At 45.2% G+C, this 144179-nt stretch overlaps 1 protein-coding gene and 1 pseudogene across 1 annotated transcript; one reads left to right on the forward strand and one right to left on the reverse strand.

Annotated features, from left to right (window-relative positions):
* Window positions 1-1696: 1696 nt before the first annotated feature.
* LOC104674070 lies at window positions 1697-2978 on the reverse strand (annotated as a pseudogene).
* Window positions 2979-27641: 24663 nt separating this feature from the next.
* On the forward strand, window positions 27642-116639 carry SPSB4 (splA/ryanodine receptor domain and SOCS box containing 4). The gene is made up of 3 exons (XM_010378260.2): window positions 27642-28290; window positions 42218-43064; window positions 115164-116639. Exons 2-3 carry the CDS (start codon window positions 42371-42373, stop codon window positions 115289-115291), a joined length of 822 nt encoding a protein of 273 aa, XP_010376562.1. The 5' UTR covers window positions 27642-28290; window positions 42218-42370; the 3' UTR covers window positions 115292-116639.
* The last annotated feature ends 27540 nt before the right edge of the window (window positions 116640-144179 follow it).

Raw genomic sequence — 144179 nt, forward strand, 5'->3', positions numbered from 1 at the left:
TCTTCTTTAACTAAAAATATCTTAGTTATCCGAAGAATACTTTCACTAGATGTAGAATTCTGAGATGACAGTGTTTTTCTTTTGGCTCTTAAAAAAATGTTTCACTGTTCTCTGGCTTCCACAGTTTCTGATGAAGCACTCATTGATATTCAAATCATTGCTCCTCTATAAGTAATGTATCATTTTTATCTAACTGCTTTCAAGATTTTCTCTTTATCTTTGGTTTCATCAATTTAACTGTAATATGCCTAGATGTGATTTTCTTCTTGTCTATTCTATTTTTGGTTCTCTAAGTTTCTTGAACCTTCAAGTGTATATTTTTCACCAAATTTGAGCCATTTCCAGCAATTATTTATTTGAATATATTTTCTGCTGTATTTTCTCTCTCCTCTGGGATTCCAACTACACCTATGGTGGATCTTTTGATACAGTCTTACAGGATCTGGAATCTTTGTTCACTTCTTATAATCTTTTCTTCCCCTTTCTGTTTTTCAGATTGAAGACTTTCTCCTGATCTATCTTCAAGTTCATTGGTTCTTCTTTTATTTCCATTCTTCTGTTAAGCCCATCAGTACCTTTTTAAAAAACTTCAGAGATTATACTTTTCATTTGTAGATTTTCCATTTGGGGTGTGTGTGTGTGTGTGTGTGTGTGTGTGTGTGTGTACCTGTATGTGTGCTGTGTTTTCATATATTTTCCTCTACTTGCTTGAGCACAATTATAATAGCTGCTTTAAAATTTTTATATGCTCATTTTAACATCTGTGTTATCTAGGGTTGGTCTTTGCTGTTTTCTTTTTTTCTTGATAATTGGTTAGATTTTTCTGATCTTCATGTGTCAAATATTTTTGGGCTGTACCCCAACATTGTGAACATTATATTCACAATGTGAATGTGAAAAACACTGTCATCTCAGAATTCTACTTCCAGTGAAAGTATTCTTTCAGGAATAAAGAAGAAAACTATTAATAAGATATTTTTAGATAAAGGAGACTGAGAGAACTTGTTGCTGACAGAACTATATGACAAAATAAAAAGCAAAGAAAATTATTCAGAGTGAAGGGAAATTAAACCACATGAAAACTCAGTTCATTTATTTTTTCCCTAACTCAGATGCTCACAATCTGCCCAGGTATGCATGGATCAAGGGCTATGCAGAAATTAGGGTAGAGATTTTGCACAGAATTTGGGACCTCTCCTCTCTAGCTGTGTCCTTTACAGAATCCCTCCTCACTTCTCAGTGGCTTCAGTTGCCCTGAACTCTGTCCTCTAGTTTTTGGTTTTTTTTTTTTTTTCCATTTCATTCAAGAGAATTAAATCATTTATTGATTACACATGATAATGGATGACACACAAGCTTCATTCCCATCTATAATTTTATCTGGTACCATTATTCAATTTAGATATATTGCATAGGATGTGCCAACAATCACTTTTATAACCAATAATTCCATGATTTTGCTTGGGTAATCCCTTTCAATGGTGAACTTCAGGTCATAGCAGTAACTATCAGTTCAACTACACCAAGGTTTCCAAAGACAATGGCTTCTCCACCCAAGCAGATTGTATACAAATTCCAAATAGAACCTGGCATCATCCTGAAGGAATTCTAACTTCACACTATTGGGGAAATTTGCCAAGATGGCTTCAGAGTAGACTAATTTTACACAGCACATTAAAAAAAAGACATTTATTCAGCGTCACAATCAGACTATTACATTTAGCAATCAACAGCATGGGTGCAAAAAAAAAAAAAAATCTACGTTAAAACCCTTTGTTGGAATGCTTTACACTTTCCACAGAACAGAAACTAAAATAACCTGTTATACAATTAGTCACGAATACAGTCCTTGAGTTTTTTTGCCCATACACATGAGTATTTGTCTAAAACATGTCTTCTTTGTAGCAGCTAGGCCCTGCCACCACTGTGCTTGACTGAGTTCACAAATCTGTTGTAACCGGTAGCTTCCCTGTCACTTCTCTGGCTCTCCTCTCCTGCTAAGCTTTGTTTCCTAATTAAAATCTTCTGCCACTGCCATAGCTACTGCTGCTGCTGGAACCACCATAGCCACCTTGGTTTCATGGTTTTGCAAAGTATTGGCCTCCACTGCCATAGGGGCCAGAGCTTCTGCCTCCAAAATCTCCTCCCTTCACGGGTCCAAAATTTGAAGACTGATTGTTATAATTGCCAAAATCATTGTAGCTTCCACCACCTCCAAAATTGCTTCCATCATTACCAAATCCATTGTAGCCATCCCCACTGCCACCATATCCACCACCACCACGGCTGCCATCAAAGCCACCATGACCACTGAAATTTCCTCCATGACCGAAGTTGTCATTCCCGCTAAAACCACGTCCACGACCACTCCCAAAGTTTCCAGAACCACTTCGACCTCTTTGGCTGGATGAAGCACTAGCCATCTTTTGCTTTGACAGGGCTTTCCTAACTTCACAGTTGCGGCCATTCACAGTATGGTATTTCTGAATGACAATCTTATCCATGGAGTCATGGTCGTCAAAGGTTACAAAAGCAAAGCCCCTTTTCTTGCCACTGCCTCAGTCAGTCATGATTTCAATCACTTCAATTTTCCCATACTGTTCAAAATAATCTCTCACGTGATGTTCTTCAGTGTCTTCTTTAATGCCACCAACAAATATCTTTTTCACAGTTAAGTGGGCACCTGGTCTTTGAGAATCTTCTCTTGAGACAGCTCTCTTTGGTTCCACAACTCTTCCATCCACCTTGTGTGGCCTTGCATTCATAGCTGCATCCACCTCCTCCACAGTGGCTTATGTGACAAACCCAAAGCCCCTGGAACGCTTGGTGTTTGGATCTCTCATTACCACACAGTCCTGGAGCATTCCCCATTGCTCAAAATGGCTCCTCAGGCTCTCATTGGTTGTTTCAAAGCTCAACCCCCCGATGAAGAGCTTCCTCAGCTGTTCAGGCTCTGTAGGAGACTCTGACTTAGACATGAGGGCAGGGAGAAGAGAGACTTTAACAATGCTTCTTCCACGGCGTCCACAGGCAGAAAAGGGTCCTCTAGTTTTATCAGGCCAGAAAGACTATTGGTTTTCTAGCAGAGATTTAGCTACTTTGTGTAGTACTGATTTAGACCTGGAACAAAGGCTAAAAGCCACACGTGTAAGTAATTCAATCTGTGCCATTCATGTTTTCCAAGTGTAGATGCCTCTCCAGAATCTACCTGCTTACCATCATTCTTCAGGCCCAGGTCATTTTTTTTTTTATTTTGGTATGTTTATCCAAGTTTATATTGTTCTCTCTGAGAGGATCAGATCCATTGGTCATATTAGCAGTGAAAATCTCCTTTTGCCTTTGTTTTGTCTATATACTTACTTCTGTTATATTTATTTTAGGCCTGTTTGACATATGTATGACAAAATATGTCCAACATAAAATAAACTTTTATTTTGCCGAGTTCTAACAACGTTGAAATGAACAAAAATCTAGAAGTACTAAGATGAAGCCTATTGACACCTCCTCCAGTTTTCCACAAGAAAGGGTTCATTCTTGTGTGTTCTAACATTTCTGAAGGGCAGACCTTTGCAGGACACTTTCCCACAACAAAGGTAAAGCCATTAGCACAAATTAGGAGACCACTGAGTGGGAAGAACTTGAAAGGAGCCATGCTAGGTAAACAACGCCCCACTCCATATTGGGAGACTTGCCCCTTGCAACCCCCTTAGTTGATTCATTTACTCATTAATACTTATGGAGCACCTCATATGTGTCATATGTGGTGCTAAGTGATAGTGAAATGATTAGCAGCAATTCACTAGGGGAGCCAGATGTTAAACAACAGCCCACAGATACAGAATTTTAAACTGCGATTGGTGCCATGCATGAAAAGCATTGATGCTACAAGAATGCAAAACGGGGAACTTGGCCCAGCCTGAGAAGTCACAGAAGGCTTCCCTCAGGAGCAAGAAGTCATTTAAAGGGAAGTAAAAGTTAACTGTGTGTGCTAGTTGGGATAGTTCCAATTAGAAGGAACAGCATGTGTGAAGATCCAGAGGTCAGAGGGAGGATTGAAAATGCAAAGAATGGAGAGCAGACTAGTGAGCTAGAGCCTGAAGGACAGCGAAAGTGAGCAGCACAAGATAAATCCATAGAGGACAGAGTCATGGCCAGGCAAACTTTGTGGTCCAGTTTAGAAATATGTTTTCCTTTTTCTTCTCTTGCCTCATCTTCCTTCTCCTTTTACCCTTTGTTGAACAATGAAAATAACCTGTAGATTTATTCAAAGAAAACCTAGTGACCCTCTCTTGCTCCCTCCTTGTCCCACTCCATAGAGACAACCACCATCGAGGTTTCTAGAACTATTTCACAAACACAAAAACATATGTGAAAATGTATAGCTTCTTCTTAAAAAATCTGATATGTAGCAAGAGGGAGATGGGGTTCTATACACAATGTTTTGAAACTTCACTTGCTTCATTTGACAATACACAAAGAGACTTTTCCACATCAACACAGTTAGATGTACACCAATATTTTCAAGAGCTGCACGGTACTCCAGTGGACAGACGTGTCATGATTTATTTACTCAGTCCCTGACTGATGGATATTTTAAGTTTCTTCTATTCTTTGTTGTTACAAACAATGTAGCAATGAACACTCTTGTAAAGACATATTTGGACACAGGGAGGGGAACAACACACACTGGGGTCTGTCAGGTGGTTGCAGCAAGGGGAAGGAGAGTGTTAGGACAAATGCCTAATGCATGCAGGGCTTAAAACCTAGATGATGGGTTGATAGGTGCAGCAAACTACCATGGCACATGTATACTTGTATACACAAGCCTACACATTCAGCACATGTTTGTATACAACAAACCTACACATTCAGCACATGTATCCCGGAACTTAAAGTAAAATATATATATATATATATATATATATATATATATATATAATATATATTATATTTTAAAAATATATATTTTAAAGACATATTTGGGTATATTTGTGAGTATATGTGTAGGATAAATTAGTTTTGGTGGAATTTCTTGGTGAAAAAAGTATGCGGCCGGGCGCGGTGGCTCAAGCCTGTAATCCCAGCACTTTGGGAGGCCGAGACGGGCGGATCACGAGGTCAGGAGATCGAGACCATCCTGGTTAACATGGTGAAACCCCGTCTCTACTAAAAAAAATACAAAAAACTAGCCGGGCGAGGTGGCGGGCGCCTGTAGTCCCAGCTACTCGGGAGGCTGAGGCAGAATGGCGTAAACTCGGGAGGCGGAGCTTGCAGTGAGCTGAGATCCGGCCACTGCCCTCCAGCCTGGGCGACAGAGCGAGACTCCGTCTCAAAAAAAAAAAGTATGCACATTTACAATTTTTATAGACATTGCATAATTGTCCCGCAGAGATGTTTGTCTGGGGCCATTTCATCATTAAAATGTTCTGTAGGCATAGCTTATCATTAGGGGTCTAGGAACAGGTTTGGGCACTGACAAGCATATATTAGCTTCCTAACACAAATGGAAACTGCAAATTTGAGATCAATAAATATTTCATCAAATAGCTCTACAATGTATTACTTGTAATGTTATTATTCCTAAAAAGTTCATTATATTTGAAAAAAATTTGTAGGCTATATATTTTACTCATTTTGCAGGAATTCACAAGTATGTGAATTCTTGTTGATAAATGGCCTATCATAAATCAAATAGCCTATTATAAATTTAATAGCCCATTATAAAAATTACTTATAGCCAAGACATTTCAAAAGAAAAATTATTTTTAAAACCCTTTCAATATTTCAATATCAGCAAAAATTACACTTACTATGAATGTATGTGTAGTTTAATATATTTTATATACTGTAGGGTATGGCTTTCAAAAGTAGGACTGCCTGAGACCTGTGAAGGTTTTTAAATACCTTAATTGTACAACCATGTGGGAACTTGCCTGTATCTTTATATTCTCATCAACTTGCATATTTTCACATTTTATTTATGCCAATATGATAAACAAATCTTTTGCTTGTTTCTTAGTTTCATATTTGTTTAATTATGGCAGCTAAGAATCCTTTTGTGTATTCATATGCCATTTTTCTCTTTTATGTTGGCTAAAGGAGAGCCAAGTTTTTTTTTATTTGTTTGTTTGTTTGTTTTGGTGGGGGTTGGCTCTCAAGGAGGTGAAAATGTGGGTCTGATTTAGGTTATGCTGAGTTGCAATATCTCTGAGATACCCAGTGGAAAAGCAGAAGAACCGACGGGAATAGAGCAGAGAGGCAAGCTCTTTGGATAGGATGTTTCCATTTGGATGAATCTTAGTTCCACATTGAGGATCTAAGCTCAATGAGCCCCTTCATGGTTTCGATTCATAATGTTTCACTCAGAGAGCTCAACTTGGATCCAGAGATTGGCACACATTTAAGAAATTGCTGAATGATTTTCCTGCTGGGAGAAAGGACCATTGGTTTAAACAGAAATACATACTCATTTTAGCCATTCATTTCTGGCTCCAGCTTTTTTTCTTTTAATTTAAGAATAATATCAAACGTTCAGAAAAGTTGCAAAAACAATACAAAGAATACAAGTTTTATCAGTCACCTAGTGCTAGCTATCAATTTCTGTATAAAGATCTACTCCAAAACTTGATGGCTTAAAACAAGCACCGTTTTAAGTATCTATTATTCTTTTCTATGACAAGAATTTGGGCAGAGCTCAGTTTACTGATTTACCTTCAATGTGGTGTTCACAGAAGTCATAGGATAGTATTTGACAAGTGGATGGATGGGTCTGGAGAATCCAAAAAAGCTTCTGGCACCTTGCTGAGGATGGCTGGAAGGCTGAGTCCAATGGGAACTATCGACAGGGACATCTACACAAGACACCTTCAGTGCGGTGGTGTCAGGGAGTTGGATGTCTTATAGCAGTTCAAGGTTCCCGGACAACGTGTTCCAAGAGCCCCAGATTGAAGGCATAAAGTTTCTCATGACAGTCCTGCAAGTTGCAAAGCATCAGTTCCCCCACATTCTGTTACTCAAACAAGTCACTAAAGCCAGCTCCAACCAGGCACAGTGGCTCACACCTGTAATCCTAGCACTGTGGGAGGTCGAGGCGGGTGGATCACCTGAGGCCAGGAGTTCAAGACCAGCCTGCCCAACATAGTGAAACCCTGTCTCTACTAAAAATACAAAAATTAGCCAGGCATGGTGTCGGGCACCTGTAGTCCCAGCTACTTGGGAGGCAGAGGCAGGAGAATCGCTTGAACCTGGGTGGCGGAGGTTGCACTGAACCAAGATCGTGCCACTGCACTCCAGCCTGGGCAACAGAGTGAGACTCCATCTCAAAAAAAAAAAAAAAGAAGCCAGCTCAGATTTAAAGGTGGGAAATTGGACTCCATCTTTCAATCAGAGGAGTAGCAAAAAACTAGTGACCACCTTTATTATACAACAACTGACCAATTGTTAACATTTGCCACATTTGCTTTATCATTCTTCATCTGGGCTCACTGAGAGTAGGTTACATACATTATGCTCCTTTACTTCTAGATACTTCCTTATATACATTCTAAAAACAATTCTTTCTTTTTAATTTTATTTTTTAATTGACAAATAACAATTGTACTTATTCACGGGGCACATAGTGGTGTTTCCGTACATATAATGTATAGTGATCAGATTGAGGTAATTAGCATTTGTACCATCTGAAATATTTGTCATTTCTTAAAACAAAGAATTCTCTTACATATCCACAATATAGCAGGAATTTAACACTGATAACCACTGTTATCTAATCTATAGTCCATATTCCAATTTTACCAATCATCCAAATAATATCATTTATAGCGAATTTTTTTCTAGGCCAGGATCAAATCCAGCATCACATATTGCATTTGATCATCCGGTCTTTTTATTCTCCTTTAATCTGGAACAATTCCTCCTTCTTTTTCTTTTACGACCTTGATATTCTGAACCGTATAGTCAGGCCAATTGTTTTACAGAATGTCCCTCCATTTGGACTTGTCTGATATGTCCACATTGTTAGATTTAGATTATATACTTTTGGCCAGAATACCACAGAAGTGATGTATTCTTGTCAGTGCATCGTACTAGAAAGCATGTGATGCAGATTTGCTCCATAATGATGATGACTTTCATTCCTATGCTAAAGTGGTGCTCACCGAGTTTCTAGTTTTCCTTTTCAAATTAATAATTATGTTTGTGGAGAGCTTTGTTGGGACTGCAAATATCTTGATCCTCATCAAACTTTCACCCACATGTTTTAGCATTTCTTGATGATTATGGCCTCTGTCTATTACTAGAATGGCAGCAAAATGGTGATTTTCTAATAGTGTTATTTGTTCTGCATTTATTAGTTGGCATTCTACAGTAAGGAAGAGCTGTTCTTTATGTATGTATATATGTGTTTGTACAAACTTATGAATTGTATTCATTTGCTTATAATCTATTACTGCTTTATATTTGGATACTTAGTGCCTTCAGGTGTGTCTTGCATACTTTTGATATGTTGCCATTATTTCTTAATTTCTGTTATAGCATCATGTTCCAGATTTATCTTACACTTTTCCTGCCCTAGTCCTTGAATCAACCATTTCTTCAAGAATTTCTGGTTCTCTTGAGCAGAAGAAAATGTTTTTCAGAAACTAAGAATTGTGTGTTAGAGCATGCTTATTCCACTAGAATGTCAGCACTTTGGGTCTTTGCCTGGACAAAGCCAGAAATACTAATTATCTCTAATTCCAAGCCCCCTCTGTAAGGTTGTGCTTGCCTTGCTGGTTTTGTAGTTATGTCTCCTTAACTTCCACAGTAAGAACTCTGGTTACCAACAACATTAGCATATTTGCTTATTTGTTCAGATCTGGAAATCATAGAAAATAGTTTCAGAATTCTTACACTTCTACAGAAAACCAGATCTATTAAGTTGAATATAAGATTTATTTATTTATCTATGCACTTCTTTTTGTTGATAAACTAAAGGTTTATAGTCAAAATACTGTGCTGAAAAATTACTTAAATTTATTCTTTTTTCCCCTTCACTGTGGATATTCTTTTGAGATACAGTGGGTTCATTTATCTGTTTGTATTCCATTTTAGTCTTCCCCCAATTACTTTAGATTAGTTTGAATATGCAAAACGCTAGCACACTTCCAATATCCAAAACTATGCAAAAATTAAACTCAGTGAAATGTTATTCCTTCTCCCTGTCCTTTTCTCTTCCTTCCTGCCCACCTGTCTAAGCAACAGACTTCAGTGGTTTCTAGTTTTTATTCCTGTATTGCATTTTTAAACAATGAACAGATACGTGTGTATTTTCTTATTTACACTTTTTCTTACATGAAAGGTTGCATATTCTTTTGTACTTTGCTTTTTTTCCCTTGACAGTGTATCATGGAACTCCCCCATATGAGTTCATAAAGATCTTGTTTGTTTGTTTGTTTGTTTGGAGATGATCTCGCTCTGTCATGTCACCCAGGCTGGAGGGGAGTTGTGTGATCACAGCTCACTGTAGTCTTGAACTCCTGGGCTCAAGCAGTCTTCCTCTTCAGCCTCCTTAGTAGCTGGGACTACAGGAACATGCCACCATCCCTGGCTAATTAAAAAAATATTTTTTGTAGAGACAGGGCCTGCTTCACTATGTTGCCCAGGCTGGTCTCAAACTCCTGGCCTCAAGTGATCCTCCCACTTCAGCCTCCCAAAGTGCTGGGATTACAGACATAAGCTACCACACTCAACCATGAATTCAAGATCTTCTGCATTTTTTCCTTACAGCTGCATGGTGCTCTATTGTGTGAATGCATCACAGTTTATTCAACAATTTCTTTCTTTTTTTTTTTTTTTTTTGGAGACGAAGTCTCGCTTAGTCACCCAGGCTGGAGTGCAGTGGCGCGATCTTGGCTCACTGCAAACTCCGTCTCCCGGGTTCATGCCATTCTCCTGCCTCAGCCTCCCAAGCAGCTGGGACTACAGGCGCCCACCACCATACATGGCTAATTTTTTTGTATTTTTAGTAGAGATGGGGTTTCACCATGTTAGCCAGGATGGTCCTGATCTCCTGACCTCGTAATCCACCCTTCTCGACCTCCCAAAGTGCTGGTATTACAGGCATGAGCCACCATGCCCGGCCTTATTCAACCCATTTCTTAACATTTTGGTGGTGTCTCATAATTTATAATACAAAATAATGCTGCAATAAATAACCTCATGCAGATGTATTTTCATATTATTTGAGGTGTATCTTCAGGGTAAATTCTAAAAGAAGGATTATCTGGATCAAAGGGTAAATGCTTATGACATTTTATTAGATGTCAATTTCTCCTCATGTGGCAGTACTACTTTGCATTCCCACCAGCAGCAATGTATGAAAGTAATGGTCCTAACTTTTCAACTCTCATTTTTATTTAAAATAATTTTGAGGCCAGGCGCAGTGGCTCACGCCTGTAATCCCAGCACTTTGGGTGGCCGAGGCAGGTGGATCAACTGAAGTCAAGAGTTCAAGACCAGTCTGGCCAACATGGTGAAACCCCATCTCTACTAAAAATACAAAAAATTAGGCAGGCGTAGTGGCAGGTACCTGTAATCCCAGCTACTCGGGAGGCTAAGGCAGGAGAATCGCTTGAACCAAGGAGGCAGAGGTTGCAGAGAGCCTGAGATCACACCACTATACTCCAGCCTGGGCAACAAGAGTGAAACTCCATCTCCAAAACAAAACAAAAAATAAAATAATTTTGACAAGTTTTCTTTTTCTTTTTTATGTTTTGTAGAGACAGAGTCTTGCTCTGTCACCCAGGCCGGAGTACAGTGGTACAATTGTAGCTCAATGTAGCCTCAAACTCCTGGGCTCAAGTGAGCCTCCCACCTCAGCCTCCCACGGTACTGGGATTGCAGGTGTGAGCCACCGTGGCTAGCCAACAGTTTTCTTTTCTTTTTTTTTTTTTCTTTCGACACAGGGTTTCTCCAAGTTGCCCAGGCTGGAGTGCAGTAGTGTACGAGCACAACTTACTTCAGCCTCAACTTCCCGGGCTTAGGTGATTCTCCCACCTCAACCTCTGAGTAGTTGAGACTACATATGCACACCACCACACCTGATTTTTCTTTTATTGTTTTTTAAAATTTTAGTAGAGATGAGGTTTTGCCATATTACCCAGGCTGTCAAGTTTTCTTCATAGCCAAATCCTGTTTGTATATAGGCAGGAAAACCTATTCACTTGAGATTCAAGAGAACTGAGAAAAGGAACTAATTCAGGGGCTAGGAAATTCATTTATTCATGGAGGACCTTTATGTCAAGTCAAGAAGTCTGTATTTTATTCAATGAGAAGTCAGTCAAGGATTGTGCTGAAAAATTACTTAAGTTCATTCTTTTTTTCCCCTTCACTGTGGATATTCTTTTGTGATACAGTTGACTTCATTTATCTGTTTGTATTCTGTTTAAGTCTTCCCCCAATTACAAGGCAGTACTGTGACTAGATTATGTATTAGCAAGATTATGATAATGACTAGGAATCATTTTGACTGCAAACAATGGACTACTGTCAATGGCTCAAGTAGAGAAAAATGTGTAATTATCTATTTTATAACAAGAAGCTGCAATAACAAAAATACTACTTCAATGGCCTCCTAATTTTGCTCCTGTCCTTGTCCTCCTATTTTCAATATCCCAGTGGAGGGAATAGTCATACTGGTCTCTTTGCTGTTCTTGAACATAATATGCAATTCCCTATTTAGGGCCTTTGCACTAGGTACCTGGGAATTTCTTTCCCCAGTTACACGCACGGCTTACTCACTCACCTCTTTGGGACTTTGCTCCAATCTCACTGTTTCCATGATGCCCCAGTACTTGCAATCACCTTTCCTCTCTTCTGTTCTTTTTTTTCCTATATACTCATCACCCTCTAAAATATTCTATATTTTCTATATGTGCTGTTTATTGTCTGACTTCCACCTCTCCACCCCCGCCCCCATCTAAAAACCACAAGGTTAAAAATCATTGCTGTTCCTTGATATATCTTTAACGCCAGAAACAGTGCCTGGCACACAGTGGTGCTTAATAAGTGTTTGTTGAATATGTGAATATAGTCATGGGGTCATGGTTCCCAGTTGGTTTAGTGACTCAACAACATTGGAACGCTGGGCTGGCATCTCTATGATTCTCTTAGTCTTGTCTTCATGGTTGAGAGGTGTCTACAGCTTCAAGCATCATTTTCTTACATGGTAATGTCTGAAGCTAGAAGGAAGAAGCAACAATAAGTGGAATTTTCTCCTTTGCTCAAGATGGACCTTCTATCAAGGGAGAAAAACCTTCCCCAGAGAGTCCCAGTAGACTTCCACCAGAATTAGTTCACTTGCCTACTCCCAGATCAATCACTGGTAAAATAAAATGTGGTTGCCAGGAAGGACCGAGACCTATCAGGATTCATCTCCTGAGGCTGAATATATTGCCACTGGACCAAATTTCAAACTATTGTTCTGTTGATGTAAAAGGGATGGGGAAGGTTTTTCGGCATGCAATCAATAGTGATTGCCACATCACCATGGGTGTTATTTTGAGAACATGGTGGGGAAAGGAGTGAGGACAGGGAGAGGAGACTCGACTGCCAAAGCCCAGGGGAGAAATAATAAAATCCAGAAATCAGAAAAAAGTTGATTTCATGTTGCCTATGAAATCAACTTTTAACTTCATGATCGCCCATGAAATCATGGGCAATTTCATGTTGCCCATGAAATCAACTTTTCACAGGTCACTTTGGCTCTAGAAGAAAGGAAATGATTCTGTCTGTAATGCTGCTCAGAGAATTTTTCCAGATTTACTTCTAATGAACAATTTTGGCCAATGGCATGCTTTTCTTTAATTGGCAATTACATATTCCTTTTAACTCTACAGGAATCTCAGATTCTTTTAATAGATGGCATTGTAATTGCAGTTGTCTTCATAAATCACTTTATTTTTGGAGAGAATGAGCAACTATGTCAAGACATAAGATAATTCAATGAAAAAGATAAAATGCTTGACTACCACACAGGTAATAGCTTACAAGTCTCAAGTGGCAGTAGATTGGGCAGTGTGGAGTGGGTAACTTTCACTGTGTGGTGGAATATATTCCTGGTTATTAATTCCCCAAGTGCTTGAGACCAGCCGTCCTCACTGATGGCTTGAACTGGTTTCCTCTCAATAGGGCTCGTGCTATTCAGGCTAGTCGTGGGGTGTAACAGCAGCAACCAGGGCTTTAGAGTCAGTTAGACCTGTATTTAAATTCCAACTCTGTTATTTACTACTGTGTGATGCTGAGCTGTTAAATGAGGGTCAGAAATCCTCTCCCCAGAAGATATTATGTGCCTTGGCTGAAATAATGAATGATGAAAGCCTGGCTAACAGGCACCCGGTAAACGTGAGTTCCTTTCTGTCTCTCTGTGACTTCCATGGCTTTACTTTTGTGCCTTGACAAAGCCCTACTTATCTACCTTCTCAGCCCCGAAGTAGTCTCAGCCTAATACACCATCAACCAGCTATGAGGATTAGACCACCAGAGGAATGAGAGCCAAAAGGAATAAAAATTTTTCCAACTCTATACCCAGTATTTCTTTCAAGACCCTAGGAGCACTGAGCCACCTGCTTCTCTCTTTGTAAAGAAAAATAAATAAATGTTTTTGAACAGCCACCCAGTGTCCTGACTCTGTATTAGATTTTTTAGATGATTCAAAGAAGTATATGATATGGTCCCTGCTTCAAGGGGCTTAAAATGCCCCAAAGGAGCCCAAACAAGCACAATGCAAAGTAGGCAGACCTGGGTTTAAATCCAACCTCTGCCACTTACTAGCTCTGTGGCCTCCTACATCAGTAGGTCTTCAGGAGGTTTAAAATTGCACTACATGTAAGGGACCTGGTGCAGAGTAGGCATTTGAAAAAAATCTGAATTCCATCGTCCTCAAACCATATATTAGTTAAATAATAAAGCAGAAAATCTATTACAAGATAACTTATAATTCATTACCAAGTGAAATGCCCTGAAATAAAGGCTCTTGGAGTTCAGTGAAGGCCAGGGCCATTCAGACTGGGGTAAATTCCTGGAAAAAGGAGAAAAAGTGACTGGCATTTCACGATGGGCTGATTTTCTCTGATGAATCATGGGAACCTCGGCCCTAAGCCGTTGCTCTGCACTATTGGTAATTAATAAAGACTTGAGTATCCAACTGATACACCGAAGACTGAGAAAGTAATTCAGGTATTCTCTCAGTGCTTAGACCACTGATACTGTTTGCCCTCAAACTGTGCTTTTACCATCCACCTGCCTCAATGGCCTTCTAGCCTATTATGAATGAAGCATCCCACTTCCTGCAATGTGAGTAACCAGAGTTCACCGAGCAATCAAAAGCCAAGTGGAGGGCAGAGATATGCCTGGGATAAAGGAAATGTGAATGGACAGGGATGCGTTCACCTTGATATTCCTGAGAAAGTATTGCTTTTAACAAAAATGTATGTTGCTTTTAACAAAAATGTACAGGGAAATTTACCTGCAGAAGAGGCTTTTAATAACAATGATCAGACTGGGCACAGCTGCTCACGCCTGTAATCCCAGCAATTTAGGAGGCCAAGGCAGGTGGATCACCTCAGGTCAGGAGTTCAAGACCAGCCTGGGCAACATGGCAAAATCCCATCTCTACAAAAAATACAAAAATTAGCCAGGTGTGGTGGCTCACGCCTGTAATCCCAGCTCCTCGGGAAGCTCAGGCAGGAGAATTGCTTGAACCTGGGAGGCAGAGGTTTCAGTGAGCCAAGATTGTGACATTGTACTCCAGCCTAGGTGATAGAGCGAGACTCCATCTCAAAAAAAAAAAAAAAAAAAAAAAAAAAAAAAAAAAATCAGCTGTGGTAAATTATATTGTTGTTCTCAATTATCAAGTCCCTCTTCTGTAAGAAATATCAAGTGCCTAATGTAAGTTTATTTGGCATCATCCTCTTGTCTCTACCATGAGAACAGCACATCTCAGATGATTCTACTATCAGTCTGGGTCTCAGAATGAGAAAGCCTTGTACTCAAGGTGAGCCAAGCAGAGCTGAGCTATGACAGACAGAGTTAAGCAGACCAATAGACTGACAGACCCAGGAGCTAGAAATGTTATTGCAAGCCACTGAGACGTGGAGGTTGTTTGTTGCCACAGCAAAAGCTGACTAATTCATCAACAGTAATTAAACACTTACTCTGTGCTGGCATTGTCCTAAGCATTTAACATGTGTCCTCTCATTAATCCTCGCATTAATCATGTAATGTAGTGTTTCAGCCAGGGCTCTCCAGTGTAAACACCAGAAAACTACTCTGGCTGTGTTCAAAAAGACTTCTGTTTCCAGCCACTATAGAACAACAGAATCTGGATGTGCCTTCCCATCTGAAAGAACTAAAAAGGCAGAAAAAACATGTGAAACAATGGTTCTCAAGATATTAGACAACAGGCAATATAGGAGACTGAATTCTGAGAGATGACAAACAAATGTAACGAACACTGCAATTGACCCAGCTGACTACCTGGATAGAGTTTCCAGGCCATGGTGCAAAACAGAAGAGGCCAGGCAGAGCTTGGCAGTCTCCTTGATTTGGGAATATGGAGCTGAGAGAAGGGAGGCCAAGGGGACTAAGATTTGTGGGGCAGAATTCTAGAAAGGAAAAAGCTACACAGAAAGGAACATTGAGATTTACATAGAGTTCCCCCTTGAGGATTCAGCTGAGTACAGATCAGCACATGCATGAGAGGAAACTATTCAAGACCTGGGAAAAAACAACCAAAGAGAGGAAACAATTAGTAGAGCTCACATAGGACTCAGAATAGTGCCTAGTCTTACCAGGCAGAGTGGACTTTGGGTGGAATACTCAGAAGGAATTTTTTTTTTTTTTTTTTTTTTTGAGACAGAATCTCATTCTGTTGCCCAGGCTGGAGTGCAGTGGCGCGATTCTGGCTCCACCACTGCAGCCTCCGCCTCCCAGGCTCAGGTAATCCTCCCACCTCAGTCACCCAAATAACTGGAGCGACAGGCACATGCCACCATGCCTGGCTAAGTTTTTAATTTTTTGTAGAGATGAGGGTCTCACTGTGTTGCCAGAATTGGTCTGGAACTCCTGGGCTCAAGCGATCCTTCCACCTTGACTTCCCAAAGTGCTGAGATTAAAGGTGAGAGCCACTGAGTTCAGTCCCTTAGAGGGATCTTGCTCCATAGTTGGAAATAACTAGTAGGCATACAAAGAAGCAGGTATATACAATCCTAAATTTGGAGAAAAATCCATCACTTGAAACTGACCTAAAAATGACATGGATAATAGAATTAGTAGACAAAGACATTTTAAAAAGTATTATGACTCTATTTTATATGTTCAAGAAGCTAAAGGAAAAACTAAACATGTTAAGTTAAAGGTATAGATGACATAATAAAGTCCCAAGTTGAATTTTTAGAGATACAACTACAAGGTCTGAGATAAAAAAAAATATGCTGAAAGGGATTAATAGCAGATTCTACATTGCAGAAAGGAGTGGTGAACTTGAAGACGTAAAAATAGAAGCTACTGAAAATTAAGCACACAGAGAAGAAGGATGAAAGAATGTTCAGAATAACAGGACAACTTTAGGCAGCCTATATATGTGTAATGGAGTCTTTGAAGAAAATGAAGGGGGAAGAAAAGTATTTGAAAAAATAATGGCTAAAAAATTTCCCAATGTAATAAAAACTGTAAACCAACAGATCCAAAAGCTAAATGAAACCCAAGTACAAGAAACATAAGGAAGACTGCTACAGGACACATCATACTTCCCTTTATTAAAACCATTGATTAAGAAAAAACATTAAAAGTATCCTGGAGGAAGAGGGGACATATTACAGAAAAACAAAGATGAGAATGGCCTTAGATTGTTCCTCAGAAACAATGTAAGCTAAAGGACAAAGAAGCAACATCTTTAAAGTGCTGAAAGAAGAAAAAAAATTAATCAGTCCAAAATTCTTTACTAAGGGAAAATATCACTCAAAAATTAAGGCAAAATAAGACTTTTCCATACATGCAAAAGCTGAAAGAATTTATCACAATCAGACCTGCACAATAAGAAATGCTAAAAGGAAATCCTCTAGGCAGAAGGCAAATTATACCAGATGGCAATGTGAATCTATACACTGGAATGAAAAGTATTTGAAATGGCAACTATGTGGATAAACATAACAACTTTAAAATACCTAAATTTCTTTAAAAGATAACCATTTGGGTCAAAAATAACAATATATTAAGGGGTTTATAACATATCTAGGAGTAAAATGTATGACAACTATACATAAAAGTATACAAAAAAGGGTAAACATGGAAATAAAAGTTTTGTAAAGTTCTTATACTATACATGAAATGGTATAATATTACTTGAAGGTAGACTATGAGAAGTTAATATGTATCCTATTAATACAAATTCTAAAGCAACCACCAAAATAACACAGTAACTTATAGCCATGAACCAACAAAGGAAATAAAAAGGATTTATAGAAGATAATCAAAAAGAAGGCAGAAAAAAAGAGAGGAAAAAGCAGCAAAGAACAAATGGAGAAAATACAAAACAAATAGCAAGATATTAGATTTAAACCCAACTGTATCAATAATCACATTAAATATAATAGTCTAAATATCCCAATCAAAAGGCAGAGATTACCCAATCAGATAACAAAACCAAATCACAACTACATGCTGTCTATAAGAAAACCTTTTGAAATATAAGGACACGTGTGTGTTAAAAGCTAAAAGATAGGAAAAGATATATCATGTTAATGCTAATTTTTAAAAGAGTCTAGCATAGTTATATTAGTATCAAAATGTAGATTTCAAAGTGGTATTAGCAAGCTTAAACAAGGTAATTTCATAAAGGGACATAACAAACCAAAAATATATGCATGTAAAACAAAGCTTCAAAATACCTGAAACAAAAATTGATAGAACTACAAGAAGTAGCAGACAATCCATAAGTACATTCATAGATTTCAATATCCTTCTCTCAGTAATAGACAGAACAGGTAGACAGAAAGTCATTAAGGATATAGAAGACTTGAATAACACAACCAACTTGACTTAATTGCCATTTCCAAAGCACTCCACCCACCAATGGCAGAATACATTCCAAGTGCATCTGAAACATAAACTGTATTTTGAGCTGAAAATACATTTAAATAAATTTAAAGCTATTCAAATCATACAAAGAGTGCTGTCTGATCACAATAGAACCAAATTAGCAATCAATTCCAGAATGCTGTCTAAAAATCTCCAAATGTTTGCAAAAAATAACACAATTCTAAGTAACTTTAGAGTCAAAGAAGAAATTTTTAAAATTACACAGTATTCTGAATTTGAAGAAAATACAAACACAATATAGCAAAATATGTGAGAGGTATCTGAAACTACTTAGAAGGAAATGTATAGCCCTAAATGCCTATATTAGACAAGAAAAATGGTCTTAAATAAATGATCTCAGTTTTCACCTTAACAAGATAGAAAAAGAAGTGCAGATGGATCTCACCGTAGGCAGCATAAAGGAAATACTAAAGATCAGAGTGAAAAAAACTCAATAAAATAGAAACCAGAAAAACACAGAGAAAATAAATAATACCAAAAGCTGTTTCTTTGAGAAGATTGATAAATTGCTAATGAGACTGAACAGACAAAAAATGAAAAAAAAAAAAAAAAAGAAAAGAAAAGTGAGAACGAGAGCTGGGGGTTTGGGGAAGATCGAGAGAGAGACCCAAATTAACAATATCAGAAATGAGAGAGGTGACATCATTATAGATTCTGCAGGTATTTAAAAGATTAGAAAGAAATAGGATGCACAACTTAATGTCAATATATCCTATAATTAGATGAAATGGACAGATTTCTTGAAAGGTGTTAACTACTACAATTCACTAAAAAAGAGATAACCCGAAGAGCTCCGTACCTATTAAAGATATTGAATTTCCACTTAAAAACCTCCCCACAAAGAAAACTCCAAGGCCATATTACCTCACTGGTAAATTCTATGATACACTTAAGGACTAAATAACTCCAATTCTATACAAATAGTTTCAGAAAATAGAAGAAAAAACAACACATCTTAACTAATTAAGGTCAGTATTAGTTTGATGCCACAGCCAGACGAAGATGTCACAAGAAAAGACGAACACAGACCAATATCCCTCATGAGCACAGATGCAAATTGAATCCAACAATATATTAAAAAGACAAATACATGATGACTAAGTGGGATTTAGCTCAGGAATTCAAAGCTAGTTTCGCATTCAAAATTCAATTAATTCAATTTTCTGTATGAACAGACTCCAGCTGAAAGGAAATTGGGAAACTCACAGAGTGGACGGGGAAGGATGGAAAACCAGATCCAGAAAACAAACAAACAAACAAAAACAGACAGGAACAACAACGACAAATTCTAGGCAGCAGAAACACGGAGGAAATCTTGCCTCAAACCCAATCTCCTGAGGCCCACTACTGCCACTCCCAGCACTGATCACTGGATATAGAGGTGACCACCAAAGCTAACATTGCCCATGGGCTCTTCTGCCAACCCTGCCCCCAACAGAAAAAATTCTCCATCCTTGCTTTTTTGAATGGCTGGTCCCAGCTTCAAAAACCTAAGAGGGAGGTTTTGATTCGCCGAACCGCCAGAAAGGCGGAATAGTAAGGAACCAACAAGGGGTCTTAGTTGCTAACAACAGAATTCACTCTAACTACTACATTCAGATAGGGGCTTAGTTTAAAAGATTGACTAGCTCACAGAATCACTGTGATTGTTGAAACGTAGGTTCTGAATGGAGTTTTCAGGAATATACCTGTCATTACGCTGCAGAACTGACGCGGTAAGGGAGCTTCTGCCATAGCCAAGAGTAGGAAATTGCTACTCCTACCACTGACTCCAAACAAGAGTTGCATCTTCCTCACAGCAGCCAGAATGAATGCTCTAGCCCTAGAGAGTTTCTTCAAGTAGTTCACTTCTGAGTCAGATCAGTGTGTCCGTTCACAGAATCCAGATGACATCTGCATAGATTACTAGAAAGGAGTCCTGATCCAGATTCCAAGAGAGGGTTCTTGGATCTTGGGCAAGAAAAGATTTAGGGCAAGTATAGTGAAAGCAAGTTTATTAGAGAAGTAAAGAAACAAAAGAATGACTACTTCATAGGCAGAGTAGCCTTGAGGACTGCTGGTTGACTTTTTTTTTTTTTTTTTTGAGACGGAGTCTCGCTCTGTCGCCCAGGCTGGAGTGCGGTGGCGCGATCTGGGCTCTCTGCAAGCTCCGCCTCCCGGGTTCACGCCATTCTCCTGACTCAGCCTCCAAAGTAGCTGGGACTACAGGCACCCGCCACCACGTCCGGCTAATGTTTTGTATTTTTAGTAGAGATGGGGTTTCACTGTGTTACCCAGGATTGTCTCGATCTCCTGACCCCGTGATCCGCCCATCTCAGCCCCCCAAAGTGCAAGAATTACAGGCGTGAGCCGCCGTGCCCAGCCTGCTTGACTATTTTTATGGCTGTTTCTTGATCATATGCTAAACAAGGAGTGGATTATTCATGAGTTTTCTGGAAAAGGGGTGGGGATTTCCTGGAACTGTGGGTTCCTCTCCTTCTTAGATCATATAGGGTAACTTCTGGACATTGCCATGGCATTTGTAAACTGTCATGGCACTGGTGGGAGTGACTTTTAGCATGCTAATGCATTACAATCAGTGTATAATGATCAGCGAGGATGACCGGAGGTCACTTTCATCACCATCTTAGATTTGGTGGGTTTTGGCCAGCTTCTTTAGTGCATCCTGTTGTTTTATTTGTTTGTTTGTTTGTTTGAGACGGAGTCTCGCTCTGTCGCCCAGGCTGGAGTGCAGTGGCGCAATCTCGGCTCACCGCAAGCTCCACCTCCCGGATTCACGCCATTCTCCTGCCTCAGCCTCCGGCAAAGTTGGGACTACAGGCCCCCGCCACCACGCCCGGCTAATTTTTCATATTTTTAGTAGAGACGGGGTTTCACCGTGTTAGCCAGGATGGTCTCCATCTCCTGACTTCGTGATCCGCCCACCTCCGCCTCCCAAAGTGCTGGGATTACAGGCGTGAGCCACAGCGCCCCGCCTGCTGCATCCTGTTTTATCAACAGGGTCTTTGTGACCTGTATCTTGTGCCAACCTTCTATCTCATCCCGGTCTGAAAATGCCTAAGCTCCTGGAAATGCAGCCCCACAGGTCTCATTCTCATTTCACCCAGCCCCTATCAAAGATGGAGTTGCTCTGGTTCAAATGCCTCTGACACATCCAGTGCAAGGGAGGCTAGGAAATGAAAGAGTTTTGTTTATTTGATTTTACCAAAAACAAATTGTGAAGAGGGTTTTCAAAAGCTTTTGAGCATCATGCCATGACTGAATGCTGGGCTTTTTGGACATTACTGCAAAGTGACTCTGCTTCCTACTTAGAGTAATGTGGCAGGGAATTCCCCAGCATAGGCAGGGGAATTCAGCTGCTCGAGGTCCAAAAAGTAACAAATGCCAATAGAGGAAAGTACTTTTATTAGTTCCATTTTACAAATTGGAAACAGAAATTTCCTAGACATTTAGCAACTTGTGTCAGACCACAGCCCAAAGAACAAACATTTGCCAAGCCCTCATATGCATAACCTCCTTTCATCTTTACAATTTTATGTGGTAGGTGTCATTGCCCCCATTTCATATAAGAGAAAAATGAGGATTATAGAAACTAATTAAAAGCTAAAGATCCTGTGGTACGTGCAACCCTGCCATAATCTGCCACACCCACCCCAAGGCTTCCTTCCAGGGTACCAAGTCATTTTATAGCAGAACTCTCCAGGTCTCCATGCGTGTCTGTGTGTGTCCTTAATATCTTGTCCTACACAAAATTCAGTGATCACTGGATATATTTGGGTATCTGTCACTGAGCCTCACCTGTCTTCTTTCCTACTACAGACTAACTCAGGTCTTTTCCAGAGTCCTCCTGGGAGGCTGAGACTTCTGGGCCCCAGTAGGTCTAATTATCTAAGAAGTAAAGGGAAATGGGGCAGGGAATGGAATGGCCTGGAATCAGAAGCTCTGTCAGTATGCAAATAACTTACTTGCATGCAAATAATTCCAAGGAAATGGAGCTGGGTATCCCTTGTTCAAACATTTTTGTCTCCTATGAATGATGCAAATTACTTTTGGTACATACAACCCTCCCTGTTTTGTGGCTAGATTGAAAAAGTTTTTAGCCTTTCATTTGAATAGGTTGACCCATGCTAGACAGTGATGAAGAGGACAACAAGACACAATGATTCCACTCCTACGAATAGACCCAAGAAAACAGTAGCACAGATGCACCAGGGAACCTGTTCAGAAATGTTAATAGCAGCACTGTTTATAGTAGCTCCAAAATAAAATCAATCTGAACACCTATGGAAGGAAAATGGAAAAATTAATCGTGTATGTTCACTCAATGAACTATTATAGAGCCATGAAAATGAATGAGATACTGTTACATGCATCAACATGGATGAATCTTGTTAAGTCCAAATGGCAATTCCTAGAAAATGATATATAGTACAGTATCTTTTAATAAAGTTAAAAAATCAAGTAAAGCTAAATAAATTCATGTTACATGTATTTTTAAATCCAAGGAAATGATAAACCATAAAAATCAGGATAGTGGCCAGGCGCGTTGGCTCATGCCTGTAATCCCAACACTTTGGGAGGCTGAGGTGGCTGGATCAAGAGGTCAGGAGTTCAAGACCAGCCTGGCCAAAATAGCGAAACCCCATCTCTACTAAAAATACAAAAAATTAGCCGGGCATGGTGGCGTGTGCCTATAATCCCAGCTACCCGGGAGGCTGCGGCAGATAATTGCTTGAACCTGGCAGGTGGAGGTTGCAGTGAGCTGAGATGGTGCCACTGCACTCCAGCCTGGGCGACAGAGCAGGACTCCATAAAAATAATAATAATAATAATAATAATAATAGTGTTTTTTGTTTTTTCTTTTTTTGAAACGGAGTCTCCCTCTGTTGCCCAGGCTGGAGTGCAGTGGTACAATCTCGGCTCACTGCAAGATCCGCCTCCTGGGTTCACACCATTCTCCTGCCTCAACCTCCCGAGTAGCTGGGACTACAGGTGCCCGTCACCATGCCCAGATAATTTTTTGTATTTTCAGTAGAGACGGGGTTTCACTGTGTTAGCCAGGATGGTCTTGATCTCCTGACCTTGTAATCCTCCCACCTCAGCCTCCCAAAGTGCAGGATAGTGTTTTTGTGTGAAGGGGAGGCAGAAAGATGGGCTAGGAAAGGAGCACACGGCAAGATGTAGGTGTTGGAAATGTTCTAGGTCTTGGGTTCAATAGTGGGTTCATGTGTGTTCATTATGTTATGAATAAATACATAAATTAATAAGTGCCATACTTGGGCTAATGTTGACAATGTGTCGTGATCAAGGACTACGATTAATTCAATTCTAATCATTCAATACCTTAAATGGAAGACAGAACTAGAGAGAGAGAAGCCAACGGAGTTAGCCTTCCTTCCTTTTTTCCTCCCTCCCTTCCTCCCCACCTGCCTGTCTTTCTTTTCTTCTCCTTTACCTTTAATTATTCCACAAACATCTACTGTCTGTTGACTGTATACACTGCGCCAGGCTGAGAACTAGGAACACTGGGATGAATCAGACACAATCCTGCCCTAAAGAGTCACCATGCAATGCGAGAGTCTGACAATTCCTCAAAGGTTTTCAAGGTGCTATGACAAATGTAAAGCAATAAGGTGTGGTAGGGCTTACAGAAGGGGCCCTTAACCCAGCCTGGGCTATTTGGGAAGACTATGGAGCTTTCTGCTTTGACAAATTAGCAAGAAGAAAATGTGGTTGGGGGTGTAACAGGTATAAAAATGAAAAAGACAGCCTTGCCCTTGAAGAGCTCATATCTTGGGGTGAGGGACAAGAAAGGAGGCCACAACAGTGGGACTTGGGGTTGTGAGAGAGGCAAGCACAGTCTTGAGATGCACATAGGAGGGCACCATGCTGTGCCTGCAGTGTTAGGAAGGCTTCCTGGAGGAGATGACATGTATACAGGCAGAGAGACAAAGTATGAATTAGAGTTACCTGGAAAGTCTGTACCAGAAAGAAAGGTAAGCATGTACAATGGCCTGTGGCAGGGAGAAAGAGCACGAAGGAGCTCAGGGGGCTCCAGTGTGGCCTGGCCCAGAGTGCAAATGAGAGGAGGTGAAACTAGATGAGTAGGCAGGGAGCCAGATTCCATGAAAAAGCATGACCATTATCCTGTGGGCCATGGGGTACCTCTGAAGGGAGTGGCAAGGATGGCTTTTCCTTTATGAAGAGAGCCCAGCAATAGAGTAGAGGTGAGGGGGCTGCTTTCGCTGCTGGGGAAAGAGATAGTGATGTTTGGGTTGTAGAGAGGAACAGAATTTGAGAGCTGAGCACCTGATGGGCAATGCCGCATGGCAGACTGGGCTCAAACAGGATTGCTCCTGAGGGGTGGGCAGAGGACATTCAGACCTCACACAACACAGTTCTATGTTGCCACAGACCTCCTTGGAGCAAGCTTCAAGCTCCAAAATTTCTCAGAACTGAAAGTTTTTCCTCCAACTTCTGTAAAACCAAGGTAAGTACTTTTGCAAGACAGAGAAGGAGTCCAAGATTTCAATAGCTGAAAACTGGGAAGTAGACTGTATACCATGTCTTGTGGGAGCAAAGGCAGGAGGAGTGAGGGTCACAGCTTTGCTTTATCCAAGGGGTTCTGGACTCCTGACTCCAGCAGCTCCCTACTACACCTTCTGCCCCGGGCATTACTCCGCCTTAGTCCAAGAATCCCACGAATGCTACAGAGTTTGGTCTACTCCTGAGAAGTAGAAGGAAAAAGATTTATTGTGCACCTACTACACGACAAGCTACAACCCACAATTGTACTCTGGAGACATTCTTCTGTTCCTGTTTACAAATGAGAAAGCTAGGACCCAAAGGCTTGGAACTGAGATTTAAGCCCAGAGCTGTCTGACTATGCTGATGCAATACTGCACATTCTTTAGAGCAATACTGTGGCTAGTTTTTCACGGGTGTAGTTTTAGACTCACTCTTGGACAGTTAAGAACATTTTGTATTAGTTATCTACTGCTGAATAACAAATTGCTCCAACATTTAACTGATTAAAACAACAAACATTTATTATCTCACAGTTTCCATGCATCAGAAATCTGAGCACAGGTAGTTGGTTTCGGTGATTCACAATCTCCCGTGAAGTTGCAGTCAAGGCATCACACAGGGCTGTAGTCTCCTATGAAGGCTCAGCTGGGGGGGGGGGGCAGAGATCTGCTCCCAAGTTCACTCATGTGGTTATCGGCAGGTCTCAGTCACTCACCATAGGGCCTCTCTCCACAATGCCACTGCAGGATATGGCAGCTGGCTTCTCCAGGGGGGTGATCCCAAAAGAGAGCAAGAGTGCATGCTCAAAACAGAAGCCACAGTCTTCTTATAACCTGATATTGGAAGGAACATCCCATTACCTCTGCTGTATTCTGTTAGTGAGAAGCAAATCAGCAAGTCCAGCCCATACTTTAAGGGAAAGGGTTTACACAAGGGAGTACATACCAGGAGTCAGGGATCATTGAGGGCCATGTAGAAGCTGCTGATCGCAATCTAAATAATTTTAGTAGCCAGGCTATCCTGGCTTCTCCCCAAATGGCAAGTTGTTTCCCTTGTTATCCAGAGGCTGGAGGATTTGGGAGTCTACAGGGACACAAGAGGGCCCTGTTTTGGACCACTCTTTTGTGCCTGGGGCATAATCTCATTGGGAAAGGCCAGTGTGGTGAATCTAACTAGAGCCCCCAAGGGAGAGGGGAGTTGTTTTCTCAAATTGTGGCCACTGCTCCCTCCCTCCCTTGTCCTTGAAGCCACTGTGATGCTTCCCAGCAAAGAGTGGAAGCAACGGGCATCCTCCACACACACACCCAGCCTGTCAACCAGATTGGTAGAGAAACCATCAGCATGAACATCTTCTTTAAACTTTCCTTTGCTTCTGAGCTTCTTTTCACAAATTTTCTTTTCTTGCTTCCCAGCCACATCCATAACCCCCACAGTAGCCCACAGTAGAGGTGCTCCAGGAGCTTGTCAACAGGAGGTAGGAAGGAAAGACACCAAGTGTGGATGTAGGTTAGCACTGCCACTTAGGGCAGTTCAAATGACATTTACTGTCCTCAGCATCTATCCTATGCTGGTGCAGGCCATCCAGAGATGTGTGAGGTACCTATACTTGCCCTCCAGGGGGGGCTCACAGTTTTAGGAGGGGCAGACATGCAAACAATGATGAAACGTTAGAATAAGTGCAATAAATACGTGTCAATACATACTTTTGTCACCTCATCATGGTTATCTTAGTTCATAAAGCATCATCTTATGCTTAGACTATTACAATAGCTGCCAACCTGGTTTCCTCCATCCATCCATCCACTTGGCTGCTAAGAGGTCTTTCTGGAATGCAAATCCAACAACGTCACTACCCTGGTTAAAGGCCGCCTCAAGTGATGGGGCAGGTCAAGCTCTTGATACAGTACCCACCCAAGACCCTAGATACCATCCATCCCTATAGCTCCATCATACTCCCTCTGCTCATAGCACAGGCTCTGTGCTGTGATAGGTAGCTCTCCAGGTGACCATGTTGTACCCCTGCCTCCAGGAGCTAATTTATGTAGACAAATTTACTAGGAAACATTCCCAGTTGCCTTTTCCAGTCTGACAAATTCGCCCCAGAACCTCTCTCAAAACGTTTCCTTCACAGAGTTGGATTGTCTTTACTTGTTTTCCGTGTCCTTGATGAAATGGGCACTCTGCATCTACTCTTTGCCTCTTACCTGGCACAGAGAGGGACTGGGTCAGCAAATGACTGCGTAATGGACCTGAAGTCAATTCTGGGAGCACAGACGAGGGCCACCAAGACAAGAACTTTCAATTTCCCCAAGGAAGCGCAGAAACCAGAAGCTCCCTGGCGGCTTCTGTTTTGGCCACGCCCTTTTCCTCATCGCTCAGTTCAGGCTCCTAAAGACGCGGCCCACCATCAGCGCTGGTAGAGCAAAGAGACCGACTTCCTGCGCCTCGAGCGGGCGGGAAACGCTCCTTGAGCAGGTGCGGTATGAAATTGGACTTTAAGAGATGAGTTGGAGCCTGATCTCAAAAATAAAGTGTGGACATGTGTGTGCCCGAGGAAGGTGGATATTAAACCACCCTCTTTTCCTCCCGGCTGCTATTTCCCACGTGCGTTGAGTAAAGGCACCAAAGCTGCCTAGTGACTGGGTGTCTACTCCCCGTCAGGGGCACCCACCCTGGCGCTCCAGGCGCGCTTGAATGAATCCGGGAGGACCCGCGCGCATGAATGAGTGCCAGAGCTAGAGAGTGAGCGCGCGAGCGGGCGGGTGAGTGAATGGCGACCGCGCCGCCGCCTCGGAATAGGGGCGCGGGCGCGGGCTCCACTTCCCTCTCCCGCCAGCTGGTGGCCTCGAGAAGGTGGCGGCGCCGGCAGCGGCCCGGGCTGGGACGGCTGGGGCGCGGGATGGTGGGGGAAGGGGCGTTCCCGGCGACCGCGCCTTCCGCGGCTATTGGATTAGTGGCCTTCAGGGATGAGCTCAGCCAGATCGGCTTTCAGCTGCAGCCTCCGGGCCGGCCGGGAAGGCGGGGAGCAGGCGGCGGCGGAGGAGGAGGGGGAGGCGGCGGTGGCTGCAGCATCCAGAGCTGGCCGTGGCGGCCGGCGCGCCCCGTGCACAAAGGCGCCCAGCCCCAGGGGAGGGCGATGAACACACCACATCCCGGGCCCGGGCCCCAGCTGCTGCTTCCGCTGCGTGCGCTCAGGGCGCTGGGGAAGACGCCCGGCGCGCCCGGGGCCGGCGGCCGAGGCGCGGCCCGTGCGCCCTGAGCGCGGGACTCGTCGCCCTCCGGGTCAGGCGCCAAGCTTCCAAGAGGCTAAAGCGCGGGCCTTGGAGCGCCCCCAGGATCGCCTCAGTAAGGCGCTTCCCCACTCCAGGCCCGACCCCCGGCTCCTGAGCTCCAACTTCGCCAAGAACGCTCCTAACTCCAGGCCATCCTGCAGCGCAGAGGGGGCGCTGCTGCCGGGCATCAGCCGTGTGGACGCGCCCCTGGCCGTGGGGAGAGAGCGGGCATTTGCGGGTCGCTCGGGCGCCCCTGAGTGGGCGGCGGCGGCGGCAACAGACTCCTCTCCGGCGAGTCCAGGACCTGCCAGCGCTGGGGATTCTTCCCGAAGAGGCGCTTGCCCTCTCTTTTATGGTGAGTACTCTCCAGCTCCTGGTGAGGGGCGCGCGGGGGCCGGGAGCCTAGATCCGGCTGCACGGACTTTGTGCGGGTCAGCACTCGACACAACTGGCGCTCCTGGCGTCCCAGTCCCCGAGAATTCCTCTCTGCAGGTTGTGGCAGTTCGAGAAGGTTGATTTGCGCGCAGCCCTGGGGCGTTTGGGGCCCGGCCCTTGGTATCATGGGTTCTAAGCCCTTTGCTTCTCTGCGTAGTGGACAACGCACAAAAAACTGCCACCCGATTCACCCGCTTGGGTTTAGATCCAGGATCCGTCACTCACTGGCTGGGTGACCTTGGACAGGGCGCCAAACCTCTGTTTCTTCATCCGTAGGATGGGAATAATTGTGCATGTTTTATAGGGGTATTGGAAAGACCTATGGGATGGTGCTCGTAGGTAGGCATGTGCCGGGCACACAGGAAGCACTCAATCATATGTTAGCTAGTATTACTATTAGCTTTGCGAGCCCAAGCTTGTTATCCAACTTTCCGGAGCTGCAGCAGTTCCCTCGTCCGTGTAATGGGGACAATAATTCCTGGGGATCTGTTCGTCCGGGGTATTCGGAGAGGTAGAAGTAAAGCACGGGTCACTCAATAAGCACCGGTGGCTGTTGTTACCGTTTATTCCTAACGCTGGGGCAGTAAGGCTGGTCCCCTGACCCGAGAGCGACTCGGGGACCAGTTCCTGGCCTTGCTTGAAGACAAACTTGTCTATGCTCGGGAAGGGAGGGGGTTGGGAGCTCAGGAAACCCTGGGCGCGGGGCTCTGGGAAGGAGGTAGGGGGCCAGAGCCTTGAGCGCGGCAAATGTGTCCGCCCTGGTCGCTCTGTACGCGCCAGGGGCTCCAAGCCAGGAGGGGACGTCGAGCCCCCGACCTCTGACTGGCGGGAGAACCAGGGGAGTGGCTGCTCCCGCCGGCCCATGGCCAAGCGCAGGCTGCTGCCGATAGAAAGGAGAGGAGGGCACTTCTGTACCGCTGTCGCGAGAAGGTGGAGAGCTCTCAGTTCTGGAGTTAGGCTTGTGTTCGAATGTGTCTCCACCACCAGCTCGTGGTGTGACCTTGGGCAAGTTCTCTAACCTCCCCCAGCTTGGTTTCCTGGTCTGCGCCCCACCCCGCTCCTTGAGGGGTTGGGGGATGAAGATCGGAGTTCACTTCTCTCAGACTCTGAGCCCTCTATCCTCCCACCCACTTTCTGCCCCCCCCCCTCCGCCCCCCACCCCCACAATTTGATGAGCTTAAGTCTGGAAGACGTGAAATGTGTAAAAGCATGATATAAACATCCTTTACCCAAGGGCATATTCCTCTGAGACACATACCCTCTAATTTATTCCATTTTTAAAACATTCTTTAAAAATCGTAATGAAAAGAATTTAAGCCACCTCTGGCAAACCGCAAACAAAATTCAACTTACTGGTCATTCTACCCAAGTAGCTCTCCAGTTTGTATTTCTCATTTATTTTAAAGATACGTTTAATGATATAAAAATAAAGTCTGCAGTGAAAAGAAATCACCAGAAACAGTCAAAAGATATATGACAAACTGTCACATATAACATATGCCACTCCTATCACAACAGGCTCATCTCTTTAAATTTGTAAAAGATTCCTGAGGTCAACAAACAAAAGATCAAATGGGCAAAGACACAATTTATATACGCGAAATAAAATAGAAATGATACTAAAACATATGGCAAGATGCGTTATCTCAATAAGAAAAATGCAAGTTAAAATGAAAAGATTTTGTTTTTAATGTATCAAATTAGCAAGTAGTCATAACCATTTATCAGAAGCATCTTTAAAAAATGTAGATCACATTTCTCCCTAGCTCAAGACCTCCTTAAGGCTGCCACAGAGTAAAATCTAGATGATCCCAGGGGTCCTCAGGTCTGGTACTGCCCTCCTCCACCTCTTCATCACCATTTTCCTCTCCCCTCCACCCACTCTCCTAGCCTTCTACTCCAACACTCCCAAGGCTCATTCACTTGCTGTTCCCCCTGCCTAGAATATTTTTCCTCCTACTTTTTCACACAACTGAAACTTCCTCATCATTTATATAGACCTGTCCTTGGAAGGGCTTCATTTCTATCCCAGAAAGTGGCCAAGCAGTAGTGGCCAGTGCAGAATTCCTTGCCCTTTTGGGGAAAGACCTAGTACAACTCACCATACGGGAGTTACTTGATTTCCCCTGAGCTGCCCAACCTGTTGTCACACATCCATGCTCTCGAAAAGTTTTTTTCTCTGTTGATACAGGAGTGAAGGGTCTCGGGCATGAAAATCAGGGGGTGCCAGGCCCTAGACCGAGGTCACCAGAAGTCTCTGCCTATATATGTGCTATATAAGAACATAGTATGTACTCTTGATTTATGTGAACATGACTATCTGTGGCAAGAAAAGATCAACTATAAAAAATTTAAAAACCAGCAACACATTTTTAATCAAACATGGCTCCTACATAAGCCAACTAATTTATTTGCTGATGATCAGTTCAAGAAATAGGGATTTGTTTTGAGGCTATAGGAAAAACAGTTGTGGGTGGCGTGTCCTTTGGGAAAGACAGTGGTATACCTCAAACCAGTTATCATGAACTTTGTGGAACTTTAGAAGAACTTTCCTAAGCAGTGCTGATTGCATGTGATTTTTGCTTTACACATTGAGTTCAGAACTTACTCCATTTAAAACGTATACACCTGGTGGCTCATGCCTGTAATCCCAGCACTTTGGGAGGCCAAGGCGGGCGGATCACAAAGTTGGGAGATCGAGACCATCCTGGCTAACATGGTGAAACCCCATCTCTACTAAAAATACAAAAAATTAGCCAGGCCTGGCAGTGTGTGCCTGTAGTCCCAGCTGCTGGGGAGGCTGAGGCAGGAGAATGGTGTGAACCCGGGAGGTCGAGCTTGCAGAGAGCCGAGATCGCACCACTGCACTCCAGCCTGGGCGACAGAGTGAGACTCCGTCTCAAAAAAATAAAAGCAAACCATGCAGGAGGTGTAGAGTGGCTAGTCCTTCTTCAGTCTGACAAGCACTTCTTAATGTAACCAGAGGTAACAGGTACAAGGCTGTGTACGCGTATTGGAGATAAAGGCTGGTTGGGTGCTGGCTCCACCAAGAAATGCAGGTGTGGTGCAAGAGATAGCGGCAGGAATCAACAGCTAAGATGAAGACAAAGTGGGATGGAGGGCAGAGGGTGCAGTGGGACGTAGGGAATAGGACATAATGGGGCGGAGGGAAGAGGATGCAGTGGGCTGGGGGGCTGCCATGGAGGGGTGTCTGGTTCTGCTGCTGCTAGAAGGGGTAGGGGAGTGAGAGAATGTCAGCCAGGTCAGAGAAGATGGGAAGGGTCCCAGGATGTGCTGACGAGGAGAGTCTGGCATGACGGGTCTGAGGTGGGCAGTGATGACAGACAGTGTGGGAGAAATAAGAGCAGCCTGGAGGTCCCCTGGGTTCCAAGCAAAGAGGTGCAGCTTCTCTCTGGAGAAACCACCTAGAGGGTTGAATGAAGAGATTAGTGGGTGCCTTGGTCAAATTTACCTGTTGGCAGCATGGAGAGGGGGCTGGCGGGCAAACACTGGAGTCAGGGAAACTCGCTAAGAGACCAGTGAGGTAATCCAGGCAAGGTCTGAAACAGGGGAAAGGTGACAGGGTTGGGTGGTGGGAACTGAGAGACAGGATCTATGGCAGGAACAGTGACATGCAGAGGAACCTGGTATGTGAGAGAGGGAAGAGGCCAGGCTCAGCCCAGGACTTACAGATTCTGAGGTACCCATGGACCACAGATGTCCCACAGAGCTGAGAGTGTGGGTGTGCCCATGGTAGGAGGCTTGTGATGGAAAGAGGTCAGCTGGCCTTACAAGGTCATTTGAAAGAACACCCATGCAGGGCTGGCTAGTGGCTTCTAGTAGGTGGGTTTTGTGCTGAGGAGAGTTAAGGCAGCACTGGAGACCTGGCTTGAGAGTGTCTGCAGGGCGCTGGAGATGCAGGTCATAAGAGAAGATGCATGGAGAGAGAGAGTGAGAAGCAGAAACTGAAGTTGAAGCTATGGACTTGGGGGTGCCCCATTGATGGGGTAGGCAGGAAGACCCTGGAGCCAGGAGGATGCAGGAAAGCTGCTGTGGTAAGCTCTACACTTCAGTGTGCTTATATGTGTGGTGGGAGATGCTGGAGCAGTGCCAAAGTCATCCATCTGAGCTTTAAAGTTGTGAAATGTCATGTGTGGTGAACTGGAGCTCTGCTTTCTCCAGAAGCGAGTGGGCCTGGGCCCGGTTTGCTGGCCACAGAGACATTGCACCTGTTGTCTACCTTCAGGAGACATCCACCTGTTACCTGCATTCTATGAAATGTGCAAGTTGTACAGATTCCTGGGGCTAGAGCAGCTTCCTCCCCGATCCTGCTCCCTTTCTCCTCTCTTCCTCTCATCCTCTCTCCTTTTCTCCTTAGTATCTCAAAAATGCCCCCAGAGATACTGTAGGCTTAACGGAGGGATCTTCAGAAATCCCAGCAGGTCCCTATTATGACCTAGCTCAAGCCAGAGGCATGAATAGTTCTGCTTTTCTTTTAGGCATTCTGTTTCCAGACAAGAGTTATACCAAGTGGGGAAAGTTCATCTTGGGAGGTAAATGAGGGGTTGGACGCAAACCTTATCATGTTTTCATCATCGTTTTCCCCAGAGGGCTTCATTAAATAGCACCCTTCCCATCTTCTCCCTTCATGCTTTGACCCAGCCCAGACATGCTGGGCCTCAGGGAGGCCAGCTGCCCTGCAAACAATCTCCAAATGTGCCTGGGGCAGGCCTCTGGGCACAGGAGCAGCTGCAGTGACCAGGCTGGCCTGGACTGCACGTGGCCTCGCTGGCTCAGTGGTACGTCTCTTTCAAATGACCTTGCAGAGCTTGCTGCCCTGGTCACAGCCCAGCAGACCTCCTTCATCCCATCCGCTGCTCTTCTTGCTGGCTGACAGCCTAGCTTGCACCTTGGGGGCCCCTGGCTCAGTCACGTGTGGGAGGATTCCCATGGAAACCCCAGGAGAAGGATACGCTCAGGGAAACCTCATTGATTCTCACTCCAGGAAGACAGGCGTGAGATGATTCCACCTGGAACTGGACAGATGGCTCTCTTTGTGAGCTCTTGGGGAAGAAAGGGCTTGCCCAGCCAGTTGTAGCCTGAGCTCCATGTGTGTATAGCAGGGAAAAGCTAATGAACGCCTATGAACAGAACCTTGGGGGTTCTTTAGGTCATTCATTGTTGGTGGGTTCATTCTGAATGAGCATCTTTAATAAAACAGCCTCCCTACTTAATATTTGCACAAGAAAAATCTTAAAAACATTCCAGTTAAACTAAGGTCAGGCACCTAACATTGGTACCTTTGCACAGAGCTAAAAATTGAAAAATAAAGACAGGAAATAAATAGTCTGAGCTCATAGTGCTCTGCATTCCCAGTTCATTCTTATGTGTTGGTTCTTTCTAAGGCAGTGTATTGCTTTTCTTCATTTGTTCATGCTTGTGCATTCCATAGACATTCACCCACCACTTTCTCTAAGCCAGGCCCATGGGGACTCTGATGAGGGAGACCCGGCCCCTGCTCCCCAGTTGCCCCAGTCCGATGGGAGGGAGGCAGCCAAACAGACATCATGTCCCCTTGTGATAAGTGCTGTGGTGGGCACAAGTACAAGGGCTGTGAGAGCACAGGGGGCTGGGGAGCTCCCCAGAGTCACTAATATCTAATATCCTGAAAGTCTCAGAGAACCTGTGGAGGATTTTGAGCAGGAGCATGATTAGATCAACTTTGTACTTTTACAAGTGCTGTAGTATATATTTGAAAGGTATGTGCAGTCTATAAAGGAATTCCAGTGGTATCTAACTGGATTTCTTTTTACAGTCTTTGTCATTATTCAGATCTGTGGCAGAGTCTGACCCCTTCGGTGTAGGCTCTCTCCCTAAGGGAAAGTGGTTGAGTCTTATGCTTTCAGCAGCCTGAGATCCCCAGGCCAGCGTCATTACTGCTGGCTAGATGAAAGAAGGAGACTTGCCCCCACCTCAGCTCCAGCAAGTCCAAAGCCAGAGGCCACACAGAGAAAAGGGCATTTCACGCAGTCACTACCAATCCCCACAGCAGTCACGTCTTCTTGCAGGCCTCGTGCCCGTTGAGCTCAGCCAGACAGGCCTCTGTGGCTGTGATTTTGGGTCCCAGGCCTCTGAAGACTGTGCATCATATTTTTCAAACTAATGAGGTTCCTTAAACAGTGTGGCATTGCCACTTCGTGTCTCCTCATTCCCCTATCGGGTAGGAACATCTGTTAGGGTCCTGGGAATGGCAATTAGCAAATTAAAGTTTTTGTTTTCTTGATCAGCCATGATTGAAGCCCCAGAGCAGATCCTTCCGGATAATGTCATTAAGCATCCCCATCCAAGCATGATATAGGAAATTAAGTTTGGTTTTGGGGGAAGAGACGGAGGCACCCTTTGGCATTCTTCAGGATGCTGGCTGCTTACGGGGTTGAGAGATGATGGAATTCCTATCAGGAAGGTGGATTTTGCTGTATGTCCCGTGTGCCTGGCCCAGTGCTGTGTGCTGTGGTGGAGATGAGGAGAGGAGAAATGTGCTAAGTGGCCACTCCCTCTGGCTGGAGAGAGAAGGCAGGGATGAGCCTGAGTTGGCCACTGCTGTGCCCCTCGCTCTCAGCTGCACAGTGCCTGGCACTGTGTTCACTAAGCATTTTTTGAACAAATAAATGAGGGTTGGAAGCAGGGAAGGATGCAAAGCAGTAGCTAATAAAGGAGCAGACTGGATACAGCCAAGAGTCAGCTGCTCAGGAGTGGGAGTCCAACTGTGATAGTGGCATTACTGGGCTTCATGTCCCCATATCCTGACTTTAGCCCTGGCACTTTCTCTGCTTCATCCTCTGAAAGAGAACAGAGCATGAGCCCTCCCTGAAGCCCAGCACAACCTCTCCACAGTCCATCTGTGTGCTCTGCCCCATGTTCAAAGTACCAGGCTTGTGTCTTGCATGGAGGGAGTGGGGCAGTGGCTGGGAGCACAGAAGTGCTGGTGAAAGCTTCCTGCCATCAGAGGAATGCCCTCAAGGTAGAAAAAAGCAGAGCAGTAAGGCCTGAAAGATGTCGCCCCTGACTGACTCAAGGGTGGACAGAGGTACAGGGCAGGCCCCTGGAGGCCTACTGGATCAGGGCAGGCTTCCTAGAGGAGGTGGAACTCACTTTCATGGACTAATTATCTCTCAAAGGCTCCACCTCCAAATACTGTCACACTGGGGCTTTGTGTTAGGCCACTTTTGCATTGCTATAAAGAAATACCTAAGACTGAGCAATTTATATCGAAAAGAAGTTTAGTTGGCTCAAGGTTCTGCAGGCTTTACAGGAAGCACAGTGCTGGCATCCGCTTGGCTTCTAGAGAGGCCTCAGGAAGCTTACAATCATGGCAGAAGGTGAAGGGGGAGAAGACATGTCACATGGTGAAAACAGGAGCAAGAGGCGAGGGTGGGGAGGTGTCACACACTTTTAAATGAGCAGATCTCTCTCCAGAACTCAGTCACTATCCCTAAGACAGCACCAAGCCTTGACAGACTCGCCCCCATGACCCAGACAGCTCCCACCAGGCCTCACCTCCAGCATTGGGGATTACAACTCAACATGAGATTTGGGCAGGGACAAATATCCAACCTATATCAGGCTTCAACATGTGAATTTGGGGAGGACACAATCAGTTCATAGCGAGGCACATTCAAGTGATGAGATGGCAATGTTGGAGGACGTCCACAATTTAAAACAGCACTCACCACTTACTGGAAGCCCTGTGATGTGCCAGACTTTACAGGTGTCTGCTCTGATACTTGCCAAGGCAGGCAAGGTTAGCACATAGTTAGCAGTACTTCCAACTAGTCTCAGAGAAGTTAAGTCCTGGCCTAGGGCCCAACAGACAGGTGGGGATTCACATCCAGGTCTGTCCTTCATTAGATTGCCCAGCTGCTAGTTTCCCTTAACAGCTTGCCATTCACGGACATGAGCACTCTGCTGTGTGCCCTGTACTGGGGGAGCAGCAAAGGGGCTGTCTATTTACATGCCCACTTTGTCACACCACAGTGTGAGCACCCTTCAGGATCTCTGCCTGCCTCTGGTAGAGACACAGACTTTGAGACTATGATTGCAAAGGAGAGCACTGTGCTCTCAGTGACCCAGTACGGGCCAAGCCAAGTACTAGTAAGAGGTCTCCCCTGAGGCTGCTGTTTGGCTGTTGCTTTCAAACACGTGTGTCTTTTCAACAACAGCAACTCCAAAGTTGGCATGGTTGTGTGCAAAGATAAAGCAGTTTTCCTTAGAAATGTTCTGTGTGGGCCACACAGAGCTGGTTACAGTCATTGCTGTGGAGAAGGCATTATTCTAAACAACATGGAGGAAGCCGTAAGAGCACAGGCTTGTCATATGGTAACTCTGGGATTTATCCCAGTCCTGATACTTTCTGGCTGTGTTACCCCAGGTTATGCAAGTTATGCAACCTCTCTGAGCCCAGGCTGCTATTAGAAACAGTGCTGCGTATGTATCATGTGCTGTGTACGTAGATAGTTTTGTGCATTTGAGAACACATCTGAATAAATGCTGGAAGTAGAGTTGCTAGGTCAAAGGGTTTGCACATTTGCAATTCTGAAAGATGGTGTTAATTTACCATTTGCTGAGGCTAAACCAGTTTATATCCATTTTAGCAATGTATGAGTCTGTCTTTTGTTCCACACATTCTCCAAGCATGCGTTATCCATTTTTTTGACCTTTGATAATCTGATAGACAAAAATGGCATTTCAATGGAGTTCTAACTCATTTCTTTTTCAGTATACATTGAGTATCTTTTCAAAGAAACCATTTGTTTCTGTGTAAACTGTTGATATCTTTTCACATTTTGTACTTGTATTCATTTGTAGGAGTTTGTCATATATTTGTTGGTGTGCTGCAAATTTTTTCCTATGTTAAAACAACAAACAAGTCTAACTTCTTTTACAAGTGCTTTTAGCTACACCGTTTGTTATTTCCCATATTCGTTTCTTATTTTACAGATTTCTGTCTTCTCCCCCATTAAATGATTAAATGGTTTATGTTTTATGTGTTTTTAAAAATTTAGTTACTTAAGTCATGCATTTAAAGTATATTTAGTAATATGTTAAAATGCTAATTACATCATTTTTAGGTGTAATAATCTAAATAAAGGTCCATTATACCAATTTTTAAAAATAAAATTCACTATAATTTGTAGACAACAACAAAAAAAGAGAATAAAGCGAAATTCCTCCGAAGCTGACAATATTTATATCTAGTTAATGAGTAGAAGAGGTGAATTCTGGTTTTTGTCCTTTTTTTGTATTCCCTAAAATTTAGACATTTATGTAAGCTTTTCTAATTAATGGGCTTTATTTCTTCAGAATAGTTTTAGATTTAAAGAAAAACTAAAGATAGTACAGAGAGTTCCCACATGTTCACACCATTTACCACCCTAGTTTTGCCAATTATTAGCATCTTACATTAGTACTGTACATTTTTTCACAACTAATGAACCAATATTGATAATTATTAACTTATTTTAATAATTAACATTAATAATTAATTTATTAGTATTATTAACATATTTTTTCAGATTTCCTTTTTTTCTCAGATTTCAGTTTTTGCCTAATATCCTTTTTCTTTTCTTTCTTTTCTTTTTCTTTTTCTTTTTTTTTTTTTTTGAGATGGAGTCTCCCTCTGTTGTCCAGGCTGGAGCGCAGTGGCACAATCTTGGCTCACTGCAACCTCTACCTCCAGGGTTAAAGCAGTCCTCCTACCTCAGCCTCCCAAGTATCTGGGATTACAGTTGTGTGCCACCACACCTGGCTATTTTTTTTTTTTTTTTTTTTTTTTTTTGTTATTTTTAGCAGAGATGGGGTTTCACCATGTTGGGCCTGGCTGGTCTTGAACTCTTGACCTCAGATGATCCACCTGCCTTGGCCTCCCAAAGTGCTGGGATTACAGGTGTGAGCCACCAATCCTGGTTCCTAATATCCTTCTTCTGTTCCAGATCCCATCTGGGATACCATATTACGTGGAATTGTTAGGTATCCTTAGGGCCCTCTTCACTATGATGATTTCTCAGACTTTGGTTCTGACGACCTTGCTGGTTAGGTCAGGTATTTTGTGGGATGGCCTCCAAATGGAATTTGTCCTTTGTTTTTCTCATGATTAGAGTGAGGTTATGAGTTTTGGGGAAGATGCCCATAGAGGTAAAGTGCCATTTCATTATATCGTATCAAAGGTACATACTATCAACATGAGAGATTAATATAATAGTAATATAATAATATAATGTGATACAGTACATGATTAGCTTTAATAGTTTATATGTTTTATTGGTTTGGTTCTTTGTGGTAGAACCAGCTCTTGAGTTTTTGCTTAGTTCTATTATTTTCCTATTTTATTATGCTCCATTCATTTTTAAAAATTTAATATCATAAATATACCAGCCATGATTTCCTCTGAGAACTGCTGTAGAGGCATCCCGCAGGCTCTAGTATATGGAATGCTTTTTGTTATCGTTTTTTCCAGATATTCTGCAATTTCTCTATGGATTTCCTTTTTGATCTGAGTTGGAGTCAAGTTGTTTAAAGAATTTTTTAAAATGCCCAAGTGATAGGATTTCGTGATCTATAATTTTATGATTAATTTCTAGTTTTCCTTCTGTGTTATCAGCTACTGTATTATTTTTGCTTTTTTGGAAGTTTCATTTGTGACCTAATATGCGAGAAAATTTTTTTGATGGTTCCATGAACACTTGAAAAGAACATGCATTCTTTGTTTTCAAGGTATAGAATTTGATGAATACACTAATTAGATCGGTCTTATTAATTATGTAATTTGGTTTTTCTATGTCTTAATTTTGGTCCATTGGTCCATCATGAGCTAGAAGAGGGAAATTAAAATTATATGCCCCTGATGTGTGTCTGTCTAAGGTCCCTCCTTATATTTCCTCTTGCTTTTGCTCTGAATTTTGGTGCTTTTTGGTGAGTTCAGTCTTCAACTGTGGATCTTATTCTTTATTATTATTAAGTGTTCTTGTCTCACTTAAAACCTTTTGTCCTGAAATCAACTTTACTTGCCTAATATTAAGATTACAGTGCCCGCTTAGTTTGAGTTCACACTTCCCTGTTATGTGTTTGCCTTTCCTTTATTTTCAAAATTGTTAAATCACTTTGCTTTGGGGAATGTCCCTTATATGTAGCATATGGTTGGGGGTTTTGTGTTGTTCCCCAGTCTTAGAATCTTTTTTTAGCAGTTTACTATGGCCATTTAATGACATGGTTAATATTTTGGTCTTAGCTTTACTATCATATTTCATGCTTTTATGCCTCTCTTGCTTTCAAACAAAATCTTTCAGTACATGGTCTGTTTTATTTTGTATTGTGTTCAAGGTTTGTATTTGCAAGATGTGTATTTTTATTTTTAGTTCTGGAGATTACCTTTATAACTAGGGAAAATGGATTTAATCTTTTGTTGAGACCATGCTAGTTGTCTCCCTTCTGAAATAATCAATTATAAAATTAGTTTACAACTTTGGTTCCCATTTTTATCTGCTTTGTGACAGCTTTTTTTCAGGTGAGTTTGCTTGGTTTGCCGTGTTTTGTCCTTTTCGTTTATTCCTTTCTTTCTTCTATAGCATCTTTGACTATATCCTGTGCTGGTTCCTCTTTGAAAGAGGTGAACCTTCTTGGATCAGCATTTTGCAGGAGACACATGTGGAGGAGGTACCAGGAAGAGGGTAGGATTGCTCCCTGGTTCCCAGGAACTTTGTTCACAGGGTTGTCTTAGTGATTTCCTTTGGTCTTTGCTTCTACTCAGTCAGCAGAGTTCTGCAGCTGTGGGCTTTTCCCAGTTCAGAACCCTTCTCTCACTCTGCCTCACCAACACACTGCTTCCTGTGAAGATGGCGGGTCTGTGGTTTCCTCTGTTGGCCCTGCCCTCCTCTTCCTCCAAGGCGTAGGAGGAAGCTCCCAGTACCAGACCACATGCCCTGTTCCCATTGTTTCTGATAAGGGATCATTCGTTTTTTCCTTCAGGGAATGCCAGCTCCTGGTGGCTCTGCCAGCTTTGTCTGAGATCTGCCACCACAGGTGTCTTCTCTAGGTGTTTTCTCACAGTATTTTTGATCTTCACTGCTTTTGGCAGCCCTTGCCTGTTTTTGGCAGCCTTTCCTTATAAGTTGTGGTTCAGGTTACAAATGTGTTCTAGTTTGCTGAAGAAGGAGTTTGCATTTCTTTTTTTCTCCTTGATTTTGGGTGATTTCGGATATGAAAAGGAGTAACTTTATTCTGCTATCTTAAAACTGTCTAGTGCTGCAAATTGTTATGTGTTCTGGTATTCCCTCAGATTGAACATTAGCCAGAGCTCTCGGAATAGGGTCAACATCTGCTGAAGCTGGGATCTGACAATGGAAAGGAAAGAATATGAGAGTTAAGAATAAAATGGAACGGTGAAAAACACACAGGATACTTGTCTGTGCTGTGTGGCAGCAGAGTTCTTTCCTTCCCTACCTGGACTTTGGCTAGGGGTGCACCACTGTCTGGGTGGGAGGTTGAGGCCGGGGAAGGTAGGGTGTGAAAAACACCCATCCATCTCCTCATCTGTCTCAGGAGAAGTTGTTCTGGGCCCAGCAGCTCTCAGGCCAGGGAGGGGAGGGCACATGCCTCTGCTCTGGACAGGGCTTGGCTCTCCATCTCTCCCCATACCCAGGGCCTGTCCAAGTAGTCCAAGCTCCTTAGGTTCTGGCTGGTTTCCTGGTAATGGTGGCCAATTCCTTTTCCATGAAAACCAGGATCCTGCCTCAGGGAAGGCAATCTGGGGTCACTGCTGTTAATGGTGTTTACATGGCTGAAGAAAGAGCTCACCCATCCAAAGGGAGGGGATCCACATGGGATGCCCAGAAAACAGAGCCAGAGAGGAAAACCTGTTGGCCGAGTTCCAGGACCCTTTATATTATGGTCTCTTAAGTTCCCCCATCACCAGAGGGAGGTGTTTTATCCTCATTTTACTGGCAAGGAATCCGGAGTATCCAAGAGGCTAGGAGGCTTTCCTGTGGACCCACAGTAAGAGATGGAGAGAGGGATTTGGATGCAGTTCTGTCTGGTTACAGAGCCTGGACACTGGCTCCCTTATCCTTCCTCCTCACCTCTATTTACCTCCATTCACCTTCCCATGGAGCCCTCACCCCATCTTCCCACACTGCCTGATGTCCATGTCCCTGGTGACCCTGCTGTACCCTTGTTCTGTGTCTTCCCTCTCCAGCCTGGTACATTTTAGGAGGTTATTTAGGCTCCCCAGGACTCCAGGGTTGGGAACCAATGGGCCACACCCTACAGCCCTGTGTCCTGAGCAGCTTTGTGCCCCCGCAGCCTTGGCACAGGGCTTGTCCCTGGGATCAAATGCGCCTGGGTTCTCTTCCAGGCTCTGATCTTGAGCAAGTCACAACTGCTCTGGGCTCATGCCTTATTTCTAAAATCAGACTCCCTATGATTGTTCTAGGTCTGGAACACAGATCCTGAAGCCAGATGACCTTGGTTTGAATCTTGGCTCAGTCACCTATTTACAGTGGGACTTTGGCTAATCACTTATCCTCTCTCTGCACTTCAGTGTTCTCATCTGTAAATGGTGAATAATAATGTATATCTCTTATAGGGAGGTGTTAAGGATTAAACGAACTAATAAACATAAACCATTTAGAACACTGGCATATGGCAAGTGCTAGATTAGTGCCAGATATGAGTGTATGAATTATTACTATTATTGTGCATGCACAGGGCTCAGCCAAGGCATGGACATAAATGAAGGGATTGGCAACTGGCTGCTGCTGCTGCTGCTATAACCCGTGCCCTTTGCTTCCTTCCAGGAGCTTGGGCCCCTGCCACAGCCCGGTAGAGGCTGTGGAGGTCTACCGTCCGGAAGCCTGGTTCCCAGCCCCGTGGCCCATTCCTGGCTACGGGGAGTGGAGGCTCCCACGAGGTAGCGGTGGCCTGCAGCGGCCCCCTCCCGGCAGTGAAGCATGGGCCAGAAGCTCTCGGGGAGCCTCAAGTCGGTGGAGGTGCGAGAGCCCGCGCTGCGGCCGGCCAAGCGGGAGCTGCGGGGTGCAGAGCCTGGGCGGCCAGCGCGGCTTGACCAGCTGTTGGACATGCCAGCGGCGGGGCTAGCTGTGCAGCTGCGGCATGCGTGGAACCCCGAGGACCGCTCGCTCAACGTCTTCGTCAAGGATGACGACCGGCTCACCTTCCACCGGCACCCCGTGGCCCAGAGCACCGACGGCATCCGCGGCAAGGTGGGCCACGCCCGCGGCCTGCACGCCTGGCAGATCAACTGGCCAGCTCGGCAGCGCGGCACCCACGCTGTAGTTGGTGTGGCCACGGCCCGTGCTCCCCTGCACTCCGTGGGCTACACGGCGCTGGTGGGCAGTGACGCCGAATCGTGGGGCTGGGACCTGGGCCGCAGCCGCCTCTACCACGATGGCAAGAACCGGCCCGGCGTGGCCTACCCGGCCTTCCTGGGGCCCGACGAGGCCTTCGCGCTGCCCGACTCGCTGCTCGTGGTGCTGGACATGGATGAAGGCACACTCAGCTTCATCGTGGACGGCCAGTACCTGGGGGTGGCCTTCCGAGGTCTCAAGGGCAAGAAGCTGTACCCGGTGGTGAGTGCCGTGTGGGGCCACTGCGAAGTCACCATGCGCTACATCAACGGCCTTGACCGTAAGTTGTGCCGGACTGGGGGGCAGGGCTTTCAGTTGTGCCAAGCCCTGGGAAAGCAGGGCAGGCCACGCCTCCATCGCCAGTTGGGAGGATCCTGCAGTGTGGAGGAATAGTTGGGACCTGGGTTTCAATCCTGACTCTCTCCTTTGCTGGTCTGGTGATTTGGGGCTGTGCCTTAGTTCTCCCATGGGCAAAAGCATCACTATGATAGTAATCTAGCTCACAGCTGTGAAGATCAAATAAGATAACATGTGTGAAGTGCTCAGAACAGTGAGTGGCACCTAATAGGGGCTTTGAGTATTGATGCCAATTACCAATCTTCTAGTCTGTACAAAGGTTGTACCAAATGACCCAAGCTAGTCACAATGGGAGGGTACTGACAAGTCCCCAGTCCCTGCACTTAAATGCCATGTACTCAAGTTATTGATAAGTAATAAGTAATGATAACCATCCTTTATTGACCACCTACTGTATTCAAGAGGCTGAATACCCCAATTCCAGCACTTACGGGCCATCTGCTAAGGGGGGGGCAGCTGCCTGTCATCTCCAGCCGACTGTCATCTCATGGGAATGAAAACCCTGGGTTGTGGAATCTTGTGACTTTTTCCAAGAGAGCTCAGAAATCTAGATTGTGTGAACTATTCCAATTTTTAAAGTTGACAGCTGCTGAAAACTCTCTATGGGCAAACAAAATACCCTTGCAGGCTACAAACCATCCCACAGGCTGCTGGAGTTGACCCCTGACAACTCTACAGCTTGCCCTCATTTAATATACACAACCATCCGGCAAGATAAAAAGTATAGGAACAAAGACAGTTATTGGTTTCGGGAGGGAGTCACTCAGGAAGACAGGGTGGCCTCTGGACCGAGGCACACGTGGCTGCCTGTCCTGAGCTGAATCTCAGCTGAGGGGCCAGGAGCCAGGCACTTGTGGGGTTGCACACTCCCCAACATCAGCCCACCAGCACCCATGCAGACTTCCTGCCACACCCCTAATGAAACTCTCAGAGGCAATGCTGAAAGCTAGAATTTCCAGTTTATTCATTCTAAATAAGAGATGTAATTATCAGCCCCGAGGCAGATCCTCCTTTTAGAAGTGAAGAAACTTAAGAGCAGAGCTCCAGAGAGCCAGAATCAGGGTTCCCCCAGTTCTGATGGCCCCGAAGTCCACTCTTTCCCTATGTTCTCCCCTTTAGATGAGGGACTGAGAGTAACACTCCAGCAAAGAGTAACACTTCTCCAGAAAAGAAGTCAAGGATGAGATTTTACTCAAGCAAAATTTACATTTACTGGAGCACAGGAAGGGGACATTTGATGGTTTCCAAGGGTGGCAGGCTAACGGAAAAGTGGCTGGTATGCTCAGCACTCTGGTATGATTGTCGACGTTCTTGCTCATATTTTATTTCCATGATTGTTGCCTACAATTGCCATTGAATGGCAAAATGTTGTTCCATTTTCTCTGTTTAATGGGTTAAATCTAGGAACTGATGATTATGTCCCTGAGAAGGGCTAATTTAGTCATCACAGTGCCTTGTGGAAAGTGTCTGGAGCCTTCTGAGACATAGTGACCAGGCAAATCCCAGTGGTGAGAAAACCAACAGAAACAACAAACAATCTTTATTTAATGGAATTGGAAAATTTATTTGCTGGAATTAATCACTGGACTAGAAGAGTGGCCTTGGTGTACCAAGGCTCTGGAGTCTGATGTGACTTATTTCCAAGTGCTCAGTGGTTTTGTGTCTTTGGTGAGTCACTCTTACTCCTTAAGACTCATTTTACTCATCTGTAAAATGGGATAGTATCAGGTCCCCTTTTTGCTGCTGTAAGCTCTTGTGTGGTAGCACCAATAATATGGTAGCTGAGATTTAAGGCCTGACATTGACACCCAGTGGGAGCTATCAGAGCCAACAGTTATACTCCTGTTGTAGGCTTCCTCTTGGCTATTAATTCACACTTGGGTTTTACTGGTTGCCTGGTTTTCAGGTACAAAGCCAAGGTGCTAACAGGGTTCCAGCCCGTGGGGCTATGCATATTGGGATCAGGAACAAGGACCTACCTCAGGGAGGTTGGGTGGGGAAGGGCAGTTGTGTTTGGGGTATTTTAAGCTTACGGGTCCTTCAGGTGGTTGAAAAAGTTTGGTGGAACTAAAATGTGAAGTGTTCTATCCTCTTCCTTACTGGCAGTGATTTTTCAGGTTGGCTGAATCTGGAATATTGAATCTAGGAGGCAAGAGAGGCCAGATGTCATGGGATGCAAGCCTGGGGCATCTTCCATTCAGTGATAGGGTTGGCTTATCTGCTATGGCACGAGTGTGTTCTCTAGATAGGGGTAATGTTCTCTATCTCAGACAGGGGTGTGATTGCAGAAAAGGGAAGCTCAGCTTCTCTGGTTTTGAAAGGTCTATTCATGGCCAGCCTGGGACAATCTCCAGAGTGGGCCATAGGAGAAGCTGCAGTGGAGTCTCACAGGGATAGTTGGGAAGGGACTGTGTGATGCCTATAGCCTGTGTCGTGGGCTGAAGTCTACCATGAATCCCTGGGTTTGGGACTACTTTGGCTCTAGCGAGTCCCTGAGCAGGGAAGGTGACCCAAGGTGGATTCTGTGGATGGAAAGGATTCTGAGTTAACATCGGTTGTGGACATGGTGGCAGGTCCCCAAGCTCAGACTTGATGGGGGTGTGAGGGACCAGAGTCAAAGACATGCTTGGAAGCAAAAGGCAGGCCAGCTCTCTGGGGTTGCTTCCCCACAGGATCATAGGACGAGAGAACTCTGCCCGGGGCCCCTCACAGAGCCAGGTCAGACCCGGGCCCCAGCACTCAACAAATGGCTGTTGGCGATTGCCTCCTTTTTCTGAACCTCAGTGTTCTCCTTTGAAAAAGGATGAGGATGATAAAGCTCACCGGCACAGAGCAAACACATAGCAATTGGTGCCCCTGCGTTGATGAACTAGGTGAGCTGAGGCAAATTCTGGGGTTCATCTGTGGCTTAAAGCAAAAAGGCCTTAATAGAGGCTTTTCCTCTGACATGATGAAAGTAAGGTAATGGATATCACTTTCTCAATTTTTGAATTTTTATTACGGTAAAAGCAAGACTTAGAAAGGGCTCACTACATTTAACTGTGGAAGCGTGTATTTGTTGAGGGCAAGAACTCCTGGAGGTGTGATTTCCTATTGCAAATGCATAACATTGTCAAACCTTCTGCAAGTGGAATTGTTTTGCTACACTGTGAGTGAAATGGCTTAGCATCTCAAAGCTAACTACAAAGAGCTGCAGGATGCACAGGGGCCCTGCCATTTAAGTGAACTGAGAAGCATGGAGCTGAGGCCAGGCAAATGGAGAAGCTGTCCCAGGTTGTCCAGAGCACAAATAATAATAGCAATAACAGCAACAACTAATACTTATGTAGTATTTAGTCTTAGTGGGTAAGGGGGGTAGTATTCTAAACACTTTACAATTTCTTTCCTTTTTTTTTTTTTTTTTTTGGTTTTGTTTGTTTTTTAGAGACAGAATCTCACCCTGTCACCCAGGCTGGAGTGCAGTGGTGCAATCATAGCTCACTGTAAACTGTAACCTCTCACTCCTGGGCTCAAATGATCCTCCCCTCAGCCTCCTGAGTAGCTGGGACTACAAGGATATGCCACCACTCCTGGCATATATATAAATATGAATGAAACTGGCTCAGGAGGTAATGGCTAATTTAATTTTTTTTTTTTTTTTTTTTTGTAGAGACAATGCTCTCACTATGTTACCCAGGCCAGTCTTGAATTCCTGGCCTCAAGCAATCCTTCCACCTCTGCCTCCCAAAGCACTGGGATTACAGGCATGAGACACCTCACCCAGCCATTTTGCAAATTTTAATTCATTTAATTTTTGTAATGACTCTTTGCACTGGTACTATCTATATTATCATTTTCAGTGTGTGATGAAGAAACTGAGGCACAGAGAGCTTGAGTAAGTTACTGAAGGGGACACTATGAGTAACTGAGAGCCTGGATTCAAATGGAGGCACACACGGGCACCTTGTGGAGACATTTACCCTCAAGGCAGGGAGAGAATGCGCAGGAGCATCTACTCCATCTGGCTGGTGACTGTGCAGCCCAGGGCCAGGCCTTGCCTTTAGCAGTGAGTTTGGGCGAGTCCCAGAAATGCTGTCCCTGTCATTTTTCCTCCTCTGACTAGCTTTACCTCCAGCCCTCAAAGCTCTTGGCTCAGCAGGGAACTCTGCAGGGTGTTCTGTTATATAAAGGCATCCTCAGCAGTGGCCATGGATCAGGCATTCTTGATCACTAACAGGGGAATGTCACTGTAAATGTCTCAACTACTGTGAGGTGTGGGCCCCTGGGGTGGGCCAGGCCTTTGGAATCTGCTCTGGGCTGCTTTCTGGAATTGCTCCATGGCTCCCCAGCTCCTCTCTCCACATGCTGGCGGCGGGAGGGCTGACAGAATGGCTCTGTCTCACATCTCAGAGTTCCTGAGTGGCGAGTGGTGTGTGAGTGACACAGGAAGCGGAGGGGAGTCTCAGACAGAGACAAGCGGCCTTGGGGTCCCAGGCAGCTTTGATTTGGGGGTATTGATGACACTTTTGTTGGCTCCCATCCATGTTCTGTACCCTGGGCTTACGGTTTTACTCATATATTTTTTTCTTTTCATCGCAATAAGCCATGAGGCAATGTGACTGTTATTATCCCCATTTTATAGATGAGGAAAATGTCTTGGAAAGGTAACGAATTTGCCAAGGCCACACAGCTAGCAGATGACACAGCTGTGCTTATACCCAGCTCTGCCTCCTATGCCTGGGCCAACCTGCCCAAGCCTGCCTACCGCTGAGCGTGGCCTGACCCCACAGAGTGGACGCCAGTGTCAGGGCTGACTTTCACAGGAGGAGCGTGGAAATCCAGGTATCTTGGGCCTAACTGGCTGAGAGGGCTTTCCCCCTGCACGGAGCCAAGGAAGCTGTATTTCCAGACGTCTTTCCTAGATGGTTTAATTGATCTGCCAACAAGTATTTATTGGCTCAATGGCTGAGCAAAGGAGGCTGGCAGCTAGCCAAGGCTTCTGGTATTGATGAAGGCCAGAGAGAGTTTACTCTCCCGATGACTACAAGGACACCATCTCCTTGCCAGAGCTGCACTCCAGACCTTCTCGCTAGACTCCCGTGCATCTCACGGGGTAGTCTGGTCCTCCTAACCTCCGGGACATCTGGACTTGGCTCCTCTGGGCCTGGTCGCCCCTTTGCCCCCATCCCTTATCAATCTGTCCTGACTCCAGCTCACCCCCAGGCCTCAGCTGAGGACTCTGTCTTTGCACCAGGAGTTTAGCGCTGACTTCTCCTACATCTGCAGGGTTCACTCATTTTTCCACCCATGCATAGACCTTCTTTCCCCAAGTGGTTATGAAGTTCCTCAGGGCAGGGATGGAGACCCAGGAGGCATGCATGGTGAACTGGGAAGATTAAGGTTGTCATATATGCCTATTTACTTGATATCGCTTGGATATTTGTTTCCTCCAAATCTTGTGTTGAAATGAGATCCCCCATGTTGGAGGTGAGGGTTCGTGGGAGGTGATTGGGCCATGGGGGCAGATCTATCATGAATGGCTTGGCGCCCTCCTCATGGTAATGAGTGAGTTCTCACTATTAGTTCATGTGAGAACTGGTTGTTTAAAAGAGCCTGGCATCTCTCTTCCTCCCTCTCTTATCATGTGACACACCTACTTTCCCTTTGCCTTTCGTCATGAGTAAAAGCTTCCTGAGGCCCTCAGCAGAGCCGTGCCATGTTTGTCCAACCTGCAGAGCGCTGAGCCAAATAAACCTCGTTTCTTTATAAATTACCCAGCCTCAGATATTTCTTTATAGTGACACAAGACAGACTAAAACATTGCTCTTGAAAGGAAAGCTGTACATGTGGCAACAGATTTGAATACTACCAAAGGGTATATGGTGAAGTAACCCCTCCTCTGTAGCCCGGCCCCCGTCCCCTCCTGCTGGCAGCCACTATTAGCAGTTTCTTGTCTTTCCAGAGATATTTGTGACAGATAATTTTTAGATCATACTGAAAACATTCCCCTATATCTTGTTTTCTCCCTTCAATGGACCTTGGCAGTTATCTAATATCAGTTAATGCAGAGCTGCTTCATTCTTTCTTAACAGTCGCATGGGGCCATGATATAGTTGTGTTATAATCTAATTATTCAGATCCCCATATTTGGACATTTAGGCAGTTTCCAATCTTTGAACATAAACTTTTGATCCCAATTGAAATTTCCTTTGTGCCCTCTCTGGCTAATTAACATCCCCAAGTCTCAGTTTTCCCATCTGTGCAGTGCGAATAATTATATGTACCTTGCAGAGTTGCTGTATTAGAAGTGAGGCAGAAATGAAACATGGTCCAGCACGTGGCTCTCAGTAGGTTAATATTGATATGCGTATCCTGAATTTCTGATTGCGGTGCTGAGCTCACCTTGCACACCTGATGAAGGCTCATGAATGACTTTGTTTCTAGTTTAAAATACAGTAGAATCACATTAATTTTTTTCTCTTTTTAAAATTTATTAATTTGATATTAAGGAGGCTTCAGACACATTGTTGGATTAAGATTATTTGAGGTGTCTAATTCAGCCGGTCCTCACATAGTGTATAGTCAACATAAGACACCTAGCCCTTTACTTCACAGAATAGGCCCATAATGTGTGTGTTTTGCTTTTCTGTTATTGCTGCTGCTGCTAATGCTGAAAGTGGTGGCTCTCTGCTGTGGCAACTGCATCTTGGCCTTTTCAACCACCCTATAGCACCCTTGCAACAGAGTACATAGTATGTGCTCAGTAAATGCATATTAATGTCCTGGCCTCCCACCACCTGAATAAGCTTTTCTTTCCTCTGCCACAGGGGGACTTGAGTCACAGTTGGCTGGAGCAGAGGGGCTGGCTATGAGCTGTCCCCCTCAACTTGAAGCCTGGCCCCTGAGTGACCCTTTTCCCACCTCTCATTGTGTCCTGTGTACAGCACATCTGTCCCCGCACACAGGCCAGGTGTGTTAATTCAGGATCCTGACATTCAGAAACTGCCCCTCCCCTTCGTTTGAAAGGAACAGTCTCCCATTTGAGAAAAGGCCTCGATCAGATGCTGTGGCCCTTCTTTGAAGGAGGTTTTCACATTAACATAGTCGTAATTAGGTTCATGGAAGTCTGGCTTGCAGAAAGGTGGCTTGAAATGCAGGTGACAGCATTTGAAATGAGGCTTAATCAGGACAAGCATCACCGTGGGCCGCAGCATGGTCTTGTGGGAAGCGCAGGGTTCAGGGGTCTTCCAGCACTGGCTTGGCTTCTAATTAGCTGTGACCCTGAACAAGTCATTTCACGCCCTAAGCCTTCACTTTCTCATCTGAAAAATAGAAACTTACTTTGTCACGAGGTGTCAGGATCATGGATTACTATATAGAAAGTGACTGATCTAGTGCCTAGAACATAGCTACTGAAAAAGCGGTAGGTTTAAAAATGGCGAATTATGACTATTACTGCTCTCGTAAATTGGTAAAATTACTGTTATTAAATATAGAAATGATTCTGGTTATTAAATTTTGGTCCACACCGTGAAACTGAAGGATTTTACACGAGGGAATTTGTGACGGTTTGGACAGTCTTGGTCTCGTTTCTAAGATACATGATGGAAATGCCACCTGAGGCTCAGAGGCCCTTGTGAGTTTGTTGCAAATGAACTAGGAGTGTTTAGCCTTCCCTGTGAGCGGTTTCAAATGTTTCTGGCTGCATGTCTTATTCAAGCGGTTCTCTACAAGGCCGCAGCTTCCAGTGGTGACTTGCCTGGTGGACATGTGTTCACAAGGATACCCAAACAAGCAGCACCTTCACCAGCTGTGTGCAGTCAGACATTCAGCAGGGATGAGCTGCCAAGGTGGCGGCCCTGAGGGCCAGCATCCACCTCTACAAAAACAGTGACTTGGTCTAGTTGTGGGCTGGCCATTATTGAACCTTTGGGAAAAAGGGAAGGGGAAGAGGTAAAGGGTCTCACCTTTTCAGGCCCTGGCAGAAGGGTGAAGGCAAGGCCCCAGACACAGGGATAGAAGAGATGATATCTGGCAGCCAATGCAAGACCCACATTTTACAGGTAGGAGCTGACGGGACCAGAGAGCTGGGAGGCTTTGCCCAAGGTTACCTGCCACTTAATGGCAGAACCTGAACTAAAACCCAGGCCTTCAATCCCCCTTGAAAATGTTCCCCGTCAGAAACAAGGGAGTGAGAATTCAATGCCGTTTATGCGTCTGTATTGAAAAACACAGCTGTGGGAGGATGTAGGTGCTTAGGAGGAGAGTGATTAGGGCCGGGGATGACGCTGACGGGTCGGAGGGACTTTCGGAGGGGAGGCCTTGGAGCCTGGGCAGAGTTTAGACCGGCGTCTCCCCACAACACACACAGATGAAGATCCTCCATGGCTTCTCAGTGCCTCCTGCATGTCAGAGACCCTGCCCTGGCCGCCGCTCAGACCATACAACCAGGGGGTTAGCACAGTCACAGATACCCAGGTAAGAACTGGTCTGTCTGTTTAGTACCTGCGTGACCTAGGCATATGTTTCCTAACTTTGCAGTTCCTCGGTATCCTCACCTGTAAAGTGGATATAGTGATGGTACTTACCAGTAGAGTTGTCAGCAATGCTGCTCAAACCTCAGTGTGCATTCAAGCCACCTGGTGACCTTATTATGCTGATTCTGACTTAGTAGGACTGGGTCGGGCCCAAGATTCTGCATCTCTAACAAGCTCCTCGATGATGCTGATGAAGAGTGTGACACAGAGCAAGGGCCCCCAATCACAGCTTGTCCCCATGCCCCACCATCCACTCGTCTACCCCCATGCTGAATGATCCTGCAGCCCAGCATAAAATGCATATTCCAGCCGGGCGTTGTGGCTCACGCTTGTAATCCCAGCACTTTGGGAGGCAGAGGCAGGTGGATCACTTGAGGTCAGGAGTTCGAGACCACCCTGGCCAACACGATGAAACCCTGTGTCTACTAAAAATGCAAAAACAAACAAACAAAAAATAGCCAGGTGTGGTGGGACATGCCTGTAATCCCAGCTACTTGGGAGGCTGAGGCACAAGAATCATTTGAACCCAAAGGTGGAGGTTGCAGTGAGCCAAGATCGAGCTGCTGCACTCCAGCCCAGGCAAGAGAATGAAACTGTCTCAAACAATAAAAATAAATAAGATAAAATAAAATGCGTATTCCTCTGTGCTTTGGTCTGCGTTGCCCTCTTTGTTGGAAAGGGCCCACTTCCCTGATGCCAGCTCAGCCTGGGATTGCCGAGCCTGGCTCTGCCCTCATCCTTGCCACCTGGCTGACTCCAGGCCAGTCTCAGGCCTTCCTTTGCCCTGCTCCTGACAAGGCAGCTATGCCTTCTGCATTTCCTCCTTTTCACATCTGGCCTCACTTCCCTCCCCAGCTACCAAGTGACTCCATTTATGTGCTCTGGAACCCAAATTCTTATAGTTGCCAATGCAGTGTACACAAGTAAATCCACACTCTTATCCATGAATGTTCCTGTGAGGGTGACTTTGTTTGGCAAGGGATTACTGCAAATGGAAACAGCTCTTTGTTAAACAGTCATTGATTGAGCACTCACAAAAGGCCAGACACTGCCCAGCTCCACCGCCCCACACAAAGGCTCATCAGCACCCTATGCGGGGTAGCTCATTTAATCCGCATGGGTGAGAAGAAGTGCGGTTATCACAGTTTGCACGTGTGGAGATTGGGCCTGCGGGAGATGAAGAGCCAGCACTTGCTTGGGAGGTATCTGTCCCGAACTTGAATCCGGGCCTACTCTAGCGCCCACACCTGTAACTTCTGTGCTACTCAGGGTCACTTTGAGTCTTCAGTGGTTTTGCAGGTGGTCCCAGGCCTTGGATTGACTGTGCTTAGCAAGAGTTTGCTGAAGCCAGCATTGGCAGCCCCCGGTATCACAGCGCTTAGATACCCTTAAATACAGTACAGCAAACTGCATTCACTCTGAACTCTTCTGACTTGCTGATGATTCTGAGTGGGTGGTGCTGGGAAAGCATTGAATAGAGGAAGCAAATTTGCCGGGGTGGGGGTGGGGTGTAAGTGAGCGGGGAGAGCCAACTGCCTGCCAGGCTGGCGGCAGCCTTCATTTACAGGGTCGGGAGCCAGCTGATTTGGCCAGTCTCGTCCTTTGGTTAAGGCAAGGGGGCGGTTAGCGTGAGTTACGGCCTCGCCCAGACACTAATAAGGCTGCTTGTCTGAGGCCTTCCATAATTCAAGCAAAGGCTGTGCCGCTTAATGGCCCGTCTTCGTCAGATCTTCCAGGACTCAGTGCCTCCTTAATGATTTATTTGCTTGGGATGAAATTAAGCTGAGACAGCGTGAGCTTGGAAAATACTGCCGTGCAGGCTCTCCCCGGTTCTTCATCCTTCACAGCGGCTGCTTTCCATAAATAGAGCTGTGAGTTCTGTTTCGTGACCCGCCTGCTGGGAGCCCCAGTGGGCACCTGGTGTCCCCCATCCCTCCTGTCTCCCACGCCCATGATCTCACTAGTGAGCAGCAGGGGGCTGGAACTGCCAGCAAAGACCTTGTCATCGCCCCAGCTTTGAAGTCATTTAAGTAGATGCTTCTGAGTCAATCCAGGGAGCCAGAGCTGACTTCCAGATCTTGCCCTCTTTGTTGATGTTTCTCCCTCAAAATGCAATTCATGAGGAGGTCCCAGGGTGAGAGCACGTTTGCTTCTGGCATGTTCTGGGGTAGAGGACAGTTCTCTGCCTGATGTTTGAGCCTCACGAGGAGGAGCATGGGAGATCCCGTTCATCTCCTAAGGGTGAGGGGTCACCCTTCTGGAGTGAGAGGCCAGGGGTCACAACTGAGGGCCACTCACAGTGCTTATGCAGAGGCCAGGCCAGGTGCCAAGAGTGGGAGTGGGCTGTTTAGTGGGGCCTCCTTTGGAAGCCCAGAACTCACAAATTGCCTCAGGGAAGTGGTGAGAATAAGGCTGCATGTGGATTGTGGGAGGCGGCAGGTGGTCCAGGAATGAGAAAGCCTTTAGGCACCGCATCACTGCATCAACTGCACGTCTGTCCTGGTCTCCCCACCACTCCCAACCTCTCCTCTATCTTTTCTGTTCCCTCATAATTTGAGGTGCCCCTTGGTTTTGGCTCACTGTGGCCCTGACAATTTTTAATAATGTGCTAGCCGGCATGCTGTGTTCCCAGATCTTGGTTTAAAATCCTGTGAGTGTCTGATGGGCCCAGTGCTTCTCCTCAGGTGCAGGCAGAGGCTCCTACCAGCCCTCTGGTTGGGATGGGCCTAGCTGCTGGGTCTTCAGCTGTGGAAGAGCTTGGCCCTTAGCATACTTGCCTGGACCTCAGCATCCTTCAGGGCATGTGGAAGACACAGATCTCTGCTGTCTCTCACCTACCAAATCAGAAACCCTTGTAGTGGGACTTGGAACGTGTGTGTCACAAGCTTCCCAGTTGACTTGTGCCATCTGTTCCAGCACTGGCCAGACGTCAGCTGCCTGGAATGCCTGGCCGGAAGGAGAGTATGGGGAGTGCAAGGTCCTTAGGGGCAGGGTATGGTGGAGGGAGCCGTGATGCTCCAGATTCCCAGGGTCGGGGAGCTTGGTCCAGGGCAGAAGCAAGGGTCAGGCTCTCAGTATTGGCTGGAACAAGCTTGGGGGACCTGAAGATCCTTTCCATCGACTCTGCCACCAAGGAAAGGTGTGTTTAGCAGAATTCAGTGGCTTTCCTCTCCAAAGGGAAAATGTGTCCGTGCAACCTAAGTACCAGTGGTAGGTGCTCTGAGTTGAAAAAGCAGCTTCATTTCACTGTTTCTTGCTGGGGCCTCCTGAAGGGCCTCTGGGTTAAGCGCCAGTGCATGGAAGCACTCTGCCAAAAGCCAGGCCCTCTGCTGCAGTTCCAGGAGGTGCGGTGCTCTCATGTGTGCCACTTCTGCACCCTCAAGATTGTGCAGTACAGTCTCAAGTCCTCCCAGTCACTGCCCCTCTCCCGACAGCAGGGGGCTGTCCTATTTGTCCTGACATGTAGTGGGTTCTGTGTATGTTTGTTAAATGAGTTGCTGCATCACTCAGATGCCACACGGTGGGATGAAAAGCACATTTGGTTGGCAGCAGAGGCAGGGAAAGAGTGCCTGCTTCCCACAGCATCCCACAAAACAGAAAGAGTATAGACAAGCTTCTCACTGAAATTTTGGAGAAGGGAATCCTGAGAAATTTCCAATTAACTACTAATAGTAAATTGAAATTCATTGCACCCTGCCCATAGCTACTTAATTTGATATGAGTGTAAAGAAGCCATTGCTGTTTCCTCAATCACATGCAGTGCTGCTAGATCAATCAGCCGAGCCTCATGGGGAGGGCAGTGACACCCGGTCATCTGTCCCTGCACTGGTGTTTGTGAAGGGCCTGTGGTGTGCTGACCCTCAGCCGGGAGCCAGGCAGCAGTAGTGGGCATGTCAGGTCCAGTTTCTACTCTTTTGGAGGAAACAGAAAAAAACAAGAATAAATGCTTATGAAAATTCATAAACGCTTATGAAAATCCAGATACAGAACAAAGTTGGAGAATATGATAAGGGAGGGAGGTCAGCTGCTGCAGTGGCCCCCTTTGAGGGAGGGGCATTTGAGTGAGACCTAAATGATGGGGCGGAGGGAGCCATGTGAAGATCTAGGGGAAGAGCGAGTCAGTGGGGACCAACAGGCAAGCCTGTGGCTGGCCAGGCTGGGGATCATGGAGGGTAGAGTGGGGGTGGTGAGGCTCAGGGGTCAGCAGCAGGGAGACACCAGCATGTCTTTTTATCCTTCAGACTCCAGTCATTCCACTACTTTTTAAAAAGTTATACACAATCTCATTTGAAAGAAGCAATTCTTACTACCAGTGTCTTTTGCACTGGGACAGGTCTCCCCTGGTGCCGCAAAATGGTGCGTTGTTGGAATTTTGGTCAGGGTGGCCTTTGGTTGAAGTGGATATGGCCATTCGCATTTTACAGACAAGTTGATTGAGGCCCAGGGTTGCTCCATGAGTGGTAGAGCTGATTTGAACCCCCATCTTGTGCTTTTCCATCTTGCCACTGCTCCAGAAACTGAATTCTAGGCTTTTTAAGAAAGTGTAGAGTTCCCTGGGTCTACTAAGAACCATCTGGCAGTCCAACCATAAAAAGGAGCCTCTGTAAAGCAGTGAACTCAGTGTGAGCCTCAGTAAGTCTCAACTCTGGCCTGTTGTGGGGCGGGGCATTTGTGTTTCAGTCTTCTCTACCTGGGGCAAGCGAGTGACCCAGGGCTTGGAGCCCATCCCGACCTCTGTAGCTGTGACATAGGTCCCCCGCCTTGTCCGTCATGCTGCAACCTCTTCACATTCTTGGCTGGACCCTGGGAAGGCAGCACCAGGGCAGGGCTCTGCTTGGGTGAGCTCTGCCTTCCCCTTCTGTCACCTGGGATGGTGGAGCTCAAGCTGGCCTGGGCACTTGTCACTGCCAGGCTGGGCAAGCCACCCTGGAGAGAAGTGGCGAACTGAGGGCTTGTATTTCCTTTTTGGCTGACACGGGCAACCTTCCTTGGATATTTAAGATGTTCTGCCAGAGTGGACTGTTCAGATATGTGAAAGTTAAAAAAGCATACTCAACCTGAACTGAGTTGACGTACTCAGAGTCTGGTGTGGGATTATAAAAGAGGCAGGAGGCAGACAGGTCCTGGAAAGAGCATTTGTCTGGGAGTCAGGAAACCTGGCCCTGCGGGTTCCAGCTTGCCCACTAGCCCTGTGACCTCGGGGAATTCAGCTCCTCTCTTTGTGCCTCAGTTTCTCCATTGCAAAGAGGGGACTGGATAAGATGACCTCAAGTGGTCTCCATCATCCTGCAGTCTCTGAGATTGAGGGACTGCACATCTTGATTTTTTGGTTGACAAACACTACACTGTGGTGCTACATCGGCTCCACATCTGCCCTATCCAGTGTGGGAGCCACTAGCCCTAACCATATGTGGCCATTTCATTCAAATTAAATAAAGTTAAATGTTCAGTTACTTGGTTGTGCCAGCCACATCCGAATGCTCCACAGATACTCACAGCTGGTGGCTGCCCTACTGGATGAGCCCATGTAAACCATTCCCACCGCAGCTCAAAGTTCTAGCGGATGGGGCTGCTTTAGAGCCATTGGAGAGGGCTGGGAAACCCCAGAGAGAGAGAGCACAGGCCTCTGTTTCTGCCATGGGACTTCTTCTGGGCCAGTGGTCAGCAGAGTGGCTGCAGGGCCCAAGGAGTGAGTTCAAGTGGGGGCGGGTGTAGCAGAAAGATTTAGCCCAGATACCGGCCAATGAGTGTCAGGCTGCAGGACCAGAAAACCTTAGGAGAATGTCAAAGGTCCTGGGTGTTGGGGGGTGGCCACTGACAGGAGGTATGCCAGGAATGCTGAGGAGGGCCTGGGGGACAGCAGGGGCCAGGAGCTCTGTGGGGGGAGGGGCGCTGTGCAGAACACAGTGGCAGTTCTGCAGCAGGCCTCTTGCTAACTCTGTGTCCTTGGGGACGTCCCTGAGCCTGCTGAGCCTCCATTTCTTTGTGGGTGAAATGGGAAAAATAAGAAAGAGGGCTATTGTGGAGACGAAATAAAGCAAAACCGGTGAAAGCCCTTTGTAAATGGCAAAGGCCTGGACGGTGTTAGGGGCTACTTCATATGGCACTATTATTTATCTCAGCTTGTAATAAAGCTGGTTTTGCCTGCAGCTCTCCCTGCTACAGTAATCCTAGGCCGTCCTCAGTTATGATTTTAAGGTTCTGGGGTGTCCATCCTGTCTTTCTGATGGGACTCTAGGCCGTTTAGAGAAGGAGGCCAGCCATGTCCCTCTTGCATCCCCGACAGCCATGAACAGCGCTGGTGGCCGCTGCGTGGGGAGCCCACGTCTTTCTCTTTTCCTCCTCACCTGGTAGCCTTTCACCAGGCCATATTCCTGCCCTGAGAGTTGTTGAACACGTTCCTTGTCCCGGACACATGTGTGTATCTGGCTGGGTCTGGTTGTCATTTGCTGAACCCATGGCCCATCATGAGCTCTGACCCCAGCCCCACCATGTGAAAACAATTCAGGGGCAGAGGTCAAAGGCCAGAGCTGGGCTTTGCCAGGTCTCCCAGGGAGTGCGCCTGGCGGGAAATAGCCCAGTGCCAGGCTGCATCAGGCGGCCCCCCCCCTCCCAGGCTGGGCCAGGCTCTCATCCGCATCCATGGTTGGGAGGTGGCATTTCCAGCTGACTTATTGATGATGGATTGTCTGCTGCACTCTAGCCCTGAGTGGGTTCATTGCTCAGATCTGGCTTTGGCTTTTCATGAGGTCCACACCACAGACATGCAGAACATAGAGAGGAGCTTGAACCCTGCCAGATAAACTTTTTCTGTCACAGAACTGCTGTGCTTCCCAACAATATTGGCGGTGAAGAAAAGCCAAAGTAACCATTTGATGATTATCTCCTTGCCCCAACCCAGGTGCTATCTATCTATCTATCTATCTATCTATCTATCTATCTATCTATCTATCTATCATCTATCTATCTATCTATCTATCTATCTATCTATCTATCTATCTATCTATCTATCTATCTATCATCTATCTATATCTATCTATCTATCTATCTATCTATCTATCTATCTGTCTATCATCTATCTATCTATCTATCTATCTATCTCTCTATCTATCTATCTATCCATCTTTCCATTAAATCCTTTTAGCCCCATGTGGGGAGTGTTAATAATATCCCCATTTCACAGATGGGGAAACTGAGGCTGTGAGAGGCTGAAAGGTCTCAGGGCTGGAACTAGAATTTGGACTCTAGTCTGCCTGATTTCAGGCTCAAAGCCTCCCTTTCAGAATGTCCTGAGGGCTCCTTTCTTCCCCTGCTGTCTTCACTCTGACCATGATGAGCTGCACCAGGCTTTCTAAGTATCTGAAACGCTGTACGCCATCCCTGCTTTCTTTGTTTGGCCTCAGCGTGGTGATCTGGGCTTCCTCAGATCTGGGTTTAAGGCCAGGTTTTGGTGAGCTATGTGACCTGCATCCACCACGGACCTCCCCAGACCATGATGAGCTGCACCAGGCTTTCTAAGTATCTGAAACGCTCTACGCCGTCTCTGCATTCTGTGTTTGGCCTCAACATGGCGATCTGGGCTTCCTTAGATTTGGGTTTAAGGCCAGGTTTTGCTGAGCTGTGTGACCTGTGTCCACCACAGACCCCCCAGGTGCCCTCACAGAGTGGGGGTGCCTGGCTGGCTTATTTGATGGAGGAGATGGAGGGCTGGAGTGCCACGTGCATGGCTTCCCCGGCTGGTTTGGAGGGCCCATGGGGACTGTGTACTGTGACTTTTCCAAGGAGACTATCACTGTTGTCTCCACACTGCCACACCCCACCCTCCGTAGAGCCCTGGGTGGTGCCCCTCATGGTCCCAGGGCATGTCCAGCAGAAGATATGAGAAAGGCCCCAACCCCACTTGGGGCTTAGGTCTGCCGCTTTCTCTGGGCAGGGCCGGGGAGATGACCCTTATGTGTGGCACCCAGCACCACAGCCTGCTTCTCCACCTCCCCCAGCAGAGGAGTGCGACCTCCCAGCCCTCAGTGCAGCCTCCACATCCCCTGGCAGGCAAGTCTCTGCCTCCACGCTTCCGCTTGTGCTGTGCTCCCTGCTTGATGCCAGCCCACTTCTCCACCTGTCTAAAGCTATCCTTTCTAAAGGCTCCGAGCAAGGCCACCTTGGTTTTTAAAGTCCTCTTTAACGACCTTAGTCCATATTGCCCACTCTGTTCTGTGCTGCTGGAGCACATTTGCGGTGGTGAAGGGGGTCTGCGGGGTCTTTATAAGGCACGGCCCCCTTCTTAGTGAGCAATTCTCACAAGCCTTTCTCTGAGACTCCTCGTTTGACTCTGGCCCCTGCTTACCTCCCTCTCCTCTGAATTCCAGAACCCTCTGGAAGCCCTGCAGGGTAAAGGGGAAAGACTCTGCAGTTGGGCAGAAAGCCTGGGTTTGACTCCCAGCTCTGCCACTGCAGGCTGTGGGACTCTGCTCTTTGGCGTCATCATCTGCCGAAAGTGGTTAATAATGGCAGAGAGAGGTGGATGAGGCCGCAGTGTGGAAAGCCTGGCGTCGCTGGATAGAGCTCATGTGGATTTACTTCCTCTCCGGAGAGTAACAGCATCCAATGCAGACCCAGGGAGACAGTGGGCACACAATAAATACTTCTTGACTTTTTTAATACTTTCTTTTGTGATGTTTCTTTTAAAAGCAGCCGAAGGCACTCTATGGCCTGGAGCAGAAGCACAGGCTTGCTCAGCCTCTGAAGGGGCCTCTAACCGTCCCTCCCCTCCACCTCCCCCACACCCCTCTCCTGGCCTCTCCCTGCCCTCACCCTCATGCCGCCTGGGTGGCTGAACTGGCCTATAAATCAAACGGGTCCCTGGAGACCTTTGACCCAAACCAGATGGCTGTACTATGCCAGCACAGAGTAAGCTTAGCTTCCAACAATGCTTGGCCCCCCTCCCCCTGCCTGCCCTGGGGCTTGGAACTTTTTAGGCAGCTGCCCTGTCAATCACAAACACTTGGTGATCCAGGCAAGGGCAGCAGCTGGGGGCTGTGACCTCTCCAAGACATCAGGGACCATCTTGGAGATATTCCATTAAGCCATAAAAAGATCTCTGGAGGGTCTGTGGTGTCTACTTGTTATGGCACAGGCATTAACCTGGACCAACAGACCAAGCTGGCATTCCCTGTGCCGCTATCTCTCCCTCCTCCTCCAAGAAGCTTTTCTGCACCACGGCAGCTGCCGGAGCTTCTATAGCTCAGAATGTCTGACCCCTCCAGATGCTCATTCATACCTTGTTCATTCTTTCTGCAAACATTTATTGTGCTTCATCTGCCTGGGCCCATGGGGAAGATCAGATGCTGCCCTTGTGCCAGTCAGTCCCAAAGACAGCTATGGATACAGAATTGTAGGAATTGGTGATAGGGGTTGTAATTGAGCAGGAAGACCAGGGCACTGTGGGAACTCAAGATGGATGCACTGCAGTGTCAGAATCCAGGACAGCTTTCCAGAGAGGAACACTTGAGCTGAGTCTTGAAGGATGAGTTGGCGTTTACCAAGTAGATAGGGTGGCAGAAGGGTGCTTCAGACAGAAGGAACAGCATGTGGAAGGAAGGTACAGGCACAGGATGGGAACCAGCTTGATGGATTCAGGGACCTGCAAGCTGGACAGCATGCTGGAAGTACACCTAGGGAAGAAAATGAGGAGTTGGAACTGTATCAGTGAGAATTAGGTCTGCTTGTTTGCAACCAAGAATGCCTAATACTATGGGCTTAAACAAGAATTTCTCTCTCATGGAAGAGAAATCTGGAAGCAGGCAGTGCAAGGATGTTGTGGCGCTCCATGATCACTGTCCCTGACTCCTTCTGCCTGCTGCCCCACCTTCCTACCTTGTGGCTTCCATTCCCATAGGTACCTCATTGACCAGAATGGCTGCTAGAGCTTCAGCCATTGCACCCACATTCCAGGCAGCAGCATGGAAGAGCTAAAGGAGGGCACATGACTCATCTTTTAAAATATTTTTCTGAAATGCCTTACTATGCTTCTGTGTACAGCCCAATGGCCAGAACATTATCACATGACCACTTTTAGTGCAAGGAAGCTGAGAGATACAGTTCTGATCAGTAGGTGCTGCCTAGAGCACTGTTCTGCAAAGGATTCTGCAGCTCACTCTTACTTCTGTGGGAAAGAACACTGTGATCAATTAATGATGCCTCCCTTTGGTGTGGGTGTGAAGCCAATAGCATGTGTCTTGCTGGTCTTCTGCCAGAAGGTCCTCTCCCTAGGGATTCCCAAGGCTTGGTGCAGCTCCTGCAAACAGAGCTAGCACATGGCCCGCCATCCCCCAAAGCCCCAAAGCAGAGCAGAATTTAGGTGAAGGGTTTCTTGGTGCTCTTCAGTCTGATTTTATTTCTGATCTGCAGCCTCCTTAAGGCATCCATTGACCTTCAGCAGGGCTTGAGTCTGCAGAATGCTCTGTGTGGTTGGAGCATGAATTAGGAGGAAGAGAAGGAAATATGATGTCACTAATGTAGCTGCAGTCTCATCCCCTGGTGAGAGGTTTTCCAGAATGCAATAATACCGAAAGAATTTGAGGGAAGTTCTGAGCCATTTTATTTTCACACCTGGAAATGCATTGTCTTTTGTTTTAATTTCACTCCTGCTGTGTGTCACAGCCCAGTTTCCTTAGCTGTGAAAGGGGGTAATACTACCTTCCTTGAAGGGTTTTTGAGAGGATCACACAAAATAAAAGAGGGCAAAGCAGGTGAGACACACAGAGGGTAGCAATTAGGTGCAGAGGTTGTGTTCAAACTGTCTGGGTTCCAGTCTTAGCTTTTCTGCTTGCTTGCTGTGTGATCCTGCATCTGTTACTTAACCTCTCTGTGCTTCAGTTTCTTTGCCTGTAAAATGGAGATGATGATAATAGTACCCACCTTATGGGGCTGTTTTGAGGCCTGTGCATGTGACATACACATAAACATCTTAAGACCTGGCACACAGTGTGGACTTGTAAGTGGTAATGGCTCTTTGGTCACGATACAGTATTTGGATCCAACAGGTCTGGGTTATGATCCTGAGTAAATTACTCTTCTAAGCCCCAGTTTCTTTTTTTGAAACAAGGATAATATGACTTGCCTTACAGAGTGAGGATTACTGATAGAATAACTTTAAAGTCCTGACACACAGGACATAAGCAATAAGTTAGAACTGTGGTGGAGATTACAAACTAATGAAACCGTGTCCCAGGCTCTGTTATCAGCACTTTATATGTGTCACCTCTTTTACCTCGTAAGGACATTATAGAGGCAGGTGGTGTTAACATTCCTCTTGGGGAAACTGAGGCATAGAGGCTTGCCCAAGGTCATGTAGCTGGTGAGAAAGGAAGCTGAGAGTTGATTTCCTGGGTCAGCTGACCCAGAGCCTGTGCTATCCTGCTTGGGAACACTGATTCTGCAGAGGAGCAGGCCCTGGGTTTAAGAGCAGAAGGAAGGGGAGAAAGGTGGCCCAGAGCTTCAGGACCAGCTGCCTGGAAGATGACACACACACAGCACAGAGGACTAGGGCTTCTGAGCCTTCACAGTCAGATTTGCATGCAGGACCCTGACCCTTTTTTAGAAGGATGAGCTCTCTGAGCCTATCTTGAGGGGGACTGTCCTCCTGGGGCTGGCGTAGCACGCAGTGTGGACAGCAGTATGGCTGCAGTAGGTTGACAGGCCAGGAGGAGACCTCCAGGAGGCCTGGAGCATGAGACTGCAGAATTTAGACTGCCTGTAGGCAGTGGGAGCTGGGGGACAGGCTGGCAGTGCATGATGAAAGCCATGTGTTAGGATTTTCCTTTAGTAGCGTGGTAGGAAGCACCAGGGGCCCTTGGACAGACAAAACTGAAGAAGGTGGAGGGAGGCAGGCCACATAGGGAGGTAACCCAGGAAGAGGGTCCCAGTATGGGGTAAAATGTCCAGCATATGCTCAGGGAGCCCCCAGTTGTAGGGCCCCAATGACATCAGGCACTGTGGCAGCTGCTTTACATCCATGACCTCATTTGATCCTCAAATAGTCCTGGGAAGTGTGTGTGATGTACCCATTTTCCAGATGAGCAAACAGAGCCTCGGAAGGTCAAATGGCGGCTTGAGGTTGCAAGGCCAGGGAGTGGCAGAGCTGGACCAGAGCCCAGGACTGCATACCAAGCTGCAGAGTCCTGCATTCCCCACGTGCCCGCTAAGGCAAATGCAGGCAGGGGAGAGGAGGAATGGGAGGGGTGATGGCAAGTGTCTCTAGTCGCCTGTGAGGAGTTGCTGCCAGATACGTTCTGGCCTTGTCTGTGGTAGAGGTGGGGAGTGGTGAGATGCTTCTGTACTCCACAACCTTAAATGATAGACTTTTCTTTAGGAAGCAAAAGTTTGGTTGGGCTCAATGAGCAGGAAAATGGAAGTGACCCCGGAGCGGAGATTTAAAGCCCTGTTGGCCATTTAGGCAGCACCGTGTTTAATAGCTGAGACACAACATCAGGGTGATAAATCCGCAGTGTGCTGTGGGGTGGGGAATGGCCCAAGGGGGTCTCCCTGCTCTCTGAGTTCCATCTGGTCCGGAAACTCCTTCCCCCAGGGCTCTCTTGGAAAAGGACCCAGGAGCGGCCCACCCCTTCCCCTGGACTGCAGACGCTGTTAGTGCCGGCTTCAAGGGAAGTTGTTGCCAGCAGTACACAGGGACACAGAAAAGGGCACACAGTTAAATGTACTGCATACATCCGTGCTACAAAAAATAATGCTGGAAGGTATGTTCCAAACAGGCTATTGGCGATTACTTCTAGGTGGCAGGATAAGAGGTGAATTTTCCTGCCTCTTTGTGCTTTTATGTACTTCCAAATCAACACATACAAAAGGATATAATTGTGAAAATTCTAAAGTGCCTGTATCCCCACTTCCTAGCAGACTCTTGGGGTGCCCCCACCACATCCTCTCAGCTCACCTGGTTAGGTACTGCTGTGGACGTCAGTCAGCTTTGCTTTCTCCTGAGCTGCAGGTAGCCACTCAGCCGGATGCAGGCAATGTGCAGGGGAGTTAACACCCTTGGAGACACCCCTCAATGACTCGGAGACAGGAGTCCATGGATAAGTGACCCCAGCTCCCCAGCCTCCAGGGCCACGGTTCATCCTACACAGGGGCTCAGAGCATCCTAGCGAATGAGCCCAGGATGCGCACAGTAGTATGCGGCTCATTGACACATTCCCTCTAGTCTTCCTCCCTTCTCTGTCTCGCTTTCTCCCTCTCTCATTTTCATCTCCTGAGATCGTCCCACAGAGCCATCTGCGCCCACATCTTTGTCTCAGGAACCCAAACCAAGGCCCACTATGACCAATTTCTCATAGAGCTCCACAGACATATTCTAGGCATGTATATGCGCATCTGTGTCCATATCCAAACACTGACGTATACACTTTCTTTTTCACAGAGTACAAAAAGGACCACACTGAACTCACCAGTGTGCAACTCACTTCCTTCATGATTCAGTGAAACATTGCAGGAGGAATTTCAGGCCAAGCAGCCCTTCCTGGCAGCCTCAATCCTGCTTAGGGGGTCACCCCCAACCCCCAAGGTTGGGACCAACCCAAGCCAGAGGCTACTGGTCCTTAAGGAAGGGTTTGTGTGACAAGTTTTTGTTCTCTTCAGGTGGACGAGTGTCCAAACACTGGCTGACCTTCCCCACCTGCGCCGGGAGGCCAGGCCAGGACGGGGAATTGCAGCCACAAAGATAGGCCGACACGGTTCCAGCCTGTACATCCAGCAGGAGTAGAACAGTCCAGTAAGGACCCCAGGTGCCCACAGACCTCAGAAAGGAGACACAGGACACAGAGGAGTCAGGGAGTGAAGGGAGGGCTGTGCAGAGGAGGTGACACTCTGAGTCCTGGAATCTGTGTATTTGCCTAGTGAGGTACAGCCTGGAGGAGAAGGAGGGACCTAGCGGGAAGGCAAGGCAGGCCAGGGGCCAGCTTGAGCAAAGGTGGAGGGAGGAGGTGGGTGTGGGGCAGGTAAGACAGTGAGCAGAGGTGGTGTTTCCAACGTCTTAGCCTGTAGTTTTCCTGGATGGCAATGAAGTCTTTTATCACAGACTTTCACAGCCAGGCCTGTGCCGGCAGCCTCAGGGTTGGGAACCAGATGAGATGATGGACACATTTGGACAGAACCTCTTGCCTTATTCTTTGGGGGAATTTGTCAAAAGCCAGTTATCTTTGCAAAACCAATTTTCAGGGATTTCACAGAAATCATTTCACAATGTTTGGGTGTTGACAGCTCTGCCATTAATCAGCTAGGGTGACCTTGGGAAAGTCACTCTAGGTCCTGCTTTGAGAATTGCTCTTTTTGTTGTTCTGAAAGCAGCTGGTGAAAGCTGGCAGCGGGGTGGGGAGGTCCATATACACTTGTCCTGGTTTTGTTGGCCACTTCCTCGCCCCCCCATCCCTGTGTTCTTGCTCCTGCCTGCCTTCCAGACTGCATATGAATGAAGGGAGATGCTAAGCAGAACAGTTCTTTCCTATCCCCTCCTCTCCCTCTCTTCTCCTGCTTCCCAGATTGGGAGTATATTAATATGTTGGCATTAGCCCAGAATTTAAACTCCCAACTCTACCACCATGTGTCCCTGAGAAAGTCCATTTTTAAATTCACTGCATCTGCGCATATTAATTGAGTACCTACTATGTGCCAAGCACTATTCCAGGCACTGACAATACAAAACAGCAGGGACAAAACAGACAAAAGTCTCTGTCCTCATGAAGCTTATATTTTAGTAGGTGGAGACAGAAAATCAGTCCATACATGAACAGTAAAGTGTTAGTTAACTATAAGTGCTATGGAGAAAAATAAAATATGGAAGGGCCTGGAGTGTGTCGGAGGAGGCTGGGGTTTGCAATTTTAAATAAGACGGTTGAGAAACCCGTGGAGAAAGTGACATTTAAGCAAAAAAAACTTGAAAGAAGGGAGGGAGTGAGCAATGTGGGTATCTCTGGGGAGGGCTATCCAGGCAGCAGAAACAGCATGTACAAAGGCCCTGTGGCACATGTGTTAGAGCCCAAGAGCGAGGGAGAGAGCAGCAGGGGCTGAGACCAGAGAGAAACCAGGCACAGAGGTTAGCAGATCAAGGATGATGTTTGACTTTTTCTCTGAGTGAGACAGAGAGTCACTACAGACTTTTGAGAAGAGGGGTGGCATGATTTGCCTTAGGTTTTAGAGTGATCACTTTAACTGCAGTCTTGAAAATAGACTGTAGAGGGGCCAGGGCAGAAGTAAGGAGGCCAGCTAGGAAGGAGGCTATTTCAATAAAGGTAAGAGATGCTGGTGGCTTGGATCAGGATGGCAGCAATGAAGATGGTGAGAAGTGGTTGGATGCTGGATTTATTTTGAAAGTGAAGCCAACATAATTTGCTGTAAGGGATAAGAAAAGAGTCAAGGAAAACCCCAAAACTTTGGGCCCAAGCAACTGGAAGGATGAAGGGGCCATTCACCAAGATGGGGAAGACTGTAGGTTGGGGAGTGGCCAGCAGGGGCTCAGGTTTGGACATGCTATGGTTGAGATGCCCATCAGACATCCAAGAGGAGGTTCTGTGTGGACAGAGGTCAAGCATCAAGATTTTTAAAACAGTCACGATGTAGCATGAAATCCCCTGGCGAAGGAGGGTGGCTACTGAAGAAAAGAGGTCCCAGCACCAAGCCCTTGGGCACTGTAATGCTTAGAAACCAAGGTTCAGTTTCTGCTTCTGTAGAATAGGGATAAAAGCCATAACCACCTCATGAGGGTTGTCATGGAGATTAGTGAGACAGTACTTATAATAAAGTGCATAGAGTAAGAGTAACAGAAACATGAGTTTCTATTAATGACAGAAATTATTGTTTCAACGAGCATAATGCTGTCTACTTATGAGTGCTTTTCAACTTTTGAATCTGTTTCCTATTATTTTTGACCAACAAAACTGTCCTGAGCAATAAAGCAAGACATAATTCTTCCCATCTGACAAGTGAGAACCCTGAGTTCAGAGAGTGTAAGGGAAGTGCCCAGATCCCCACCACATGTTGGTGACAGAGCCAGGGCTGTCGTGGAAACCCCAGACTCCTGCTCCTCTGATCTCTCTGCCACAGCCTGTTATTGCTGACAAATGACTTAATTAAAGTAGTGCAGGTGCCGTTTGCCAGCAATAATGTGGATGCTGACTTTGCTCAGGATAGCCCAGTGGCACTGCCCACTACAGGTGGTACCAGGGGCCCAGGTTCATGCTAAAAATGGCCAGAGAACACAGGCTACAACCTACAGAGGTGGTGACAGGGCAGAGAGACTTCCTTTTGTCAGACAGTTTCCTTTTGGAAGGTAGACGAGCAGGTAGAGCTCATTCCCTACCAGCTCCCTTCAGCAAAGCCTGTGTCTCTAGAGCCTGCTCACCCCAGATGCTGCTTTTCTCAGTAGTCAATGTAGCATCGAACACAGCAGGGATCAAACTCTGGAGGAAGCTATGAACCCAGAGCTAGCAGCATGGGGACAGGCAAGGTCTGGGTTTGTGGGAAGCAGAATGTCAGTTTTGAATCAGATGGAGCTAGGTTCAAATCTCAGCTTCCTTTATCCTGAACTGGGAGACCTGGTGCAAGTCATTTCACCTCTCCGAGCTTCGGCTTTCTCTTCTGCAAGATGGGAGGGTAACCCTGGCTTCTCAGCATTGTTTAAGGATTAGAAATAACAATGTAGAGTGAGAGGCACAAACAAGGCCTGCTAAATAGTAGATATTATTATTAGCATTAGCATATTAACAAAAGAAAGACTTCCAGGGTGAAATCAACCTACATTCAACCAAAGCCCTTCTCCTTCACTAACCACATCTACCATTCTCAACTATCAACAAATGATCAGTCAAGAAGCATTCATTAGAGCCAACTACACGTAAGGCCATTGTTGTTGATACAATTAATATCTCCATGTGCCCTGTGCACCAGGAGTGCGCCTTGAGACTGGGATGGAGCTGGACTCTGCCAGAACAACTCTGGGCAGCTGGGGCCTGCTCAGGCAGCTACCACCTTTGCCCAGACACCCCTTCCTGCACTGCCCCACCAGCTGGCCCTTTAGAGGCTTGACTGGCATGGGGGCTTAGACTCTTGCTGTGGGGTTTACTGCTGCTGAGGCCGGGTGAGTAGCCTTTGCACTGTCCCAAGGCAGGGAACGAGGAGGCAACATTCCCTGCACAGACAGGGAATCTTCCTATGCGGCAATGCACACTCACAGTCTTATCCACTTCCTCATACCTGCACTGCTGCAGGGATGGACTGCTCTCCCATTTGATGAGGCTCAGAGAGGGGAAGTGACATGCCCAAGACCACACAGCTTTTTTCAGGCTAGTCTGGTGCTTGCGCTCTGCTCTTTTTCCTCTGCCTGCTTTCTCCCTCCCCAGGCCTGGCTCAGAGGAGGCTGTGGTCACACCGTGGTTGCTGGCCTGCAGTACAGGCTTCAGGGTGGCTCTGGGAAGGGGGTGGCAATGGGGCTGAGACCGCCTGACAGGAAAAGGTGTCAGGAGCCCTATACCTGGATGGGATGGGAAGAGGTGGTGGAAGATGGGGCAGCTGCAGGGATGTGGGAACATTTGCAGAGGGAGTGCAGGGAGATGAAATGGTTCTCTTTCATAAGAGTCTGTAGAGAAAAAAATCAAAGCTTCTTGGAACTTAAATCTAAAATTGCCAGCTGAATATGATGACAACAACAATAATAAAATATCTAATAATGCCATACATTGTGGTAAGCACTTTTCATATTGTAAATCTTCCCAGCAAATCTGCAGAGTAGGCCTTAATTTCTTTTGTACTTAATGGCTCAGAGGGGTCACATAACTTGCCCAAGGTCACCCAACTAATAAGTGACAGAGCCAGGATCCAAACCTGGGTCTGTCTCATTCCAAAACCTTACTCATTAGGCCATACCGAGGTGTAATTCATCACAGTGTTTGAGCTTAGGTGACACAGAGGAGGCCCAAAGAGGTTAAGCCGGGCTTGAGACCCATGGTGGATTAGTCACAGCCAGTGAAGCTTCCGGTTCTCCAGAGCCACCTTCCCACCCTGCGGCGCTGGAGAAGGGCCATGTCGGCTGCCAAGGCTCAGCTGTGCCTCCCTCCCATCGTTCCACATGCATATTAATCACACACATAGACTCTAATGAGCAGTCCAACCTCTGCAGCAGGCTCAGACCAGAAGCCAACGGTCCTCACCAGCTGGGCATGAAGAGCCCTGTGCCCACTCCTCCGGCCCTCCAGAGCCTGAGCTGTGCCTTGCTGAACTCCAGCCTGAGCTGTGCCTTGGCCCCCTCTTCTAATACCACACAGATCTCCCATGTGACCTTGTTCTGGTCACTGCTGTGTTCTGAGCCTCTGTTTCCACCTCTGGGAAGTGGGAGCTAGCAGCACCAGCCCCATGAGATGTCTGTAAAAACAAAGCCAGCCAGGTCCTGGCAGGCAAACGCTCCCCTGGCCTGGCCAGGTTCCCTGAAGTTGATGGCAGCCGGGTGTACTTGCTGTATCTCTAGAGCAGTTTGCCGCAGCCTTGCTGCCTGGGGTCAGCTGGGGCTCAATGGTCTGCCCTGGGACTGACACTTCTCATGGCCACCTTCTCTTCCTCCTCCAGCTCCCAGTCCTCTCCCGCCATGGCCCTCCTCACCTGACTGTCAGCCTGGTTGGTCTGTGCACCTCTGGCCTCCAGCACTGGGCCAGCGCAGAGCAGGTGGATGAGAACCTGGTGAATGAATGAGTCATTGCATTTGTGTCTGGCTGTTTCCAGATCTGCACTGGCTGCCATGGGACATCCGGGGGAGAGTCTCCGCTCCTGCCCTCTCCAGGTGACCGTGGGGAGATGAGGCAGCTCTTTATCTCTGTCAGTCGCCTCGGAGGCAGCTGAGCTGGACAGCTGTTGCATGCGCTTCTGTTCCCTGAACCCAGAGAATGGCTGGGGAGAGACTCAGGGAAGGCCTCTTAGAGGAGGTAATTTTTTAATGACGGCCTGAAGAAAACATGGGTTGGATATTGTGTTTACTCCTGGGCCTTTTTTTAACCATCCCCAAAAGTCCTGTAACAAAATGCTCTCAAGTGGAAACCCCGTTATTGCACCCTGAGGAGGAAGCTGGTTGCCTGCTAGACTGAGATGCTGGCTTATTTCTTGGCCTGAAGGTTTTCCCTTGTGCCCTGCCCACCCCCCACAGTCCCCCACAGCCCTCCACCTTTGTCCCCTGGGAGCGGCCCTCAATCACTGTCTGGAGGGTTGGTGTACACATTCTCCAGCCCCCTCACCCTACCCCTTGTGTTGGCTCACCCTGTAGCTGGCTGAGGACAAGCCTTCCCGATGTCACTTTCCCACTATCCTGCCTGTGCTTCCCTTGTCTCCAAGACCTCATCCATTTTCTCTGTGGCTGCACTGCTCCTCCCAGAGAACATGGGAGATTTGGAAGTACCTTAGAGGCCACTAGGGATGCGTTGTATCATGTGAGAGAAAAGGCTCCACTGGCTGGCGGTGTATTCTGCTGCCAAAAGGGGTGTGTCTCGTCAGTCCCTATTTGAGTTAGAGGTGGGGAAGAGGCCAAGGCAGGCCAGGGGTAGGGGTGAAGACACTTCAGCCACCGTGCAGCAGTATGCCTGTGTGCTAGGTGTGAGGGTGATGCCGCAGCCCTCCGCAGTCCCCGGAGAGTTGCTGTGCTGCTGAGACTGCGGAGGGCATGTTCAGGAAGGGATTTCCGGGCTACTCTGAGGCGGAAAATTTGAGACTATAAGCTCCTCAACAGCTGTGTCCTCTGTATTGTTTGGGTCGCTGCCTGGAGCACCATGGCTACGGAATGAATACAAATGCATAATGGAAGAGGCTGTCCTGGGGCGCAGAACAGACTTATTCATTCCCCACTCACCCACCTGCTCCCTTCCCACCTCCCCTGAGACTTTGCTGGGACTTGGTGTTGTCAAAAGTCATATAAATCCTAATGTCATCTGGCTCTGTTGTCCCCCACTGCCCCAGACATCAGGCAGAAGAAGGGAGTTTTTACTTTTCTCTGTGAGAAGGATGGATGAGGAGGGCCTGTGCCCACCCAAATTCCTGGGAAGTTGCCACGACCTGAACCCATTGTGTCCTGTCCCCTCGGAACATTCTGGAAAATCTATCCCAGTGCTTTCTGCTTATGAGGCTGGGCCTGGGGCTAACCAGGGTGGAGCTGGCACTGTGGACAGAGGTACTCTCCCAAGATGAGGGAGGCCCAGGGAGGAGATGTGGCAGAGATTATTGGAGATCTTGGATCCAGACTCAGTGGAGAGCCAGGAGACTCCTGAGAGCAAGTCTGGATTGGGACCCAAGGCCTGGATTTGAGCAAGAAGAGCACAGGTCTTCCTCATCCATCCTTCTTACAGCTAAAAGTAAAAACTCCCTTCTTCTGCCTGATGTCTGTGGCCGTGGGGTACAACAGAACCAGATGACATTAGGGTTTATATGACTTTTGACAACACCAAGTCCCAGAAAACTCTCAGGGGAGCCAGGAAGGGTCCAGGTAGGTAAGTGGGGAAGAGCAGAGGTAGGAATAACTCCTGAGACAGAAAAACCAGAGGTACCTTCTGCCTCAGCCAGAAGCCTTTTATATGCTTCCTTGTAGAAAAGGAGCCAAACCTAGAATGTGACAACCACCCAGGACCACAGGGGGAAACATCTAAATAGTTGAATAACATGGCACATGAATGTAGTGACCAAAGGAGGTACATGACGTGTTAGACACTTGGGACCTCCTAAAACACAGGTTGTAGTAGGACCCTCACCTCCCATCATCTGGACCTTATACGTCTTTTGATGCAGCCTCTGTTAGTCTTAGCTAATTGAACAGCCAGCTCATATTGCCCAGTCTCAGAGTACTTGTGACCCTCTTTCATGGAACATATTGCCAGGCCAGCTCTCCCTGTCCTGCCAGCTGGATTGATCTCCAAGGCCTAAAAACAGGACTTTACAGGAATCCCTAATGGGTTCCATCTAACTGCACTATGACAGATTTCCTAGAGTATGGAGACCATTTGGGTTTCTAATTCCATATTCTTTGTGCTATCTCTTTTTCCAGCATGTGCTGCTCACGTATTTGTTAACATCATAGTAAACATATTAAAGTATATAGCATCCTACATTAAACATAATGGATGTGTAACTGTGATCCAAGTTGCATGTGACTTCTTGACATAATGCTCTTTTTTTGGTAGGTGTCTCATTAAAACATATTCATTTTAACTTTGTGATTTTCTTTCAGTAGTTTTTGAACCAATAAGTTCACAACATGTCTCAAACATTTTGTAAAGCCCTTGAAAAACATGTAGTCCAGAGCCCTGTGCCTGGAATGAGTGCTCCATTGTTCAAATGGGCCCATTGCCTTCTCCCCGGTGTCCTGGTCAGCTGAATGAGCATCCCAGCCAACCTTCCTGTCTCTGGTTCCTCGTCCTCAATCTATCGTCTTTGTGCATGGCTTCTAAATTCATCACCCTGAAATACCCGTTCTTTCCATTTTCACCCTTTCTTGACAGTCTTGTGATGGTGACTGGAACCAGGCCATGCCACTCAGCCTGCATGGGGGCTCTCCATCAGGAGCTCCCAGCCCCCATGTGACCCAATGTCCCTCTGCCCTTACATAGGCCATTGCTGTAGTCTGGCCAGGGCCTTTGTTGGCCCTTGGACCCACCATGCTGATTCCTTCATTCCCCCCATTGTTCCTGCTCTTACCTAGACTGAGAATGGGAAGAGCTTCACCAATACCATCCTAGACCCAGGGATGGTATTTCAACCAAGGCTTTCAAGCTACAGAAACTGTTTCTAAGACTATTTTTCTCCAAAGACACCCATATTCTGTTTTTTGTTTTGTTTTGTTTTGTTTTGTTTTTTTGAGACGGGGTTTCCCCATGTTGGCCAGGCTGGTCTTGAACTCCTGACCTCAGGTGATCCACCCACCTCAGCCTCCTGAAGTGCTAGGATTATGGGCGTGAGCCACCACGCTCAGCCACACATTTCCCGTATTCTTGACCCTCTCTGAGAACTATCTCCTAATGCCTCTTCACTTTGACTTTCTGCTTGTCTCTCATAGAGGAGACAGACTGGCCTCCCTCCTGTTCAGTGAGGAGGAATGGTCTCTGGGATCCGCAGATAGCTGTATTTGGGAGGGAGGACCTAACAGGGAACCGAGATGTGGCTGGTCCCACAGAGCAAAAGGTCAGTGAGCCTCTGATTGGGTGGCATATTGATAATATTTAATAATGGAAATAATTTTAAAAGAAAATGTAATAACCAATAATAAGAAAATTATTGATAATAATAGTGACCCTTTAATGAGTAGCCGTTGTATTGGAGTTCCTAGTCTGAGCACTTTACATACATTACCTTACTTAATTCCCACAATATTCACATGAAACAGAAATAGGCTCAGAGCAAATACCAGAGACATCTAAGGTCACATGGGCTGGGAGGACAGCTCAGGCCTGTCTGGTTCTCAAATCTATGCCCTTTCTTCTTCACTAAACCATTTTCTTACTAACCAGCAACTATTTGCCAGTTTCTAGAGAAATGCAGTGTTCCACTGATCTGTCTAGTCCTTCACCAGTACCAAGTGGTTTTGATTACTGTAATGCTATGGTTAAAAATCTGTTTTAATAGCTGATAGGACCACTCCCCCCTTACTCCTCTTTGTTTTAGGTATTTTTCTGTTTCTTCTTTTGTGTTTGTTTTTTTGAAGAATTTTAGTTAATTATTTTAGTATGGTCCCCACAAATCCTATTGGTATTTTTATTGAGATTATATGGCATTTATAGATTATTTTGAGGGATAAATGATATTTTAAAATTGTTGGGTATGCCAGTCCAAACATAAATGTCTTTTCATTTATTCAGCTTTTGTTATATCTTTTAGTATATTTAATTTTTTCTTACAAGTCTTACATAATTCTTGTCATGTTTATTCCTAAGTATTTAGGGATACTAAATTGTTTTTATTATGAAAGAAGCCTATCTTCCATTATATTTCCTAACTTGTTATTTGTCTGGAAGGAGGCTGATGATTTTTTGTTACCAACTTTGTAATTATCTGCCTCACTGAATTCTAAGTTTCTCTAGTAGATTCTCCTTTAATTCTCTAGGATATTCTAGGCATACCATCAAGTCATCTGCAGATAATGACAATTTTGCCTTCTTTTTTAATATAATTATTTGGCTAATACGTCCAGAACAGTGAAAGGTAATAGTGGTGTTGGTGGGTGTCTTAGTTCATTTTCTGCTGCTAAAATAGAATTCCAAAGACTGGGTAATTTATAAAGACAGAAGTTTATTTGTCTCACAGTTCTGGAGGTTGGGAGGTCCAAGAGCATGGCGTTGGCCTCCGGCGAGGGTCATCCCATGGCAGAAGGCGGAAGTGAGCACATGAGAAAGAGACCAGATGGGGGCCAGACATCCTTCTATCAGGAGGCCCCTCCCAAGATACTAGCCCAGTCCTGTAGTAACAGCACTAACATATTTCTGAGCGTGGACCCCTCAGGACGTCTTACCTCCTGAAGGTCCAATCTCTTAATACGGTTACAATGGCAGTTAAATATCGACATGAGTTTTAGGGGGACAGTTAAACCATAGTAATGGGATAATATGACTTTTAATGACAAATAATGTGTCACCATTTGGTTATGCCATAATCCAATTAATGTCCTTGATTTTGTATGTATAGATTGTTTATAATTGATAAGTAATATTGCAGGGAATGCTTTTGCTTATACATTTACCACCCATGTTATTTATATCCGTGTGGTAGATTGTTAGGAGTAAAAATGATGAGTCATGGAATAAAATTGTTTTTGACATTGCTGATGCTGAATGCCATCTGAGTTCTCAGAAAAGATTTCTTTGTTAACCAAAGTATATACTTCAAAGCTTCAGATGTTGGTTAGTACCTTGCAGAGTCTTAGGATTGTGGAGGGATTTCCTGAGAAGGGAATTTATGTTGTGTGAGCTTGTATGTCAGTCTTGTTGGGAAGGTGTTTTATTGTGAGCTTAGATTTAGTTAAGAACAAGACATTGTGGTACCAGAATGTGCTGCTACTGAGGCCATCCCCCCTAACCTGAGGTCAATCAAACAAATCTGTTTACCTCTTTCTGAGAATCCCCTTCCACTAAGGACTGTTATAAACCATGCAACCATCAGACACATGCCCTAGTATGGTCTTGACTGGTCTTGTCCAAGCCCAAGAAGCCACAAGTTCGTGACAGTGGCTCTCATCAGCCATACAGCAGCCATGTGGCCTCCTCCTCTGGCTCCCCATGGCTCTGCCCTCTGTGCTGACTTTGAACAAGTGTCTCACTCTCACTCATTCTCTCTCATTGCTCTCTGGTGGTCAACCCAACTGCCCTGTAGTCAGCTGCTGGGCTGTGCCTTGTTCTTCCCTGGCAGCTCTTGTTTTCCCTTGCAGAAAGTAGACAGAAGTGTTATGAGTTGATTGTGTCCCCCGCAAATTCATATGTTGATGTCCTAACCCCCAGCACCCCAGAAAGTGACCTCATTGGGAAATGAGGTCATTGCAGATGTAATAAGTTAAGATGAGGTCATCAGAATCTCCTGTGACTGGTGTCCTTATGGAAAGGGGAAATTTGGACATAGACGTGCACACGAGAAGAATGCTCTGTGAGCATGAAGGCAGAGACCAGGGAGATGCATCTATAAGCCAAGGAAAGTCAAAGATTGCCGGTAAACCACCAGAAGCTAGGGGAGAAGCATGGAACAGATTCTCTCTCACACTCCTCAGAAGAAACCAACCCTGTAGACACCTTGATCTTGGACTTCCAGCCTCCAGAACTGTGAGGCAATAAATTTCTGTGAAGTTACACAGTCCATGGCACTTTGTTACGGCAGCCCCAGGAAACTGATACACAGGGTTAGGGTGCATCTCCTCAGCCAGTGTGAAGCAAAGGTTCTCCACTGCTCAGGAATGACTTGTCGCAGTGACTTGAACACGTGAGGCCAAGGATGGGGAGGGGGCAGGAGGAGAGAGGAGAGAAAGCCTGTGGAGTGGGTTCCCTGAGTCCTGGGGTGTGGTAGCCCTGGGTATGGGCAGGGGCCTAGGGAGAGAAGGGAGGGCGCCCTGGTACCCACATCGTAGCCCTCTGGTGAATGCTTGTTTATAAACTCAATAAAGGGTCCCTGTGAAGTGGTTGGAGGTCTCTTTTCCAGGACCCAAGACAGACAGCTGCCCCTCTGGTCGTGGGGATGCATGATGGCCAAGAAGGGAATGGAAACTTCCAGACAGCAGAGGTCTGGGTCCCCCTGACATCTGCAGCTCTGTGAATGTGGAAGGATGTAGTACAAGTTGTCATGGGTGAATGGCACTGGCCCAGAAAATGCCATCTGGACCTTCTGAAGCTGGCAGTGAAGGAGCCCCCTGAGGAGAATGGTGGGTGGAGCTTAGAGCCCAACTCTTGTCCCCTTAGACACTGCCACAGCTCCACCAGGTTGACACTGCCATGCTGTAGTGACCTGGCCAGAGTGATCTGAGGGCCCACCCTTTGCACCTCCCCTTGGCATTGCACTAAGGCTGGGAGGTCAGGAGAGACAGACCTGGCAGGACCAGGGGCTGGGAACCTTCTTTCCATGACAGCACTTTTGTCTTCAGCCTGGGGACACCTGCCTGGTGAGGAGCCCCTGCCTAGCTCCTCACTCTGCAGCTGGGGCAGAGACTTAGGAGTCCAGCTGCCAGGGGGAAAGCCCAGCTGTGCCCCAAGCTAGTTCTGGAACCACAGCTGAGTTACTCAACCTCTTCAAGCCTCTGTCTTCCCATCCGTAAAATGGAGACAATAATCCCCACCTCGCAAAGTTCTCCTAAGGATTAAATAATAGAATGGGTATAAACTGCCCAGGACGCTGCTGGCACACAGAGGTGATCACTATCAGATGGCTTTTGTTATTACCCGTGTAATATTCCCCAAATGATGGACACCTAAGTTCTTTCCCACGTATTAATGTTTTTACCTTCCCTTAAGCTAAACGACTGACAGCACACTAAATATAAGATGCACCGATAACGCATTGCCCATCTTAAATTAGTCATAATAGGTTCTGCACTATTCATTTCCACGCACCAGCCCTTGCTCACTGGAGACCTGTAGGTTTCCCTGAAGCATTTAGAGAGATGCTTGTAAAGTCATCGTGATTCCCTGAAGGCAGTACTCCTTCTCAACGGCCTTTTCCTCCGGGAATGCTCCTCCAGCCCCACATTTCATGCCTTTGCAGTTGTGCAGTGGATTCTCACATAAATCACCAAAAGTTCTAATAGTTTGTTTATTCATGCTTTCACTGATTCATTCATTCCTTCATCAAAGAGTAGGAATTACTCAGGCAAGAAAGGTGTATCCAGGCAGAAAGAGCAAGAAATCGGAGTTATGAGAGGGCTCGGGGTCTGGGGCAGCTCAGTGGAGCTAAAGCCAGAGTGAAGGGTGTAGTCACTGAGTAACTGAGTAATATATACAGAGCGGGTACTGTGGCCAAGCCCTGTGCTAGGTACTGAAGATAAGGCAGTGAACAGGCAGCCAGGGAGCCTACCCCATGGAATGTACAACTTAACAAGGAAAACATACAACCGATTACAGAAATTCGCCTGTGGTTACTAGTGTGCAGGGTGGCATGTTGGGAAGGTAGACGGCCCTGGGAGAGTGTATGAGTGGTGCCTGGTCTGTCTTGAGAGCCAGACAAGGCTAATCTAAGGAACCTCTAAGCTTAGAGGAGGAATTAACAGGCGAGGTGCCTGTTTGGGGGTGAGGGATGAAGAAAAAGGTATTCTAGTCAGCAGCAGCAGCATGTGCAAAGGCCCTGTGGCAAGAGGAAACCTGGCACAATTTAGGAACTCAGGTGGCAGGTGGCATGCAGGGAGCATGGCAGGAAAAAAAGCTGGAGAAGCAGGCAGGGTCTTACAGAGGATAAAGGAGTCAAGCAGGAATGGAAACTTTGTATATATGAAAATTTTTAGTAAGATAAGTTGGGGCGTGGGCAAAATTGCAGACTTAATAACAGGTAAGTGGCCCCTTTGAGATGCCTGGAGGTCAACGTAGTTGCTCAAAGAAAGCATGGCCAAGAGGAGAACACTGCTTGACAGAATTCATCAAGCCCTAGGGCAGCCAAGCTTCACCCCGCTCGTGAGAAAGGCCACATCTCTGCCTCTACCTCACACTTGGACTCCAGGGACTCCTCTCTGTTCCCAGACCCTAAAAGAGGATTTCCTGCAGCCCAAACCAGATATGGTCACTTACGAAAAAAGGAATGGCTCCCAAGTGGCCGTGCCTGTCCTGTGTGCTGCATAAAGCTATTTGACATCTCTGTTTTCCCAATATCTGATGGTTAGCAACAAGGCTTTAGGAATCCCAGTGGCAAAGGGGCAGCCTACACTGGCCTGGAGCCATGGCCTCCTCTGAGCTGGCTCCATTTGCAGACCTAGCATGCCCTTTCAAGACGCAATTAATTCTAAAGCAGGAGCTGATAACAGTGAACCCTGGGGGTAGGTCACATCCTCCAAGGCAAGTCAACTGGGACTTGTTACTGAACTACTCCAGGTCAGGCACAGTGTGGACACAGAGGGGCCCCGTGACAGGGAACAAAGGACTTCCCATCCAGCTCACTCATCAACCCAAGGAAATGGCAGCATCAGAACAGCGCATACCTTTGATGCCATCAGCTCTACACAGTCCCGACCCTGAAAATGAACTCACTTGGTGCTTGGGAAGGAATCAGCTTTTGTCCTGAAGTATATTAAAGAAAGGTCTTCTCAGGTGCTACTTGCTTGCAGTTCATTTACACCTGCCTGGTTACCCGCCTCCCATTCCCTCCGCACAACAAACCACAAATGAGAATGAGAGATAGGTAAGGCCAGAGACAGGCACACCAGCCGCAGCCCGCCAGCAGCCAACTGCCTAACCACACGAGGGACACAGAACAGCCACAGCAAACAAGAACTCTTAAAGTGCAGCTGTCCAGAGCCATTCAGCAAAGGGGCATGAGGCCCAGCCCTCAGGAGCCAGTCAGAGCAAGGCTGCAGTACCAAAAATGACTTTGCTTTTTGTTTGTTTGTTTGTTTTTTCTAATTCTGAATCCTCCAGAGTGAATTCAGTTATGTTTAGGGTGATTGGTTTAAGATGAGGGAATAATGGGTCTTAGAAAAATTCCCACCCAAAGATGGAATAATGGGTCTTAGAAAAAATTCCCATCATGCTCAAAGTAGGTTGATCATTTAAAAGGACCATTGATCAGACAAATTCACTCATGTTGAGAAAGCTTTCCCCAACAGTTTCTAATAAATGGGGTGTCAGTGAAATGATCTCAGCCATGAAATAAGTAATCCCAGCATTAAACAATAAAGCAGCCCCAAGAAGGTATGATTATCTAGTGAGGGGTACAGACAATGAGTGCCTGCGGGTCCCTGCGGGTGCAGAATGACAGAGGGACTGGACTGAGAGGAGGACCTTGTGCCGCACTGAAATGGGGCAGGAATGGGCTAGAGGGAGAGGGCAGGGGAAAAGCACTCCAGGCGGTGGGAATGGCAGGAGCAAAGGCGAGGGGCTGGAATGTGCTTCGTTTCTTGGGGAAGGGGAAGACAGTACATGAGCCTGGCAAGTGGGAAGTCTGTGGGTAGATTCCTCGAGGAGAGCCTGCTGGGGCCAGACTGTGACCCGGACACACTGCAGACACCTCCCGGGTGGCTGCCACTGACCAGCCACAGAAGCTTCTTTGAGGGCCTCCCAGACACACCCCCAAGGATCTCCTCAGCATGGCAGATGGCTGGGGTTGTTTTTGGCAGCTTAGATTCTGGAAGTCTGTGGGAGGAGATGGCCAAGTGGGACTGAAAGGCTGCCAGGCCTCATGGCCTGCACACAGGTGGCCGGTGTCAGGCAGGCAGTGGTGTCTGCAGACTTTGCTGCCCAGACCTGGGCAGGGCCTGCCAGGGCGTCCTGGGAGCCGGCACAGGCTGCGCGGCCAGCCCATCACAAGTGAGCCTTTGTGGCCCGGGTTTACGAAACCAGCCAAATATTTTCCCTGTCACTTTATGAGGTGCTAGTTCTACCCATTCAAGCTGGGAAAAATAAAGCATCACATAATTTGCACCGCTAGAGTTGAGGAGGTTTGAAGTGAACCAATGCTCCTTTTAAAATATTCTGTGCCCCTGGGAAGGGCTGTCAGCCTGAAGGGGAGCAGTACACTCAAGATCCCACCTCTGGAAGGGATAGGTACCATCCAAGCCGCCTGCGGGTTTTGCAGACATAGAGAATGAGGCCCTGAGTCTGGAAAGTCTTCAGCCCACAAGGCGGATGGCGTCAGATGAGTGAGGAGACTGAGTTCCTTACACATCTTTAGCACCATACATTCAGGAACCATTTCAGCCTCTTTTTCACAGGTGAGGCCAGAGAGGCTCACAGAAAAAGGTGACTGAGAATTCTCTTTCGGAACTTCACCGCAAGGCGGAAAGGATTGCAGAAGGGCTTTGAGACTGAGGTGCGTGGTGAAACGGCATGTGTTACACACTGAAGTTGAAAAGCATCCGCCTTGTGCCGTAAGCCAGTGGGCAGCCACCATTGCGCTGTGATTCCTGGCCTCCCACTGAGTTCCCGCATCCCCTACAAAGCCCCATTTCTTACTGCCCATGGCCTATAATTTCATTGGTAGATCTGCTTCTCTTTTGCCTCTAGTAATAAGTGTCATTTATTGGGTACTTGCTATATTATGCCAAGCATTCCAGTAGGTACCTCATTCATTCATTCAACTGAGATTTATCGAACACCTACTATATGCCATCCCCCGAGGATGCAGCAGCCCTATCTGGCGTAGTATTAAATCCCTTGTTACAGATGGATCATTTGAGCTCAAAGAGGGGTGACTTGCCAAAGACATACAGCTAATACATGGCAGAGTTGGATTTCAGAGCCAGGCAGGTCTGACTTCAAGGTATGGCTTCTCTCCACTCCCTCATTGACAGGGTTAGGAAGAGGCAAGTAATTATTAAAGAAGACACAATATAAGTAATCAGAATTCTTTTCTTTGCCTTCGAAGTTAAAATAAAACTGATCAAAGTTTTAAATGCCTACTACCTTTTTAAAAAAAATTTTTCTTTTCCATCTCCCTTTCCGTTATCTTTTAGATGAAATAAAGATACGCTTTCATAAAAGCGAATCCGTGATGGCCACTTAAAATTCCACACTACGTGCGGTAACTCTACATCGCCACCTGGTGGTAGAGATTTTGCATAACGGGATGTAAATCAAGAGCAAAGACAACAGCTATGGGCCATTGGAAGGGACTACGATCTGGAAGTGAGAATTCAGAGGTTCTAGTCTGTGGTCTGCCTAGACTGGCCACGGTGGCACTGAGTCAGCCACTCCAGCCCTCTAGGTGGCAGATCCTTTTTTTGCAGTTCCTGTGTGGGCTGGTGTCCCTGGAGACTCCCTTTTAACTTGGACATTCCCTGACTCTTTGTTGTCCTCTTATGTTGCATTGAACTCAAAGAAAAATGCTCAGGTGGGTTTTGAGGTACCAGTTGGGGAGATAATGTGGGGCAAGGCTTTCTGGAGCAGCACCTCCTCCTCTAAGTGTGCACCTTGGCCTGGCCTCAGGCATCCCATTATGGCTTCTCACCCTCCCTGGGATCTGCTCTGACTGCAGTCCTTTTAAGGGCAGTTCTCACCCTATGCCTTTCTTCACCAGACCAGAGACCTTCTACCACACCCTAGGGTATCCATCAGGAATTACCTCCAATCATAGTTCAAGAAACCATGTTCAGGGTCTAGAATGGGCTTAGCACAGCAGAAGTAGTTTGTTAGTTGTATTATTTTACAAGGAACAGAAGACCTGACCCCAAACTTCCTTAAGTTAATAAAAGGAATATATGTGCTTTTATCACTGAGTAGTTGTAGTTGTTTCAGCCTCACCTGTATCCCAGGCTCAAACACCATTGGCAGTGTCTGGCATCTCTCTCTCCATTTCTCAGCTCTTCTTCCTATGTGTCTAGTGGCACCTTAGGGGTGTCTTATGGGGCTTTAGGCCCCACACCCTCAACCTACCTGAAATAACACGATCTAAGTAGACAGTGTTTCCTAGATCTCCCATCTCACAGACCACCACTTCTGAGCCCCTCCTACATACACATTCTAGAGGCCCCTCTACGGGGCCATCTTTCTCAGGTCCCCAAATGACTTCAAGGAGGCCCTGGGTCCACCTGTTGCTCCTTCTTATTGCAGGCCATGCCCAGCACAAGTCCTGGAATCCATTCTTATGGGCTCCACTGGGATCTCAGGCTCGCCCCTGAACCAATCACGGTGGCCACTGGACTGGAATGTGCTGATTGGCTCAGCCTGGTCAGCGGCTCCAAGCCTGGGGTTGGGATGGGGCAAAGCCTCAGGAAAAACACACTCCCCAAGGCATCTGAAGTGTTTCACCTAAAGGGCAGGTGGAGGATGCTGGAGGCAAAACCATCAGAAATCCATTAGTAACTAATATAAAGGTTACTAGAATGGAAGTTCATAAATGATTTATCTTTTGAGTAAATCAGAGTGATAAGACTATCTTCATGGTAATGTCCCTTCATTCACTGAAAAGGCATGTTCCTAGGAATGCAAAAGGCTTAGGAAAAAATAAATAAGAAAAGAGAAAAGTCTGTTCAACGACAGAGAAAACTGAATTGGGCCTGGCCTCTGTCTTGTCCCCACTACGCTTCTATCCAGGGCAAGGGCAAGGACAGTATTGGTGAAGACATGTTTCAACGGTGCCTTCAACTCAGCCCTGAAGAAGAGAGGTAGTCCCTTAGGTTTCTGAGTTTCCCTTTGGGAGTCTCTCTTGCATGTGAATATCATCCCGTAACTAGTGGGACAGCCTTACACCCCCTCTGCTAGTCTCTAAAGTTGACTTGAAGATTTTTATTTGTGCCCGGGCACAGTGGCTCAGGCCCGTAATCCCAGTACTTTGGGAGGCCAGGACAGGTGGATCGCCTGAGGTTAGGAGTTCAAGACCAGCCTGGGCAACATGGTGAAACCCCGTCTCTACTAAAAGTACAAAATTAGCTGGGCACGATGGCGCGTGCCTGTAATCCCAGCTACTCAGGAGGCTGAGGCATGAGAATTGCTTGAACCTAGGAGGCAGAGGTTGCAGTGAACTGAGATCACACCGCTGCACTCCAGCCTGGGCAACAGAGCGAGACTCGGTCTCAAAAAAAAAAAAAAAAAAAGATTTTTATTTGTCTGCAGTGGCCTCTTTTGCTGTTCTGTCCTGCTTGGGCTAATGTTTAAAATTCCAGATAGAGTGTCCAAGTGGGCAGGGCCTTAGGGACACTGGTGCAAGCCCCTTTTGCTGTGAATGGGGGCCAGCGAGGGTCAGGGTCTTACTGAGTTCACAGAGCTAGTTAAATCACTGAGCTAGTTAAATCACTGAGCTCAGGAGCCTCTGCCTGGCAACCCCTTCTCGTGGGTGTCTCGTTACCACAGGGTTCCCAAGCAGGCAGACAGAGAGGCAGCCAAGGTGAAGGCCCAGATGACACCTTTGCTATGAATAACCCACAAAATCAGTTACCGCAATGGGCAGAGCAGCAGCCAGGCCCTTCACTGTGTGCTGCTGGGCCCGTGTACTGAGATCACTTATTGCTGTAGGGCTTCCCTTCCTAATTGTATTTTGCTCAAACTAATGTTAAAAATTAACTTTCCCAGCATTCAGATGAGGCCAAAGCGGGAGGTGGAATGAGAGAAAAGACTTAATTTTTAGTGGACAGACCACCAGGGAGCCACCTGGGATAGATGTTCTGTGTGTGTGTGATCTCTCAGAGACGCAGAATATTTACTGAGCAGCATTCTGTGCTAGGTCCTGGGGTACTCCCGAGGATCAGACCCAGGCTCTGCCTCAAAGAGCCCCTAGTTTATCAGGTAGCCACACAAGTAACAATCATGATAACTCAGTGAGATGAGCATTAATAAAGGGCTCTGGGTTGTGCAGGAGGTGTGGAGGAGAGGGAGAATATCAGGTGCTTGGGTCAGCTGTGGCATCGAGGAAGTGCAGACAGAGGAGAAATAATTGAGTTGAGATTTAAAGGCTCAAGTATCCCTTTCCCTAGATGGAGAAGACTGAAAACGGCATTTCAGGGGAGGGTACAGCACGTGTGAAGGCACAGCGGCTTTAAATTGCACAGCAGTGCTCGGGAAGTTGCGAGAAGTCCAAGGAGCAGTCAGCAAAGAGACCAGATCATGGAGGGTAACCCCACTGCTCTAACTGGTATTCATTCATTCATCAAAACCTGGGCCTTTTGGAGTCCAGTTTTTTAAATTTAGGTTTTATTTATTTTGAATACCTTTATAAGGTTTTATCAAAACATGACAGTGACCAGTCTTCGGCCCACCCCTGTTTTCAGCCACCCTCCCAGAGGCAACCGATGCTGTCAGATTCTTGTGCATTCTAAGGTGTTTCATGCAAATACACAAGCAGCAGCAGTCTGCTCACACACTGCCGTGCACCTTGCTTCCATCACTTCATATATCTTGGAGGTGATTCAGCACCTGGAGCTTCCGCCTTCTCCTTGACAATGGTGGGAGCTCAGTTGTTAGTCCTAGCTTAGAGACCTTCTCATTCCGCCCCTTGTCTTACAGTGGAAAGGCCCAGAGAAGGTGGGGAGCAGCTCCAGCTCACCTGCTGTTCAGGGACTGAGCCAGGCCTGAAACTCACTCCTCTGCCTTCCATACCCACCCTGGGCCAGCCAGATCCACTTCCTTGCCGGCGGTCCTCATTTGCTAGCCCATCAGCTGGGTGAGGCTGCCATTTTTTGTAGCCATTACGGGCAGAAGCTGGTGTTTCTATCGGTCTCGTGATGTGGATTTTAGACTTCCACAGTAATCTTTATCAATGTTTTCTCACTTTCCCTTTCTCTCCCCTCTTCCTCCTCCTCTTCCTCCCTACCTTAAGTCTTAGCAGCCTTGTATCAAGCCTCTGCCCCATCCTGGTCCCAGCAACTGGTCACCATGGCAACAAGGGCCTTCCATCAAAAAGCAGCCTTCCAGGTATTTTATTTTGAGCCCCAATTAAGCAGGGCAGGCCACAGGCTGGGAGCAGTGCAGAGAACAGTGTTTTATGGCCTGTGAGAGAGCCCAGGTGCTATTTATAGCTCCTTAATCCGCGTTGCTAAATGGGTCTTAACGCAAGTCCTGTGGCAACTGCACATTTTCATCACAGAGAATCTCCGCCCCACAGCCTCACCCCCTCCATCTGTTGGCCTGAGGGAGAAATGGCGCCTCCTCTGTGCTCAGCAGCTTTCAGCAGGCCGCTTGGCCCTTCTGACCTCCTCCTGACATGCTCCGGCCCTTTGCAGCCCTGCCTTTGGGGATATTTGGTCCACAGCGGATGCTTCTGTTAGGAACCCAGAGGCCTCAGGAGGCTGCCTGTCCCAGGGCTGGAATTCTGTCCACAACCTCCCACCACCTTTTCTCAGCCTCCCCATCAAACCAGAGTGGTAAGAGGGACATGTAAGACAATATATCCAGGTTTTTATGGATACTCCAAAAATTCTTTCCATTAACGTCTCATAGGTTAACAAGCAGTTTCACTCATTAAAACAGAGCAAGTTAACTGTTTCTTACAGTTGGGGAAATTGAGGCTGAGAATGGGAGAGGGAATTAACAGATACCCATTGCCACTCACTGCCTTGGAGATTTATGTGTACCATCTCATTCAATCTTCACACAACTTGTTTTATAGAGAAGAAACCTATAACAGTCAGGATAGCCCAGGTTTTGCTGCAGTAACAGACAATCCCCAAACCTCATTGACTTGAAACAACAAAGGTTTGTTTTTGCCCATACTGTGTGCTCATTGCTGTTCAGCAGGAGGCTTTATTCCACAAAGTATGTCCTCACTTCGGGTCCAAGGCAGAAGGAACAGCCCCTAATGGTGACTAATGGAAAAGTGAAGGCAGCAAAATTCACCCTGGCTCCTAAAGCTTCCAAGCAAAAGTAACACATATCACTTCTGCTGCCATTTCCTTAGCAAGTCTTATGGCAACACCTAACTTCAAGTGAATAAGGAAGGGTAAGCTGATCATTGCTCAGAGGGCAAAAGCCAGAATATTTGAGAACAACTGCAATGACCTCCACAGAAGCTGAGGGTCCCAGAGGTGAAGTGATTTGCCCAGATCCCATGGCTCCAAAGTGGCAGAGCAGGGATTTGAACCATCATCTGTTTCTCCCAGAAACCTGTGCATGTAACAAAGTGGTTATAGACTTGGGCTCTAACGTCATGCTTCTGGCTTGAACTCTATCTCCAGTATTCACCAGCTAGGTTATCCTAATTAGGCAAGTCATTTAACCTCTCAGAGCCTCATTTATTTGTTAAATGAAGACACTAGTGCAGGACTATGTTCTGAAAACCAAAACTTTTTTCATAAGTTTAGGGCAAACTCATGTGGCAGCCAGACTCAACTTGAACTGAGTGAGACTATTTCTATCATTCCTTATTCCACTTGGTGTGAATATTCATAGGTTTCACTGTAGAAATATTAAAGTGTTTGATTGCAGGCCACTGGGGATGTTATACCATACATGGCATATGCAACCTAATTACTAAACCCTGGAACTTTCTTTTTTTTTTTGGATGAGGGACAGTGGTCCTGTAGTACCTCCCTAATAGGTTCATCATAAGGATTAAAGGAAATGATTTGTCAAAAATTCTGAGCACAGGGCCCAGCACATAGTGAGTGCTCCATGCTTGGTGGTTATTTTTGGTCCCTAGATTGAACTGTCGAGGCAGGAAGAGGCCTGGGCTGCGAGAGACTACCATACAAGCTGAAACCACAGCAAGAAAAGAGTGGGAACACTCCAGTTTGCACAGAACCCACATCAGCGGGTCTCTCAGTTTCCTGAGTGTTCTGTCCTAGAAAATAGAGGTTCTTTAGGGCCCCATTAATCCTCTAGGGTGTTTTTGGAATGATTCACTCTGAGAGCAAATGGAGTGTTTGGGTCCTCGGAAAAAGACAAAATGCTTTGTAAGTATAAGGTATTGTTTTCACACTTATTAAATGTGATGTGCCCTTACCATCAGGCAAGAGTCTAGGGCTTTGTCATATTCATTTCTCAGAATCATGGAACCCAAAACCTTGTTCCTGGGAAGACCTCAAAGCCCTGCCTTACGGTTAGAACCCGAGACCCCATCCTCCACCCTGAGCAGCTTTCCATCTCTCTGCTAAATAGACTGGAGTTCTGTGTAAATTTCATTTGGCAAAGTGTTCTGCTCTTTGGAGAAAACTCGCCCTTCTCCTCGCAGCTGGAGAACTGCAGCCCAGGGAGGCACCATGCGTGGCAGTCAGAACCTGGGTTAGGACTGTGGTGGGATCCCCACTGATCACTCACTGGCTCCAGGATGCCCTTAGGCAGGTGGTGACCCCCCCTGTGATTCACTTTCCTCATCTCTAAATGAAGATGTCAAGGGTTGTTATGAGGATTAAATGAGCTAATTTACGGAAAGTTCTTACAACAGTGCCTGGTGCAGTAGACGTACTGGTGATGCTGGCTATTATTATTTTCTCACAGCGAGTTTGTGGTAGAGCCAGTACTTGGACCTTCTATCAAAAGAGAGAAGGAATCTTGTTCAACTAAATTCATGGATTTGCCCTCTGCCTGCTGACTGGGCCATCCCATCATGACCTTAGATGGGTTATTGGGTGCCAGACCCTGTTCCTCTCAGTCCTCGAAGTGGCCAGGCAAGGCATGGGGCAGCAGAGCCCATGGACGGACCACTTCTGGGCTCAAGGAGCTTTCCAGGGCCTCTCAGCAAGTGGCCCACGTAGAGGGGTTCTGACAGGGGCCTCTAGGTGGCTAGGACAATGGGCAAATGAATTGTTTGACCATGTCTTGGACAGATGCCTGGACAGAGCCCCTCCAGGTTACCCCAGCTGTTCTCCTATCTTCTTTGTATCTCATGCTGAGCAAAAGGTCAGGAAGCAGTGTTTTAAATTCAGTGCAAGGATCCAAACCACAGTGAGATGCCACTTCATACCCACTAGGAGGGTTATAATTAAAAAGCAAACAAGCAGAACAGAAAATAACAAATGAGGAAGATTTGGAGGAATTCCTGGTGAGAATGTAAAATAATGCAGCTGCTGTGGAAAAGTTTGGCAGTTCCTCAAAAAGTTAAACATAGAATCACCATATGACCCAGCAATTCCTGTCTTAGGTATATACCCAAGAGGAATGAAAACAGGTAGGTATTCAAACAAATACTTATGCATGAATATAGCAGCACCATTCACAATAGCCAAAATGTGCAAACAGCCCAAAGTGTCCACCAGTGGATTAATGGGCAGACAAAATGTGGCATATTGATATAATGGAATATTATTTAGTCATAAAAAGGAATGATATTCAGATACATACTACAACACGGATGAACTTTGAAAACATTGTGCTAAATAAAAGAAGCCTGATACAAAAGGTCTCATATTATATGATTCCATATAATCATGTAATATTCCGTATTCATATTCTGGGTATGGAATATCCAGAGTAGGTAAATTCATAGAGACAGAGGGTAGATTAGTGGTTTCCAGTGGCTGGGGAATGGAGGATGGGACACAACTGCTTAATGGGCACGGGTTTCCTTTGGAAGTGATAAAAATGGTTTGGAACTTGACAGAAGTGATTGTTGAATAACACTGTGAATGTATTAAATGCCACTGAATTGTATACTTTAAAATGGTTAATTTTGGCTGAGCATGGTGGCTCACAACTGTAGTCCCAGCATTTTGGTAGGCCAAGGCAGGCAGATTGCTTGAGTCCAGGAGTTTGAGACCTGCCTGGTCAACATGGTGAAACCCCGTCTCTACAAAAAATTAGCCAGACATGGTGGCGCATGCCTGTGGTCCTGGCTACTCGAGAGGCTGAGGTGGGAGGATTCCTTGAGCCCAGGAATTTGAGGTTACAGTGAGTTATGATCACACCACTGCACTCCAGCCTGAGTGACAGAGTAAGACTCCATCTCAAACACAAAATAAATTATTAATTTCATGTTATGTAAACTTCACCTCAATTAAAAAATTATAAATAAATTCAGTGCAAGAAGTTACCATCAGAATTCAGTCAATAGGTCAGTTGTGTTCATGTGGAAAATACCAGGGGTGAACTCAGTCAATCGCCCTGAGCATGGCCCTGGGGGAGCACCCTTCATTCCCCACCAGCCCAGGAAACTGTGCACTCCTTCAGCTGAGGGCATCTTACTAATTTCCAGCTCCTCTGCACCTGATCTGGCACAAGACAAATTCTTAAGAGATTTGGAACTAACTCCTGTGGGTAATTGACGAAACACAGTGAATGCACAGGTACCTGTCCTCCACTCACTGGCACTGCAATATTGTGCTAGAAGCTTAATCTTAGCACTTAGTTTTCCTCACTGTGAAGTAATATGGGACAATGAGGCTGAGTCTAGACCCACTATGCTGGCCCAGCAACGGGATGCATCTAAACCACCATGGCCAGGATGGGCGCATTGGCAGGGCTCTGCAAAGGGCAGCTGCTGCTGGTCTTAAGTGGTTATCATTGTTATCCATGATCAAGGGCATCTCGGTCTGTGGTCTTTTGAGAAACTGCTTTTGCCAGTACCTGAACTAAGGTGTTTTTCTGCCTTGTCCCAATTCAAAAAAAGTTCATTTTCTTTGTCATTTTTCTCTACCAATACATTTTTGTCCATAAACCTCTAATGTCTGCTACCCCTTGTCTATGGTAAAATAAGAAAGAAAGTATCTGGTTTTATGGAAAAAGTAGATATCGTAGGCATTGTACATCAAATATGTGAATGTTCTGGGCGTTGACCAGTGTCTTGTGAGGAATACAAGAGTCTTGTGAGCCCAGCAGCCCTGCCGATGCTGCCTGCATGACCTTGGAAATCGCGTGACCTCTCTGTGCCTGAGTTCCCTCATAGGGTGTGAGGAGGACTGAGTAAGTTACTGCAGGTCAAGTGCTCAGCCGGCATCAGCACAAAGTGAACTTCCCAATCTGGACACTCAGACACTAAATGGGGTTTCAAAGCAGTTCTGGTCTTTCACGTAGTTACGGACATCATAGCTAGAGTTGGTTAAGGTATGGAAGAACAATGATCAGATTCCTGGATGCAACTGCATTTGGGCCTCTGTGGTTGGATCCGATCTCTGGCAGTTTACTGAGGGACCAGCTGTCCCCTGGTGGTGTTGGCAGGTACTGACATCCCTAATGGTGGATGAGCCTTATTCTGCAATAGAAGCGACGCTGTCAGCTCAGGGCTGGATCTGGGCCTAGAAATATTTTGTTTGACCATACTAAATTAAAACAACATAGAAATGTCACATAAAAACCTGAATTTTGGAGTTTTCTGGAAAGAGCAGGAAATGCCCTCTGCCCATAGCTTACACCTGCTCCCCACTATTCACTTAGGTTACCTGCCTGGCACCATGGACACTGGAGTTTGCAGCCTTTGATCTAAATTGCAAATGTATTTGTAGCACCTGACATAGTTTTCATTAATGCACTGATCATTAACTTTTTAAAAATGTATCTAAAACAAAAAATCATTTGCCTTGAAACCAGAAGTGGAAGTAAAGTAGCTGTTTTTAAATTGGCCAACTATTATTTTGTATCATGGCTGTTTATAAACTGAAAACATTTATTTCAGACTTCATCATTTACCACTTCTTCTTAGACACAATTTTCCTCTTCTGGAGTATCTCATAAATACTGAGTTCCTCTTGGGCCTAATTGGATCATTTGACTAAAGGAGGAGGGGAGCTCTGGTGAGAAAACTGGGCAGACTCCATCCAAGAATTCAGTTTACTCATCAGTTTTGCTTAACTTAAGAAAAACAAGCTTCCACCATCCTCCTCTGGGCCTGTTTCTGAGCTCACACTTGGAAAGGTCAAATAAACACAATAAATCCATTAGAAGGCCTTCATATTAAGCCCCTGGGGCTTATGCTATTTAGCAAGAGGCTAAGGGATGACGTTTCTCAAGTAGAGGAAGTTTGCTCAAGCATAGCTGTTTGCTAGAAAACAGGAGTCAACTGTGCCAGGTAGTCTCAGCGGTTGTGAGGAGCACAGCCCCAGGCTGCTTCAGGAAGGGGGCTTGATGGTGGTGGTTCTGGTGGCTGGGTCTGGAGGGGAGAACACCCCCTCGTGGAGTCCATGTCAACTCCCTTTCCCTTTCCAAATTCTTCAGGCCAAATCCCAGTTGGAATTAAGTGGATTGAACCCGTTAGTTGCTACCCCCACTAGGCAGGGTCCCTCACTCTGGCTGAGCTTGGAAAACCAGCTGGCACCACCACATGAAGCAGGGCTGAGGGTCAGGGCCATGGGGCCCCTGGGACTCAGGAACAGAACTGATAAGGTTGGTGAAGAGGTTTCCTTTGCAGTGACCATCATCCCACTTCTTCAGGGGAGCTGGCAACAGAGAGTGCATCCCAGAGCATGTTGCCCCAGTTCCAATCCCATTCTCACCACTTAACTGTGGCCTTGAGCAAGTGCCTATCCTCTCAACTGCCTCCATTTCCCTCCAGTCTGTAGCTGGGCATTCATAATAGTAACTACCTCATTGGGTTGTTATGAGGATTAAATACAGTAAGACAAAGAAAGTGCTTAGAACGTCTCATGACATAGGACGTACTATGTAAGCTACCACTTACTACAACTATAATATTACTATTATTATTGCCAGAAAATCAGTTGAAGAGTCCAGTAAGAGCACTCAGATGGACTTTGAAAATATGTCAACACTCATGAGTTTCCCAAGGCCTCTGCTTCTGATGAGAAGATTAGAAGGAGGATCCTGAAGAGTAGAGCAGGCTGATGGGGTGCAGCCGGAGCCGTGGGTCACACGGAACTGGCTCTGAGCCCCAGCTCGCGGATGCATTAGATGCTATGTCCTGTGCAGGCCTCTGTTTGGAATTATCTGTGGTTTTTGATGTAGAGGCATCCTACCTAGATATCCAGTCCTCAGCTCCCTACACCAGCTGCCTATTTTTCACCTTGTCCCAAAGAACACTAACTTCTCTGAAACATTAATAATAGCTGTCATTGATTCATTGCCCACAAACGACAGGGCCTATGCTGGGTACCTGCACTCTGTCCCTCTTCTAATCCTCCCAGCACTCCCCATGATGCAGGTGATGTTCCCATTTTACAGAAGAAGTGGCCTCCCCTGTAAAGCCAGAACTTGACTCTAGGTCTTCTAAGCCCAGCCCTGGGCTGCTGTTTCCTTCCAGCTCTGCCTTTGTCCAGCCACGCTAAGTTCTAAACAGGCAAGACTCCATTATTACTCCTTAGCTAGAATTTATAATTCATCTTCTGGCCAAGCTCTTTGAGTTTCATTGGGGTCACCTCATAACTTTCTCATTCACTTTTGTTCTGTCTCTCTGTTTGTTTATTTATTTATTTTTTTTAATTTATTTATTTATTTTTTTTTTTGAGGCAGAGTCTCACTCTGTCGCCGGTCGCCGGGGCTGGAGTGCAGTGGCCGGATCTCAGCTCACTGCAAGCTCCGCCTCCCGGGTTTATGCCATTCTCCTGCCTCAGCCTCCCGAGTAGCTGGGACTACAGGCGCCCGCCACTTCGCCCGGCTAGTTTTTGTATTTTTAGTAGAGACGGGGTTTCACCGTGTTAACCAGGATGGTCTCGATCTCCTGACCTCGTGATCCGCCCGTCTCGGCCTCCCAAAGTGCTGGGATTACAGGCTTGAGCCACCGCGCCCGGCCTCTCTGTTTATTTTTATTTTTATTTTTATTTAAGCTCTAGGGCACATGTGTACAATGTGCAGGTTTGTTACATAGGTATACTTGTGTCATGTTGGTTTGCTGCACCCATCAACTTGTCATCTACATTAGGTATTTCTCCTGATACTATCCCTCCTATAGCCCCCCACCCCTGAACAGGCCCCAGTGTGTAATGTTCCCCACCTTGTGTCCATGTGTTCTCACTGTTCAACTCCCACTTAAGAGTAAGAACGTATGGTGTTTGGTTTTCTGTCCTTGTGATAGTTTGCTGAGAATGATGGTTTCCAATTCAACCAAGTCCCTGCAAAGGACATTAACTCATCCTTTTTTATGGCTGCATAGTATTCCATGCTGTATATGTGCCACATTTTCTTAATCCAGTCTATCATTGATGGACATTTGGTTGGTTCCAAGTCTTGGCTATCGTGGATAGTGCTGCAATAAACATACATGTGCATGTGTCTTTATTGTAGCATGATTTATAATCCTTTGGGTATATAGCCAGTAATGGGATTGCTGGGTCAAATGGTATTTCTAGTTCTAGATGCTTGAGGAATCGCCACACTGTCTTCCACAATGGTTGAACTAATTTACACTCCCACCAACAATATAAAAGTGTTCCTATTTCTCCACATCCTCTCCAGCATCTGTTCTTTCCTGACTTTTTAGTGATCACCATTCTAACTGGCGTGAGATGGTATCTCATTGTGGTTTTGATTTGCATTTCTCTGATGACCAGTGATGACGAGCATTTTTTCATGTCTGTTGGCTGCATTAATGTCTTCTTTTGAGAAGTGTCTATTCATATCCTTTGCCCACTTTTTGATGGGATTGTTTGTTTTTTTCTTGTAAATTTTGTTTAAGTTCTTTGTAGATTCTGGATATTAGCCCTTTGTCAGATGAGTAGATTGCAAACATTTTCTCCCATTCTGTAGGTTGCCTTTTCACTCTGATGATAGTTTCTTTTGCTGTGCAGAAGCTCTTTAGTTGAATTAGATCCGATTTGTCTATTTTGGCTTTTGTTGCCATTGCTTTTGGTGTTTTAGTCATAAAGTCTTTGCCCATGCCTATGTCCTGAATGGTATTGCCTAGATTTTCCTCTAGAGTTTTTATGGTTTTAGGTCTTACATTTAGGTCTTTAATCCATCTTGAGTTAATTTTTGTATAAGGTGTAAGGAAGGGATCCAGTTTCAGCTTTCTACATATGGCTAGCCAGTTTTCCCAGCACCACTTATTAAATAAGGACTCCTTTCCCCATTTCTTGTTTTTGTCAGGTTTGTCAAAGATCAAATGGTTGCAGATGTGTAGTGTTACTTCTGAGGCCTCTGTTCTGTTCCAATGGTCTATATATCTGTTTTGGTACCAGTACCATGCTGTTTTGGTTACTGTAGCCTTGTAGTATAGTTTGAAATCAGGTAGCCTGATGCCTTCAGCTTTGTTCTTTTTGCTTGGGATTGTCTTGGCTATGCGGGCTCTTTTTTGGTTCCATATGCACTTTAAAGTAGCTTTTTTCCAATTCTGTGAAGAAAGTCATTGGTAGTTTGATGGGGATGGCATTGAATCTACAAATTACCTTGGGCAGTATGGCCATTTTCACGATATTGATTCTTCCTATCCATGAGCATGGAATGTTCTTCCATTTGTTTATGTCCTCTTTTATTTCGTTGAGCAGTGATTTGTAGCTCTCCTTGAAGAGGTCCTTCACATCCCTTGTAAGTTGTATTCCTAGGTATTTTATTCTCTTTGTAGTAATTGTGAATGGGAGTTCACTCATGACTTGGCTCTCTGTTTGTCTGTTATTGGTGTATAGGAATACTTGTGATTTTTGCACATTGATTTTGTATCCTGAGACTTTGCTGAAGTTGCTTATCAACTTAAGGAGATTTGGGGCTGAGATGATGGGGTTTTCTACATATACAATCATGTCATCTGCAAACAGGGACAATTTGATTTCCTCTTTTCCTAATTGAATACCCTTTATTTCTTTCTCTTGCCTGATTGCCCTTGCCAGAACTTCCAACACAATTATGAATAGGAGTGGTGAGAGAGGGCATCCTTGTCTTGTGCCAGTTTTCAAAGGGAATACTTCCAGTTTTTGCCCATTCAGTATGATATGGCTGTGGGCTTGTCATAAATAGTTCTTATTATTTTGAGGTACGTTCCATCAATGCCTAGTTTATTGAGAGTTTTCAGCATGAAGAGCTGTTGAATTCTGTCAATGGCCTTTTCTGCATCTATTGAGATAATCATGTGGTTTTTGTCATTGGTTCTGTCTATGTGATGGATTACGTTTATTGATTTGCGTATGTTGAACCAGCCTTGCATCCCAGGGATGAAGCCAACTTGATCATGGTGGATAAACTTTTTGATGTGCTGCTGGATTCAGTTTACCAGTATTCTATTGAGGATTTTTGTATCAATGTTCATCAGGGATATTGGCCTAAAATTCTCTTTCTGTTGCGTCTCTGCCAGGCTTCGGTATCGGGATGATGTTGGCCTCATAAAATGAGTTAGGGAGGATTCCCTCTTTTTCTATTGATTGGAATAGTTTCAGAAGGAATGGTACCAGCTCCACTTTGTACCTCTGGTAGAATTCGACTGTGAATCTGTCTGGGCCTGGACTTTTTTTGGTTAGTAGGCTATTAATTATGGCCTCAATTTCAGAACCTGTTATTGGTCTATTCAGAGATTCAACTTCTTCCTGGGTTAGTCTTGGGAGGGTATATGTGTCTGGGAATTTATCCATTTCTTCTAGATTTTCTAGTTTATTTGTGAAGAGGTGTTTATAGTATTCTCTGATGGTGGTTTGTATTTCTGTGGGATCAGTGGTGATATCCCCTTTATCATTTTTTATTGCATCTATTTGATTCTTCTCTCATTTCTTCTTTATTAGTCTTGCTAGCATCTATGCATTTTGTTGATTTTTTTCAAAAAACCAGCTCCTGAATTCACTGATTTTTATTGAAGGGTTTTTTGTGCCTGTATCTCCTTCAGTTCTGCTGTGATCTCAGTTATTTCTTGACTTCTGCTAGCTTTTGAATTTGTTTGCTCTTGCCTCTCTAGTTCTTTTCATTGTGATTTTAGGGTGTCGATTTTAGATCTTTCCTGCTTCCTCTTGTGGGCATTTAGTGCTCTAATTTCCCTCTACACACTGCTTTAAATATGTCCCAGAAATTCTGGTACATTGTGTCTTTGTTCTCATTGGTTTCAAAGAACTTACTTATTTCTGCCTTCATTTCATTATTTACCCAGTAGTCATTCAGGAGCAGGTTGTTCAGTTTCCATGTAGTTTTGCAGTTTTGAGTGAGTTTCTTTTTGTTGTTGGTGAGATGGAGTCTCGCTCTGTCGCCCAGGCTGGAGTGCAGTGGTGTGATCTTGGCTCACTGCAAGCTCCGCCTCCTGGGTTCATGCCATTCTCCTGCCTCAGCCTCCTGAGTAGCTGGGACTACAGGCGCCTGCTACCACACCCAGCTAATCTTTTTGTATTTTTTTTTAGTAAACATGGGGTTTCACTGTGTTAGCCAGAATGGTCTCAATCTCTTGACCTTGTGATCTGCCCACCTCGGCCTCCCAGAGTGCTGCAATTACAGGCATGCGCCACCACGCCCCACCGGCCTTGAGTGAGTTTCTTAATCCTGAGTTCTAGTTTGATTGCACTGTGGTCTTAGAGACAGATTGTTGTGATTTCTGTTCTTTTGCATTTGCTGAGGAGTGCTTTACTTCCAATTATGTGGTAAATTTTAGAATAAGTGTGATGTCGTGCTGAGAAGAATGTATATTCTGTTGATTTGGGGTGGAGAGCTCTGTAGATGTCTATTAGGTCCACTTGGTCCAGAGCTGAGTTCAATTCCTGGATATCCTTGTTAACCTTCTGTCTCGTTGATCTGTCTAATGTTGACAGTGTGGTGTTGAAGTCTCCCATTATTATTGCGTGAGAGTCTAAGTCTCTTTGTATGTCTCTAAGGACTTCCTTTATGAATCTGGGTGCTCCTGTATTGGGTGCATATATATTTAGGATAGTTAGCTCTTGCTGTTGAATTGATCCCTTTACCATTATGTAATGGCCTTCTTTGTCTCTTTTGATCTTTGTTGGTTTAAAGTCTGTTTTATCAGAGACTAGGATTGCAACTTCTCATTTTTAAATTTTGTTTTTTTATTTTTTGCTTTCCATTTGCTTGGTAGATCTTCCTCCATCCCTTTATTTTGAGCATGTGTGTGTCTTTGCATGTGAGATGGGTCTCTGGAATACAGCACACCGATGGGTCTTGACTCTATCCAATTTGCCAGTCTGTTTCTTTTAATTGGGGCATTTAGCCCATTTACATTTAATGTTAATATTGTTATGTGTGAATTTGATCCTGTCATTATGATGTTAGCTGGTTTTTTTGCCCGTTAATTGATACAGTTTCTTCCTAGCATCAATGGTCTTTACAATTTGGCATGTTTTTGCGGTGGCTGGTACCAGTTGTTCCTTTCCATGTTTAGTGCTTCCTTCAGGAGCTCTTGTAAGGCAGGCCTGATGGGGACAAAATCTCTCAGCATTTGCTTGTCTGTAAAGGATTTTATTTCTCCTTCACTTATGAAGCTTAGTTTGGCTGGATATGAAATTCTGGGATGAAAATTCTTTTCTTTAAGAATGTTGAATATTGGCCCTCGCTCTCTTCTGGCTTGTAGGGTTTCGGCCGAGAGATTCGCTGTTAGTCTGTTGGGCTTCCCTTTGTGAGTAACCTGACCTTCCTCTCTGGCTGCCCTTAACATTTTTTCCTTCACTTCAACCTTGGAGAATCTGATAATTATGTGTCTTGGGGTTGCTCTTCTTGAGGAGTATCTTTGTGGTGTTCTCTGTATTTCCTGAATTTGAATGTTGACCTGCCTTGCTAGGTTGGGGAAGTTCTCCTGGATAATATCCTGAAGAGTATTTTCTAACTTGGATCCACTCTCCCCATCACTTTCAGGAACACCAATCAAATGTAGATGTAGTCTTTTCACATAGTTCCATATTTCCTGGAGGCTTTGTTCATTTCTTTTCACTCTTTTTGCTCTAATCTTGTCTTCTCACTTTATTTCATTAATTTGATCTTCAATCACTGATATCCTTTCTTCCACTTGATTGAATCGGTTATTGAAGCTTGTGCATGCGTCACGAAGTTCTTGTGCTGTGATTTTCAGCTTCATCAGGTCATTTAAGGTCTTCTCTACACAGTTTATTCTAGTTATCCTTTCTTCTAACCTTTCTTCAAGGTTTTTAGCTTCCTTGCAATGGGTTAGAACATTTTCCTTTAGCTCGAGAAGTTTGTTATTACTAACCTTCTGAAGCCTACTTCTGTCAACTTAAACTCATTCTCCGTCCAGTTTTGTTCCTTTGCTGGTGAGGAGCTGCAATCCTTTGGAGGAGAAGAGGCACTCTGGTTTTTGGAATTTTCAGCTTTTCTGCTCTGGTTTCTCCCCATCTTTGTGGTTTTATCTACATTTGGTCTTTGATGTTAGTGACCCCTACAGATGGGGTTTTGGTGTGGATGTCCTTTTTGTTGATGTTGATGCTATTCCTTTCTGTTTGTTAGTTTTCCTTCTAACAGTTGGGCCCCTCAGCTGCAGGTCTGTTGGAGTTTGCTGAAGGTTCATTCCAGACCCTATTTGCCTGGGTATCACCAGCAGAGGCTGCAGAACAGCAAATATTGCTGCCTGATCCTTCCTCTGGAAGCTTTATCCCAGAGGGGCACCTGCCTGTATGAGGTGTCTCTCAGCCCCTACTGGGAGGTGTCTCCCAGTCAGGCTACACGGGGGTCAGGGACCCACTTGAGAAGGCAGTCTGTCCATTCTCAGAGGTCGAACACCATGCTGGGAGAACCACTGCTCTCTTCAGAGCTGTCAGACAGGGACATTTAGGTCTGCGGAAGCTGTCTGCTGCCTTTTGTTCTGATATGCCCTGCTCACAGAGGTGGAATCTACAGCAAGGCAGTAGGCCTTGCTGAACTGCAGGGGGCTTTGCCCAGTTTGAGCTTCCCAGCCTCTTTGTTTATACTGTGAGCACAAAACCACCTACTCAAGCCTCAGCAACAGTGGACGACCCTCCCCTCACCACGCTGCAGCATCGCAGGTCAATCTCAGACTGCTGTGCTAGCAGTGAGCAAGGCTCCGTGGGCATGGGACCCACCAAACCAGGCACAGGAGGGAATTTCCTGGTCTGCTTGTTGCGAAGACTGTGGGAAAAGTGCAGTATTTGGGCAGGAGCGTACCGTTCCTCCAGGTACAGACTGTCACGGCTTCCCTTGGCTAGAAAAGGGAAATTTCCCAACCCCTTGCGCTTCCTGGGTGAGGCAATGCCCTGCCCTGCTTTGGCTCGCCCTCCATGGGCTGCACCCACTGTCCAACCAGTCCCAGTGAGATGAACCAGGTACTTCAGTTGGAAATGCAGAAATCACCCGTCTTCTGCGTCAATCTCGCTGGGAGCTGCAGACCGAAGCTGTTCCTATTTGGCCATCTTAGAAACTGGGCCTAAATCCTCTCTCTTTGTTTTTAACTGAACTTCTGATATACAGAATTGGATTAAACATAATCCTTAGTTGTAATACACTGTCATCTTTGGTCCCATGCATAGCCCTCTTTAATTCTAATTTCCTTGTTTATGTGTTTACCCCTTTATAGTGTAATGCACACCCATGAATCCACCACCCAACCCAGTGCCTAGAACATTGATAACCAAGCACCTTTATGTCCCTCGTGTCATCTCTGCCAATCTGCACCCTTGCTGCAGGCAACCACTCTTAGAATTTTGTGCTTATTATTCCTTTGCTCTTTTCCTTATAGATTTTTTGTGCATAGATGTGTGCCTCAATAATGCCTTGTTTCATTTTAGTTGTTCTGCAACTGCCTAAATTACTTACTCCTATAGCAGTGCCACTCAGTGTCATTGCTACAGCGTTAAATAGCCTGATATCTGGTAGGCAAGTCCTGCTGTCCCCACATTCCTCATTCCTTTTTAGAAGGAGATGCCACAGGGAATTGGGGACTCATTCCTGAGGACTTCACCCTGCCCTGGATGAAATTAGCACTAGCTGTCTCTGCAAACACCCTTCTGCTTGCCCTGCCTGCTCTCCCATGTTGAATGTGTTTCTTTCAGTACCTGTAGGGGCGGCTGGGTTGTTCTAGTGCTGCAGTGACAGAGAACACCGCAGAGGTTGGGAAGATCCATGGAGCAGGGTGCATGCCAACCCAGAGGCATCCCCACCTGACACTCTCCCCATGTGACAAGGGATGTCCCATCCGAGGCCAGCATGTCCAACCATTGTGCAGCTCCCCAGGGCAGGCTCCAAGTTAAACACAGTCAGATTTTCTGGGACAATTTTAAGCTGAGTTAGGAGTATCCTCTACCAGACCAAGGAACTGGTGCAGTGTGTTACTAATTCTATCTGCCTGCAGGGCCTTGCCAGGGTTCTTCCGTGGACTCAGGGCAGTATGAAAGAGCTACTTTTTATTCATTACCTGCATAGAGGACCTGGGCTGCATTTTCCTTTGTAGAGATGCAGGCTAATTTCAGCTGCCTCCTCTCTCCTGAACACCGGGTTTCTCATTCTTATTGATCCAGCACCCACAATATCCAAAGCAGAGCGGTAAGGGCTGTACAGCTAGCATGAGACCCAGCTCTGCCTGTGGGAGCCCATAGGGGTGAGGACAGCTCCCAGCCCTGCCTATGGGAGCCCATAGGGGTGAGGACAGCTCCAGCAACAGGGAATGGTTCTACAGTGATTCAGGGTGGTCAGGGATTTCCTGAAGTTTGAGGGCAGGGAGACCACATTTCCCAAACCCCAAATTAGGACAATGAGGTCTGGCAGCAGGACAGAATATTTCAAACTAGGACCGTCTCATAAAACTCTCAGGTTTCGTCACCATAATGATGAGAACCATTCACAGGCCTCTGCCTGGGAGAGTCTGATGAGGGTGTGGAGAAGGGCTCACAGCAGCAGGTGTGTGCTATGTTGGATGGGGACAGAGAAGGGCAAGGAGATCTAGGGAGGCTGTGTTCATAACGGAGTCAGGAAGATAGAAAGGATGGAGCACAGAGATGTTTAGGAGGTGGACATGAAAGCACTTGGGGGTAGGTTGGGCTTGGAGAGCAGAGGAGGGACGTCGTGAGTGTGTCTGAAGGCCTCAGCCTGGTAACACCACTACAAAGACAGGGCTCCCACTAGAGAAGTACAGCAGTAAGAAGGAAGGGCAAGGAACTTGGTTTCACTGCAGAGCGTTGTCATGTCTGTGAGGCGTGTGGACCAGTGTATCAGAATCACTCAGAGCATGTTAAAATGTTGCTTATGATGCCGTAGGTCAGGGTGGAGCACGAGATCCTGCATTTTCAACAGGCTCCCAGGTGACACTGGTGCTGCCAGTCCACAGACCACATAGCCAGGCTAATGAGGGTCCCAGACAAGGACTGGGTAGAGATCGCGTGTGACAATGTCCCTAATTTGGATAAGGAGTTAAGTACATGTTGAATTGAGGTATGTAGTGTCATTTTTCACTTCTCCCCACAAGAAAAATGTCTCAACTTCCAGGAAAACCATTATCGATCATCCTGATCAAAATCCAGGAATGCAAAAATGGAAGGGGAGATGTGCCTTTATATAATTTTTTTCATATGAAGAAATGATTCTTGTAACTTTCACAGGTATGACTTTGGTTGTAAGCAGTTGAACAGAGCCATTTTTTTCTTTCTGTCTCTTCAGAACTGAATTTTCTGATGAGGTTAGCTCCTTCTCTGCATTTCACCCATGCTCTCACCAGCATAAGGTGGCAGGATCTGCATTCAGACAGGAAGTGGCTGATGTTGCGGTAATATTAGAGTCAGGGCAGCTCTGTGCCTTCATCACATCATGACAGGGGAAAAATCAGAAGGTTCAGAACCCTGGAGACCAGGACTCCCATGCCTCCTCCTCATAATACCTGGACTCAGGTGTTCTCAGGCATGTCCATTAGTATGAATTGAAGTCAACATGTGCCCCCTGCCAGGGGTCAGTCTCATTCTGAGACCACAGTCTACCTGCAGAAATAAGCAGGGCCCAGGGTGCAGGGGGATGTATGTGATTCCTCTGAGAATCAGGAGGCTGCATCCTGCCCCAGGGTTGTCTCTGCAGACCCCTCCTCCCTCCACTCATATTCAGGGAAGGGTTGCAATTCGGCTCCTATATATTGGGCTCATTTTGAACTTTAATGACACCAAAAAAAAAAAAAAAAAAAAAAAAAAAAAAAAAAAAAACAGTTGATTTTGTGACTTGGTTTTCTTTGGGAGTTTTAAATAAATATTACTATAAAAATATCATTCTCCTGGTCCAAGGCTTCTCTTCTAAGAGGTGTGGAGACAGAGGAGAATCATACTGGATCCTGGCCTTTCCCCTGCTCATGGAGATTTTGTGGGAAGGCCAGTCAAGCATATGGGTGCCCCACGCAGACAGCTTTGAAAAACCTGCCTGAGAAAGGGGTTCTGGTTACATCCTTGCCACCCCACCAAATGCTCCCCAAGGCTGTGGGGTTTTATGATTCACCACAAGAGAGTGAGCCCCAGCATTTCAGAACTGACCAGATGCTTAGAGAAAAATCTCGTTCAGTGGCCTCAGACAGGAAAGAGAAACTTGGAGAGGGAAGGAATGTTGTAGCATCCCAAGGGGTTAATGGTGGAACTGAGATTCAAACCCCTGTCTCCTGAACCCAGTCACCTCTGCCTCCACCTCCCTGCCTTCCTTGACCTGAAGAGTGGCATTCACTGCAACAGCCCAGGTCCCAGCCAGCCTTTCATCCCTGAGGCCCTGGGCTCAGGAGATCTCAGACTCAATCCTGAAGAGAGAAGATGGAGCAGCCTGTTGGAATGGAAGCTGACCCTAAGTCCACATCCATAGAGATCAAGGCTCCTGGACCCCAGTCCAGTCCTCTGTTTTTCTCCCACTTTCCTTCAATTTTCAACCAGGGTTCCAGGCTTGCTACCAACATCCCAAGGGTGATATTTCTCTAGGGACACCATCTGCCCATTTTATCAACCCCAGAGGATCTTCTTCCACAGACCCAGGGAGACCAAATAACAACAGCAAACCAAACATCGGTGGCATCTGAGCATATGCCAGACCATGCTTTAATCCTTTCCATAGGTTACCTCCTTTAATTCACACAAGCACCATCAGAGACGGGTCCACGAGCTGAGTTTGCTAGGACCTTGGCTGGAATAGAACTTGAATTCCTCTGTGAAAATACAGCCCACTCTGACCCCTTCCATGGATAGATTAGTGGTAGATCTGCCTCTGCTTTCGATGGTAAGAGGCTACTGAAAGAGTCTGGCATGGGCCGTGCATGAGGGTGGAGGCTGAGCTAGGATCCCCCTCCAATACAGCCCCCCATGTCCCAACCCGGGCTCTCAAAGGCTGGGCAAGGGATGGGACCTTCTTCCACCTCTTCACTTCCTGCCCAACCCAAACACACAGAGGTTTCTCCAAGATGTGTATGCTTCGAGGTCAAGAAGACCTAACAGTGGTCCTGGACACAAACCCCCAGGAGGACCCGAGTCTCCAGCGCCTTCCTGGAGCCAATCATTCTTCCTCACAGCTGGGAGGGGGTCAATAGTGAACATCTATGTGGCTCAGCAGGGCTGGGGTGCAGCAGCAAGCCAGCAGTGGAGAGGCAGCTGAGCGCTGCTGAGCTCTTGGCCAGGAAGGCAGAGGCCTGTGGAAGGAAGGCCCCCAGAGAGGGGTTCAGGTCTCTAGACCCCTTGTTCCTTTGACAATGCTAGTATGAGCCCATGGCTAAAATGAGCCTCACCTGTAAAGCTGAGTGAGGCCTCAGTTCAGCCAGTCCCGCCTTTGATAAGAACAGCAGCTTAGAGCCAGCCCTGCCTTTGGGCCTGGTTCAGCCCCACCTCCCCGAGGAAACCTGCCTGGCCTCTGTCCAGAGCTCAGAAGCCACATCCCCAGTTCTGCAAGGCTCTTCTAACATTTATCTCACAGGCATCACTTGCCTTGCCATTCACTTTTTCATGTGCATTTTTTTTCTATCAAATCTAATTTGATTTGGTATAGTCAAGGCCCTTTCACTGCCAGGATTAAATGTGATTTCTGTTCTGCCAAACGTCAACCAGTGCAGAGGCGCCTCAGCCATCATGCCAAGCCATTTCCCACTCTGATGGAGACACAAGCTGGAAAAGGAAGGCGAGGCCACTCTGCCAGCTGGTGGCTGAGACTGGCCAGGCACCCAGGGCTCCCAGTTGCCCAGCTGCATGGCAGGTCAGGGAAAGGAGGACAAATCCTCTCTTAGGCCCTGCGGAACTGAGGTCTAAGAACTGAGAACCGAACAGAATTCCAGATGTTCTTTGTTCCCAGTGCACTTCCTAGTCCCTAGCCCTGCCCCTCCCACAGCCCCTCACTGGCTACCCCATTGGCCTGCCTGACCCCATACCCTTGGTTCCTGGCAGTAGTAAATTGTTCAACTGGATGAGGAGGGGAGGGGAAGAAAAAGAAGGCTGGTGGGTTGAGCAGATCTTAAGAGACGGCCCTGTGGCCTCCAGGTTTCCCTGAGAGGAAATAATGGTTATGGTCAGTGGGGAGGGGGCTGGAGTGTAGTGATTCATTGGTCAGACACTGGGGTGCAGGAATGGGTTTGGGGTGATGCTGAGGTTCATGGTGGCCCAGGTAATAGTGGCTGGGTGGAGGAGAGGGTCCCTGAGGATCTGGCAGTCAAGAATCAGGAGCCTAAGTGATGAGAAAGTGATCCCTGTGGAGGAATCATCAGAGGGTGGCAGGTACAGGTGGAGAGAGGGTGTGGGAGGCCAGGCCAAAGCCCTGACAAACGTGGGACCAGCAGTCAGTGGATGACAGCATCAAGGAGTGGAGAGAGGACTGAGCCAAGTGGTGTGAACCACACAGGAAGGGGGATTTCTCACAACCAGAAGGTGGGTGTGGAGCTTTGTATATGGCAGAGGAGCCAGGAGGGGCCCTGCCCTGCCTCCAGGCCTGAGTGAGTACACAGCCCCCAGAGAAGGTGGAAGGGCAGCGGGGGTGCCGGGACAGAATGCTTGGTCCAGTTAAGGCAGTGGAGGGGAGCTCACAGAGAAGAAGCTGGGGTTGCAGTTTTCTGTATGTGGAGTGGCAGTTCCAAAGGGTGCAGTGGAAGATCTGAGTGGTGGGGAAGCTGAGGGCTGGAGTCAGAGGTGAGGGGGACAGAGCATCATCGGGGGATGGCTCTTTAGCAAAGTCAGCTGCTAGAAAGAGGTTCTACTAAGCATCAGGATCCAACAGAACTTCAAATTGTTCCATTCTACCTTCCTTCACTTCAGGGTTACATTCACTCTCCTCTTTTTCCGGAGGTGGGTACCATCCTGTTTCTAGGGCTCCTTTTTCATTTTGCTGGAATGCCTCCTTGAGTAACTTTCAGACTAGGGGGATAGAAGCTCTTCTTTCAGAGCCACTGCACACATCCAAAAAGGAAGCTGCTGTTTGCTCTGCAACAGTGTAGCTCCCCTTAGCCTGGGAGGGTGAGGAGTCTGGGTGAAAATATTTTGCCAGACACACTCTCCTGTCAGTACTGAGTCACGGAGCCAGACCCTTGAGTTCTTCATTGAAGTGGAGGTGTCTTTCCCACAAATCCTGCCCACCTCTGCTGTGGAGGTTTTGCCCATGCTCTATTCAGCTTCTCTATTGGACCCTGACACCTCCAGGAGCCTCTCCCAAAGGCTGCCTTGCTCAAACAGAGCTGAATCAGGCTCTGCAACTGGGGCAGATAGAAACACAACTGTCCCAGATGTTGGGATTACAGTTCTTTGAGGATTACCCTATATTTACTTCTTAGAGCTTAGGATTTCTCTGGGACTCTTTTGGTGAAAGCTCTGCGCACCCCTGGTACACAAGGCTACTGGTCTCGCTGCTTGATTTCTCCACCATCCTGTCGCACCTGCTTCCTGTCTTCCTGGAATTTACCATAATGTCTGGCTGCTGATGGCCTTTCTTGTTTTCCAGCACTCTTATCCTGTCTCTCGTGCACACGCATGCACACATGAGCGAATCTTCTGTCATTTCAGGGAGACACTGGGTGGGAGGGGTGCAGTGTGTGGGCCCAGGCTGCCCCCTTGAGCACCCTGCCTTCATCCTTTGAACAGCCCCACACAGTTCAGCTGGAACATTTGAATGGAATTTTTCAAGCACTCCCTGTTCTGAGTTGTCCCCTTTGGAGGTTTCTCACATCCTTGCTTTGCAGCGTTGCTAGGGAAGGCCATGCATTATTTAGGACTATTTTCCTGTGCAACACTCCTCTGTGCACAAGAAGTAACTTGATAGCTCCCTATCCCAGGGAAAAATGAGGGCCCCACCTGGACTGTGGGGACCATCTGTGTGGATGACGCTTGTTGGCACAGAGTTCATCTGAAGATGCTGCTTGTGTCCCAGCTGTAGTCACAACCCTTTTTACTGGGGAAACAGTGAAGCTTGTCAACAGAAAACTCTCCAAATTCTAAATGCTTCCTAGATGGGAGCTGAGGTCTCTGTTGCCCACGACAGGGCCAGTCGATACAGGGATGCCATATTTTAGAAGTATCATTACTGCAGGTAATGATACACTTGACAATTTGCATGATTAAGTAAGTGGATTGACACCTAACAGGTGCAGACCCTGAGGCCAGAGGAGCCAAGTCATTGAGGAAGAAGTGACACTTGATTTGAGTCTGGAAAGATGAAGCATGCTCCTGGCAGGAAGTACAAGGAATAGTGTTCTAGGCAAAAGGAGCAGCATGAGGGGAGTCTCAGGGGCATGAAAGCAATTCTGAGGCTTCAGACACCAAAACCATATTCTGTGGATAACTGATGGGCACAGTGTCTGCCACAGAGTGTGTGTGTGCTTGCACATGTATGTGGCTCCTCCTCGTTTCATTCCCTGAAAACAAGCAGTGCCCAGGTCTATTTGAGTTCAACTTTCAGGACTGTCGCTCAAACCCTCCCCCATCTGCTGACCATTGTCTAAAATTGCCACAAGAGAATTTCACCTCTTGACCCTAAGATGTTGATCTTTTTTCAAAATATAAATACAGGGTTGGGGTAGGGTAGTGACTTGTGTCTTGGCATCTTCTCACTGCAGACAGAGAAGACTTCAAAGGGCCCAGGGAAGCAGCTTAAGCCACCAATCTCTGTGCCAAGATCTCCACCCATTTCTGTCACAGAAACAGACCATCATAACTGGATGCAGTGACTTTCCCCATTTTATTGATAGCTAAACAGAGTCCCTGGGAAGTCCAGTGGTTCATCTAGTCCAAGTCCAATGGTTAGTGATGGAAAGTTGAGGAATATTCAGGTCACTAGAGAACTTTTGAAATGATTACCTTGTCATATTTTTAGCACAAAACCAGACATGCATCCCTGGCTCCAGGAAATCTTCTTCAAGAGCAGAACATTGTTGTCAATTAGGATGATGTACTGAGGCATTTGTAGAACCACAATAAGTAAATTATGACTATTTTAAGGGTGCTTCTTGGGCTGATGGCCTGAAATAAGACACACTTTAGAGAGAAAACACCTTTAAGGCAAGGGGCCTGTTATGTCATACCATCATCACAACAGCCCATAGATGGAGGTGTTGCTATCCCCATTTTACAGATGATAAAAATGTGGACCCACATTTTTCTCCTCTAATAAATGGGTGGTGGGAGCAGAAGCTAGGATTCCAAGCCAGCTCCTTCCCCCTACTTTTTCCTATTAGGGCGGGCAGGCAAATGCTTCACTTGTGTTCCCTCTCACCAAGTACTTCTGTCAGTGATTTTTTCTTTAATGTAAACTTGTTTTTGAAGTATAAGATATATGTAGACAGCACACAAATCTTAAGGGTGCTGCTTGATGATGTTTACAAACAACAGGCTAGTAGAACCAGAACTCAATTCAAGCAGTAGAAAATACCAGCCCCCCAGAAGTCCCTCATGCCTCCTCCCCATCACTACTCCCTTAAGGTCACCTCTGCCCTAATTTCATCACCTTGCTTTTGTTTTTATACAGAAGATGTCACACAAAATGTACTTTTTTTCACTCAAAACTATGTCGAAAGATTCCTCCACGCTTTTACATATAATTGTGGTTCTTTCATTCTTGTGGTTGATTAGTATTCTATATGAAGTTACACAACTTATTTTTACATTCCACCGTTGATGGACAGCAGGATTGTTGCTTCCAGTTTGGTGCTGTTACAAGTAATGCTCCTATGAGCATTTGTGAATGTACATTTTGGTGACCATGCATATGCTTTTCTGTTAGGTGTTTGCCCAGGAAATTCAGCAGTTTTAGTCAATGTGCCTAGCTTTCCAAAGTGGTTGTGCAGTTCACATTCCCACTGAAAGCATTGTGAGCATTCCGGTTGCTCTACATCCTCATCAGCACTTAATACTATTTTTTTCATTTTAGTCATTCTTTTTTTTTTACTTTCTTAATTTCAATAGTTTTTGGGGAACAGGTGGTTTCTGGGTTCAAGGACAAAGTCTTTAGTGGTGGTTTCTGAAATTTTGATGCCCTACTCAATGTGTAGTCTTTTATCCCTCAATCCCCTCCCACCCTTTCCCCCAAGTCCCTAAAGTCCATTTTATCATTTTTTATTTTTTAAGTATTTGTTTATTTATTTATTTATTTACTTATTTTTGAGATGGAGTCTCGCTCTGTCGCCCTGGCTGGAATGCAGTGGCACAATCTCGGCTCACTGCAACCTCTGCCTCCCAGGTTCAAGCGATTCTTCTGCCTCAGCTTCTCAAATAGCTGGGACTACGGGTGAGCACCACTATGCCCGGCTAACTTTTTTATTTTTAGTAGAGACAGGGTTTCACCATATTGGCCAGACTGATCTCAAACTCCTGACCTCGTGATCCGCCCACCTCAGCCTCCCAAAGTGCTGAGATTACAGGTGTGAGCCACCGTGCCCAGCCTCATTATATCATTCTTACGACTTTGCATCCTCCTACCTTAGCTCCCATTTAAAACTGAGAACATAGATATTTGGTTTTCCATTCCTGAGTTACTTCTTTTAGAATAATGGTCTCCAACTTCATCCAGGTTGCTGTGACTGCCATTATTTCATTCCTTTTTATGGCTGAGTAGTGTTCCAAGGTGTGTGTGTGTGCGTGTATATATATATGTATACACATTTTGTTTATCCACTAATTCGTTGGTGGGCATTTAGGCTGTTTCCATATTTTTACAATTGTGAATTGTGCCACTATAAACATGCATGTGCAAGTGTCTTGTTCATACAATAACTTATTTTCTTCTGGGTAGATACCTAGCAGTGAGATTGCTAGATCAAGCAGTAGTTCTATTTTTAGTTCTTTAAGGAATCTCCGTACTGTTTTCCATAATGGTTGTACTGGTTTACATTCCCATCAGCAGTGTAAGGTGTTCCCTTTTCACCACATCCACACAAACATCTGCTATTTTTTGACATCTGTTATTTCTTAAATTATGGTCATTCTTGCAGGAGTATTTCATTGTGGTTTTAATTTGCATTTCCCTGATAATTAGTGATGCTGGCTTCATACAATAATTTAAGGAAGATTCCCTCTTTCTCTATCCTTTGGAATAGTTTCAGAAAGATTAGTACCAATTCTTTGAATACCTGATAGAATTCAGCTGTGAATCCATCTGGTCCTTGACTTTTTTTGGTGGCATTTTTAAAATTTCCATTTCAATTTCACTACTTGTTACTGGTCTGTTTGGAATTTCTATTTCTTCCTGATTTAATCTAGGAAGGTTGTATATTTCAAGAAATTTATCTATCTCCTTTAAATTTTCTAGTTTGTGTGTGTAAAGGTTTTAATAATACCCTTGAATGCTCTTTTGTATTCTGTGGTATCAATTGTAATATCTCCTGTTTTGTTTCTAATTGAACTTATTTGGATCTTCTCTTGTCTTTTCTTGGTTATTCTCATTAATGGTCTATCAGTTTTGTTTATCTTTTCAAAGAACCTGCTTTTTGTTTTATTTATCTTTTGTATTTTTTGTTTCAATTTCATTTAGTTCTGCTATGATCTTTGTTATTTATTTTCTTCGGCTGAGTTTGAGTTTAGTTTGTTCTTGTTTCTCTAGTTCCTTGAGGTGTGACCTTAGATTGTCTATTCATGTTCTTTCAGCTTTTTGATGTAGGCATTTAATGCTATGAACTTTCCTCTTAGCACTGCTTTGACTGTATCCCGGAGGTTTTTATAAAGTTGTGTCACTATTATTGTTCAATTCAAAGAATTTTTACATTTCCATCTTGATTTCATTGTTGACCCAAAGATCATTCTGGAGCAGATTATTTAATTTTCATGTATTTGTATAGTTTTGAGGGTTCCTTTTGGAGTTAATTTCCAATTTTATTCCACTGTGGTCTGAGAGGATACTTGATGTAATTTGATTTTCTTAAATTTATTGAGACTTGTTTTGTGGCCTATCATATGGTCTATCTTGGAGAATGTTCCATGTGCTGAAGAAAAGAATGTATATTCTGCAGTTGTTGGGTAGAATGTTCTGTAAATATTTGTTAAGTCCATTTGTTCTAGGGTATAGTTGAACTACATTGTTTCTTTGTTGACTCTGTCTTGGTGAACTGTCTAGTGCTGTCAGTGGAGCACTGAAGTCCCCCACTATTGTTGTGTAGTTGTCTATCTCATTTCTTATGTCTAGTCACAATTGTTTTATAAATTTGGGAGCTCCTGTGTCAGGTGCCTTTATATTTAGGATTGTGATATTTTCCTCTTGGACTGATCCTTTTATTATGATATAATGTCCCTCTTTGTCTTTTTTTTTTTTGGGAGGGGGACAGAGTCTCACTCTGTCACCCAGGCTGGAGAGCAGTGGTGTGATCTCGGCTCACTGCAAGCTCCACCTCCTGGGTTCACGCCATTCTCCTGCCTCAGCCTCCCGAGTAGCTGGTACTACAGGTGCCCACCGCCACACCCAGCTAATTTTTTGTGTTTTTAGTAGAGACAGGGTTTCACCATGTTAGCCAGGATGGTCTTGATCTCCTGACCTTGGGATCCACCAGCCTTGGCCTCCCAAAGTGCTGAGATTACAGGCCTGAGCCACCGCTCCCGGCCCCCTCTTTGTCTTTTTAGACTGTTGTTGCTTTAAAGCCTGTTTTGTCTGATATAAGAATAGCTACTCCTGCTTGCTTTTGGTTTCCGTTTGCATGGAATATCTCTTTCCCCCCTTTACCTTGAGTTTATGTGAGTCCTTATGTGCTAGGTGAGTCTCTTGAAGACAGCAGATACTTGTTTGGTGGATTTTTATCCACCTTGATGTGGTGCTCTCCTGCTTCCCTAGGGATGGGGCTACCTGAGAGCTGGACTGCAAAGATTGTTATTGCTCTTCTGGGTCTAACCATGCAGCGGGGCTACCAGGCTCTGGGCTGCTGCTGGGAAATGTTTGCGAGGAGTCCTGTGATGTGATCTGTCTTCAGGTCTCCCAGCCATGGATACCAGCACCTGCTCTGGTAGAGGTGGCAGGGGAGTGAAGTAGACTCTGTGAGAGTCTTTGGTTATAGGTATGTTTAGTGGCTTTCTCTAATGCTGGTTATGCTAGCAGTGAGGTTGTAATATGGACAGACTTGGGAACCACTGGTTAGCCAGGATTTGGCAGGCAGTGGAATTAACTCCTGTTTTCTCCTTCCATGGAGCAAGTTTGTTCCGTCATGAGTTGCTGTAATGTCCTGAGTTGGTTGGCCTCCAGCCAGGAGGTGGCGCTTTCAAGAGAGCACCGGAGGTCTTTTCCTGTCTCACAGAATTTACAGTGGCCTGCCGCTTCTTTTCATTAGGTTAATTACATCTGAGGGTTACAGACTGAATAAAAATTTAGAAATAGACAAACATATGAGTCCTCATTTTTACATTAATATATAAATTAAATATAAGTAGACAATAAAAAGTAGAAGAAAAGCCTATTTTTAGAAAAGACCAAATTAATACCTCCTAACAGTGTCGGGGACATTTATTTGTTCATCAGTTGAGTCTGCATAGACAATCTTGGAATCATCACAGCTGTTTGAGCAAACTTGGATTGGAGGACAGGCTATGCAGTTAACTCTGGGTATGAATTTTGGCTAAATATTTGACAGCTTCTAAGCAGATCCTATCAGAGGTCTTCATCACTCCAGACTTCAGTCTCAGGCATCACAGGAAAGAGGAAATCATTTTAGTCTTCCTTGTTGGTAGGTAGCAGAGTCATATTATGGTATTAATTTCTACTTTCCTGATGATTCATGAAGTTGAGCACTTTTACATATGTTTATTGGCCATTTGGATATTCACCTTTGTGAATAGTGATTCTTTTTCAGTTTTAAGTTTAGTCAAAAAAAATAGTTTTAAGAATAGTTCCCATACTGGAAAATTCTGTGCTTCACTTCCTATCTAGGTGATTATTTCCAAGTTTTGACATTTGGTAGTTCCAAAAAAAGCCTCAAAGCCAGGGGAGGTGAGAAAGAAGAGCCAAGGGAATGGGCACAGCCAACGCTGGGCATTCTCTGAGCTCTTAACGTTCCACATTGGGGGCAGGAACTCAAGGACTTTTTCTGTGCACTTTGGGATTGTCAGTTTACTCTCCCCTCAGAAGTGAGGAGAGATGATTTATATTTCACATTTAGAGCTAGCAACGTACTCTGAACTCCTTTCCTTTCTCCCTTTGGAATTTAGACTCCAGATTGATTTCAGTGACTGCAGAGAGATGAAGATAAAAGGCATCTGTCCTCTTCCGCCCCTAATTGGGCAGGCAACACACAAGGAGTTGGGTTTGCTGACAAGGCTAAGCATATTGGACGTCGAATACCTGTTATGTGCCTAGGGTGTTAAAGTGATAAGAAAATCTCTTAAGGTCTGCCAATGATTTTGAAACTTCAACAGCTCAGTTTTCCTGATGCCAGATGGGGGACAGGGAGTGGGAGAACTGGGTACAAGGGTATTGCTGGAGGAGAGATGGGGACACCCTGAGGGAGGGCTGTCAAATGTTGGCCTAGGCACAGTGATTGGGTGACTGGAGGTGAGCGATCAGCCTTCTGCGCCTGGAAAACAGGGCATGGCTGGGCTTCCCCTGTCCAGCCTCATTTTCTGTGAGGATCAATATACTGTCTCCATATTTCACTGTTCTGGAGATTTTGTACAAGTGGAATTATACAATAAAAATAATAAATAATTGTTTTAAAAAGAGGATACAGAGGTGAGTGTTTGAGCCACTAGTGCTCCCTGCAGATAGCCTTGGGATCTGGCCTCAAGTGAAGGAGAGCTGGATGTACTCTTGTGCACAGCTTCCAAAGCCTGTGCCCCAAGCCCCACTTTAATTTTAATGGCTCCCCTTATTAACTCTACAGCTCAGGTAAATAAAAATTCCTGTAAAACATATTCTTGACTCTTGACTACATTCCCATGTAACAAGTACTTCTCACTGCAGGTCATGATAAAAAATGTTTGAAAGCTGCAGGCCTCGGGTGGATCTGTAGAGGGCCTTTCTCTGTGGTACTATTCCTATCACAGTTCTTGTGTTAGTATTCACCACTCAACAGTTTTATTGTATCTTAGTACATTATAGGATGTTTATGAAATATCATTTATTCTATTACCAAAAAAAAGTATTAAGATGCAGGTTCAGGCTTCCAGCATATTCCTGTAGGATTGGGGAAATCAGGCCTGTACAAACCATACCAGATGCCATGTGACCATCATCATCATCTTCCTTCCAGCGGGTGCTAACTGATCAGCGCTGTTCCTCTCTCCACAAACCTCCAGCCTGTCCTGTTTTATTCCTCTTTTGCCTTTACCTGTTCTCTCTGCCTAGGATACCTTCTCCACCCTCATGTGCCTTTAACACTCCTATTCACTCTTCAAAACCCCATCATATGTCTTCTCTTTGAAGCTTTCAAATAGCTCTTCTGTGTAAGAAATTCCCAGTTTCTGTACCTGTATATTTAGGAATTATTGCATATATTACACTCTATTAAAATGATTCACCTATTTAAAATCCCAGATCATGAGCCTCCACCTCCCCCTCCACCCCAACCCTGTTTCAGAGCTGCCTCTGGTGTTAGCTTAGTTATCCCTGTTTCCCCAGGGCTAATCATAGGGCTTGGACCAGAATAAGAGCTTACTAAAGGTGTCTGCAATAGACCTAGTTAAACTTGGTTTAACTGGTCCTATGTCCAGGGGTTCCATTATTTATGGATTTTAACTTACAAATTTTTCCAGAGCTAGGTGCTGGAAGAAAATGCAACCCGCTGCTGACCATCAAGGAAAGTTATAGGGGAAGTTTCAGGGTTCACAGGTATTTCAGGCAGCCTCTCAGAATCTAACCGGTTTGTAGAGGAAACCCCTCTGCAGATCCACCCAAGGCCAGCGGCTTTTAAACATTTGCTATCATGGCCTGCAGCGAGAAGTCCTTTTCACATTAAGACACACTAAACACCTACATCAGAGACAAGGCTTTCATGAAACAATATTTATCCTTTCTATGAGTATTGCTCCCATTTTCTCTTTTTTCAAAAAAAAATTATTGCTGGTCACCACCCACTGAATTGATTTTGTGACTCTTTAGTCTCACTGGTTGCATTCCACGGTCTGATGAACACTGCTCTACGCCTTCAGCTTATGTAACCAGAGAAATCTTCTCAGAGGAGAAGCCATTGGCCCTGAAGGTCAGCTCAGAGGAGCGGGCAGGAGGCGGTGTGCAGCGGGGGCTGGGATGAGAAGGTGCCAGGACGGCGCGGGGCACATTCTAACTGCTTCCCTCTCGTTGCAGCCGAGCCCCTGCCACTGATGGACCTGTGCCGGAGATCCGTCCGCTCGGCCCTGGGCCGCCAGCGCCTGCGGGACATCAGCTCCCTGCCCCTGCCTCAGTCTCTCAAAAACTATCTGCAGTACCAGTGAGCCAGGCCTGACAGGCAGCACAGACACACAACGCAGGGCCCGGCCCGCCTGTCATTCACAGTCCCATGGCACATCGGGGAAAGGATCTACCCTTCCCCCGGCTCCCCAGAACACTCAGTTCTTTCAAAGACCAGGATGTGGTATCAACTTTGGAAACGAAAGGTCTGTTGCCAACAGTATCTACTGCCCTCGAGGCAGCCCTCCCAAGTCAGACACCTCCTTCGGAGCCACAGAGAGCCTGGAGTCTGCACCTGCTGGAAATCCTGCCACCAACCAGGACACAGCAGCCACTGTATTGATCAGAGAGCCTGTTTCCTTATTCAAGAGAATGAATAAAACATTTCGGCAGGAGACTTTCTATTGTGTACCCTGTTGCAGACAGGGCCAGGGAGAAATTAGCCAGTGCAGGGAGAAAATTGCCTCTGAATAATGAATGATGAAAGCAGCCTGACGCTGTGCCCCTCCTGGCCCACACCCCTTGCCAGGGCAGCAGGATTGTCATGCCATTTTAGGACTTTCTGCCACTTTGAGGGACTGTTCCCAGGAGGCCCAACCGCAGACCTGGCAAGTGGACAGTGCAGTGTGGAGACACCTTCCGGCTTACCTCTTTGAACGTTGTTTACCTACCCCTTTCCACATGCCCTGCTTCCCAGCCACTGACTCACAGTTCTCTGGATGCCCAGACACCTCTCCTCAGGGAAGAGGAGTCTGACTGGTTCGCCCCAGGGAAGAGCATATCCTTACGATTATTTTAAGTAGCATTTGCATTTTAAAAGAGGAATGCGGAGAGGACAGTACTTAGTCCAAAGGTGCTAACGGGGGAACGGGGGAACCGGGGGCATGGTGACACCCAAGTCTGATGTGTCCTGGGTTGGGAGGCCTTCCTGGAGTGTCAGGGTCTCTGCGCATGGTCCATTCAGGGCGCAGCATGGCTGTCACAAAGCTTTATTTGAGGAAATTATTTTTTCACTTCAGGAGACTTGTACGAGTCTGTTTCCTGTTTCAAATGTGTGTGTGATGTGCTGTTTATTTATCAGCTGAGGTCTGTGGGGGCGGCCTTGTGACTGGAAGGGTGGATATGGGAGACACATTCTCCATCCGCTCCGAGCCTGGTCCTCTCCCAGGAATGCTGCTGCTGCCTGTGCCGCCACTGCTGCCGCCACCTCTTACATGTTTCAGACACTCTCTGCCCAGACTCATTTTTAACTTGAAATCATCACAGCAGTGGGATATCAGAGCCCCAGACAGCACTGCCTCTCCCTACCCCACCCCCACTGCCCCCATCTTAATGTGAATTTGACTGATGAATGAGGAGCGTTTCTAATAAAGTTTGTCATTCAGTCCTTCAGCTGCATATTAAATGTTGTCTGGGGAGGGACCCAGAGAGCTTCCTCCATCAGCCTGCCTGGTCCGTCCGCAGACCCATAGAAGCCAGGCACGTGACTCCCTCTTTAGACATTTCTTGTCTCGTCTGACTTGTGGTCCCTGCTTGAGCCCAAACTGCAGCTATTTTGCAAAGGCCTGCCCTGGACAAGAGAATATGCCTGTGTCCTGGGTCCATGCAAAGCTGACCTTAATGGTGGAAAAACAACTCAGCCTCCTGTTGCCAGAGCCAAGGGGTAGCCCTGCAAAGGGGCTTAGGGTCAGGGAGGGCAAACCCAATGGAACACTAGTTTCCAAGTGGACTGGAGGTGGGGCTGGATGTGACTGTGATGAATGTATATTGTCATCAAGGAGCAGTGCAAATTGCTGAAGGTGAGTGTGAAGTAAGGCCAGGCTCTGGGCTGGTAGCAGTTCAGGAGTTAGAGTCAGTATAGGGTCTGGGTAAGGACTGGCATAGCATTCACTCAGCAGTACCAGCCAACAACATGCACTATGCCAATTTCCAGGGACCCAGCGCCCAGGCTGATATGTCTCATCCCCAGAGACATGTAGTACAGCATAATAAAGTGAGAAGGAGCTCATGAAGTGGGGTGGATGAGAGTAGAGTATGAAGGGAAGGCTTCCTGGAGGAAGAGGCACTCTCCAGACTTTTAAGGGCAGACAACATTCCTGAGGACCACCAAGAGACCAAACTTACACCTGCCCCCAGGGGCAATGTTCCCAGCTCTGACCTCAGGGCTGGGCTCTGCATCAGGCAGCTTTCAGTCATTTTGTGTGCCAGAGACAGCTTCCTGTGGCTGTGGCATTGAGACTTTGTGGCTTTGTGTGTAGGAAGCCTGGGTTTGAGTCCTAGCTTCATCGTTTTTGTGCTGTGACCTTGAGGAAGTCACTTCCTTCTGTGCACACTGTGCTGGCTGAGCCAGGTAGCCAGTAACTGGGGACTCTTCCTCTCCCAGCTCATGGAGCCCCCATCTCAGCACCAGCTTTCCAGCTTGGATGCATCTGCCTTATCTTGGCTTCCAAGCCTCACTTATGTGGTTTCCCTCACCCCAACAATGTCCTCCCCATCTTTACCCTCTCCAGAATCTGGCTTACAGTGGCCCTCCAGGAAGCCCTCTTTAACCACTCCCCCCATCTCTGTCTCCTCTGAGAATTCAGCGATTCATGTCCTGGCCTGAGGATGCCACTCCCGGGGCCCAGGACCCTCTCCTGAGTACTGGGACTTGAGCTCCTCTGCCCTGTAGTCTCACCCGCCCAGGGAGCCATGGACCTTTGATGGGCGGGGCCTCTGCCTGCTCCTTCCCACACAGCCCAGAGCAGACACATGGGCTCAGCGAAGATGGAGGGGTGGGTGGAGGTGCCCCCAGCAGCTGGGATGACCATGGGAAACTGCAAGGAGGAGCGGGAAGGGGAGGATCCTCCCAGAGCCAAGAACCTGGCCTTGAGGCCTCCCGGATCTCTTGCCCTTTCATTCCCTCACCTTTACCCAGGTATTTATGGGGCAGTTTTCATGCACCCAGCACTATTATGAGGACATGAATAAGGAAATCTGGCCCTGCCATATCAGAGCTCACATTCTAAGGGAGAGACAGGACACACAAGCAAAGAAACAGATGACGTCAGAGGGTGGAGATGAGCAGCAGGTGGGCTAGCGCCAGGGAGCAGAAGGGACCCAATAATTGAGGGTGATTGGGGGGTGCCCTCTGGGAAGATGCTGAGTACTGAAGAAATGAGAGGGAGCCGAATACCTGAAAGGGCTTGGATCTCCAGGTTGAGGGGAACTTCTGGCTCTCCCAACCTACTCAAACTGGGAACTCCCAAGCCCAGTGAGTTGAGCTGAGGAAAGGAGGCCCCTGTACTGCCACTCCCACCCAAACTGCAGCTCAGCGTCCCTGTGTATGTGAGCCCTACATATCTCCAGGCTTGCTCATGCAATTGTACTCCCTGCAGGTGTGCACGTGCGCCCACACACAGACACACATACAACCAAGGGCCTGTCCCCAGCAGATATCCTGGGAGCTCATGACCACTCCCGCCCCCTAGTGCCAGAGTACATTATAACCCGGATCCAGTCCCATCCCATGCTTGGCACATTCTCTAAAGTTTGGCCTCTCCATGACCCATTTCTAGCAGGGGCACTTGCCAAACCAGTCCTGCTAGTCACTTTGTAATTGTCTACGAATAGAGCATATGGTGGCACCATCCCCCACAGATCTGATGATCCCCACGAGCACCCTGGCTCGCTCTACCCCATCTGACATTCCTATCATCTGAGTGAAGCCACCCTTTTTCCCTTGCTTTCCTCCTCTGTCATCTGCACTAGCAGCTGGCTCCTGTGTGGGTAATCTTTCACTAGGAAACAAATATTTCATCTCACAGTGTTACAGAAGTGGCAGCAGGTAGCAAGTAACCCCGTTATATGGCAGTTGATGTGTGCCAGGGCAGCTGTCCCCAGGGCCTTGGTCCCAGCCACAGCCTCTGAACAGGGGGCACATATTTGCCAAGACAGAGGAACAGGGAACCACACAGCATTACACTTCAGGTCCCTAACAAGGAGTGGAAATGCCCAGTTTTAGTCCAGAACACAAGAAAATTGGTCCACTCTTGTCTTGCCTCTAGCTCTGGGTGCTTGGATCTCATTCCAGCCTACAGATTTGTTTTGTTATCATACTGTGTGTGTGTGTGTGTGTGTGTGTGTGTGTGTGTGTGTGTGTGTTTTAATAAAATTGAGCCTAGCAAAGAAAAATCAAGTAATTTAACAGAAAAATCCAGATTTCAGATTTCTCTTGAAAACTGGGGAGATGGTGTTAAAGCCAGGCCCACATTCCTTCATGGTGAGGTTGGCCAAGGCTGAGTAGTGGCAGTCCCTTGAGAAGAGGCCTCTGCTCTGTGGTCCAGCCCTACGTCCAGCCCTCCCACAACACAGCATTGGGACCTCTCACTGCCACCACCCTGAAGGGCGTTCACTCCCTGCATCTGCGCTAAGGCTTCTGAGTTTGCTTCTCTGGACTATTGGTATAAGATACATCAGTGGGTAATAAGTACCCACACATAGGCGTGCACACACATACATACACACACGTGTGAACACACACACACACCCCCGACCGAGGGAGGGCACAGGAGGGGAGAGTCTACTGGCTCTGCATTTGACTTTGAAGTCTCTCCAGCCTCAGCCACTGATATTCTTTTTTTTATTATTATTATTATACTTTAAGTTCTAGGGTACATGTGCATAACGTGCAGGTTTGTTACATATGTACACTTGTGCCATGTTGGTGTGCTGCACCCTCAACTCGTCAGCACCCATCAACTCGTCATTTACATCAGGTATAACTCCCAATGCAATCCCTCCACCCTCCCCCCTCCCCGTGATAGGCCCCGGTGTGTGATGTTCCCCTTCCCGAGTCCAAGTGATCTCATTGTTCAGTTCTCACCTATGAGTGAGAGAACATGCGGTGTTTGGTTTTCTGTTCTTGCGATAGTTTGCTGAGAATGTTGGTTTCCAGCTGCATCCATGTCCCTACAAAGGACTCAAACTCATCCTTTTTTATTCAGCCACTGATATTCAAGGAGCTCACAGACACCCAGGATCTTTACTCAGACACCAGAGAAACCCAGGTGTTCCTGGCTAGATGGTGAACTCCTAGAGGACAAGGACAAGAATTCTCAGGGCCTATTTGTAATGAGCTGGGTGACATGATTAGACAGCCTGGCTACACATTAGAATTCCTTGAGGAACTTTGTAAAAAGTCCCAGTGCACAGGCCCTTCTTCAGTCCAATTAAATCAGGACCTCTAGGGGTAGGGCTGGGCCATGGCAGTTTTTAAAGCTCCCTAGATGGTTCTATGCTCAACTAGGGCTGAGAACCACTGGATAAGGCGCTTAATTAAGTCATCTCCTTGAAGAGGTGATTGACGTTTGTGAGAATGCACATCCAAGACCAGAAAACGCTGGTCCAGTTTGTGTTTTTGTACGGTTTGTGTTTTTGCAGGAATGCAGGGTCTTTGGATGAGGGCTTAGCAAGTCAGCAGGAGTAGAGGTGGGTAGCGGGCACGGTGGCTCACGCCTGTAATCCCAGCACTTTGCAAGGCCAAGGCAGGCAGATCACTTGAGGTCAGGAGTTCAAGACCAGCTTGGCCAACATGGAGAAACCCTGTCTCTACTAAAAATACAAAAAGTAGCTGGGTGTGGTGGCCCTCACCTGTAACCCCAGCTACTTGGGAGGGTGAGTCAGGAGAATTGCTTGAACCTGGGAGTCAGAGGTTGCAGTGAGCCAAGATTGTGCCATTGCACTCCAGCCAGGGTGATGGAGCAAGACTCCATCTAAAAAAAAACCAAAAAAAACAAAAAAACAAAAAAAAAGAGACAAGAGTACAGGTGGGGAAATTGAGGGAAAGGCTGTTGGTTCTAGGGAGAGCAGGAGGGCCTAAATGAAGGCCATGGGAGTAGGGCCTGGGAAAGAGAGCTGGTGCAAACAGGCAAAGTCCACAGAGATTAGTGACTTGGTGCATGCAGGACTCCAGCAAGAAAAGAAGTGAGGACACTCGCAAACCTTTCACTCACTTGTTCTCAATACGTTTATTCAGGGCCTGCTATGTGTGAGGCACCGCTGTTGATGCAGAGGACACTACAATGAAGAAAACAAATATAAAATCTGCACCCTTGGAGAGCTTATACTCTAGTAGGAAAGGTACATAGACAGGTAACCTGGTAAATGTAAAGTATCCCACATGCATGCTAAGCCGGGAAGAGGAGTAGAGAGAGCAGATGGCTGCGCTGCCACAGTGGTGTGCTTGCAAATGTTTAACAACCATCTCTCTGGGGATAAGTAAAAAGCCCTGATTTGTAGTGTTTGCTGTTTTCCATAATGTAAATACTCCCACCACAGCCAATTTTAAGCTCCAACGTGATGCCACTGAATGCAGACTGGGAAAAGATGATCAGTAGCCAACCAACACAGAGTGTTTCCAATCATACAGATATGGTAGATGTCAATGATCTGAAGAGCAAAGATAATAATGAAATGTAGTAACACAATTAAAAAGTGATGAGTTTTCAGTATTTGTTTTTAATGTAATTTATTTAATTGTATGCTTATATAATTTAATTTTTAATAATGACTATAATCAATAGCCAGTTTGAAAGATTTCCAAAGTTTTAACCATCAGCTTTTGCAAGCCAGTATGAGCTGGCTCCAGGATACTACTATGCTGCTGACATTGGGATTATCCCATATTAATTCTGACCTTGTTTGGGTACTCTACCAAGTGTGAGCACATTTCACTCAGCCTAACATTACAATGGTCCCTTTTCTGACATGCCCCTTGATTAGTGATGAAGATAAGCTGGCTTAGAGTAGATGGGAGTGAGGGAAATCAAGCCTCAATGAAGCTTTCACAGCAATGACCTCCACAGAGTCTGACCCATGTATGAGAGTTTATACCTCTATTCCTGGGCACCCAGCATGCACACAACATTACCAGAGACACTAGTCCAAAACAGAGATGCAAAGATCTTAAAATGTTAGCAAATCAAACCGAGGAGTATATATATCTGTTCATCATGACCAAAGTGGATTTATTTTATGAGTACAAGTTTGGCGTAATAATCAAAAAGTGATATAATCATATTGTCCAAATTTTAAAAATTACCATCTCAATAGAGGTAGAAAAATTATTTGCTAAAATTCAATACCTGTTTATGATTCTGAAAAAAACTGTCATAAAACTAGGAAGCGATACACTCACTGAAACTAGTAAAGGATATCTATGAAACACCTACAGCTAATATCATATTTAATGAAAAATTATCGAATGCTTCCTTTTGAGATGAGTAGTAAGAAAAGTTGTCCATTATTACCACTTCTACACAATATTGTATTGGAAACCCTAGACAGTTTAGTAAGACAAAAATAAGAAATTAGAAGGTATAAAAATCAGAAGGAAAGAAACAAAATCACCATCATTTGCAAATGACATCATTGTATATATAGGAAAAAATATAGGAAACTATGAGAATTCATAAGGGAATTTAGAAAATATGAATACAAGGTTAATATTTTAGAAGTTGTATTTCTACATATTAACAATAAACAATTAGACAATGAAATGTAAAACAATGCTATTTATAGTAACAAAAATAGAACAATCTAATGAAAAATGTGCAAGACCTCTACACTGAAAATTACAAAACATTGGGAAAAGACATGGAAGAACTAAAGAAATAGAGGGCTCTACCGTGTCAATTGGATAATCCAATATTGTTAAAAATGTCAGTTCTACCCAAAGTAATCTGTAGAGTCAATGCAATAACAGTACAAATTTTCTGAGCTTTTTTTTGTGGAATTGACAAGTTGATTCTAAATTCATTTGGAAATGCAAAGGACCTTAATAGCTGTAACAATATTAGAAAAGGAAAACAATGTCAGGCCAAGATGGCGAACTAGAAGCAGCTAGTATGTGTGGCTCTCATGGAGAGGAACAGAAGACGTGAGTAAATACAACACCTTCAACTGAAACATCCAGACACTTGCACTGGGACTAATCAAGGAAACAACTTGACCCATGGAGAATGAACAAAAGCAAGACAGGAGAGTGGCCCACCCGGGAGCAACACAGAGCCAGGGAGACCCTCCCCTGCCCAGGGAAGGGTGAGTGAATGTGAAACCCCAGGAAACCACACTTCTCCCATGGATCTTCGCAACCCTCAGGTCCAGAGAGCTTGTGAACCCACTCCACCAGGGCCTTTAGTCTGACAGACAGAGCTATGTGGACTCTTGGCAGAGCAGCTGTTCAGGCATGCGTGGAGAACCTGGAGGCTTAGGTACTTGGGCTTTCCAGCAAAAGTAGCTGTAGGCCCAACAAAATGGGAGGTTAGACTCCCATACACACCCCTAAGAAAGAGACTGAATCCACGGGACTGAGCAGTGACAGCCTGCAGGCTCCACTTCCACAGCACTTCACAAGATAAGACCCACTGGCTTGGAATTCCAGCCAGCCACCAGTAGTGGCATTGCACCTCCATAAGAAGGAGCTCTTAGAGGGAGGGGTAGAACACCATCTTTGCTGTCTGGGCACCTTATCCATTCCAGCCTTCAAGCTTTGGAGAGTCTGAGCCAATGGGGGGCAGAAGGGATTCCCCACAGCACAGTTGCTCTACCAAAACATGACCAGACTGCTGCTTTAAGCAGATACCCAATACTGTTCCTCCTCACTGGGTGGGACCTCCCAATCGAGTGTCCAGCCACCCTGCCCATGTTCACCATCTGACAGAAATTTGAATTCTCCTGGGACAGTGCTCCCAGAGGAACGGGTGGGCTGCCGTCTTCCCTGTTTGGGCCACCTAGCCAATCCAGTCTTCAGGCTTTGGAGAGTGAGCAACCGGGGGCAGAAGAGATCCCCCAGCACAGCACAGCTGCTCTACCAAAATACGGCCAGACTGCTTTTTAAGTGGGTCCTCAATCTCATTCCTCCTCACTAGGCAGGACCTCCCAACCAGGGTTTCCAGCCACCTCCTACAGGTGCCTTTGAACTGGCAATAGGCCTGTACATTTTGGGAATGAAGCTTCCTGAGGGCGGAACAGGCTGCCATCTTTGCTGTTTTGCAGCCTTCACTGGTGATACCTCCAGATACTGGAAAATGTGAGGTGACTAGGGACTGGAGTGACCCTACAGAAAAAGTGGCCAGACTGTTACATGGATGTCTATTCCCATATCTCCTCACCAGGCAGGTCCTCCAGGCCTGGGCCTCCAGCCACTCTATGCCAGAGCTATCAAGCCACTAGCAACTCAGCAATTCTCTGGACAGAGCCTCCAGGGACAACTGAACGCCTCTCTGCCACTGCCTCTGCAGTGGAACTGCCCTGCCATCCTCTTACTAATGAAGGTGTAAAGACCCTAAGTGCTTTATTCATACTTCCAACAAGCTGCAGTCCACCTAAGGAGAGGAGGCCTGTCTGTCTCCCAGGGGTTCCACACACCTCCCACTGCTTGTCACCAGACAGGGAATCCCTTGCTTGGGCCCAGCACATACCCTCCATCCTGGGCTGATTGCACTGAGCAATTACTGACCCAAAGCTCTCTGGGGTAGAGCTCCTGGGAGACAAGCAAATGACCCTCGGCCACAACCACTACTGAGATCTCTTCCTCTGCTGCCTTCAAGTTGGGGAAGAAACATAAACACTGAGAGAGCCCCAGAGCTAAAGCGAGCAGCCCAAGAGTGCCAAGTCATGATCTACAGTCAGGACTCAATGGGGAGAGGAACCCACACTTTCAGAGCACTGAGAGGGGACATGGCTGCAATTGTGAGGAAACATAGGGGAGCCACACAATCAAGCAAGAGTCTACCAACTGACCAACATGCCTGAGTGCCACCTGCTGAATCACACCCCAAAGCTTCAACACCAAAAATACCTCACTAACATACCACTCTCTGAAATAAGGGACAAGAAGTCAGCATCAAATAAAGACCATGCACAAAGCCTTGACCCAGTGAAAACGTTCAGAATAAAAGTCTGTTGACTATACTCAATCTACACTGCAATCAAAGGAATACCCACATGCCGAGATGAGAAAGAACCAATGCAAGAACTCTGGTAACTCAAATGGCCAGAGTGTCACATGTCCTTCAAACAACAGTACCAGTTCTCCAACGAGTTCTTAACCAGGCCAAACTGGCTGGAATGACAGAAACAGAATTCAGAATATAAATAGGAACAAAGATCATCGAGATTCAGGAGGATGGCAAAACCCAATCCAAGGAAATAAAAGTTATGCTAAAGCAATACAGGAGCTGAAGGACAAAATAGTTGGCATATAAAAGAAACTAACAGGTCCAACAGAGCTGACTAGCACAATACAAGACTGTTTCTCTGAAATAAGACAGTCAGACAAAAATAAAGAAAAAAGAATAAAAAGGAATGAACAAAATCTCTGAGGAGTATGGGATTCTGTAAAGAGGCCAAATCTATGAACCATTAGCATCCCTGAAAGAGATAAGGAGAAAGCAAACAACTTAGAAAGCATATTTCAGGATATTATATATGAAAACTTCCCCAACCTTGCTAGAGAAGCCATCAGTCAGATTCAGAAAATACAGAGAACTTCTGCAAAATTCTACACAAGAAGTTCATCCCAAAGATACATAATCATCAGATTTTTCAAGGTTGAAATGAGGGAAAAATGTTAAAGGCAGCTAGGGAGAAAAGTTAGGTCACCAACAAAGGGAAACCCATCAGGCTAACAGTGGACCTCTCAGCTGAAACCCTAAAAGTCAGAAGAGGTTGGGGGCCGATATTCAATATTCTTAAAGAAAAACATCTTCAACCAAGAATTTTAGATCCAGCCAAACTAAGTTTCCTAAGTGAAGAAGAAATAAGATCTTTTTCAGATAAGCAAACATTGAGGGAATTCATTACTGCCAGATCTGCCTTGCAAGAGATCTTGAAAGGAGCACTAAATATAGAAGGGATAGACCACTACCAGCTAATACAAAAACATGCTTAAACATGGAGACCAGTATCACTGTAAAGCAACTACATAAACAAGCCAACATAATAACCAGTTAACAGCACAATGACAGGATCAAATCCACACATATCAATGGCAACCTTGAATGTAAACAGTCTAAATGTCCCAAGTAAAAGACAGAGGTTTGAATTCTCCTGGGACAGTGCTCCCAGAGGAAGGGGTGGGCCACCAAACTGAATTTAAAAAAGCAAGATCCAATGATATGCTGTCTTCAAGAGACCCATCTCACACTTAATATCACTCATGGGCTCAAAAAAAGGGGATGGAGGAAAACCTACCAAGCAAATGGAAAACAGAAAAAAAAAGAGTTCCAATCCTAATTTCAGACTATTCAACATAGTATTGGAAGTGCTAGCCAGAGCAAAGTCAAGAGAAAGAAATAAAGGGCATCCAAATAGGAAGAGAGGAAGTCGAACTATCTCTGTTTGCAGAAGACGTGATTCTATATCTAGAAAACCCCATAGTCTCAGCTCAGAAGCTTTTCCTGCTGATAAACAACTCCAGCAAAATTGCAGGATACAAAAATCAATGCACAAAAATTACTAGCATTCCTATACTAACAACAGCCAAACCAAGAGCCAAATAAGAATGACAATCCCATTCACAATTGTCACAAAAAGAATAAAATACCTAGGAATACAGCTAACTAAGGAAGTGAAAGATCTCTACAATGAGAATTACAAAACTCTGCTCAAAAAAATCAGAGAAGACACAAACATCCCATGTTCATGGATAGGAAAAATCAATATCATTAAAATGGCTATATTGCCCAAAGCAATTTACAGATTCATTGCTATTCCTATCAAACTACCAATAATATTCTTCACAAAACTAGAAAAAACTATTTTAAAATTCATATAGAACCAAGGAAGAGCCCAAATAATGAAGGCAATCCTAAGCAAAAAGAACAAAGCTGGAGGCATCACATTACATGACTTCAAACTATACTACAAGGCTACAGTAACCAAAACAGCATGGTACTGGTACAAAAACAGACACATCGACCAATGGAACAGAATAGAGAGCCCAGAAATAAGGCCACACATCTATGCCCATCTGATCTTTGACAAAGCTGACAAAAATGAGCAATGGGGAAAAAACTCCCTGTTCAATAAATGGTGCTGGGACAACTGGCTAGCCATATGCAGAAGATTTAAACTAGACCCCCCCCCCCTTTTTTTTTACAGCATATACAAAAATCAACTTGAGATGGATTAAAGACTTAAATGTGAAACTCGAAGCTATAAAAATCTTGGAAGACAACCTAGGCAATACCAGTCAGAATATAAGAATGGGCAAAGATTTCATGACAAAGACATTGAAAGCAATTACAACAAAAGCAAAAATTGACAAATGAGATTTAATTAAACTCAAGAGCTTCTGCACAGCAAAAGAAACTATCAACAGAGTAAGCACAGATTTGGTACTGGGCTTAATACCTGGGTAATGAAATAATATGTACAACAAAACCCTGTGACATGTGTTTACCTATGTAACTTTCACATGTACCCCCAAACCTGAAATAAAAGCTTTTAAAAAGCTAAAAACCTACAGAATGGGGTAAAATATTTGCAAAACCCCTGTGACATGTGTTTACATATGTAACCTTCACATGTACCCCCAAACCTGAAATAAAAGTTTAAAAACAAAGTTAAAAAAGCAACCCTATAGAATGGGAGAAAATATTTGCGAACTATGCATCTGACAAAGTCTAGTATCTATTATCTACAAGGAACTTAAACGAATTTATAAGAAAAAATCCAAACAACCCAATTAAAAAGTAGGCAAAGGACATGAACAGACACATTTCAAAAGAAGACATACATGTGGCCAACAATCATATGAAAAAAAGTTCAATATCACTGATCATTAGAGAAATGCAAATCAAAATCACAGTAAGATACCATCTCACACCAATCAAAATGGCTATTTAAAAAAATTAAGAAATAACAGATGCTGGCAAGGTTGCAGAGAAAAGGGAACACTTATACACTGCTGGTGGGAGTGTAAATTAGTTCAACCATTGGGGGAAGCAGTGTGGGGATGCCTCAAAGAGCTAAAAGCAAAACTACCATTCAGTCCAGCAATCCCATTACTGGGTATATATCCAGAGGAATAGAAATCATTCTACCATAAAGACACATGAATGCAAATGTTCATTGCAGCACTATTCACAATAGTAAAGACAAGGAATCAACTTAAATGCCCATCATTGGTAGACCGGATAAAGAAAATGTGGTACATACGCACTGTGGAATACTGTGCAGCCATAAAGACAAATGAGATCATGTCTTTTGCGGGAACATGGATGGAGCTGGAGACTATTATCCTTAGCAAACTAAGACAGGAACAGAAAACCAAATACCACATGTTCTCACTTAAAAGTGGGAGCTAAATTATGAGAACTTATGAACACAAAGAAGGAAACAACAGACACTGGGATCTACTTGATGGGGGAGGGTGGGAGGAGGAAAAGGAGAAGAAAAGATAACAATTGTGTACTGGGCTTAAGGCCTTGGTAATCAAATAATATGCACAGCAAACCCCTGTGACATGTGTTTGCCAATGTAACCTTCATATGTACCCCCAAACCTGAAATAAAAGTTAAAAAATAATAATAATGAAGAAAAGAAAAACAAAATAGGAAACTTACATTACCAGATACTGAGAAAACTATGAAGATATGATCATTGCTATGGTTTGAATGTGTCCCCTAAATTAATGTATTAGAAACGTAATTCCCAATGCAACAATGTTGAGAGATGGGGCCCTTAAGAGGTGGTTAAGTCATGAGGGCAGCCCTCATGGATAGATTAATGTTGTTACCTTGAGAATGAGTGAGTTATCATAGGAGTGGTTTCCTGATAAAAGGATGAGTTTGACCCCCTTCCCTCTCTTTTTCTGGCGTGTGCTCTCTTGCCCTTCTGCCTTCTGCCATAGGATGATGCAGCAAGAAGGCCTCTGCCAGATACAGTCCCCTTGACCTTGGACTTCCCAGTGTCCAGAACTGGAAGAAATAAATCTCTATTCCTTACAAGTTCCCCAGTCTCAGATATTATGTTTCAGCTGCACAAAATGGACTAAGATAATAATTAAGATAGTTTGATACTGGGGTAAGCATAAAAACAAATAGACCAATGAATAGAACAGCGTCCAGAAACAGACCCACACTTACATGGTCCATCATGATGCTGCAATTCAGTGGGGGAAAAGATGGTGTTTTCAACAAATGGTACTGGATCAATACGATATCCATATAGAAAAAACATGAATCTTCACCCCTACCTTACACCATAGACAAAAACTAAATGGAAAGTGATTATAAACCTAAACATGAAAAGCAAAACAGCAACAACAAAAAAACTCCTGAATAATACATAGGAAAAAAAAAACTTTATGTTTTTGGGGTGATCAAGGCTTTCTTAAACAGAACATTGAATGCAATAACAATAAAGAAAAAGACTAACATTGTGAACTTCATTGAAATTAATAACTACTTTTCATTAAGAATCACATTAAGAGAGGGAAAGGCAAGGCACAGTCTGAGAAAAGATAGTTGCAATATACATAATTGATAAAGGAGAGTATTCTTAACACTCCCAAATTGGAAATAATCCAAATGGCATCACTGGTAGAAAACAAAAATAAATAGTGGCATATTCATACAGTGGAATACTATACAACAATTTTCAACAGAAGAAACACACTACTGCTTGCACACTGCATAGATGAAGCTCATGGAATGTTGAATAAAAGAAGCTAGGAATGAAAGATTATATGATTCCACTTAGGTGAATTCAAGAACAGGCGAACGTTATCTATGACCGTGGAAGTCAAAATAGTGTTACTTTGGAGGGAGAGAGGCATGTTATTGATTTTGGGAAAGAGCATGAGGGAGCTTGCTGGGGTCCTAGAAAAGTTTCACATTTCTATCTGGGTGATGATTATATGAATTCATACATATATAAAAATGTATCAAACTATGTACTTAGGATTCGTGTACTTTGTTTATGCATAGTACACCTAAGTTGTTGTTGTTTTATTTTTTGAGACGGAGTCTCGATCTGTCGCCCAGGCTGGAGTGCAGTGGCGCCATCTCGGCTCACTGCAAGCTCCGCCTCCCGGGTTCACGCCATTCTCCTGCCTCAGTCTCCCGAGTAGCTGGGACTACAGGCGCCCGCCACCACGCCCGGCTAATTTTTTTGTATTTTTAGTTGAGACGGAGTTTCACCGTATTAGCCAGGATGGTCTCCATCTCCTGACCTCGTCATCTGCCCGCCTCGGCCCCCAAAAGTGCTGGGATTACAGGCTTGAGCCACCGCACCCAGCCCACCTAAGTTTCTTTTTAAGGAGGAGAGAGGAGTAATATCCCCAAACTTCTGTGTTTAAAAAGTTACTACCTTCTCACTAGAAATTCTTTGGACTCAATGCAGTGTTTCCCTTGGCAGTAACTGCATCTGAGCAGAGAGATGGTTCCATGGCAGAAAAAAGAAAGGGGGGCTGAGAGATTGGAAGATCTGGAAGAACGAAGAATCCTATTGTCTAGTGAAAACAACTCCCAGAGCTAACGCCCTAGAAGCACTCACAGGAGTTCAACATCTGTTCAGTGACTCCCTGGATCAAGTGACCTCCTATAAAGCAAGTGTGGGTGCTCTCAGGAGCCCGACTGCACACAGGCCATAGGTTCTAGAATTGCAAATTTTCATCTAAAATGCACATTCTTTTCGTGGATAAAGATTATGTTACACAACAGCCTCTGGGATTTTCACAAAGAGCTAAACAGGATATCACTGCCCACTAGCTAGAGAAAAATCAGTCTTTTTTTTTTTTTTTTTTTTTTTTGTAAACAGAGGAGATAAGCCTTTTCTTTTTCCTTTTCTTAAAAGAAAAAAAAATCTCCTGGCAGGTAAATCAATTCACTTTTCTCAATGTGTAGGCAGTCCCATATTCCTCACCAATTCCTCCAAAATTTTCAGATGAAGTTGCCAGGATTGGATTTGAATTATTAGAAATACAAAACAGAGACAAAAAAAAAAAAAAAATCCTTTTCTTGTAGAAAAACAAACACATATTTTCAGATGAAATGCCATGATATCTGGAACTGGGGCAAGGAGAATGGATGGGCATATAAAGATGAAACAGAATTGTCACAGCCAGGTGTGGTGGCTCACACCTATAATCCCAGCACTTTGGGAGGCCAAGGCAGGTGTATCACCTGAGGTCAGGAATTCGAGACCAGCCTAGCCTGACCAACATGGTGAAACCCTGTCTCTACTAAATATATGAAAATTAGCCAGGCGTGGTGGCGGGCGTCTGTAATCCCAGCTACTCGGGAGGCTGAGGCAAGAGAATAGCTTGAACCCAGGAGGTGGAGGTTGCAGTGAGCAGAGATGCCACTGCACTCCAGCCTGAGTGACAGAACAAGACTCTGTCTCAAGGAAAAAAAAAAAAAACCCCAGAATTATCAATGAATTGAAAATTGTTGAAGCTGAGTAATGAGAACATGAGAGTTTATTATACTCTTTGTTCTAATCTTGTTTGAAATTGCCCATAATAATTATAAATATAAGAATTCTCTGCGGGTGAATTGATTTGGAAGGTTGAGCATTTACATGTGATCACATGAATTTATAATCAAGGAGATTCTGACTGATTTAATCAACTTGCCATTTCTCATCAAGCTTGGAAAATGAAAATAAAATTCCCTGATTTGATACCCAAATCCCTAATTATTTTCTGCTTTCAATTGTTCTTCACTAACTGGTGTCCAAGCTTTGAGTTTAATATCTTGTTATTTTCATTTTTGATTGCTAAAGAACATCTTGGTTCTTCTGCATTCTTTTTTTACCTGAATTCTTTCAGATAAATAACAGCATAATTATCCATGTTTTTAATGTGTAGCAAGTTAATTCCTTTTTATTACTGAGTAGTATATCATTGCATAGATATACTACAATTTGTTTATCTGCTCACCATTGATGGGCATTTGGGTTGCTTCTGGTTTGGGGCCATTACAAATAAGGCAACTGTGAGCATTAATGTTCCAACATAGACTTTCTTTTCTCTTGGGTAAATACCTAGGAGTGGAACGGCTGAATCATACGGGAGGTTGTATGTTTAACTTTTTAGGAAACTGCCAAACTGCTTTCCAAAGTTGTGTCATTTTACATTCCCACCAACAGTGTATGAGGGTTTTAGTTTCTTCACATCTTTGCCAACATTTGATATGATCGGACTTCGTAGTTTTAAGTATGAAGTGGTATTTCATTGAGTGTTTAATTTGCAGATCCTTAATAACTAATGAGATTGAGCATCTTTTCATATGTTTATTTACCACTCATACATATTTTTCTGCTGAAATATCTGTTCAAATCTTTTTCCAATTTTTAATTGGTTTGTTTGTTTTTAATTGTTTTGAGAGTTCTTTACATATTCTGAGTGCATATTCTTTATGAGATACATGCTTTATTTTCTCCCAGTGTGTGACTTGTTTTTTCATTCTCTTAACCGTGTCTTTCAAGAACAGAAGTTTTTTACTTTAATAAGGTCCAGATCATTAATTTGTTCTTTCATAGACTGTTTTTGGTGCCTTATTAAATAAATCTTTGCCTTATTCATGATTCCAAAGACTTGCATCTGTATTTTCTTCCAAAATTTTATAGCTTTAAGTTTTATATTTAGGTATTTGATCCACTTTGAGGAAATTTTTGCACATTTTGCCTTAGAGGAATTGATCAAAGTCTTTTTTTTGAGTGCGTATATCCAAATATTCCAGCACCATTTGTTGAAAAGACTATCCTTTCTCCACCCAATTGCCTTTGCATCTTTGTAAAAACTGAGTTGTCCGTTTGTGTATGATCTTTTTATGGGCTTTTCATTCGGTTCCATTGATTTATTTGTTTTTCCTGATGCCAATATTATGCTATCTTGACTACTGTAGCTTTACAATAGGTCTTGAAATCAGATAGTATTAATCCTCCAACCTTGTTCTTCTTTACGAAAGTCATTTTGACTATTCTAAGTCTTTTGTATTTCCATATAAACTGTAGAATCAACTTTTCAATATCTCCCAAAAAGAAAACTTACTTGAATTTCAGTAGAAATTGCATTGCATCTATAGATCAGTTGTGGACAGAACTGACATCTTAACATTACTGAGTCTTCTACTTTGTGGAAAAAAAAAAAATACCTTTCCATTTATTTAGGTCTTTTTAAATTTCTCCCAAACATGTTTAGTAGTTTTAGTGGACAAGCCTTGCACTTATTTTGATAGATTCACCCCCTAGATATTTAATATTAATTTAATATTAAATTGGCATAAAAGTAATTGTGGTTTTTGCCATTATATTTTAAAAACCTTCAATTACTTTTGCACCAGCCTAATATTTGTTGATGTCATTGTAAATTTTTAAACAATTTTCTACTTTGGATTCTTGGCTGATGACATATAGAAAACCAATTGATTTTTATATATTGATCTTGTATCCTGCCAATATTGCCATAGTAGAAAATTTTTACTTATTAGTTCCATTGTCTTTTTGTAAATTTCACTAGTTTTTATACATAATCGATCATGGTGTCTGCAAATAAGGACAGCTCTACTTCTTCATTACAAATCAAGATGTCTTTTATTTCCTTTCCTTGCCTTATTGCATTGGCCAGACCCTCCAGTACAATGTTGAATAGAAGCAGTGAGAGAACATTCTTGTTTCATACCTGATTTTAGTGACGTAAGTATTCAGTCTTACACTGTTAACTAAGATGTTAGCTGTTTTTCATAGAGGCTTTTAACAAGTTGAGAACATTTCCTTTAGAAGAAATGCTAGTTTGTTTTGAGTTTTGATCTGGAGTGGATATTGGATTTTATCAAATGTTTTTTCTGCATGTACTGAGATGATTATAAGGTTTGGTTTGGTTTTTAGTTTGTTTATTATTTATTTATTTATTCATTTATTTATTGAAACAGGCTCTCATTCTGTTGCCTAGGCTGGAGTACAGTGACAGGATTATAGCTCACTGCAGCCTCAGATTCCTGGACTCAAGCAATCCTTCCGCCTCAGCTACCCCAGTAGCCAGGACTACAGGTGCATACCACCACATCCAGCTACTTTTAAGTTTTTTGTTAGACTAGAGTCTCACTATGTTGCGCAGGCTGGTCTTGAACTCCTGGCTTCAACCAACCTTCCCACCTCCCCAAATTTTGGGAATACAGGCATGAGCCATCACACCTGGGTGTTGTTAGTTTATTAATGGGGAAGATCGCACTAATCAATTGTGACGTGTTAAACTAACCTTGCATTCCTGAGATAAACCCTACTTGGTAATAATTTGTTATCTCTTTTTACACGTTTTTATTAATTTGCTAACATTTTGTTTTAAAGTTTTGTATTTGTGTTTGTGAGAGATACTAGTCTGTAGCTAATGTCTCTTGTAATGTCTCTTATCTGGTTTTATGTAAGGGTAGTATTGGCCTCAAAATGAGTTGGCAAATATTCCCTCCTTTTCAATTTTCTGGAAGAGTTTGTGTATAATTTTAATACTATTTCTTTCTTAAATATTTTATAGATTTCATCAGTGACGCCAACTGTGCCTGAATTTAATACCTGTCATGCGGATCTATGATCAGTAATCTTTGATGTTACTATTGTTTTGAGACACCAGGAACCACACCCATTTAAGATGGCAAACTTGGCCGGGCGCGGTGGCTCAAGCCTGTAATCCCAGCACTTTGGGAGGCCGAGACGGGTGGATCACGAGGTCAGGAGTTCGAGACCATCCTGGCTAACATGGTGAAACCCCGTCTCTACTAAAAATACAAAAAACTAGCCAGGCGAGGTGGCGGGCGCCTGTAGTCCCAGCTACTCAGGAGGCTGAGGCAGGAGAATGGCGTAAACCTGGGAGGTGGAGCTTGCAGTGAACTGAGATCCGGCCACTGCACTCCAGCCTGGGCGACAGAGCGAGACTTCGTCTCAAAAAAAAAAAAAAAAAAAAAAAAAAAAAAAAAAAAAAAAAAAAAAAAGATGGCAAATAAATGTATGTGTTCTGACGGTTCTACTGACCAGCCATTCTCTGTCTGTCTTTCCTCAGACCTCCCTCTTCCCTGAGAAACAACAATATTGCAATTAGGGCAATTAACCCTACAATGGCTTCTAAGTGTTTAACATTTCTCACTTTAGAAGCCAGAAATAATTAAGTTTAGTGAAGAAGCTGTGCTAAAAGCCAAGACAGGCAAAAATCTAGGCCTTTTTCACCAAATAGCCAAGTGGTAAGTGCAAATGAAAAGTTCTTGAAGAAAGTTAAAAGTGTTACGTCAGTGAATGCATGAATGATAAGAGAGCAAAACAGGCTTAAAACAGGCTTATTGCTAATATGGAGAAGTCTGAGTGGTCTGGATAGAAGATCAAACCAGCCACATTTCCTTAAGCCAAAGTTTAATCCAAAGTAAGGCCCTAACCTAATTTTATGAAGCCTGAGAGAGATGAGGAAGGTGCAGAAGAAAAGTTGGAGGCTAGCAGAGATTGGTTCCTGAGATTTAAGGAAAAATGCCATCTCCAAACATAAAACTGTAAGATGAAGCAGGAAGTGCTGCTGAAGAAGCCACAAGAAGTTATTCAGAAGATTTAGCTAAGATAATTGATGAAGGTGGCTACACTAAACAACAGATTTTCAATGTAGACAAAACAGCCTTCTATTAAAAGAAGATGCCATCTAGGACTTTCATAGCTAGAGAGAAGTCAATGCCTGGTTTCAAAGCTTCATAAGACAGGCTGAGTCTCTTGTTAGGAGGTAATGCAGCTGGTGACTTTAAGTTGAAGCCAGTGCTCATTTACCATTGCAAAAACCCTAGAGCCCTCAATAATTATGGTAAATCTACTCTTTCTGGATGATGGCACAACTGTTTCCAGCATGGTTTATTGAAGGAGTATCTTAAGCCCACTGTTGAGACCTACTGCTCAGGAAAAAAAAAAAAAAATCCTTTCAAAATATTACTGCTCATTGACAATGCACTTGGTCACCAAGAGCTCTGATGAACACGTACAAGGAGATGAATGTTGTTTTCATGCCTGCTAACACGACATCCATTCTGCAGCCCTGATTAAGGAGTAATTTTTAACTCTCAAGTCTTATTATTTAAGAAATACATTTCATAAGGTTGTAGCTGCCATAAATAGTGATTCCTCTGATTGATCTAAGCAAAGCAAATTGAAAACCTTCTGGAAAGGATTCACCATTCTAGATTTCATTAAGAACATTCATGATTCATGGGAAGAGGTCAAATATCAACATTAAAAGGAGTTTGAAAGAAGTTAATTCGAACCATCATGGATGACTTTGAGGGGTTCAAGATTTCAGTGGAGGAAGTAACTGCAAATGTAATGGAAATAGCAAGAGAACTAGAAATAGAAGTGGAGCCTGAAGATGGGACTGAATTGCTGCAACCTTATGATAAAACTTGAGCAGATGAGGAGTTGCTTCTTACAGGTGAATAGAGAAAGTGGTTTCTTAAGATGGAATCTGCTCCCGGTGAAGATGCTGTGAATATTGTTGAAATGATAACAAAGGATTTAGGATATTACGTAAACCTAGTTGATAAAGTAGCGGCAGGGTTTGAAAGGATTAACTCCAAATTTGAAAGAAAGTCTGTTGTGGGTAAAATGCTATCAACCAGCATTTCATGTGACAGAGAAACTTTTCATATAAAGAAAAGTCAACCCATGCAGTAAATTTCACTGTTTTCTTATTTTAAGAAATTGCCATGGCCATACCAACCTTCAGTAACCACCACTCTAACCAGTCAGCAGCCAACAGCGTTGAGGCAAGACCTTCCACCAGGAAAAAGATGACAACTCCTTAAAAACTAAGATGATCATTAGCAATTTTTAGCAATAAAGTATTTTTAAATTAAGGCATGTACATTTTTTAGACATAATGCTATTTGTGTAGTATATGTAAATATTATGTTTATATTATACCATAGTCTACCATAATAGATTATGGGTGAGCTAGCCTGGTGACTAGCTATGTTACATTTATATTCTACCATAGTCTGTTGGTGACTCACCATAATAGACTATGGTATAGTATAAACACTTGTATACACTAGAAAGACAAAAAAATTTGTACAACTCACTTTATTGTGATATGTGCCTTATTGCTGGGCCTGGAACTGAACCCATAGTATCTCTGAGGTACATCTGTACTTGAGAGAGATCCCCCTGTTCATTACCGGGTTCTTTCTCTTTCTCTGTGCCACTCCCTCCTCTTCAGTGCTCTGCCCTGTGAACTCTGGCCACCTTGGCCTCCCTGGACTATCAGCTCCATGTCCTCAAGTGCAGAGATACCACCAGGCTCCACTCAGGATTGCTCTCTTTACACCTTGTCCTGGAGCTTCTCTTAAGGCAGTAAGCTGGTGCAATTCTAGGCCTCACCTTGTATTTCTGTCTTCTGTCTTCCAGAGAACATTTCCTTTGTTGCCTGATGTACAGTGTCTTATTTCATATGTCTTGTCTATACTTTTCTGTTTGTTTGGGGTTTTTTGGTTCAGAGAGGAAGTTCAATCCAGTCCCTGGCCCTCCGTTTTTTTCTGAAAGAATTATCGATCAATTGATTTTCAACAACATTGCCAAGGCAATTCAATAGAGCAAGGTAAGATTTTTCAACAAATAACACTAGTGTGATTTGATATTAATATAAAAACCAACTCTTATCTCATGCCATACACAAAAACTAATTTCTATTAGAAAACACAAGAAAAAATTGTTGCAACCTGGGAGTAAGCAAAGGTTACTTGGGGCCAGAAAAGCATGAAACACAAAGCAAAATGTTGATAAGTTGGACTTTATAAAAATCTTTTATTCCAAAATACACTGCTTAAAAAAAGGCAAGTCACAGAATCAAAGAAAGTATTTTCTATTCTTAGATCTGAAAAAGTACTTGTATCCAGAGCATATAAAGAACTTTTACAATTTAATATAAAGTTAATCAAAACAATATGAAAATGAACAAAGCATTAGAAAAGAAACTTCAGCAATTTACAAATAAGCAGAGATACCACCAGGCTCCACTCGGGATTGTTCTCTTTGCACCATGTCCTGGAGCCTCTCTTAAGGCAGTAAGCTGGTGCAATTCTAGGCACACAAAAAGATGCTAAATGTTATTAGTCTGGGGGAAAAGCAAATAAAAGCCACAATGAGAATAGCTAAAATTTAAAAAGCAAATTAAAAATGCTCACAATACCCAGTGTGAGCTAGGATGTGAAGCATTTGAAACTCCTATACTCTGCTGGTGATACGTAAAATGATAAAACCACTTTAAGAAATTCTTTATGAATGTTTAAAACTTGAACATTCATTTACCATACAATTCAGTCATTCCACTCCCAGATAATTTCCCAAGAGAAACTAAAACCTATTCACAGAAAGACATGTCACAAATATTTATAGCACCTTTATTTAAAATTTCCCCAAACTGGAAATAACCCAAATGTCCATCAGTAAGTGAATACATAAGCAAAATATGGTGTATCTTTAGAATGGAATTCTACTCAGCAATAAAAACAAATGGACTACTGATAACATGTAGCAACATGGATGAATTTCAAAAATACTATGCAGAATGAAGACAATCATATTCAAAAGAGTATATACTATATCATTCCATTTATGTAAAATTCTAGAAAATACAAGCTAATCTATAATAACAAAATGCAGGTCACTGATTGCCTGAGGCTATGATGGAATGCAAAGGGGTATGAGGGAACTTTGGGTGGTGATAGAAATGTTTTGTATCTGGATTGCAGCACTGGCTTCATTGGTGTGTATACATCTGCAAAAAGTGAAACTGTACACTTTAAGTGGATGCACTTCATCATATAAAAATTATACCTACATAGAGTTGATTAAGGAGAGTCTAATATTTGGAAGGTTTCTTTTCTTTTCTTTTGGTTTTCTTGTTTTTTGGTTTTTGAGAGAGGGTCTCACTCTGTCACCCTAGCTGGAGTGGAGTGGCACACTCGTAGCTCACAGCAGCTTCAACCTGCTGGATATAAGCCATTCTCCCACCTCAGCCTCCTGAGTAGCTGGGACTACAGGCACACACAACAATGCCTGGCTAATTTTTTTTTTTTTTTTTTTTTTTTTTGTAGAGATGGGGTCCCACTATGTTGCCCAAGCTGGTCTCAAGCTAACTCTTGGACTCAAGCGATCCTCCTGCCTTGGCCTCCCAAAGTGCTAGGGTTATAGACTTGAACCACCATGTCTGGCCAGGATTTCTGCTTTCACTTAGGACCTAGAAAGTTGCAAGACAATTCCTCTAACTATAAAAATGACAAGTAGGACTGTGGACAAAACAGAAATAGGCCCACAAGAAGAAAACAGATAAAGAATTCAACCAAAAGAATATACAAAATTTTATATATAAAGAATAAAAGCTAATGAAGATCGAAAGGATGTCCCATAAGGGAAAAAAAAATGTGAAAACACAGAAAAGGCACATAAAATAAAGGAAACCGTCTATTAAGATGAAAAAGGACTCACCCCCAAATTCTTTCTTGCATGAGATCCAAGAACCCTCTCTTGGGGTCTAGATCAGGACCCCTTTCCAGTAACATTGGGAGGGAAAGAACTGATGAGGAAGTGGAATAGTCTTGAATTGGCTGAGTTTAAATCTTCAACTGACACATTTAAAATCAGTTCTGCTAAGGTGGCTTCAACTAGTACATTTAGTTCTTTTTCTGAAAAGGGAGTCTATCAGTCACTCAAGAAAAAATAAGGTACATATTTGCATGTCTGAATTAAGATGGCAAATTTTTATACTGACCACCTGTTAGCAAATTCCATTTCTGTCTTCATTCCTTTTTATTGTTACTTTACAAGTATCCAACATCAGGCTCTTTACCTCTGTCAACCTAAATAACCAACAGAGAGGAGCTCTCTAAAAAAAATAATATTTATTTGGGAATAGGGTATTGCAATGGGAATACACATACCGTCGTAAACTATGTGTGTCTTCAGGAAAGTAAGGGAAGACAAATGGTTTTAAATAAAAAATGAGGAGGATTACATAGTTGATTTGAGATGATCCCCCTTGGCTACAAGGATCAGTAACAATAGTGACACCACTCTGAGTTTGGACAGGCAGTTGACAGGCAGATGTCCCTGCAGAATTATCTTTTGTGTAAGGTTGTGATAACCTCTGTGCAACGTTTTGGTTTTTGTAGAATCTTTTGTGATAGTTTTTATTATCAGGCACTTGTGCATGAAAACCCTCTCTTTATATCCTTTTTAACTCTGCTTGTCAGAGTTTTTGGTTTGTTTGTTTGTTTGTTTGTTTGTCTTTAACACAAATGACTCCATTTTGATTCTGAGTCAGACAACTTGCACATCTGTGGTGTGTCTGTGTCCTCTGATTGTTGTGAGATTTCCATGCTAGAATGTTCACAGCAAGAAAGCCCATTCTTCCTTCTGTATGAAGGAAAATGTTCCAGGAGTCCACTGGCAATCTAAATAAACGGAGTTTAATAATTTGGTGCGTGTAAATCGACATTGGACCAGAATTTCAAAAGGACCATGGATACCAGGGAAATTTCCATTTTCTGAAGAGAGATCATTCCTGTGATTTATGTAGGGGCAGAGAAAGTCATAAGCATCAAGAAAATTGCAGAAAGGTATTCGAAGCCCAGTTCCTGAGAAGATGGAAAGATGAACACAGGACCCTGTCCCCTTAGTACTCTGTACATAGTAGATGTTCAATAAATATCTACACACTTTTTTAATAGATAGAGAAATAAAAAATTATTATTGTCCCTCACACTTTTAAGTTCATATGCTCTTCCTCCCAGAAGTTTCAGCATTTCAACCTAATTGGTTATTCAGAGATTGCAGACTTCATCCCACCTAGAGAGGGATATGACAGCCATCATTCTTTCTAGGCGCCTAGCTCCCATGAACTGAATTTGGGGAATCCCCCACTGTGTGAATTGGGCCCTCCCACTAGAGAATCTCTCTCTCCCAGCTTCCCTAGCAGCAAAGGACCAGCCTGAGCCCCACCCTGAGTCAGCTGCCTCCATGCCAGACTGTAAATCTAAAGCTGATGATAAGGAAGGAATGGGCCCCCATGGGAGCAACTCAGCAAGGACGGCAGCAGCAGCGGGCTAGGGCAGGGCTCCCCCAGTGCCTGTGCCTACCTCCCAGGGAGCATTACTCCTGACCATGCAGCCACCTTGCCTAGATTTCTGACCCATCTGGAAATTCTGCGAGCTATTTAATATTCTCTAAACTTTGCTACTTCCAGTAAGATGGATGGGTCAGTAATGGCATCACCTAATTAGAAATGCAGAACCCCAGGCCTACCCCAGACCTACTGAATCAGAATCTGCATTTTAACAAGTTCCCCAGTGACCTGAATTTGCATTAAAGTTGCAAAGCACCAAAAGATTTCTCAACCATCCACAAAGGGTTTATATCATTTGTGCTAGAGTCCTGCTGATGGGAGTACTCATCTCTGTGCCCCCATCTTCTCATCCGTACACTAAGAAGGCTTGACTTGACAGCCTTGAAAAAAAGGAAATTGTGACACATGCTACAACATAAGGATGTTATGCTGAGACAAATAAGCCAGTCACAGAAGGACAAAAACTGTATGATTCCACTTGCACAGGTCCCTAGAGTAGTCACACTAGTAGAAAGTAGAATGGTGGTTACTAGCGGCTGGGGTTGAAGGGAAAGGAGAAGGAGCTGTTTAATGGATACAGAGTTTCAGTTTTCCAAGAAGAAAAAGTTCTGAACATTAGTTGCACAGCAATGTGAATATACTTAACACAAGCTGCACACTTAAAAATTGTTAAGGTCCAGACGCAGTGGCTCACGCCTGTAATCCCAAAACTTTGGGGTACTGAGGTGGGAAGATCACCTGAAGTGAGGAGTCTGAGACCAGCCTGGCCAACATGGTGAAACCCCATCTCTACTAAAAATACAAAAATTAGTCGGGCATGGTGGTGTGCCTGTAATCCCAGCTACTTGGGAGGCTGAGGCAGGAGAATTGCTTGAACCCGGGAGGTGGAGGTTGCAGTGAGCCCAGATCACACCACTGCACTCCAGCCTGGGTAAGAGAGTGAGACTCCATCTAGAAAAAAAAAGAAAATTGTTGGCCAGGCTCTGTGGCTCACGCCTGTGATCCCAGCACTTTGGGAGGCCGAGGTGGGCGGATCATGAGGTCAGGAGATCGAGACCATCCTGGCTAACACGGTGAAACCCCGTCTCTACTAAAAAGATACAAAAAATTAGCCAGGCATGGTGGCGGGCACCTGTGGCACCAGCTACTCTGGAGGCTGAGGAAGGAGAATGGTGTGAACCGGGGAGGCGGAGCTTGCAGTGAGCCGAGATTGCGCCACTGCACTCCAGCCTGGGCAACAGAGCAAGGCTCCATCAAAAACAAACAAACAAACAAACAAAAAGCACATGAAAAGATTTTCAACATCATTAGCCATCAAAGAAGTTCAAATTAAAACAAGGCTAAGATAACTGCTACACAGCTATCAAAATGGTTAAATCCAAAATGGGGAGAATACCAAATGCTGGTGAGGATCCAGAAGAACTGGATCGCTCCTCTGTTGTTGGTGGTGGAAATGTAAAATGGTACAGTTCCTTGAACTATGGAAAATGATTTGGCAATTTCTCAAAAAACTAAACATAGAACACCATAAGACATAGTAGTTTCACTCCTTAGCATTTATGCCAGAGAAATGGAGACTTACGTTTACACAAAACTCTATATATAAATATTCACAGTAGCTGTAGTCATAGCAGCCAAAACTTAGAAATAGTCCAGATGCCCAATGGTGAATGGTTTAACAGTCACACATCTATACCATAGAATATTACCCAGCAATACAAAGGAATTAACCACAGATACATGCAAAAACCCAAATAAATCTCCAAATAATTATTCTAGATGAAAAAAGCCAATCCAAAGGTTACACGAGGTAATGACTCCATTCATATGACATTTTTTAAATGTCAAAATTGTGGAAATAGAGAACAGATTAACAGTTGTGAGGGGTTAAGGAGAGGGTGAGTAGGAGGAAGGTGAGTGTGGCTACACAAGGGCAACCTGAGGGATGCTTGCGGTGATGCAAATGTTCTACATTGACTATATCAATGTTAATTTCCTGGTTGAGATATTGTACAATAGCTTTGCTCAGTGATGTTATCACTGAGGGAAACCAAGTAAAGGGTACATAGGATGTCTCTATATTATTTTTTACAACTGCATATGGATCTACAATTATCTCAAAATTAAACGTTTGATTTAACAAACACACACAAAAAATTCCTTGATTTGGACAATAAATTACACAGTCATCCTGCTTATATGGCTCACTGTGACCTGACCTTTGCTTATGTCTCTATGTCCTGAAACTCCAACTTGCACTTCTAGCCACAAAGAATTGCTTTTGTTCCCCACACTTCCCTGCCAATTCTACTATTCCTCATCCCCACAGCTGAGGCCCATGCTCCTAGAGGTCTTCTCTACTCCCCCATTCCCATGTCCTTCCCCCCACCCTGCCCCCAGCATCATTTGTGCACCTCTCTCAACACTGAGCATATTCTCACAATTCCTCACTTGCCTGTCTGTCTTCCCATCTGGCTGGGAACTGATCTCCATTCACCTCTGTCCCCCCAGTAGCTGCTTGTTAAGTTGAGCTCAACTAACACAGTCAACATTAATACCACACCACACCACTGCACTGCCACTGGACTCAGCTCCCTGCCTAACCCATCTCTGTCTCTTGCCTTCACTTCCTCAAACTTCAAAATTCTTTGCAGGAATATCCAGCTAGCTGAGCCTAGGTCACAGGCTCATACTCCAGCCTCCAGGGGGGTAGAAAAGGGTTAGCCAATCACTACACATTCTGAAGATGGAGGCAGAGTCCTGTCTCCTACCAAGCACCACACAACAGAGCATTACCCACAAGC

This window comes from Rhinopithecus roxellana, chromosome 1 (genome assembly GCF_007565055.1).
Source record: "Rhinopithecus roxellana isolate Shanxi Qingling chromosome 1, ASM756505v1, whole genome shotgun sequence".
Classification (NCBI taxonomy): domain Eukaryota; kingdom Metazoa; phylum Chordata; class Mammalia; order Primates; family Cercopithecidae; genus Rhinopithecus; species Rhinopithecus roxellana.

What these genes read in the sequence shown, in the direction of transcription:
- SPSB4 (XM_010378260.2), top strand. Translation starts at nt 42,371, where the DNA reads ATGGGCCAGAAGCTCTCGGGGAGCCTCAAGTCGGTGGAGGTGCGAGAG. An exon ending in CTACATCAACGGCCTTGACC is followed by an intron (nt 43,065 to 115,163) that starts GTAAGTTGTGCC and finishes CTCTCGTTGCAG; the next exon opens with CCGAGCCCCTGCCACTGATG.